This window comes from Atractosteus spatula, chromosome 23 (genome assembly GCF_055471065.1).
Source record: "Atractosteus spatula isolate fAtrSpa1 chromosome 23, fAtrSpa1.hap1, whole genome shotgun sequence".
Classification (NCBI taxonomy): domain Eukaryota; kingdom Metazoa; phylum Chordata; class Actinopteri; order Semionotiformes; family Lepisosteidae; genus Atractosteus; species Atractosteus spatula.
In genome coordinates, this window is record NC_142728.1 from 7,304,599 (window position 1) to 7,448,777 (window position 144,179).

Here is a 144,179-nt window from a genome sequence, read left to right on the forward strand (position 1 = left end):
TTATAATGTCCAGTTTCCAAGTAGCTTCTATTGTAATACCACAAGCCTGATAGAATAGTAATTATACTGTTGAAATATATTCACTAAGCAGATAATTGCAAAAGAGTCAGGCAGAGCAGAACCTTGGTTTGGCATCTCATCCAAAAGAAGGAAATCTTTTACAGTAACTGACAGAGGATCAAAAGGAACTTTCTAATAACCAGCTCATTTCCTTAACTGCTGGACCAGCTAGACGTCTGTATGGCTTGTACAGTATGTCTCTCACTTATGCCTCTCTGTCTCCAGGGGGTCAGGAGACAGCAGACAAAACTGTGGGACCTGTGCCTCTAAAAAAGAATGCTATCACAAATCCTTCCTGTTTGAGGATCAACAATGCAAAGCCAGGTACTATTTCATACTCTAAAAAGTATATTCCCTCAACAGAAATAGTCCTAATAGCCCTCATGAAAGCAGAGTAGACATTGTATAATTTCTCCACTGTTACACATTTTGCTGAAAGAGTAGGCTTTTAACGAAGCAAGCATGCTCAATCTTGACAATCCACTGCAACAGAATACATTTATTTTTGATCTGTAATAAAAAGAAAGAGAATAATATGAATCGATGATTCCATGTTTGCAAATGTGGAATACCGTCGTCACAGTATTCCAATAAGTTTAATATCAGTGGTAAGCAGCATCTCGTGATGTGTACTGTACCGTTTCCTGATTTTTAACAGATAGATCAGTATTTTAGAGAAAATGCAAATAGCACTCTGCTGAGCAAAGCCACACTTATGATACTTCTTTATCCTCATTTTGTAGTCTGTAGTAGAATGCTGTAAAAATGTGTTCTTATTCCTTTTACCCTTTTACATCAATCTGTGACAGTTGCTCATTTGGCAACTGGGCACCAGAGGCAGTCCAAGGTGATGGACTATTTTGATGAATACTGTGTTATGTCATATATCATAGGAACTGGGTGCAAGAGCATTGAATATTTGACAAACTATCACAGTGACCCCATGTAGGCTCGGGCAGCAGGGTGGAGCTCATTGAATCTCCAGAGATCGCCCATCATTCATGTCCTCCAAGCAGGGTCAGTCAGGGCTGGAGGAGATGGATGAATTCAAAGGTCACCTCTGACGTTCTTCAGTTAGTCATAATGTCTTCATGTCACCACCAGGCAAAACGGATGGCTTGCATTAGTGTAAAATATCTGTATTAATACATGTCAAGGGTGTCAACAGGGAATCCTTATCTAGCTATTTTAATAATCGTCACCATTTTTAGAAAACTCCCACTGCGATATTGTTTAGTAGAAGCTCAGGCTGTTTTTTTGATACCATTACATAATAATCTGTTTAGCATTCAGTCATTTCAGAATACATTCTATTCTACAATAATGACCTAGTCAAGAGGCTATATCTGTTTTGCACAGAAGACCAGAGAACTAATAGAACAATAATAAAAAAATGCATAACAGCTCATAATATAAAGAGAGGTGGCATATGGAAAATTATTCTCTAATTTTCCTTAATGCAGTGTTTGTGATCGGTCCAAAGCACAGATTAAAGTTGGATGGCCACTGTGCTTAGAAAATCTCTATGCATATGCTTTGAGTACCTGTGACTTATGACACTGTAGTATTAATGGAAATATTTTCAAATTTCAAGTTGTACTGTTTACAGTGCCTTCGTACTATAAATGACTCACCCCCTTTCACATTTTGTGATGTTACAACCCAAATAGAAATACATTTATGTGATTGTTAATGTTAAACAAAATGTTTTTTTATACGTGATATAAAAAAAATGGAAACGTCTTGAATTGATCAATATTCAGCCTTTTTGCTTTACCAGTCCAAATTGATCCCAGGCTCATCTCATTTTCCTTGTGAAGCCACTCCAAAACCTGAATGGAGACCGCCTGTGGTCAGTGCAATTGGTTGACATGATTTCAGAAGAAATACACTTGTCTATATACACCTGATCCTCAGTTGACAGAGCAGAAACTCGACCAGGGGCTGTCTGTACAAGAATTATGAAGAGGCACAGATCCTGGGGAGGAGTATAAAAATATAGCCAGGGTGTTGAAAGTTCCCAGGGGTGCAGTCAGGTTCATCATAAGGCAATGGAATATGGAACCACCCAAACTCTTCCTAGAAGGGCCTTAGTCAGAAAAGTGACCAAGAACCCAAAGACCACCCTGACAGAACTACAGAGGTCCATGGCTGAGATGGGAGAACCTGGCTGTGTGACTCCCAAAGGTCTGAAGTCTTAGGGGTAGAGTGTAAGTTCACAGCTCGGATTCCACAGGCAAGCAGTGCACTGCAGATGTCTCCATGTGTCTCCACACAGCAAGTCGCGCTCCGGGGGTGTCAGCCTGGAAGGAGGCCCAGCGTCTGGTGATGCAGATCCTCGGACCCCCTCGACAGCACCTTGAAACACAGCGAGAAAACAGCGCCCCTCCCTGGACAAGAGGCAAGTGATCCATCCGTGTCACTGCATGGCAAAATCTAATTAATAATTAGCGTTATTGTAAACAGCAGTAGTAGCTGTAAATACTACTAGTAGTAAAAAGCTGTAGCAGTAGTTGTGGTAGCAACACTAAGCTCTCTGAACTGCCATTACTCATTATTAGTCAGTAAAAGTAATTGTAGGCCAGGAAAGTATTGCTTCAATGCAAAACTATCATTTTTTGTTTAAAATATGTTCTGCTATGATATGCAGGTATGTTTTACGTTGCTGACATTGACATTTTTAGTTTAATATGGTTGCTTTTCTTTTTTTTTTCCAGACGCTCAGTTCCCAAGTGGAAAAACGCAAGGGGGGAAGTTTCCAGGAGAACAAAAACGTAGCCCATTTGATGTCATTTCCAATGGAAAACTTTCGGCTCCCCCAAATAGTCAAACGTTCGGTAGAGAAGACCACACCCCTTCAGAAAATCTCAACTCAAAGACCCTCTTGGAAAAGTGCCCCCCCCCCTCCGGCAGGACCTCTTCTATCTCCAAGGAGAGACCAGCACCTCTAAAGAGTGTTCCCAGATCATCAAGCACCACCTCTTTACACACACGTCATGGCATCTCCAACAGCTCCTCCTCTCCCCAAGGAAGCACTTTTTCTGCTGGTCCCACCTCCCTCAGTAATGACCCCCTCACCCCTCTGAAAACCCTGAGGAGCCCTGACTCTGTGTCACCCACCTCTGCCCTTTGCAGGAAACTATCTGGTGGAAAGGAAAATGTGGGCGTACGGCGCCCCGCGGTATCTGGGAGCCGCAGGGCAGAGGAAGTGCTGGCCTTCATGGGGCAGCAGGAGAGAGCACGGAGGAGGAAGGCACAGCAGGAGAAACAGGAAGTTCTGAGAGAAAAGGAGAGGAGGAAGAATATGATGCAGGAGGTACTGAGGAAGCAGCAGGAAGCCTTGCACAAGGCTCAAAGAAGCCACCGCGATCGTGGAGTAAAGGAGAGAAACAGACCCACAAGCTCCTGCAAGGTCTGTGAACACAGGGCAGTGTGTTTGACACAACCTGAAATTAGCATCACACCTTCCCCCTTCTCTCAACGACAAATTAATTTCCTTCTAATCCTCTCTATTCACTTGCCCGTTGTACCTCTCTTCACCTCTTGACCTCACACCGCCTGAGTGTCGATACTGCTTCTCTCCTGTTCCCGCCTTCTCCCCACTCCTATCTTTGTCCTCCCATGCTCTATCAACTGCCTGTTTTCCTCTCTCCCCCACACCTGAAGAGGGACGAAACGTTTGCGGCTCTTTTCTTTTCTTTACAGCATAGAATAAAACTTTCGTTGTTCCTTTGCAGCCTGTTCAAGCTAATGCAGCTACTGTACCTACTTGAACTTCTACTGCCTGGTTAGAAGTGTTCCTGTGCTTATCCAACAATATTTCTAGAAGCAATCATACATCCCAGACCTGTCAAAGAACTCTTATTTTGTTTTATGGATAATTAGTGATACCTTATTATTATGACATCTTGACACAGAAGCTTCAGTTAATGATGAGTGGTCCTGATGGAATTGATTTATCTACTGATATATTTGATACATTTTCGCTTATTCTGCTTTATTATATTATATGATCATTGCTCTTACTGTGAAGTAATTGTTATATTTGGAGACTTCAATGAGATACAAAAATGCAGTAAATACAGAAATAGCAATGGAATGAAGCTATAGAGTGGCTATATAATGCCTTGTAAATTAACAAAGTGGAGTTTGAGTTAAGGCTTTGGAATTAACTGGAATGTTGTGGGTTTAAATACCATATGGGATGTTGCTATTGTACACTAGAGCAATGTGCTTCACCCAGGATGTTCCATTAAAATGTCCAGCTGTACTAATGAGTGCAAATGTAAGTTGCTTTTGGATAAAAGCATTTGCCAAGTCAAGTAACAACAGCTTTTGTGTAAAAATGAAATGTTACTTAATACAGTATTGGCATTCTACAATAACCTTCAGCGTTATACATATATACAGTACTTACTGTATTGTTTTCGTATTTCATCATTACTTATAACTGGCCCCATCAAAATTGAGCAGGCTTTGATAGAGGTTTCAGTCTTTGCAGAAATACAGGACCTAGCCATTTCTATTTTGTTTTTCAGAAAGAAGAGCCTTCTTCTTTGGGTCCAGGTGAGAAAGAGCAGAACGTGAAGAAATCCAGAGAGCCACAGCAGAAGAGAAGGTGAGAGCTTACTGTCCTGTTTTATTTTCATCTCTCCAGGAAAGAAAGGCCGTTCAAATCCAGTCTTTCACAGGCACAGCTCTCCAGGTTTCATCTGTACCTTTAAATCAGGGGTGTGTGACTGCAGTCCTGGTGGCTCACTAGTCCGGTAGTGGGAAAATGTGTTAAGCCACTTCAGTTAGGCCAATATACTGTATATATTATATGGCTCCCCATACAGATTCCACAGTGCTGACTATGGCAGTACCCTAAAGCCATGATTTCATGCCATTTTAGGAGACTTGATCATAGTATTCAAAATCCAGAAAGGCAATTACAAAGTCAGTTCAGTGTTCCTCTTCAGAATTAATCGCAAACCAAGAGACACAAGTGCAAACAGGAAAGTGTATTTAAACCATAGAATAGGAGGTACTGTACTTCTTTACCCAAGGGTTTGTGGGTCTATGAAACAAGCTCTTCAGCTATGAAGCCTGTTCCCTAGATTCTGTTGAGAAACAGCTGGATGAGACCCTTTGATCACGTGCTGTAGGTACCATCTACTGAATGGGCTGGAATGGCCGAATAAAAGTAAAGATGAAATATGAAAGAAATACCAAGCGTGGTTATAACATTTTTTTATTGCAAGCAGTTGTCACCATGAATTATGGAATGTATCCATATTATTCATTTTCATTGCTCTGAATGTCATGGCAGTCGTGATATCATTCATAGCTGCTGCTGCTTTCTTTGGAAAACTCCATAATCCTGAATGGTTTTTTTTACCAGGTGTATATTAACAACTTTCAGTGACCATATAGAACTATGCAATGATGATGAAGCCCAGTAAGGGTCAACAAGTCGGTTTGTATGAGTGATTAATAAAGAATGTCAAGGGCTACGTACAAAGTCACAGTAAAGTCCAATGATTGCAGTAGCTAACTTAATTTGTGTTTCATAATATAAGTTACCAAATGCATATAGCAGGTATTCCACTAAGCTGATGTACAGTCTAATCTAAATCAATTCTACCCATTACCTTAAAATGTCTTTGTGGGTTTTACAGTATGATAAAAATGCATGGCTCACACAAGGACAAGGAAGCTGTGCAAAGTAATTCAGTTGCCGTGCCTGTACTTAAATAATTAAATAATCCTGTCCATCTGGGTCCCCTCCTATGTGTTAAATGCTTTGGGATCCCTTGTGATGAAAAACTCTATATAATAGCAGTTAATCATTTTTATTATTTGTGAACACCAGCGTAGATGATGACACTGAATCTAAAATTCAATCAGGGCTTTGTTTACCGTTTTACAATCAAAGCTGAAGGCATGTGAATCATGTCCAACTAAACAGTACATTCCTTCCCAGTTTCTCTTATTGGCATGTAAATGCAAAAGGGTGTCACAAATCCACATTTTTCTCACAAGAAATTCTTGAGTAATGGATAAGCACATGGCCCAAGTCTTTGTTCTGTTATAGAACAAAGAGTTCTATAACAGGGCTATATCACCTTGCAACTCACAACTGGCAACCCACTGAAGCTAAGTACTGTAGGTGAGCCTGGTCAGTACCTGGATGGGAGATTACCTGGGAACAACTAAAGTTGCTGCTGGAAGAGGTGTTAGTGAGGCCAGTAGGGGGCACTCACCCTGTGTTCTGTGTGGGTCCTAATGCCTCAGTATAGTGACGGGGCAGTGACACTATACTGTAAAGAGGCGCCATCCTTCAGATGAGATATAAAACCAAGGTCCTAAATCTCTATGGTCAGTAAAAATCCCAGGGCGTTTCTCAAAAAGAGTAGGGGTGTTACACTGGTGTCCTGGTCAAATTTCCCATTGGCCTTTATCAATCATGGCCTCCTAATAATCCCCATCTCTGAATTGGCTTTATCATTCTGTTTTCCTCCACCCTGAGAGCTGGTGTGTGGTGAGTGTCCCAGTGCACTCTGGCTGCTGTCACAAGTGGATGCTGCACACTGGTGGTGGTGGAGGGGAGTCCCCACTACTATAAAGTACTTTGAGTGTCCAGAAAACTGCTATATAAGTGTAAGGAATTATTATCATAGTGTGTAGACGAGTGAATGGCGGCAACCTGCACATTTTACTGGATTATATCTTTAATGCCCAAAAGAGGGCAGCATATCCTATGAAATAAAACCAATGCCCTTCTATAATACCACTCAGAAGTCCCCAGCTCTTTCTGCAAGATCAGAACTTGTGATCTAATAATTACACAATAACACTTTTTAATGTTTACCCATAAATACTTCTTCCCTTATTAAAAGCTAAGTTGTTTTTATCAAGGATGTATTATTCACCTCATAGAAAAGCCGGTTATTATATAATGAAGGAAATGGATTTTAATTGAGTTTTTCCTAATATTGGCTCATATAAAACTAAGAGGCAGTAATGGCCAGAATGCTCAAGATGCTAGAAGTATCGTAACAATTGCACTTAGGGAAACAGTGTTCTTTCTGAGACATTAATTCTTCCAGCTGTTACTCAAATGAGTTTTATGACTTGAAACTATTGCAGTTCCGATTCACATGTTGACGTAGTGTCCAATTAAGTCATGAATTCTTCCCTTTTCCCAGACCTGCAGTGAAAAAGCTGAAGATAAGGGGTCAGCCTATGGAGGGAGGCAGCCCCCTGAAACTGGTAGACCTGGCCTCCTCCCCGAGGAAGGCACAGGCCAGGCGAGTGGAGGCCCTCAGACAGGCGGCGGCAGCTCTGGGCAGCCGGGTGGAGATGGAGGCTGCGCTCCTTGGCGCAGGGAGCGGCCTGACAGGACGCCCAGTGGCAGAGCCCACTGGGCCTCTGAACAACAGGAGTCTTGCCTTGGCACTGGGAGGGACGTCGGCACAACCAAGAGACTGGGATTCCACCTCCATCAGCGAAGACCTGCCCTGGAGCGAAGAGACCCCAGAGTTTATAGTGGCACAGCCAGGTACACACTATAGTATGATTTAGTATTTGTTTTGGTGAAGCATCTCTATTTTTCTAACCGCTTTGTCCAGTACAGGCTTGCGAGGGTACCAGAGCCTGTCCTGGCTCTGGCAGTCATTACTGACGAGTGAAGCTACTGTTCCAGGAACTGAAGCCACAGTCTTTATTCAGTTCTGTTCTGGTTTAGAGCTCATTTTGGGTCGCTAATAAAATGAGTGGCTCACCAAAATGGGTGGCATGGTGCAGTGGTTAGTTGCTGTCCTGGGTTCAGTTCCAAACCTCGGGTGCCATCTGTCTGGAGTTTGTTCTCCCAATGTTTGTGTGAGTTTTTGCTGGGTGCTCTGTTTTTCTGTATTTCCTCCCGCAGTCCAAAGTTATACTGGTTGTTTAACTGGCTTCTGGGAAAATTGGCCCAAGGTGTGAGTGTGTGTGCGCATCTGTTCCGGCATGAAGGGGCAGCAAAATCCTGTTGCTGTTTCCGTAACGTTAGTTTTTTTCGGGACAGGGTTGTTAGCCTTGTGCCCAACCTCCAACATGGAGGACCTGGTGCCTGACGTTGGACACGATCCCGCTACCCTGAGATTATGAGTCTCATGCTCTACCAACAGAGCTGGTCGGGGCCAAATTGAAAGTTATAAGGATGGAAAAATCGCAGTTGTTTCTGTACTTAATTGTATTATTCTGTACCTTGACTGGTTTCTGACATACAGGCCTCTTTCTGATCTTTTCAAACTTTTTCAAACAACCAGACTGCCAGCTGTAAATTTTTCCTCCTGTGTTTCCAGTACCTGATGCTTTCATCACACTATTATCACAATACTTAAGATGTGGACACATATAATTGTCAAGACCTGAAGTGATCAAATATATCATGAAATAGGTTATCTACTCTTGAAGTACAAAAGAAAAATGTAAACCTTATAAGACAGGCATCCATTTTGTCATGGTTTTTGAATGATAGTTCAGTTCTTCTTGTAATATTACTCCGGAAGGGTCCTGAGTTGTGTTTACAATCTTCCCACAGGTTTCCTTCAACAGACTGCTACTGTGAGAGGGGCAGAAAGTCGAGGGGAGAAATCCACCGAAAATGCAGGACCAGCAACACTCAGCATCTGGAAGCCATCAAGGTATGTTAAAGTACTCAGCTTCACTGTGTACCAATTCAGTCTTCAGTGAAAGCTCACATTTGAGAGTTTTTAATATTGCTGAGGTATGAATTCAAATAAAAGCCGTGGCACAATTCATCTTTGCACTTTAAACCCTGCATGTAAGAACATTGCAACATAGCACAATAGAAATACATAATATCACTTTTGGGGGGGGGGGTTGTTTTTCTTTTGGTACAGTATATTACAGTAGGTAAGGGTAGATTAAATTGAAAACAAGTGTCTTGTATTGAGGCAAGTGTTTTCGTATTGACTTTTCTTGAAGTCACTAGATCAAGTTAAGCTAAAGTTACACGTGTAACGCAGGTCAGCATAAAATTATATCAAATACTTCTTAGGCTTCATAATAGTCTATTGCTCTTATTGACCTAGTTAGTACAGTATGTTGTATTTTGGGTCACATACAATTTATGTAAAGGAATGTTACAATATTAAAAGTTAAGTTAATCAGAATCTCTATATAGTGATTATAAGAGATGTATCTTTTGCCTCGATTGTAATTTAGCAAAATTACAGTAGCTTGTAGGCTACTTCTCTTTGGAGTGCTCGGGCATGAGAAAAATATTTGCCTCAGTAAACCTTAATTTTAATAAAGATGACCTATTCTGTCTCATTTATTTAATTTACAGCAAATGCTTCCTGCGCATATATTATTGCAGCCTTAAGTCTGGCTGGCTGTTTTAAAAAAATTGCTTGCCACTTGCACAATCCCGACAATTGAGTTTCAGTCTGTTGTAGTCCTGTCAATTCTATTTTGGTGCTATTGTTTCCACCTGCTACATGCTTTTTGTAGTGGTTTTGCTCTCTGGCATTAAATTACAAGTAAGTAATTACTGGAAGTTTTAAAAGCTGCATTAGTTTATGAGGTGACACAAGCACAGCAGGAGTGGGTATTAGAAGTGTTTATTAAATGAAACACAAATCTTAAAAATTCCATGGTTAATAAAAAGAGAAGGGTCGGCTTTAAGCATTGGTGGATTAAAGTGAATTTTGATACGTTAATGCCCCCCTTAAAAAATAAAAAATGGCTTATGGGATTAGTACTTTGTTTGGCTCAAGTAAGGGCTGAGCTTTGCTTTATTAAAAACGGCAGACATATAGACGCTGTCCTACATTCTGTTTTAGTAATTTAATAAAAACACAAGTTTTTGATTTCCTTGTTTCTATCCTTTCCTTGAGAGCAGTTAGCTTTCTCTTTTAAAACATTTCATTTTGGTTCCACACACATTTTCGTTTGGGAAGTTACCTACTTTTCTTGGTACCCAACCTTTTCACTTGGTTCAAATAATTTTCTGGGGGTCAGGCAGACGATGAAATACAGTATCTTAATTAAAATTGCTGCAAGACGAGGAGAAACGATTTGTGGAGAACTGCTGCTGTTCAATCCACAGCATGGTGGTGCAGTGCTTAGCCCAGGAGCACTGGTGCCCTGAGTTCAGTTTCAGTTATATGTTCCCCCTGTGTTCAGATGAGTTTTCTCCAGATGCTCTGTTTTCCTTCCACTGTCCAAAGACAAATGTGTAGGTTAATGGACATCTGGGAAAATTGGTCCTGTTGTATATGTGTGTGCCCTGCAACGGACTGCCACCCTTTCCAGGTATACCTCTGTCTTAAGGTACTGTTGGAAGAGTTACATCAATGACTTCTGAATTATATCTGTCATTTCCTTGAGCACAATTGGTAAGATACCATCAGGCCCTGGGAATGTCTTAATCTTGAGTATTTCTAATACTCGAAACGCTTCTGCCTCTTCTATACTAATTCTGTCTAATAAGCAACCTCTGTTCCTTAGTAAACACCTGTTAACTGAAATACTTGTTTAGTAAATCAGTCAGTACCCTGTCTTTGTCTAGAAGGTTGCCATTTTTGTTTCATATGCTTTTTATTTCATCCTTGATGGTTATTGTACTGGAAAAAGGTTTGTTATTTAAGCCTCAATTCCAATAGTTCTTTCAATTTCCTTTGCCTTTGTGAGGCAAGGCAGTGTCTGCAAAGTGCAAAGTGATTCAAGAGATGTACATTAAGGCTAAAGAGTTAAGGGAAATACACTTGGCTTGGTTAACAAGTTTGTGAGTTGATGTAATGAGAAAAATAAGAAAATAGACAGACAGATAGAAAAAAAAACACTAGAAACTGTGGCAGGTCCAGTGTCTTTTTCCAGAGTTACTTGCTAGAGAATGTAAAGCTTATATTGAAGCTAATAGGGATCTGCTGAGATGTCATAAAGGAGCTGGGAACTTGATAACCACTAGAGAGAGCAGTGAGCCATGATTTCAGCCTGAATAAAAAAAAGATATTTAAAACACAGCATCTAGACCCTCAGACGTAAACTCCCTCACCTTTCTTCTTGGTTTTTTGGGAAAATATTTTTTATGAATTTCACTTTTTTCCAAACAGAGCAGTTAAAAATAGGGCAATGTTTCCACCCCTCTCACATTCCCACCAAAGTAATGCTTTGGGTATGTTGGCAATACCACCTTCATGGGGCCATGCTTTTCAGAACAGAGAAATTACAGAAAAAAAGAGCCAGGTAGTTCATATTGAGATATCTTAATATGATAAGTCCTAGAATGAAAAAAACATATCTGTATGATGGTTATGATTATGGAGAATGAGAACTGTGTTTTCACACAAAGGTTTTCAAGAATCTACTGAACATCAAATGCAAGGACATAATTACAGAACCCAAATGCAGCGTACAGTGAATCAGGCAAAAATCAGTATAAATTAAATCTTGGAGTCAAAATAGAGCAGACTACTCGTAATTGTCACAAAACACGGGGGTAGAATTGATTTGTTTTAATTTGGCATCCTCTGGAGATCATTCACACAGTGAAATGAAGTAAATACACACCTTCTTTCCATGTCAATTTAGAATTGTCAGTATGTGGTTTTTCCCATCATATAGTGAGGTAGAGAGACAGTCATAAAACGAGAATGATTCAGGAGAAAACACGCATTCATTTGTATTATGCAAATATGAGTGGGAAGAGAATTGAGTGTTTTTATCTGGTCATGTCTATGTCTTTGTATTTCAAAATGTTACTTAAGCTGTTTACTGTAAAAGTACATACAGAAAACTACATCTCAGTTCCAAAACCCTTTCTCCATGAAAAGCCCTACCGGCAGTAATGATGACTTGCACTTGTATTTTACAAACCGATGGCGTGCTAAAATCATCAAAAATAGCAGAGGGGAAAGGTCCTGGGAAACGTTTGTCTACATGTAACATGTTTTCAGGCTAGAGAGATGTGCAATGTTGAGTATTGTTAAAGGAAATGGGGGCAGAGGGAGTCAATTGACAGACACCTTAAAGAAAGGGTGCTATAAACAAGGCACACAGGGGTTAAAGTGGGCATCCCTGACAAATGCCCCTGGAGGCACTTTCTGCCTCTAAACGCCTTTGCTTGAAGGGCTGGTGTATAAAATTTTAATTGTATTAATGAAACCTGATCTCAAGCTCGTATAATCTTGAGCTAGCACTTGATATTCCCACTGTGACCAATCAAAAGTGTTCTGGGCATCCAGTGAAGTAAGAGCATGTACAGTATAAAGTGTAGGCAGAGGTGAGCTTTAGTAGAAGCTCTGTAATACAGCCTGCGTGATTGTGATGCAGGGCTTCAGCCAGAATGAAAGAAAAAAAAACAATTTTATAATAGAATCATTTTGACTTTGCAGTCCCAATATTTTTGGAGGGCACTCTAAAACAGAACTGCTAACATCACTAAAAAATATATTTTTTTTTTTAGTAATCTCCTGCAAGACCCCTTACTGTTCAGTTCACTGAACCTTTTGTAGGCATCTCCAGCACAGCCACCTCTGAAGAAGACAAGGTCCATGAACACTTCACAAAATGCCCATTCAAATCTCTGAACTGTAGAACGTAGAATATAAAGGGCAAAATGTGAAGATTCTGGTAGGATTAGACAGAAGCATCCTCTGGTTCAATATCCGTTAAAATGAAAAAGATAGCCTCATTTTTTGTATATGAAATTTGGCAATTAATTGTCTGACGAGGGTGATTTTTAATGCAGTAGCATCAAAAACACATGCAGAGTTTAGTTTCCAAATCAGTAATTTTACTAAAATTAGATTTATGCAGGTGTGTAGCAAATACAGTACAATTGTCTTTAATGAAGAATAGTCCATTCATATAAATTTGCAGAAATTGGCAAGGTCATCTAACAGCTTCATGGGTAGTACTTCATTGTGTAACAGAACCAACAGCTCAAATGGCAGATTAAAGATAACTTCCTCTGGAGCAAAAAAGAATAGTCTTCAACTGAGGACAAACAGATACCATATATTTATCAAACCCACATTAGAGACAGTTCCTCAGCGCAGAACGTGCCACACCACGGTATTTGTCTCTTTTGCCTTCGATCAGTTGAGTCTATCATTCATTCATTGCATTCGTCTGGTCCCAGAATAACCTCATAGACAACAAGTTCTAATGGGGATTTGGTCAGGAGATGAAAGAAATTAGTTCAAACATTGTAAAGGCGTGAAGTAAAATACTTATTTCCAAAATATTGGTTGGTCACACCCTGATTAAAATACAGGACACAAATTACTTCATAGTACAATTTAAAGTCCTCTTTGCCTTTTTTCTGCACAGATTTCTTTATCGTTGCAACATGTTTTCACCTTTTATAATAGATCTAAGCAGTATGACCCTGCATATGTTTCAGTATAAAATAGAAATACTGGCCATGGGTATTGGAGATCAAATCCAGTGTCTAAGAGAGCTAAAGATGTGGCTTGAGTATGTACAGGGTAGTGTATACTAATCCTTACCATGCCCCTTAACAGGGTACCACCCCACCTCCATTAAAAAAACATCCTCAGAACCCCACCCCCAAAAGACCTCAATATAAGTCAAGGCACCCCGTCTGGGAACTCCTCTCAGTTCAACCCCATCTGCTTGTCAGATCTGTCACTCTTTTACTGCTATAAAACAAAGTTGGATTTATGTGACTACACATAATCTGCGATGTGCCAACTTTCAGAACAAATGTATATTTTTATATATGCAAAGGAACAAGTAATAGGTTTATTCCATGCTGAAGAAAAGAAGAAAGAAAACACAACGTTTCTGCCGTGGAGCCTTCTTCAGGTGTGAGAAAGACAAGGCAGTAAGCAAAGGCTGGGAGAGAGGAGGAGCGAGGGGCAGGAGCAGGGGACAGAAAGAGAGGCCCATCAAGAGGTGTGAAGTCAGAATAGGTGTAGAGAGGTGTGAAATGAAACCTCCAATGAATGGAGAAAATTTAGAAGAAAAGTAGTCTGTTGTTAAGAGAAAGGGGAAGGTGTGATCCTAGCTGCAGGATAATTTTGGTTTCTGTAGTCTTTCTGACGTATGAGTTCGGAAAACCGTCTTTGAGAACACAGATGGAGAGATTAGAGTGGTCATAGCCGTCAGAGGTGAAATGAGAAACAATGGGCTTGGAGAGATCTTTAATCTTCACAGCCCTAACATGTTCTCTGAAGCGGTCTCCGAGTCTCCTTCCTGTTTCTCCAATGTAGATGGCTGGGGTGCAGATGGCTACCCACCTGAACTATTTTTATATATTATACTGTGTAGAGGGGTGTACAGGAAAAAGGACTGGACACCTGCCTCCTTCATTTCGTCTTACTAAGCATGTCCGCAGAAATATCAGAGCTGTCAAGGAAAGCCCTGAAAATTTTCGAAGATTATATAAAGTTAAGGTTCATGTTAATATACTGATAACTGTTTTACGTTTGTGCTGTTTCTAATAATTGTGCTTTTGCAAAACCTTTGTGTACTACCAAATAATTAATTATTGATCATATTTTCCCATTTTCTGGACAAGTACCTAATTTACTAAGTGTTCGATATATTGTAATAACAATAATGCTCTTGAATTGCCGACAGCAGAAAAGTAATTAAAAGGAAATTAATTCAAAATTGAATAATGGGTCTCAAGGCTGATTCCCATACTTAATCTAGGTCCCTGCTGGAGAAGGTTAAGAAGCCCTGTTATGGGGATGTATAGCAGAGAAAGAGAAATGCTTCTTACACAGGGTTGTGTATATCTGGATCAAGCTTCTTAGTCAGGTAGCTTAGTGCAAACATGGGGCTCTTTTAAGAAATGCTTCAATAGCATTTGAGATTTAGAAATTTCAGACTAAGCTCGTAAATCTCAAAACAAGCAAGGCTGGTCAAAAGCCTTCCTCTTGTTTGCTACCTTCTTACGTTTCTGTGCTCATTCTGGTAAAACAGTACTATTTGTAATACTGATTTGTAAATCCAGTGGGTTGCATGAATAGATTTTCAGAATGGAGATATAAAGAAGAAGAAATCCCATTAGCAAGTCTTGTTTACACCAACATAATTCACAAGCCCGATTGTATACTGTATCTGTAATGAAATTTGAAACTTTTTGAGTGCCCCCTGATAATATTGAAAACACATAAGTATCCTCAAGTGGTTTTAGCTGAAGTGTACTGTTTCTTGTCACTTGGCAGTACATGAGATGTTTTAGTCTGCTGAGGTTGTTTTTGTTGGTAATTTCCATGTTTAGTTCTGTTTTTCTTTTTTTATTTTTGGTGCGTGTTAGGCACGTCATCGCAAGATAGTGGATCAGAACAATAGCCTTTTCAGAAAGACGGTCATTTCTTTAAGTTGTTTACTACAGGGACACGGATAAATAGAAGAAGAAGGCAATCTGTTTTTGAAAGGAAAACCTCTTTTGCTAAGCTGGGAGTGGGGGCTCTAAGGCAGACCTCTTGCTGTCTGAAACAGAAATGAACAGCTTATTACTGTGTGAAGAAAAACAGATGAAATGAGATTTGAGTAAGCTGATTGCAGATTAAATGCCAATTGACATCTAATTCATTTTTTTTCGTCTTCTCACATAAACAAAAACCATCTGTCCTCATTTCTCAGTTATTTTTTTTTCCTCTCTGCATTACTGTTGTTATTGACTTCCGTACTGGCTTGGGTTTCAGTCTTTATGAACCTTTTAGGTTCTTAGAATATGGGTTATGGTGCCCTCTTAGATCTGCACGCCAATGGAAAACCTTAAAATTAGTTTTGCCCCTAGTTGTGTGATATTTTCACCATAATAGCTGAAATTACCCCGTTTCAACTATGAGGTTCACTTCTGAGATAAGAAAGCTTTAGATTAAGACTATTAAAGAACTCTGCAGCCCAAGCAGGGTAACGAAGAAGACATCAGAAGCCCAAATTATGCTTAAAGTAGGATCACACCTTTCCACAGTTCTTAATTAAATCTTTCTAAATCTCCCCATTTATTTACCAGTTTCAGAATGTCACACCTCCTCTGGAAGTTGTCTCCTAGATATCCCTTGTTTTAGGCCTCATTTCTCGCCTTATCGATCTTACCCATTTTCAGATTCTTTCTTTTATCCTCTTTGCTCAGTTCTTTCCTTCACATTCCTGTTCATTTTCTCTCCTTTACACCTCATGTGGCTGCACAGCCAAAAGTTTTGGATCTGCTTTTCACAAGCTTACCTTCTTGTTGCTTTTGATTGATTTGTTTTTGCATCTATAACTCTCTCTCCTAAAACACTGCGTTTCAAATTTAAAGATCATTATAAACATTAATTCGGACTCACTCGAAGTTTAATAATCGAGGTCCAACCAAACTGATTATAATGATTCCTTGATAAATGAAGCCTGTATTGATGTGTTGCAAAACTTACAATACATGAATAAACAACCAAAGATGTGTCTGATAAACACAGTTCTCCTATATATTCTTCAATTAATGCATGCATTATCGGAAATTTTATATTCAGCTGATGTTCATCCTTAGCATCATTACATTTTAGTAAATGTAGACTGTGTAACATCTTCAAAATTGGTTTGAGGGAAAGCAGTAGCTTTTAATTTTTGTCTTATCCTTTTGGTTATTTTGGTGTTCTGCATTTCTCAATTTAAGAAACCTACCTGTATTTGCACCAAAATTGACATATTTAATTTCAGTCTTAAAATTGACCATCAGATTGTAGTGTTTATTTTTTGGCGAATTCTCAAATTCTGTAATTTTACATACAGTACAGAAATGTTATGTATATACATTTTTTTAAATTTTAGTGGGTGGTGGCACAGTGGTGGTAGTTAACATTGCTGCCTCACAGCACTTAGGCCCTCGGTTCAATTTCTGGGTTACTATCTGTGTGGAGTTTGTGTGTTCTCCCCTTGTTTGCATGGGTTTCCTCTGGGTCCTCCAGTTTCCTCTCACAATTCAAAGACATTGGTAGGTAATTTGCATCTGTGAGTGTGTGTACCCTCTGACGGACTGGCGTCCTGTCTAGGGCATATCTTGCCTTGTTGCTAGGGTAGGCTTCAGCTGCCCTGTGATCCTGTATTGGATAAATATATCAGCAGCCCTATCACCCTACAACTCACCACTGGCAGCCCACTGAAGCTCAGTGGGTGTAAGCCTGGCCAATGCCTGGATGGGAGACCTCCTGGGAAAAACTAAGTTTGCTGCTGGAAGAGGTGTTGGAGGGGCCAGTAGGGGGTACTCACCCTGTGATCTGTGTGGCTCCTAATGCCCCAGTATAGTGATGGGGACACTCTACTGTAAAAAGGAAAAGGTGCCGTCCTTCAGATGAGACATAAAACTGAGGTCCTGACTCTCTGTGGTCATTAAAAATCCCAGGGCATTTCAAAAAAGCTCTTTATAAGTGTGAGGAATTATTATTAATTATAAACCACTAAGAAAATGTTTATTTTAGTGAGGAAAGTTGAGAAAAAAAACAATTTAAATTTTTTTATACTCTCCACAATTTTTGGAATCGCCACTTCTGTGTGTTTCATGCCTGAGCTCTCCACAGATACACAAAGGGATCAAAGCCTTGTGGCTGCATACAGGGGAAAAAGAGAAAATGTGGGCAAATTCTTCCGATCATTTCACCTTTAACCCACTTGTCTTTTAACATGTACTGGGTATCAGAGCCCTGTACAGGCCGTTCAGTGCCAACTAGAGGAGAGGCACACGCCTCATTGCCAGCACTGTGTTCCTGCCAGATCGACTAATCCCGCCCTCAGTAATGTGTAGCCAATCTTGCTCACAGCTGGCAAGGACATGACCCGGATTCAAACTCGCAAACCCCAGGGATCATATAGTCCAAGCAAGTTAGCACTCAGGCAAGCACCTTCAGTATTTGATCCACTCGAGAGGTCCATCTTTTGTTCAGTCTTATATTTGACAGCTCCAGTCTGACCCTGCAGAGTCATAGTCCACCAGTTCGTTTAACTCCCCAGCACATGATTAAAGAGCTCAGAGGACAGTGTGGCCCTGGAGGACTGGAGCTAAATGGGTCTACTGATCCAGATCTTTATTTTCAAGTTAAGTAATATTATACCAACAAGTCAGGGGAAAATCGACAGTGTACCAACCAGTACTGTCCTGTAAGTCAGGATCTCTGTCCCCAGGCACAGTACTTGTTTGTCTCTCTGTACAGATTTAAAGTACGTGTTTCTTAGACTCCTGAACGAAGATGACTTTGGCCTGTCTTGAAATGGGAGCCTCTTTTTTTTCCCCATTTCCTTTCACTTAAGCCTCAGTTACAGCCAGGAACGTGTGCACCGACTAACCTGTTTGTAATCTGTTTACAGGACCCGAAAAGGAAGTCGCAGACGGGAAGAGGTTATTGACAAAAACCAAGCAGGAGCTCATGCCGGGAGGGAAAAGGATCAGAAGACCTCAGGTACACACTGTACACCAGGGGCTTGGTAAATTTCACAAGCAGCCTGCAACTTATTCACTTCTCTTTACACACCTGAATGCCGTTGATACTTTAAACATCATTAATAGTCTAACTGACAACTTGATTAGTTAGTAAGAGTGCAGATCTTAACATGTGGTGTGGTCCCTGCCCTTGTTTTCCCCTTGCTAAGGTCTCCGAAACACTAGCTCATTGTTTGATACTTTAAGCAGTACACAAGCTTATTATGAATGCTTTCTGAAGAACTGAGCAGAGTGACACTAGTGGTCTCATTCCTACAGCTCCAAAATTCAAGCATTCCTCAGTCTTTTTCATACCCTAGACATAGCTACTGTATGTACAGACTCAGTATCATAACTCTTGTGTTAAGAAAATCAACAGACTTAAATATATTTAAACTTCAAATAAGGACCCAAAGTTACAGCAGGTACCCTGCGTTTTAAGCATGAAGGAAATTAGGCATTCTAAATTGGCTCCAGGAGTCTAATGTGAAACAATCTGTTTACATAGTTTTGCAGTTGCTAAAAAAAGTCAAATTTCACAAGCAGAGGCTTACTGAAGAACAGGACACCATAAAGACTCCATAATCTGGTTGGATTAAATAAAAACATCAGGTAAAATTGTTGGAAAACTTGGGGGAAAAAATCATTTCAATTCAACTGCATTCTCTACCTTTTTTAAATTAAAATACGTATACAAGTGTTTAAGATTAATGATGTTAGCAAGGCCCCTTTCTTTACCCTCTTAAGTGCACAACATCAGAGTTCAGTTCAGATCAGGTTGATATGTCGTCGTCCCCCTGCTGGCGCTATAGCTGAAATCCTGATTTGTCCACTTTGCTGTTTTGTTATCTCCGCTGTAGTAATTAAAAATTGCAACAAATGATGAAAGTCCAGAAAATGTGACTTTGAAACCGTAGCACTTAGCAAGGCTTTTAGCGGGATTTGTCCCTTTGGCTTGTGGGTAATGCCCAGGCTGAGGCCCTTAATGGGTGTGAGAGAGTGAGAGGAGACTCAGGAGGCCCGAGTAACTGAGAAAAACAACATCCCTTTAAACTGCTCGGAAAGGATCATACAACAGGAAAACAAGGACATCTCTTTATGAAACCAGAGGCTTTCCTTCAAAAATCAACGGGCACTGAAGTTTTCTCTCATGATAACTACATTTAACTTTATTTCTGTGTTATATATATATTATTTAGATTTCCTTTTTGTGTGCTCTGATCAAAACGGTGTCTGATGTTACCAAGCACTGATAATGTTACACATGGGGGTTCCGGAGCAGTATAGTCAATAAGTTCAAATTCATAACCCCCAACACCCCATTGATTTCAGCAGAATATGCCTGAGTGGTCGGTATAATTAGAGGCCCGTGAATTCTTTATTCTCTGGCACAGCTTTGGTGAAAAGAGTAATAATCCGGGCACACTTGGTTAAACAAATGTTTATTAACAATGAGAAGACAAGACTACACACAACAAAACATGCAACACACAAGTTACTATATTTACAGAATGTACAAACAAGATGTTCTAGAGGCATAACATTGTTATCACCCAGAAAACCCCCCCAGACTGCAACTAAGTATGAAACTCTTAAATAATGCCTACAGAGGCCAAAATAAGAGATAAGCTGCCTTCTAAATGAATGCAATACAACCTGCAGTTAAATCTCTCTCTCTGCACCCTGGATGCCACAAAATAAATTGGAGCCTATCTCCCTATTCTAGCAATGCACCCACAAGCAGGAAAGATGTTTCTAATCAAGTTCCCCAAAACACAGAATAGCAAGCTCTCTCTATCAAGGTTCAAATTGTTACTCCTCTCTTGTGATCTGACCTTCTTTCTCTCTCCTCCTCTCTCTCTCTCTCTCTCTCTGCTTCTACCCTTCCTTCTGTTTTTTCTTTTTCCCCATTTTTGTGGTTTTAATGTGATCTTATATAGTGTGTTTCTGGACTGTGCATTGTCAGTTATTTACCCACAACTTAATGAATTAGGTAAACCAGGTAAACTTTCCATTTGTTGTTGATCAGGGCACCTCTTACATCTCAGCAGACATCCCCTCTGCTTTGAAGCTGGAAATGTTAACACTGTTAGGTGTTACTAATTTTATCTAAACTCTTAGAGACACTTCTTAGTCCCCAAAGCTGTAGCAATAATTTCTAAAACTTACAATATCATTGTCATTACCACTACAGTAAAACCTTTAGGTAGAGATGACGTACAGTGACATACAGTACAGAGTGAGGTCGTGTTGTTTTACTAGATTTTGGACAATACTGCCAAATGCAGTTCTCTTCCTCACCAGTACGCTTCTAGTACCCTGCTAGTGTGATAGAGAGTCCTCAAGAGTGCTGTTCTCCTGATATGCTTCTTATAAAGTGGCTACTACTGTATCTCCATTTTCTTGGCACAGCAACAATGCAACCAGTTTTAGAAGCAGATTTCTATAGCCTTTTCTTAAAATGTCCAGAAACCCTCCCTTTCTATTCCTCATTTATTATTCTGTCTGTTAAGCTGACACATTTGATACACACTGTATGTACAATAGCGTATAATACTTGAGCAGTAACACATGTAGGTATGCAATGTATTCCTGCCACGGTGAGCTTGCAGAGCAATGAAACTATTTGAAGGACAAATATTTATTTAAAGTTTATAATTGTTAATGACGCACAGAAATACATAATGTTTACTTTTATTCCGTCCATCTTTTAACCGTTTCATCCAATTCAGGGTTTGTGAGGGAGAAAGAGCCTATCTCAGTTAGTAACAGGTGCACACGGACACATATACTGTAAGCCCACACTCGCACCAGGGCCAGTTTTCCCAGAAGTTAATAAACCTACTGGTATGGCTGTGGACTGCAGGAGGAAATCAAAGAACCCAGGAGGAAACCCACATGTACACGGGGAGAATATACAAACTCCACACAGATAGCACCCCAACTCCAGAACTGAACCCCAGCACTTTAAGTCAGCGATGCCAACCTCTGGTGCCACTATGCCACCCCGTTCACTACTGTTATAACTATAAGTACCTGGTCCAGCTTTTTACAAAACCAGGAAGCAGATCTCAACCCTGCAGACACAATGGAGGACAAAATCAATCCCTAAACGGATGCTAGACAAATAGGGGATCTTTCTCCCTCGTCAGATATCACATCACAGCATAAATGGAAAATTTCTTTAGACTGGTGTGTAATGCCACAACTACAGTATAAACAAAGAGTCCTTTTCCTAAATGATAAAATCAGTCTCTTCAGCGCTTGTATTCCCCGGAAGTGTCCTATAGTCTGGCCTAGAATGGAGGAACACACTCACATCTCTCTTCTGCTGTATTACACACATCTGCCTTTGTCTTATCTCTTCAAAAAGGGTATGGAGGCTTATTTATACCGCTTTGGGGTCCACTCTTTCCTTTACTATCCCCAAGGTTTGTCCTAACCTCTCAAGAATGGTCCAGTGTCAAATATTAATAAAATTGCCTGGCCACTTGCGGTTTGGCCAGATGAGGTATAGAACAGATATGGAATTCCAGTCGGCCTCCAAAAAACGGCCATTGTCTTACTTTAAAGATAAGAACTGCTGAGGAATGCATTATCTTGATACCCCTTGCTGCACATGATTACAAAAAGACAAACACAGCTTTTATATAATTTATCATTCCTCTGTAATAGATTTTCTAGTACTACCATACACGGTCTCCTCTGTATATTGTAATTGGGTTTTATCTTGTGTTTTCTTTTAATTTATTGTTGTTGTCATTCTGTAAAGAGCTTTGAGAAGCCACCTTTAAAGGCGCTATATAAAATAAAGTTTATTATTACGTTTATTATCACAGGCAGCACAGCCCTGTACTGGCCAGTGGAAAAGATGTTCAACCTCACTTATAGCACGGAACACCTGCACATGTCTGGAAGGGGCCCCTGGCCAGCTATTTCATCCTTGCGTTTCTCTGATTGGGAAATTCCAGTTAGGTTACAGTCAGTTAATGTCTTGACCCAGGCTCAAGTACATGATCACAGAGCTCAAACTGCACTCAAAGAAGCGTCTTTAACGATCCAGACAATTGTGAGGCCCTAACTATTGATTTCTGCTTGGAAAGGATCACTGCCTGACCTTGTATATCATAGCCCTGCCGCTCTTAAGCCTATTCTGATGAAAACATACTGCATGTGTCAAAACGGACAGAGCAAGAGAGGAAGGTGGGGGTGGGAGGAAGTTGGTGGCAGAAACCAATTTGACTAATGAAGGAGCAGTAGGAAAAAGTATGGGCAAATCTTCCCAAAGCCTGCTCGGAGATCCCAAGCTGGTCAGGGGATCAGCCTTAAATCCAGGACATTGTCTTCATTGCATTCGGCAATATCTTAGGGTTACAGTGGGGCTGAAGTCTCTTAGCCCTCATCTAAAACCTCTTAAAACTCCAGCACTGCACTGCAATCCCAAGACAATGCCCGTAGCTCTCCCAATCTCCTTACACTAATGGCCATTTTGCTTTGTATTCTGCCTGATTTAGCTGCTCTGTAATGCTTTTTTTTTTCTTTTATAAGCTGCTCACAGCAGTTTTGGCTTAGCCTCGGGATTGAAGAAATTAGAGTCTCTTCCTTACGATTCGACACTAGAGGAAGACCTGGGTATAAAGTGCTGTGGAATAAATAATCGAAGTGTCATTGTCCTGATTGTCTCTTTAAGTGCTCGCGCCTGAAGGATGTTGCAGCTTTATTTTTTTAAGGAGTTTAACTTGTTTGTTTGTTTTTTTCTTGATGACTTGGCTTGAGCTGAATATTGTTGTGCAGCACTGTGCCTGTGTTATGGCCTACATGCACTTGTTTTAGTGAGTAGTTAAAAAAAAAGCCTTTTGTGAGACTCTGGTGCTGTTCCCTGTTTACTCTATCATGGTCTCCCATGTTTGTATTGTGCTTTATCATACTGTATGTGCTTTTTGTTATAATAATAACATCATTTTATTAACCATTTACAATTTCTTGCATTAGGAATTGTCTTTTCACATACCCCAGCTTGCTCTCCATGAGACACACAGACAGGGAGAGAGCCTGGGGTCAGAGCGTAGGGTCTGCCATTGTACAGCACCCCTGGAGCAGATGGGGTTAAGGGCCTTGCTCAGGAGCCCAACAGAGTAGGATTCCTCTGCTGGCTGCAGGATTTGAACCAGCAACCTTCCAGTCACAGGCGCAGATCCTTAGCCACAGAGCCACCACTTACAACAGTTTATGATTCTTTCATTACTAAATTTAACTCTGTTTTCTGTGGAATAGCACAGTACCTTTTCATTGTAATCAGACAGATTAATCTAAAAAGAATGGTGTCTTTTCAATTTTATGTTTATGCAGCATCTCCAAACCAACGTATCAATATTATACTTGTGCATGATTGGTGGGGTTCTGCCTTTAATTGTATTCAGATTGTCTGAAACTGTCTGTTACAATGATCAAACTTGCTCCGGCCGGAGAGCTGAGAAGCGCGCTAGAATTGCCACGACAACCAGCCGAGCCTCAGGTAGAGGCTAAAACTACAATTTATCAACCTAAGCCAACAGGTGATATGAAGTAGCCTAGGCACCTATAGTAGCAAATCATTTTCAGTTTGCTAATTTACACAGTTGGATTTCTATATAAACCTTTGAGGTCATTACAGAAAGAAAGGGGAAAAATGCTTCATAGGTCACCACAACATACCCTTTATCATTGACTGTATAATAGGTATTTAGCCGAGAATACAATTTGGTAAATTCTTCAGATCATGCTGAAGGGTTTTTAACCCTCTCATATTGTCTGGACTGCCATGACAAATAAATTCAACATTGATAGAAGTAGCAACTGAGTGCATATCTTAACGTAGTATACAGTATGTTTTCATCCCAGGGGGATAGCAAAACTTCTAGAAAAAAGTCAAATCCAGGCTGTCTTCTACACCATGGCCTACAGTGGTCAGTTAGGCGCAGTGCTGAGGGATGGATTCTGATGTAGCTGTATTGTAAACTTCACAATGTATGCATCCATCTTTCTGCTAGTAGTGGCATATTTACATATGCCTGTATGCGATCTTGTCAGGATTCTGGCTGCCAAATTCTGGACATACAGTACCAAACGTTGTTTTGTATGGATAATGCAATCAAATTGCTTGCTTGCTTGTCATTTTTAATACACGACTGAACTGCAGAGTTTGAATATTTTACATACAAATGACACATTTAATACCATCATAGTTGGGATATCTAGCAAGCAATAAATCACAGTGCTTTACAGTAGTAGTGTGTTACAGTAGTAATGTTAACACGTAATATGGACTGTAAAACAGATGAAACTTTGTTAAGTGGGGAATTATTTTCCATAATAAATAATGGAAGTAGGGGTTAATGGGGACAGGGGGGACAGAAATATTCTCCAGAGGATGAATAGGAGTTCAACATATTCCTCCATAAGAATCAATGTATTTCAAGAGCAATAGGGACCAGGACATGACGATGAAAGACTGCTGTAGTGTACATTCATGAGTGACGAACAACATTTTTAAACATTACACTCATTTAAGCATTAAACTTAAAATTCTGATATTGCGTACGTACTGTACAGTACACACAAAGATGAAAGCAACACGCAGAAAAATACTTTTAAATTCAACTTTTATGTACAGTATAAATATTATTTTTAGTATTATCATACTACATAACATTACATACTGTACATATGATAAGTAGGGAAATGTAATGATGGATAGAGTAAAAATACTCAATTTTAACTTCTAGTAATGTGTTTTGCTTACTCTTGTTTGGGGCATGGAAAAAACAAAATTGACACGCATCTCAAACACATACATTTATATAATAACATTTGTCATGATGTTACTAGAAGTTTACTAGAGATGTGGCATTTGTTATCATCCTTTGGATGTATTTTGGGGAATTTTTACATCCACACACCACACCACACACATCCACGGTCACAAAAAATCAGTGACATAAAGTGGAGTGTTCAGCAGGGAACCCTTGTGCAACATTTGCTTTCAGTAAATTAGACCTGTGTGGTTGCCTTTCCTCCAGGCAAAGAGTCTTGTCACATACCATATACTATAAAAGGAGGTTCCCAATTGTGGTAAGTCCTTAGATATCCAGGGTGCCACAGATCAAAGAGTGATTAATCTGGTGTAAAATCTGAGCACGCAATCAAAGGTCTAGCTAAAGTTGTCTTTCATCAGTGATCTGTCATCATCATCATCTTGGGTCTTATATCTCCCTATCCTGAGTCTAGTGTGACCAGTCACCTGACCCACATTGTGAGCTGTTGGCCTCCCGCCCAGAATCCAATATATAGATCTTGCTTGTTCTTAAAGATACACTGGTCCCTGCATGGGACACCAGTCCATTGCAACAAATTCACACCGGGCCAAATTGTTCTCAAAACCAATTCATCTACAGTACCAGTATGACTTCGGACTGTGGGAGGAAACTGGAGCAGGAAGCATCAAAAGTAAAAACTTTTGATTTAGAAAGAGGGGAAAAATCCGTTTTCCATTGAATGGGTGAGAATTATGGACAGGCTGTGTAAACAGCAGGATGACGACTCTGTCTGAAAGTGAATTGCTGGTACACATAAATTATTTTCAGAGTTACTAAAGCAAATAGCAAATACCCTTAAAGGCATGCTGGTGTGCCAGAGAGGAACGGGGTCTTTTTACATCGATGTGATAGTGGCACCTGGTGTTGCAGGTCCCCTGGGCAACAGTGCCAAGACCTCACAGGAGTGGGGGCAGGATGGTGCACGTTCTTCTCAAGTGACGGGTAACACCAGCCCTGAGTCCAGCAGCAGTGAGGCCCACACTGACTCCACTAGTAAGGTAATGTTGTCCTTCGGTTTTCACTGCACTGTAGAAATCGGAGTGGAGCCATCCAGTCAGCTAATATCGGTCCATCTCAAGACCTTTTTTCCTGTTAAGGTATTCATCAATATCTGTCAGCAGATGTTCGTTTTTTTCCATTACCATACACCTCTTGTTTTTATCCATGTACCTTATGCTCATTATTTCTTAAAAGTCACAATACTACTTTCGGCAGATGTTTTTTCAAAGGGATGTATGCACCTTGTTTATCTGTCGGAAACTGCGGAACCATATTCTGCAGTGTTAGAACACTGTCGGAGGTTTTAAATCCAAATAAAAGTTTGCAAAACATGCCAAGAGCTATACAGTAGCATGCATAGGATGGTTTTGCTGCCTTTTGCCCAGTGCCTCACTACCTGAGGCATTCTGAATATGATTATAGGATCTGTGAACTGATAAATAACTAAAATCACATTTTAAAAGGTAACTACAGTCCAGTGAACAGCAATGTATTATAATAATTGGTAATTTCTTACACTTACAGTATATAGCACTTTTCTGGACACTCCGCTCAAAGCACTTTACAGGGGATCCCCTCCACCGCTACCAATGTGTAGCCCCACCTGGATGATGCGACAGCAGCCATAGTGTGCCAATAGTCTCACCCCACACCAGCTATCAGAGTGATGAAGCCAATTCATAGATGGGGATTATTATGAGGCTGTGATTGATAAAGGCCAATGGATAAATTTGGCCAGGATGCCAGGGTAACATCCCTACTCTTTTCGAAAAAAACACCCTGGGATTTTTAATGACCACAGAGAGTCAGGACCTCAGTTTTATGTTTCACCCAAAGAACAGCACCATTTTACAGTATAGTGTACCTGTCAGTATACTGGGCATTAGGTCCCACACAGACAACAGGGTCAGTGCCCCCTACTGACCCCACTTCCAGCAGCAACCTTAGTTTTTCCTAGGAGGTCTCCCATCCAGGTACTGACAAGGCTCACACCTGCTTAGCACTTTTGAAGACCTTTAATCTTTTTAATGTTATTAGATGAGTGGACATAGACACAGAGTGGACACAGAGATATGCAGACACATGGAGACACACGCAGACACATAGAGAGAGACCTATAGCTTGGACAGGAAAAGTATGGATAGAAAGCTTTTGCAATTCGTGTATAATGCTTGGCGAGGAGTTCAGTTTAGCCACAGGGCTGAGGTCTGTTGTGCTTGCTTTCAGTGGAGTGAGGTGAGCCAGTTCTTTGGCTGTGGGGACATGCTGAATCGCCTGTCTCTGGAGCTATCCCAGCAGTCCCTGCGCGATGCGGAGCTCCGGGACCGTCAACATGTTGCCCTCTTCAGGTTACGGGAGGAGGCGCTGAAAGAGAAGACACAAGCCGAGCTTGCCTGGCTGGAGCATCAGAAAATGTGAGTCTGGTTTCTGAAGTACAGTATTGGTCTTGTTTAAAGGACAGGACTGGGGCTAACATTGTAGATTTTATCTGAAAGATAGAGGACAACTGCGACAGGGAATGTTTCAGCTGCTTTATTTTTAGGAAGCTGGAGCTGAAGACTAGAAGACAATAAGGTTAATATTATATGCTGACATGAAAACAGAAATGCAGTGTAGGAATACATTTTGGAAAGAATGGACACTACTGAGCTTCATTGACAGAGGCACATTAGGACTGTTTTTACGTGCCAAGTAACTTGTCTCTAAGATGGCCTTTTATATAGAAGGTATTGCCTTCAGCTGATTAATTATGCAGTGTAAAATTGTCAATAGATTCTATTTCAGTTCAAAGGAGGAGAAGAAGTCCTAGCAACCTATATTATTCAGCAGGAGAGCACTGCACAGTACACATTATGGAGCAGGTACAGAAACTAGGAGTATGCAATCATTGTGTTTAATTTATTTTTTTCTGCAGTGTAACACGGGGTAAATCTTATCCCGGTGATCATTTTAAACTACATAAGTTTTCAACAATGAAAATGATAAGTTGTGACAAGATCCCATCTTAGACAATTTGGTTCCAGGGATCTGGGCACAGAGAAACTCCCAAGGACCTCTTATAAGGTGCTTTATTGCTGAATTTTAGTTGGTTTTAAACATAAAAGGCACTGGGCCTCCCCATCCTACTATATCGCAGAGACATTTTACAGTCTCCCTTCCCACTTCTAAAAACTCAACCACTCTAACACTGTGAAAGCTCTTTAAATACAGTACTTTCTAATACTTTTAAATACTGTCAATCTCACTTATTACATTGGGTGGAATGTAACACTTTGTCAATAATATCATAACTAAGTGACACCTAGCAAGTTCTCTCCTGCCATGCCCGATCTTAATGCTATCCCTCCAAAGTTCTGTTTGGTCTAACTTGTTTGGTTTTTTTGGCTCCAACAACATGATCGGGTGATTTGCTCCATGCCTCCTCAACTCTTTGTGTAAAGGGGTGTCTCCTATTCTCAGTTTTCAGCACACACAGTCAACAATTCCACACAACACTCAATCTTCGCACCGTACTGACCAGCAGGGAAAGGGGTTGATCAATCAGCCCGTCCCTCTCTTCTTCCTTACAGCTCAGGGGAGCAGCTGAGTCTCCATCTGTCTCTTCTCTCACTCTCACTGTGATGGGTGGCCCCTCCAGCTCACTCAGAGCCATTCACTCATTCAGTGTGAATAAATGTGACACTTGTGTTTTCTGACTTTGATCTTTACTATAATATTAACTTAAAACTACAGTATAACATTTTATAAATCTTTTAAGCAAGAATGATTCCATAATCCAATCCATTACCCAGTGATAGAATGGATAGATCTGGAGTGCACTGTAAACTTTTTAAAATACTGTATACTACCCTGAAATTAACATTTGAATGCTTTCCTTCTCAGAATGTGTAAATAATGACCCAATCTCAGCAAATGATAGTAATCTACTGTATATGCTATCTCAGAATGCATGAAAAATTATATCAATGTAATCAGTTGATTGTCATGTAGTTTACATATGAAGAAAACAATAGAAAAAAGGGTACGTTATTTTAAAGGCCTTTCCTTAGCCCTACCACAACTATATTAAAATTGCAATTGGCACCTTTGTCTTTTGAATCTCATTTGCTTCTTCTCCTATTCAGGTATCATTAGTAAATTTGAGTAATAAAAATGTGACTAGTCAAATTACAATTACTAGTTTTGATTTACACTAACTATAATGTTACTTAGCTGGAATGAAAGCCTGAAAATACAGTATATCAGCCCACCAGGACAAGGACTGGGGACATCTGATTTAGATTTAAAGAAATTAAGAATTGATGTGAGTCTAATGCATATTCACGTGGTGCTCCACACGTTACACCAACTACAGTATGATTTTCTTAATGCTGGATAAGTGATCCAGGCTCTGTTTTCTGGCAGGTCTCTTAAGAAAGGTGAGGAAGCTGCTCTGCTGGACATCACCAGGAGGCAGAAAGAAGTGGTTAACAGGCTGCAGCAGGAACAGGTGATTCTGGATTTAGATCAAATCTAAATCTAAATGGCCATAAACAATTTCTTGCATTAGGAATTTGTCTTTTTGCATACCCCAGCTTGCTCTCCATGAGACACACAGGTGGGGAGAGAGAAGCTTGGGGTCAGAAGTCATTTATATGGTTCCCCTAGAGCAGCTGGGGGTAAGGGCCTTGCTTAGGGGCCCAACGGAGAAGGATTCCTCTGCCAGCTGCAGGATTTGAACCAGTAACCTTCCAGCCACAGGCCCAGGCACAGATCCTTAGCCACAGTGCCACTGCTCCGCCCTGCTCTGCCTCTTCAGGGATATGAAACAGTAGCAGCCACTCCCCTGTTAATATCTGTGTGTCATAGTGACATCTGCCACCAGGGTTGCACCTTGTATCTAAAACCTTATTATTTGCATATTTATTGAGTATAACTGTTTATTCAGCTATGATTGTTTTAAAATGATTTCTCATTTTCCTTCAACAGACATTTAAGATGATGTAGTAAGGTTAAGAACTAATTTATGATACGGGGTTCCAGAACTCAGATCTGCAACTACATCTACATGTAGGATTGCATATATTCTCCAGCTTATTTTGGATGTTTTTTTCCAGCCACAGAAAAGAACATTTCATAACATGTCTACTGACCACTCATCCTTTGGATGAGACGTAAAACCGAGGTCCTGACTCTCTGTGGTCGTTAAAAATCCTAGGGCATTTTTCGAAAAGAGTATGGGTGTTACCCTGGCGTCCTGGCCAAGTTTCCCATTGGCCCTTACAAATTATGGCCTCCTAATAATCCCCATCTATGAAATGGCTTCATCACTGTGTTCTCCTCCTCACTGATAGCTGGTGTGTGGTGAGCATGCTGGCACATCATCCAGGTGGTTGAGGTGAGTCCCCATTACCTGTAAAGTGCTTTGAGTGGACTGTCCAGAAAAGCACTACATAAGTGTAAGGATTTCTTTTTTTTGCTCAGCAAAAGATTTAAGTACTCTCTCATCCTGTATCTCTCTGTGTTTCTCTGTTTACACAGGCAGAAATCTGGCACCTGAGGAATGTGTACAAGGCCGCACGGAGGCAGAGAAAACTCCTGCTGCAGCACCAGAGGGAGATTCTGGGAATCAAGAGAGAGACTGCCCAAGTCCAACAAGACCTCCAGGCGTGTAGGGCAGCTGTTCACCCCAGTAAACAAGTGGACAGCACTGCAAGCCCTGCTCTGCTCCCCACTGGAGGAAATCTGAATGCATGCAGCATTTCACAACAAAATACTAATAACAAACCTACGGTGCTACTGAGGGATCCAGACCAGTACGACACTGCATCAGTTTTGCAAGGGTATTATAGCAGCGATACAAACCTGCAGAAGAGTCATCCTGGCGCTGCTCCTCCTCAAAAGAAAGTGCCAAAGCTCCACGTAGGAGAAGGTGGCACGCGACACCAGACACAGGGGATGCCTGAGGAAGATGCTCTTCCATCAGAGAGAGGAGGCCAAGGACCTGCTACTGAAGCTCAATTATGCTGTGCACCACAGGAAGGTGCTAATGGGGATGATGGGACTTCTAAGAGAGAAATCAATCCACACCCATTAAAAAGCAACACCCCAGGAGATACTCCTATGAATCCGATTTTGGAGATTGGAAAGAAAGATACCACTGAGCCAGGCTTGGAATGCCAGAGGGACCATCCAGATCCCCAGGTAGAGAACCATGTTCCGACCTATGAAAGTGTTGCAATTTGTATCAGTTCTACTAGCATCCATTCTGTTGTGAATCGTTAAACTCATATATTCATTTGAAATATTTCAGAGAATTCAGAACTGGGACGTTTCTGCATTGGCACTGTGGTCTGGGTTGTGGCTATGAACTCCTGTGTTTACATTTCTTGATCTGACAGAAATACTGACACACTTTCAGAGTTGTTCTGAAACCCAACAGTCAGTGAAGGGATATATACTGTATTTTTACCTTTAATATACACACACAATTTACTGAGCACCATCAAGTGTCGGTCAAGGTACCTGGTCATGGGTGGTCAATTCCCTTTGACATGCTGAACCCCAGGCAGGGCTGTGTGGTCTATGATGTGTTAATGGACAAATGGCTTGAGAATGGGTGGGTCTGGAGGAGTCTACCTATATTTTCTCCTTCTCCCCTCTGTGTGGTCACAGTGTTCATTGCCACAAGCCAAGATATGAAAAACAGTACTGGTGATTCCAAATCATGTGGATTTAAAATAATTGGCAACTCTGAATTTCTAAAAAACAGTTATAAAGCTGTGACAGTGCTGCAATGCTGCTGTTTGAACAGACAAAAAGTAAAGACTGTTCCTCAAAGACTAATTTTAGAAATAGCTCTGTAATTAAAACATTTAAACTGATAGGGCTCCTCATATTAAGTAGAAAGCTTTTGGGAAATTAATAAGCCCCGATTTCTTAATCTAACACAGCCTTTTGTTTAACACACTTCCCTGTAGAGATACGTACTTGTCTAGTCTGTCTTTATATTGTCCTCCCACTCCTCTGAATCTGGCTAAGTTGCTTTTTATACATTGAGCAAAATGAGTCATGTCTTGTGCAGTGTCCACACAGGATTGGAGAGGTGCTGGGTGAATCACTTGATGAAGGAGTACCAGAGAAGCAGGGTCAGATTTCGGCCAGCATGCCACAGGGGAGCCCAGAGGAGCTACAGGACAGGTGAGTGACGGAGATGCTTGTCTGTGAAGGGAGAACTGATTCGCATTGCTGTACACAAAGAACCCAAGGACGTTTTAACTGAGACCAGACAGAGTTAGAAGCTCCTGGTCTGGGATTTCATATCCTTCACTTTTACACAAGGGCCCAAATCAATATTGATGAAAGATGAAAAATAATTATTTTTACATGCATCATGTGTCAGTGAGCTCAGCATACCCATACTAGAGCCTAATTATCTTACATCATCGTGGATAACTTTAATTACTATTATTAGGTGAATTAGTACTTCAGATGGGCCATGCATATCATATATTATAGACATACAGTACTAGGCACAATCATTAATTATTTTTTGTAGTGTTTTGTGTTTGGTGTCTATTTAACAATGATGTGTAGTTAAAATGCAACTAGCACACAAACTTATTTCCACCTTTTTTGTGCACATAAAACGAGGGAACTGCAATTGAATGAGGTACAAGCACATGGAGCGCTGTGTTTGTGTAAGAGCTGTGTAACAATAATAATAATAATAATTGCTTACACTTATATAGTGCTTCTCTGGACACTCCACTCAAAGCGCTTTACAGGTAATGGGAACTCCCCTCCACCACCACCAATGTGCAGCCCCACCTGGATGATGTGACGGCAGCCATAATGCACCAGTACTCTCACTACACACCAGCTATCAGTGGGGAGGAGAACAGAGTGATGAAGCCAGTTCATAAATGGGGATTATTAGGAGGCCATGATTGGTAAAGGCAAGGGGTAAATGTGGCCAGGATACCATGGTAACACCCCTACTCTTTTCGAGGAACGCCCTGAGATTTTAATGACCAACAAAGAGCCAGGACCTCGGTTTTATGTCTCATCTGAAGAACAGCCCTTTTTACAGTCATTTGTTGTCATCTGTTGCTGAAGCTCTGTGAGCTCGGTGACTTTGAGATGAGTAAGATTTAATGATTAAATCTTTCCACGACCGACCAACGCACCACAAGTGCCCCTGTCGGTCATTTTGGCCAACCAATCACATACCGCGGTATGACGCGTTTTGATGCATTATGACGTAGCCAAATGCCTGCGGTACGTGTTTGTGCCGCACACTTTGAATGGCTGCATCTGTACCTGCTGTATCTGAGGTAGTAAACTGCATGGAGCAACAGTGTCAAAAGTGTTACTATCTTCTGGACTGATATGATCAGGTGCTAAGAAAGGTCTGCCCTGGTCAGCGCTATAATAGACCCTCAACAAAAACAAAGCTGCTACTGTACATGGTGTTAGTGGACCAAAGCCTTCCATTGGGGCCCTGATTTCTAAACCAGTGTCACCATATGAGACTTTAAAGAGACGCTTTTAGATGCTTGTGTATGTTAAACAGAGGTTATGACTATTAAAGCTAATTAAAGATCTTTATCAGAGTAGGGGTCTGTGGAAGAGCCCCCTTTTATTGGGTAGCCTGGCCAGGGGGTTTCCACATGAACCGTAACCTTATCTTTCCATAACCTCCATAAAGTCTCAACCCAGAAAGCAGTGGCAGTAACCTCTCTCGGTCTATTCCAGTTGGCCAGGTGCGCTCGTTAACTGTCTTCCTACTTACCAGCGTCCCAGACCAGAAAACAACCGAAGCCGCTATCATAACCTAATCCCACTACAGCTGCTTCCTGCTTCATAATCTTGAGGGCTCTGTGGAAAGACAACGACTCTGGCCCTTGAAGACTCACCCATGCTTCTAATCTCAGCTTCGCCACAGGGTCTTAACTCTGATCTTCTGACTAAATTTCTCACTTCCCCACCTGATCCACTATGTAGTGGGATTCCTGTGTTGACACCTACTGAGTGTTCTGTGAATTTTAAGTTTTGTTCTTAATCAGTCTAAAGAAGACTGTCAGCAAAAAGTAGGAGGTTGAAGTGATCTGTTCACTGAGATTTACTAGTATTCTTGCATTGCATTGTGTTTTAATTAGTCATTGCTGAGATGCATCATTCAAAGTAAAGCAGATGTTGAATGGAGAGTTAATATATGTCTACTGTATGTAAATGCTCACAGAGTGTGCAACACTGGATCTAATAATACATTGACCCGTAAGAGGAGGAATATGCCCAGGCAGAAAGCACAATAGGCCTCTAAAATAAGGCATGCATTCCTCCAGGCCTCAGGGAAATGTGCAGCAGCCTGCTGTGAGATGTCTTAATAGTAATGTGACAGTCAAAGCAGCTACTCAGGGAAGGAGTTAGACGGTAGAGGGAGGGAGTGGGGCTGAGACAGAGGCTGGCATCAAGATGAGGATGCACAGATCTCCTTTCATCTCTCAGACTTGGCTTCTTAGATGGGGCAGAGAGCTGCAGATATTGAAGGGATCTCATTCTGGATTAGGAGTTTATCGAGGGAGCCAAAAGTCGCATGTCCTGCTTGTGAATTGGAGCTGAGTCAGAGTTAGCAGCACTTGCTAATATGCCGATCATGAGCAGATCTGGGTAGGTACGGAACACTTTCTGGCATTTTTTGGTTTCAGTGCATATTCATTTCAGAGGATGTCTTTAAATGTGAAACAATACTTCATTGCCGTTTTACCCTAGGAAAACTGCAGGCTGCTGATGCAACAACAATACAAATTCTCTCCTGCTAGACTGACTTACATAAGCATTTTGTTTTATATAGTCTAACCTGTAATTGCTTTAACATGAACAGGGAACATAGACACGTAATTTAGAATTAGATATCTCAAAGGGTTTAGAACTGTTTTGTTTATAGGTAACTATTGAGGAATATTTTAATGTAATGTTATTATTGTTTTGACTTTTTAGTGTTGACTTTTAGTTCATGAGTGTGCATTTGTGCAGTGCCAGTTTTCATTTTGTTGTTGTCATGATAATCGTGCACTAATTCAAAGCAACATCTGTTTGATTCATATTTTTGGACTATGAAAAATACACCTGGCAATTGAAATGTTTTTTAGTGATCAATCTGTGAAATAACTTGCAAAAAAAGTTCTGCAGGTATTATTTGTAGTTCAGTGATTTGTCCAAATTTTCAGCTGTAATTTTAGCCTTTGATTTACAGAATGCTTCTCAGAGCCAGCATATTGACGGCTTGTACTATAATATGAAAAAGGTTAATTAAAAAGAAATAGTAGATATTGGTTGTGTTCTACCGATTAAAGGTAGAAGTAAATAAAACTGATTTTGACCAAGTTAAAACTCTAACCTGGGTGGCGTGATGCAGTTTTGGAACTTTAGATGGGAATTGACACACCCACTGCTGCCCTGGGAGACACAACATTCCCCCGAGCGAGCACATTTCTCCAGGTGCTCAATTCAGCTATCCCCCTATCAAGCTGGCACACTATCATCTGATTAATCCAGATTTTTTTATTTAATTCCTGAAATGCTACAGGAATGGTGCTCTGTCATTGAGATAACTGTGCCAGAACACCACTCTGCTGTGCTGAATTACTAAAGACATACAAACCAGCAAACGTGACACCCTAGGATACCCCAGACTCTGAGACCAGAGATCCAAGATCTGAGACCTGGATTCTGCCTGCCTTCATTCTGAGGGGCATCCTTACCCTGCTTGTTTCTGTCTGCCCCAGTTCCCCTTTGTCTCTTGGTAAGTCATTCCAGCTTCTCCTTGGCTAACTCCGCCAGCCTCTGGAAAATACAGAGCCCCTGCAATTGGATCTACACAGACCACCTGGAATATGTCCAAAAGGCAAAACGACTCAAGCCCTCGACAGGTGCGCTGGGCCCTGTTCTTCTCCCAGTTCAACCTCACATTCTTGTACCATCCGGGAATCGAGAACAGGGAAGGAGATACCTGTAGAAGATCTATGCCCTGGACAAGGCTCTGTTGTAACCCACAACCATAATCCCACAACACCAGTTTGGGGGGGGCAACTTGCTAGAAGTAGATGAGGCTATGTTGGCAGCACTGGCCTCCAACCCAGCTCACCCAGGCACTCTGCTGGACGAACAATTTGTGGCGCAGCAAACCAGGCAAGAGTTACTAAAATAAGGCATTCCTCCATACTGGCAAGACACCCCGGAAGCCAGAGATCTCTGGAGCTCATCCACCACCGCTTCTGGTGGCCATCCAAGAGGGCCAATGTGGACATGTACAGTATATGACAGCATAGCATATCTGCAGCTGGGATGAGAACTCTCGCACAGCCTTAGCTGGTCTGTTACTTTCGCTGCCAGTACCCGATCGTCTGTGGTAGGACATCTCCAGCTTCACGGGTTTCCGACCTCTGTCATCTCCAATCAAGGCCCCCAGTTCATCTTCACATTCTGACAGTCAGAGACATGGTATCCAGATTGATATCTCCCCACGGTACCACCTTGAGACTAATGGCCAGATGGAGTTTGGGAATCAAGACTTGGAGACATACTGTACCTGCACTGCTGCATATCAGCTTTCCAGGACGAATGGGCTCCTCTGCTCCCGACAGCTGACTGGTCAGCTCACAATAGGTATTAGTGAGCTTTGAATGCCAGTATAGGTTTCAACCCCCTCTCCTCGGGTGGCCTCGGACCCCACGATGTCCCTGCTTCCTGCAGGGCTGTGCGAGATCTGAAGGGGGGTCTTGTGGGTTGTATGGGCCAATCTCTGCAAAGCCACACAGTGCCAGGAAAGGATAGCCAACCACCACCAGAGATTTGCCCCTCATCAGAGACCAGAACAGTGTGTGGCTTTCCACCAAGCCCCTCTGTCTCCACCTGCCATCGTGGAAGTAGGCCCCTTACAAAGTGGTGAAGTGCATGATCCTAGAAAACTCAGGCCCCTTTGGATCCTGAGTTCGCGCTGGGTCTGAAACAGCCTACAGTACCTGGTTCAATGGGGGGGGCTGTGATATTATCAACAGTAAGGTTGACAGTGGCATTATCAACAATCAATTTATTACAGTTTTGACTACAGTTTACACTCCTCAACAACTTTAAAGATCAAAATGTGGTTTGTAAGGATTTGATCACCACTCGGGACATCTGACATTATGTGCTATTTATATGAAAATTCTTCGCAGTATCTGTGGTCATTAGCTTCTTTAAGAACTATTTGATAGGATATTCAAAAGTAAAACATTTGAACATTTGAAAGTTGAATGTCGCTTTCATTTCTGTCACGTTTTTTTTTGTTCATCTCTTCAGATTCTAATATTTTTCACAGAATATTATTATAAGAGAAGCGTTAAGAGGAATTTCTTGCACAAATATCTTCACATTTACAGACCTACATACAGTAACATGAAGTTTTGCTGGTTTCTTCAGATGTTTGACAGAGACAGAAAGGCACCTAAAAGGACTCCTTCCCTTACAAGAGATGTGGAGCTGGAAGAGGAGGAGAACTGTCCCTGAGATCCGTGTCAGAGGAATGACGTTGGAAGGGGCAGAGGCTGATTTCACCAGTTTGCATCACGAATGTCAGACTTCAGAACTGGAACATAGTGTCTCTGAAATGCAGGATAGAAACAGACAGAACACTGACAAGAGCCCTGAGTCATCGACCAAGTGCAGCCCTGAGCAAGGTAGGTTGGAACATGTGTTATGTTGAGTTACGTTACAACCAGAACCACTGGAGCAGCTCTTGTATGTATTCGCAGTATTCTGAATGTTGAAAACAGTCTCCGTTACTTGCAGCTTTATGTGTAAAGTGGTTTTATTTAGCTAATAGTTTACCGTATTCTCAATAGTAAGTTGTTAAACACTGGTCTTGATTTTTCATGACAGTTTTCTGGGGATTCTAATAATTAATTTAATAAAGTATTATTTTTTTTACCAAATGCTGCCAATAAAATTCATGTTTTTGATTTTATTTGTTTCTAGAAAACAGTTGCTTTTAGTTTTAGGACCACATGAAAGACAGGCCATTGTACTCATTTGGTAGTTTAGGAGCCAAATGATTCAAAACTTTTGTTTAGCCAGTTCTTGAAGAAGCGTAGAGTTTCTCAACCATTTCACTGGTAGCAGAAAGACATAGGAATACTTATAAACAGCAGGTAAAATGGATCAAGTGGCCTCTTTGGGTGTTAGTAGCTACAGTTGTTAATATGTTAATATGTTTCTTGAAAGAACCCAGAACAACATGCTTGGTTCTTTATCCATACTCTCACAACACTTTGGGTAAAGAACTGAATGTAGCATAAAATCTATATTTGATTAATATTTTTTGAATTATTGAAACAGCAGCAGTTTCCTTTTTTAAAATACTGTATTGTAAATGCACTAGTAAGGCTTTGAGCAATGACATATAGATTTAAAATCTACACTTTTAACTTTATCCTGAAATTGTATGTTTCAACATAAACCCTTAACACATAAACATATCAATATCTTGTTTAAAATTAACTTTTTGAAGCCTTTCAGTATGGTTTTAAATAATTACATAGCATTAAGACATTTTGTTTCAGTTGGTGGTTCTGAGATTGAGTTGATTACATCTGGTGTTCCCCAAGGCTCATTACTGGGGCCTCTGCTACTTAGCATTTATTTGTTTCCTACTGGCCAAAAACATCATGACATTGTTTCAGTTCGGCCCCAACCCAGTCTGATAGAGAGGAGGGTGACAGAGGACAGGCAGAAGGCAGTTAGGCAGTTTCACAAAGGCAGGAGTTAATTGCCCTTCTTGGTTACATTCACCAAGAGGAGATAAGGAGAGAAAGATACTGTAGGTGTGGACAAAAGGCGAATGCAGTTTCCCACAGCTCTCTATGTGGTGAAAGAGAGTGTGGCTCACGGGACCCCCTTTTATAGAGTACAGTAGGCGAGGGGAGGCTGCTGTTCAAAGTCATGGGGCAAGAGTACAATCCACATCTCCAGGGGAAGATTAATGCTTCTTAGCCCCTCCCTCTGATTCCTCATCCCCGAAGAACACTTGGAAGTCCCAGAGATGGATGGATTAGTGACAACTGTGTGTAGAGGCACAGTCCATAACTCCAGGGGAGAGTGGAATGCTACAGTAAGATTGATCATTTCCATGGAGTTGATATTTAAATTTAAGTCCACAGTAAACCTGAAACTGAGCTTGTTGTACCAGTACTACTTGATTACACTTTTAATAGAATATAAATACTCAAAATACTTTGCGTTTTAATAATAGGCATGTTATTAGCTTCTTCCACTGAGTTAGTGGAAGAAAGTGGGGTGATCTTCCCTTTTGATGATCCCCAATTAGTTTTGAGCCTCATGTACAGAATCCTGATTTAAGGACTTAAGGTCATCACTACTACACTTTATATTGACTTCCTAATGGGTTTTGTGTTAATTTTAAATAAGATGCTTTTGCTTAGATTCATACAACATGTATATTTGTTGTATGGCTTCTTGGTATGTAGCTAATATGTTAGCTGTTTACACCTCTCTTTGTGACCTTCACTTGACTGATCCTGGTTTATTCCGACTTCCCTGTTATCGACACTTTGTGGGTGATGACCTTGTGATGCTGTGGTCCAAAACTCTAGAACACCATCCCAAGGGAAGTCAGAGACTAGGTCACATCGTATGCTTTTAAATCTAACCTGGCTTTTTAGGAAAACAAAGTGCATATTTAATATTTTGAGTCTGCTTTTTTAGCTGTGTAATGTTCTTTAATTATAATTTATCATGAAATGGGATTTTGTGTATCATAAATTGCTTACAGATTTTGTTTCATGGAGCTGTATTTATTCTTTATTTTTAGCCTTGCCCTGGGCTTTACAGATCTGCTTTAATATTAACGGGATGTGCAGGTTTTTCAAGCCCTGGTGCCAGCACTCCTGCTGAGTCACCAGATCTGTTAGATGAGGCTGCTGACTCATGCTTCCCTTCAGCAACTAGACACACTAATAGTGTCACTATACAGTCAAGTGATATAAATAAAACGGACTTCTCCCTGCCCTTTAGAAAATGTCACTGTCACAGTAAGCACTGGGATCCATGTGTGAAACTGTTGCTTTACAGTTTAAAATGTCATTTTAAGCTCTTGATCAGTTTTACATGCTATCAAAAAAATGTCTGAAGTGCAGAAACCTCTGTACAATAGGTAGCTGTAAAGATGGGAGATTATGATCATTATTATAAACATAACCTCTCATGCCTAATGAGACATAAAAGAGGCCTTTTCTGTTAGATTTTATATTTAAATGTGAGGCACACAGGGGTTGTGTGACCTGCATGTTCTCACTCCCTTGACTATATTAAAACATGTTAGTGTGGTGAGACTAAAAATAATTTCATTCATCTTGTTTATTTTTGTGAATTTATTGTTAGATTTGTGTTTGTACTTTGCTGTGTGATCTGGACTGTCTTGCTGGGAAGCCATATCTGTTGATTTTATGTTTCACACACACTCTGATGTGGCTTTTTAGTAGGGCCACTGCCTGAACTGTATCGTGAGGTAGGGGAGTGTGTCATGATCTGAATCATTCATTTGTATTAATAGTGCTCAATTTTACTTCCACTTGTTTATTCTGAAATCTTGTCCTATCTGTATTTAATTTTGTTATTTTTGTTTCTGGGAAAGGTTGTGTAACTATATTGATTTTTGCTGTGAATCCCTATGTGGATCATTGTTGAGGAAAGTTATGGTTATTGCAGCTTAAACTCAATTTTCTCCCAAGATGTCATCTTGCTATGGCTTAATAGACGGGTCTCAGGAAAACAGACACAAAAGGCAGCTGTAAGTCACATTACGAGTGCTACATTTATTTATTTTGTGAGAAAACATAGCAAACCAACAAAGAAAACAAAAGCTTAAGCTCTTCTTTCAGATTCTGCCTAGACATCATCCTTCTCTGCCTCTCTGTCATTACTTGAGCAGCTGAGCTGCTTACCAGCTTCAAAGCAAACTCTCAGAATGAAACCTCAAAGCTCAGACTACACAAACTCCCAGTCCTCCACAGAATCCTTTTCTTCTCTTTCTAATCTTCTCTTTCTTCTGGAAGCCTCAGCTTCCTGGTTTTTAAATTATCATCTGACCTTTGTCTTTCAGGAATTTGTTAGAACACTAGGGGTGGCAGGACATTTCCCTCAGCTTTGTGGGAAATGTAATAGTTCAGGCCAGAGCTGAACTATTCAGCCTTCTTGCCTGAACCTGCTGTACTGCTGTACTCTCACTAAATTGTTATTTTTTTCTTCAACAGGTTGAAATATCATCATCATCCTAAGATCAGTAATATTGAAACAGTATTCTAAATGAGGTTTCACTAGTATAGTATATTGTAATTATTTAAAAAATAAAATTCCACAATTTTGCTAAATGTGCAATTTCTATGACAATAACCTTTCTTATTGCTTCTCTGCATTGTCTTGATGAGACCATAGAAGCATCTATATAAACGCCCAGAATCTTTTCATGTATAGCTACCTGTATCGCTGGATCAAACATATGATATGTACTGTACAGTACAATAAATGCTCATATTATTAGTGCAGATCACTTAGTATTTATTAATGTTAATAATAATTAATCTTTAATTTTTCATTTGATTTTGTACTTTATTTCTTGCTTCAATTTCTTTGCCACTCCCTCTATTTTGTTACAAGCAAAATTAACTAAAATTCTAGCTTTATCAGAATGTAGATTGTTAATATAGAGCAACAAAACAAAGCAGATCCCCACAGCACGTCAGTACTTACATCTGTCCAATTTCAAGTTGTTCCGTTAAGGTGCCCTGGTGTTTCATATTTATTAACCTGTTCTTGATCCACATACAATTTTATTCCTATATTTATAATTTAATAATCAGCCTTTCATGGGGTATATACTTCTTCCAATACAAGGGAAAGTTGGAAATATGCAAGCTAGGAGTATGTAAGTAACACCCCCCATTTCTTTATGTACAGTATAACTGTGAAAATACAATTGGTTTATAGTGATTTAATGTTTTAAGGACACAGCTCATTAGAACCCAGTGTCAGATACAGTATGTGAAATTATGGGACATGTTATTGACATCTCATTTTGTAGAAACCTGTGTGAATTATTTACTAGTATGTTGATAAATTATTTATCATTTTCTTTATTAACCATCTATCATCTCCTAACTTATTAAATCCAATTTTTACAGTTTGCTTACTGTTGTAGTATTGGACAAAGGTTTTCGTTGTTTTGTGTCTCTAATGCTGTATTTGTATTATTTTCTGTCTCAAAATATCTCCTGTCCATCTCTTTATACTTTATGCTCTGCTTTTCTACAATTCTAAACCCCATTGTTTAACTCATATTTTAGAGATTGAAAGTATGAATCAAAACATACTAAATTGTGACTATTTGTACGAGTGTATCTACATTGAAAAGATGTCTATACGTCAATAAGATTATTTTCCTACTTGATGCTGTTGGGGAAAAAATACCTGAAAGGGTACAGTAGGAAACTTAAAATTAGCTATAGTCTATGTGTGCAGAGGTTAATGATGGAGGTACTATATCAGCAAGTCTGTCCCTAACTCCTCAATAATACAAGCCTATTAATAGATGTTTCGGTATCTCCTTAAGGACACTTTCCATTGCAGCAGGAAAAGGGTTGTGCCTTGATTGATGTCTTCTTTCCATCTTAAACATTTAAGTGCCATCAATATTATTATTCACTGGGGAGAATTAGCACTTTAAACAGCAGTTGCTGTAACGAGGCTCTTTAAAAGATTCTCAAATGAAATAAAGGTGCCATAATCATGAAATGTTTTTTTTTTCTGGTAGTCTTGCATTACTACAGTACAACAAGCCCATGCAATAACATCACTTGCACATGCTTTGCCAAAAACTGTTCAGAGTATTGAGATGAATAGCCCGTATATGCTGAAAGACTTACCCGGGCATTTAGACATCAGGACCTACTCAGATATTAAGATGGACCATGTGTTTTAAGAAAAAGTCCTTACTACATGTTGTTTTCTTTATCACAGATGATCAGAAAACTGCGGGTTCACGAAAGACAATAACAATGAGCCCTCAAAAGAGGAAGACTCATCTTCTAGAGCAGCCTTGAAGGCTTTTCACTTATCACTTCCTATAAAACATTTCTGTGAGAATTCCTATCTTTCTCTTCCAGAATTCCAGAGAGCATCTGCAGTCCGTGTCAATATCTCTGATGTAACTGTTTCAGCTCCAGAAATTGAGAAGGATCTTCCCTTGGACTTGGAGAACAGTAATTGGGAAATAATGCAGTTTGGTAGCCCAGAATATCAGAATACAGTCAATACTGGTTCACGATTGCTCTCTGCTAGATATCCTGTAGGCTGTAAAGAGAGTCACACATTAATTAACAGGGCAGTACAAGATTCAGTGTGGTACAAAGCTCAAATTGGCCAACAAGCAAAATGTTTGCTTACAGTTAACAGCAACCCTGAGACAATACCATCTTCAGATGATACTGGAGTGAAAAATAATCAATCTGTGTCCCTCCAGGCTTGTACTGAGGTAGAAAAGAATGAGAGAGAGTACCAGCTTATTAATCAACCCGCATATACTACTGAAAGCTCCCTTATTGAAATCACAGCTCCAGTTAAAGAAATTGCTACAGACAACCTGAGCAAGGATAGTCTGCCCCTTGCTGCTGACAGTGGAAAGGCAGACAGCAGAGGCTTTGGAGATGAACCTTCAGAGAATTATGGAAAGTTGACTTACCCCCTGAGTTGTGAAGGTCAGAAATCCTCAGAAAAGGACCAGCTGCCAGAGAAAATACTTGGAAGTATGATGTCTTTAGCTGCTGAAGACCAAAAAAGTTCAAAGGTTTTAGATGATGCAAAAGCCAAAATACACACCACCTCACAATGTAATAAAACAAGAATCCTTGAAACTTGTCCAGAATTTTGTTCTGCAAACCCAGAGGTGCATATGCTACACAAAGAAAAGCATATCACACAGAAAGCCGAGGCTTTTACAGCCTTAAAAGTCTTAGCTTATGAGGAGACTTTATCAGAAATATTGTCCCCTGTAGATGAGGTTCTTTCATATGGGAGTACTGAACTCCCATCCATAGCAGGAGCGCCTAAATTTGGGTACACTGAAGCTTCCCTTACGCCTCCTCCTTCTACGGATAATATTACAATGACTAGTGAAGATGATTTCCCTCCACCTCCAGCAGAAATAGTTCAGCTCCAAGTGGGCAATAACTCCACTGAAGATGACAGATCTATCAAGAGCGAAGACTTACCTTCTCTCTCAGAAGATCTGTCCGTGCCTGTGGATGTGTGTGACGCTAGTGAGAAAAAGGCTATCCCTTGTGTGGGAGAAACTGCAGGGTCAACAGAGAGAGAGACTATGAGAGTGAACTCTGCCAAAATAAAAGGTCACTTTCTGCTGGACAAAGATGAACTATCCTCCTCTCTAAATAATAATAAGATATTAAGTGAAGAGCAAAATAACAATGAAGACCATAAATCTAAGCTTTTTGTCTCTGTTTCTGCAGAAGATGACAGTGATGAAAGCTCTGACCCATTGTCTTCCTTTGAAATTGGCCATCGAGTGTTAGTTTGCCACACCAAGCCTGGTGTATTGAAATATAAGGGTCCTACCAGTTTTGCAGCTGGTTATTGGGCTGGTGTGGCCCTGGACAGCCCAAATGGACACCACAATGGGACATTCAGAGGTGTCCAATACTTTGAATGTGCAAAGAACTGTGGTGTGCTGGTCAGAGCTGAAGATATTTCACATCTGCTTGGGGAACAAGACAGTGACTTGGACACCAAAGCAGATGACGATCCCTTCTCAGATGATGAGCCACCAAAGAATTTCAAATCAAACCAAGAAAGGAGTAAATGTACCACATTGTCTGAAAAAACATCAGATGGAAATACAGACAGAAATCAATACCATGGTAGGGATGGGTCAACAGCCCCAAAAATGTATAGTAATAGCCTTTATATGGTGGAGATGAGGAAGACACATCTTCAGATGTCTGCAGACCTTATTGAAGAGGAGTCTATCTACGAGGCATCTACATGCTCAGTATCTAAATCCAGTTTAATAGAGATAAACCCCCTCCAGCAGGTAATTTATGAAGCTGCCAGGGCAGTGGAGGAATTTGCACAGTCCAACTCCACACTAGAACATGGTCCAGGCCTGGATAATGTTGATCAAACCACAAAAGCTGTTTGTGACCCTTCCTTGTTTTCAGCCAAAACTCCAACAGAAAGATGTGGTAATAATGGTCCCCGCGATGACTGGATTGATACCAATCTCATCCAGTCAGACAGTCATGAAATTCCAATGATGGGACTTTCCAAGTTGAGAGAAAGAGGACTGGCTGTCTTCTTGCCACAGCATACAAAGAATGTGGAATCTACCAATGGTCGTGATCTGGATCTTCTTGTGGACAGACTGGCTGAGAATCTGGTAAATGAGGCTGTAAGAGATGCTCTGGAGATTAAGAAAATTCAAGACACCAGTGAAAATCTGAAGGATAATCCACCCAGCAAAGGTCCTGTAAGTATGAAAGCCATTTTTTTCAACATTGAGCTATATGTATTATATGTGTTATAAAAAATGTTATGTCACTGCATGCTAATTGTGCAACACCAAACATGACACATTCAGTGTAGTCTTAAAATACTCTTTATTTTAAGATTTTTGCATTCTTTACTCTCCTGTAAAGAGTATCCTTTCTCACATACTAAAACAGGAGCTAGAATGGAAAATGCAGAAGACTGACAAATAGAAGTAAAAAGGTTTATTGATTAACCTTTCTGGCTTTCATTTGCATGCTGTAAAATTGATTTTGTTTACTGTGGCATGACCAGAATGACCTAATAGTGATCCTTTTATAAGGGAGTCTTGCTAAACAGACACACTAGCACAGCCATGAGGTAGCGTTCTATTATTTACAGTGCTATTAACAGAAAAAACAACAAAAAACCTAGCTCTCTTCAAGCTCTAGTTGCACTTACAGTATTCTCTGAAATCCTTCTCCATCCATCCAGGCAGCTACGATGCTTATTAATTTCCAAACACAGAATTCTCTTCCAAAGATCTCACACTTCAAAAACACTCATTCCACCCATGTCCAGTTGCCTCCCTCTAGGAAATGAGATATCTGAGGATGGCAGGTAATTCTCCATTACTTTCTAGGGAATGTGGTTTAGACAAGAACCTGTATCTTGTCTCCAACAACCATTGTATTAGATAAAACTTTGACTAGAAGGAGTAAACTTCAGAAGCAGGTAGATCAAAAATAATCAAAGTATATTCACCCTCCAGGGGAGCATCGTGCTTGGTAAGACCGAGGAGAATCAGAAGAGAATAAACCAGCTGTGCTTCAGGGACGTCTGGTCTTGTGCGATATCCCCAGAGCCTGTATTGGAGAGTAGCGTCCCACCCCACAGCCCTGAGATTGTGCTCAGTTTGGTGGGGGCTGCTGTGGAACAGCTGTGGAATCACAGAGAGGGTCCGGGACTCAAGAAGTACCAAGTGCCTGACATGGGCAAAGTGCCACCCCATCTGGTGAACGAGGAAAGCCGCAGAGCCTACAGACAGGTATGTGTGCTACCCCTCGAGACTGACAACGAAAAGCAATTTCACAGACGTATAACCAAATAAATCCATGTGATATACTGTAGGTTTTAAGTGTACAGTATGCTTCAATTATGAATGCCCCACACTTTCCAAGACTTACAAACCTTAATTTTAACAGAACATCCCTTGATTTGAATTCTATGCTTTTAACTTATCTATTCTAGCATTTTGTTTACCCTTTTTATCACTTCCCCATATTGTCTAGTAAATGTAAATAACATGTCAACGTAAACACCTTCTTTATAAGTAGCCTCTTCTGGCTGAGCATTTTCCATTTTGTATTTATAGTTTGCTTTTACTGTACTACCCTGCACTTGTCTACATTAAACATCATCTGCCCGGTGCTTACCCAGGCAGCTAATCCTCCTAATTTGGTATCATCTGCATACTTGACTAGTTTACTAACTATTCTAGAAAATAGATCATTGACATAATCTAAGAGCTGTAGTAGTTGTAGTATAGATCCCTGTGGTACTCCACTAGTTGCATAACTCCAATTTGAATGCCCATCACCTGCAATTTGAGAATTAATCTCTTATGGGGAACTTGATCAAATACCTTCTGAAAATCTAAATACACCATATCTTATGCCGTATGTGTATTTATTACTGTTGTTGCTTGTTCAGAGAACTCGAGCATGCTGGTTAGGCAAGACCTACAGTACCTTTTATAAATCCTTGCTAGCTATTTCCTTAGGATAACATTTCCATATAGGGTGATCCTCTAGTTTAGTTCTTATAATCATTTCCATTAACTTTCAGAAGTCAGCTTTTTTAATCTATAATCACATGGTTCAGTTTTCACACTCTTTTTATGAAAGGGCACTATATTAGCAATTCTCCAGTCCCTAGGCTCTAATCCTGTCTTAAACAACTGTTGGAAGAGTTGCATGAATGGTCCCTCATTTCCTTGAGTACAATTGGTAAGATACCACCAGACCCAGAGAATTTATTCGTCTTGAGTGCATCTAGTACCTGAAACACTTTTACGTCTTCTGTGGAGGATGATTGAACTAGTATGCAGATGATACCAAATTGAAGTTCCCCAGGCATCTCTGATCAGTACAACAAGACCGTAAACAAGTCTCTCTTTTCAGGTCATATTCGATCTCACCTCGGACTTATTCCACAGTGCCTTTAAAAGTGACCAGGTACCCAGTAATCCATTTCCTGGGAAAGGAGGCTCTCCATTCTCGGCAGTCCTGTACGCCAAGACTTCCCTCTCAGATATCAAGGTAATATTAAAGGAAAATAACTCTTCCGTCCATTTTCCATCCGCTTCTTCCACTTCAGGGTCGGAGGGGACCCGGCAAGTATCAGGCACAGGGCAGGGTCCACCTTGGACAGGACGCCAGTGTGACTGTCACGGTTCCGCGCGGGCTCGTGCCCTCGCCACTCCACCCCACTGGTTTGTCCCGCAACACCTGGGCGTAAACCCGGGTCTCCGGCATAACGCAGCAGGGAACCAGCCGAGTGAGCCAAAGGAGACCTCTCTCCCTCAGCCCAGGCAATGACGTCACCATGCCCAAACTAGCTCCGCTACACCAGTCTATCGCAGGGCATACACACACAAACACACACACACACTCACACACAGAGCCAGTTTTTCCCAGAAGGCATTTACCCTACCAGTATGTCTTTGGGAGGAAACCCCCTCAAACACAAATAGAATATACAAACTCCACACAGACAACACCCCAGGTCAGGAATTGAACCCAGAGCCCCCGCGCTGTGAGGCACCAATGCTAACTACTGCACCACTGTGCCGCCAGGAAAATATCCTTCAGGCCTTCAAGGGAAAATCATTCACTACTTGATGGAGTCAAGGCATTTATGAATAAAACAGTGTAAAAATAATGGTGACGCTGAGTGGGAGGTGATTTAATACATTGACTAAAAATTGTATTTTGCCGCCTTATGTTGAGGTTGAGTAGTTTCATGTGAGTACAAAGCCATTCTTTTACAAGTAGCCATGTCTTAGAGATGAACATTCAGTTATTTAGTGTAAAAATTGGCCTGGATATTAATCTTGTATCTTCCCTTCTGAAAAGGGTTGAAGTTTGTATCGTTGATTACCATCAAATCATTGAAGAGCAGTCATACAATTTCCTGGGTCAAATCTCTTGAACTGGAAGGCCAAGACTATTTTTTTATATAAAATAAATTAAAAGACAAAAACACCTGTCTTTCCATACACAACAAACAAGCCATCAGGTCTCTTGTGAAGCTTATTCTTTTTCTTTAGAGCACCTACACTATAGTTAAGTATTCCAGGACGAGCTGTGTTGGCAGATTTTTCAGTATCACAAATTCTCATACATTTTGGTTGTAAAATAGTGATGTGTCCCAGAATGTTTGCTTTCAAACACATATTTCATTTGTTTTGTACCATCAACATCACTGGCAGCAGGCAAATGCTATTTCATGAGATCAGCAGCTCATTCTGAAATGTTTTTCTTTGTCTGCTAAGACAACTGAGAACCAAATGCAGGCAGCAATGTCTCGATACTGCTGAACAATGCAAAAGAAACTTGCCTTTATTTCAAAAATCAATAAAGCATTAATGCAACTCAACCAATGGGTTTCCAGTTCATTCATCTGCAGCAATGCCATGAAACCACAACCTTCATTGCTGTGTTGATCCTGTACAGTATATTACATATTATTATTTAATTGCAACATTCTGCAGTGTGCTTGAATCACAGGTGGACCAGAGCTCTGGAGTATCTGAGCAATTTCTTGGATTATAGGGGAATTGTCTCGTCTCTCTCAGGGCTTCATCCAGAGTGAGGTGCAGAGGCAGCTGAACCTGGGGCGTAGTGAACATAAGATGAAGAGGCTCTTGCAGACAGGCTCCACGTATGGGAAGGTACAGAGGGACATAGTGGATTGCATTCTGGTAAGCAGGAAAGGGCAGGATATCTGGTGAAAAGCTGGTTCGCAACATGTGTACAATGTGCTGCAGTGTGAAAGACTGCTTCAGTGAGCTTGTCCAGCAGCGAGACTGGGTGTTTGTTTTAATGTAAGCTTCTCCTTCTAGGCCAGAAATTAATGTTCAAAGGCCTCCTCTATTACAGTGAATTAATTTAGCATTCTTCCTGTTTGTACTGTATAACAAGCATAACACAGTCTTCTCTGTGCTTTGTAAAGAAATGTATGGAATTTCAATGCAGACTGAGTGGCAGACAAATGCGCTTGAAGTTGTCCATCTTCCAGCAGATGTAAGGAGAAAAAAAGAGTATAGTTTTGCTTCCAGCTGCGTAATTTGGAATGTCACTGGAAAACACCGAGCCCCTTTCTGTGTCATTTGGGTTTGCTTTCTGTGGTGCAAAAAGATTTCAGTTATAGAAGTGGAAGATTGTTCCCAAGCTGAGGTCTTTAGAGAAAATGGGGTTGAGTTCCGTTCACAAGGGGTTGTTCAGAGGAAAGGAGGGCAGAAATTGAAAGGATGCTTGTCCTCACTTCTCCCACATCTGACTGCTGCCCCAGATACAGGAGCTGCGAGAGGAGGAGCCAGAGTGGCTGGACTACAGCTCGGACGAGCTCAGCGTGAAGATGAAACTGACGGAACAAATATTCGACTTACTCCTCCAGGATACCATCCACATACTTGACCACATCTACACAGGTCCCCTTGGTGTCACCTCACCAGAACCCTTTCAACCAGAATAAACACATCTTTCTGTCCTGTCAGTGAAAACACATTATACATAAAACACTTTTCTCATGTGTTGATGTATATGTTCCGGTGGCTTAGCCTTTGTTTGCCTAGTGAGTGGGAGATTTTGATATTTTAAATTGACACAACTTCAGATTGCCTGTGAGACTTGCGATCATGTACCAGATTTTAAAATAAATAACATTTACATGTTATAATGGATTTTTTAATAAAAAGAAGGCAACTGAATCAGGTAAAAATGTGAAGATTTTGCTGTCTGCTAAGATTGTAAGAAAGAGGCATTGCTTATTATATCAGGGAGTGAAAATTATGTTTGTATTTTTACAGGTTATTTTTGTGAGTGGAATACTATAATTCTTTAACAATTAGTAGTGTAAAATTAAGACCTATCCCTATACCTGCTAATATTTCACAGCATCTTTCAAGTCTTCCATGTTTCTGAATTGTTCCCTGAATTGTCTGACAATCTATATTGTTCATATAATAATAGCCACCTCAGGCAAATTTTATATGTTTGTACCAACGTATGCACTATTTCTTCACTAAGTAAAATGATGCATACATATTTTTCAACTTTACGGCTTATTTAAAACCTGAGAAATCCCACTGAAGACTTTAAAGAGTAAGCAGAGTTGCAGTAAATGCTGGCAAAATGTGTACTGAAATATGTGGATTGCATAAGTATTCAGACCCATGAGCTCAATATTTGGTGACCTTTGCCAGCAATTACAACCTCACGTCTTTTTGGGCAAGTCTCAACCAGCGTTGCACATTGGTTTGGTGCAAGTTCAGAACATAAAAACAATAAATTTTGCAAATCAGAAGAGGCCCCTTTTCTCCTCTAACTTGTATTGCTGTAGTTCTCAGGGTACCATTCCTAACCACATTCCTCCTTACCCTGCTCTCCAGTTTGATGGACAGTCTGATCTAAGCACTGTCTGTGTGCCTTCTTGATGATAATGATAACTACACCATGCTAAAGGAAATATTATAAATATTGTAAAAGTGAAACACTAGAATTGGTGATTAAAAAAGCATGTGCAACAACTATGTGCATTTCGGTACAGCTGAATGTGGGATTTGATTTAACAAGACAGCGTGGCCATCTCCTTATGTAACACTGAGTCTGTGTTCATTTCACGTAGAGCTAATGTAGTGTGACTGCACTGTATTATGGGACACTGGAACAGCTGTAACACTGTAACAGCTGTTAAGAGGCTACATGCCTTAATTGTGAAAGCAATAATGCATCTCTACAGCGGCAGCTACTGTAATACCCGCGTAGCATTCAGCAATGGGTCAGCAAGAGCACTCATCGGTGTATACTGTAGTTGGTGAGCTGTACTGGGGTCAGGGGTAGTCCACTGTTGACGAGCCTCACAATAATTCTGAGCCCCATAACTATGTTCAATTGAAATTGCTCCTCCGTCAGTTTCTGTTTCATATCTGTTTATAATGAGATTGTTGTCTAAAAAGTGATATGATAAAAAATACACGTCATAGGTGGAATTGAAGTGTATTTTGCAGTGGAACCATTTTTTGAAAAACGGGTTGTCTCCATCATCTCGTATATATTAATATATATGTGTGTTAGTTATCAGAAAGCCGGTTTGTCCAAGAATTGGAATGAATATACATAATGGCTGCAAAACAAGACGTTAAAAGATTTAGACAATTTTAAAATTAATCGATTTACTGTACTCTCAGCCTAAGACATCACTTAAGCTACCTATTCAGAGATTAAATTAACTGATCATTTAGAATCTTTTACGTGTGCACTTTTCTGCTTTTTTGTTAAATGTATGACTGTACACTGTAATTTCTATTTTGAGAATGTATTAAATTATATTTTTTTAATAAAGTTTGCTGTGTTTTACACAAGGGTGAAGATCTTTTGCTATCTTCTTGTCTCGGGAATTGGGAATCTGAAAATGCAACATCATTCCCTCGCCTTCACTGTCTTTAGTTTTAATCATTTCATTTGGACGTTCCCGCGACGTAACTCATTGGCCGCTGTTGCGTGCGGTCGCTCGCCTGTTCACGTCGTCCTGCGTGCCGCCTGCGTTGCTAAGCAGGCCGTTGCCATGGCTGTTTCCTGGGGAGTTTGAGGCCGCCCACGTCCAGCTCCGCCTCCTTCGCGGTTTCGTTCCTGTCTGTCAGAGGCGACATGGCGACTTGTGTCTCCGGCAGCTGTTCCGCACTTCGCTTACCGGCTTGGCTCGTCGCTGTTATAAGCTTTCTGGGTGCGTGTATCCTATGTCGGGCCCAGGCCACTCGGCTGTACTCGGCTGGGGACCCGCTCACCATCCTCGCCAGCGACAGTCTGAAGGAGACCTTGCACAACTCCTCTACAGCCTGGCTGGTGGAATTCTACTCGTCGTGGTGCGGGCATTGTATCCAGTACTCTCCGACCTGGAAAGCGCTGGCCGGGGACGTGAAAGGTACCGTGCACATTCTCCGATCAGCCAGTCTTCTTCGATATTCGTTGGCTTTACAGTCCAGTTTTGTCTTGTGAAGACCCGGTGGTGCGAATACGATTGCAGCGCTCTCAGAAGCGCAGGGCTGTGACAGTTCCCTGCGAGTTCGTGTTTACAAGCACGCTGCTCCACAGCGAAAACTTGAGCCACTCAGCCTTGTTTTTAAGAATTCTGTTCACCCCGTTACCTGAATCGACATTGTTTAACTTAAAGTAGGCAGTCGAACAGTAAAACCGTGTCTTTCGACACTAATGTTACCGATTCCGCTTCTGTAGTCTGAACAGAGTGGTATTTGTTTCATAGTTCATTTCAATTCAATTAATTTCAGTAGAAGCGCCTTTGAGTTTTCAGTACGTGCAGAACATTTGAATCCACCCAGGACGTCTTCCAGAGTTCTTAGAGATGGTCAAAATCATTAAAGAGTGTATTGAATAAGCATTTAGAGCCATGAACTCAATCTTTAGTGGAAACACCTGTGGCAGCACATACTGTAGTAGCAGATCTTTTCAGGTAAGGCTCTGTCAGCTTAGCCTGGTATACTTCGTGCTTGTTCTGGGCAGATCTCCTCGAACACTCTCAAGATGATTGGGGATCACTTCAGTCTTTCAACAGATTTTCGATAGGGTTCAGGTGAGGACTGTCACCGGAACATTCGTTTTCTTGTTCTTGAGCCACTCCAGTGTCGCTTTGGGTCTGAAAGCTGAATATTTAGACCAGTTTTAGGTCTTCAGCAGGTTATCCTTGAGGATTGGCCTGTACTTTGCTCTTCCATCCATTTTCCCCTTTTGTCTTGGCAAGCTTCTCAGTCTCTGCTGATGAAAATAACGCTGCCATTGTGCTTGATCGTAGGGATGGTTTTGGCAGGGTTATTTGCTGTATTGTCTGCACTCGATGCACCCTTTTGCATTTAGACCAAAATGTTCCAGTTTTGTCATGTCTGACCACAACACAAATTTTGCTGTCTGTTGGCGCTATGGCTTGAATATGTTTAGGAAGTGTTTCTGAGCATTATCCCCTGTTATTTGTGCAATAATAATGTATTCCTGTCCCCTTAATGAATTTCTCCACAGCTGAAAGTGGCTGAAATTGCCCAACTCTGGAAAATGCCTTGCTGAATCAGTCAGATTTTTCCATTTTTAGGCCTGTTTCAACGTTGCCGTTTGTAGCGAAACTACTGGAATGCGCAGTAGCATCTTAACTGGTTACATATTTAAAGTCTTAATTTCTTATTTGGCACCTTTCACTGCCAGGTGAAAGTTGTTACTGACCTTCTCATTGCTGCAGATGCTTGCTTTCCCACCATTATCATACTGTTAGACCTTTTAAGCAGCCTTTGATCCTCTAAAACGTAACATTCTGGTTTATCGACTGGAGCGCTGTACAGGTTTAAGGGTCATGTTGTTGTTGTTTCTGTCTTATTTTTCTGACAGACAATTTGTTAGCTTTGGCGATTTTAAATCAGATCCTAACCCTGTCTTCTCTGGTGTACCCCAGGGCTCAATCCTCGGCCTTTCCCTTTTAAGTATTGGTATGTTGTCATTAGGCCAGGCTATAAGAAAATAAGGTGTCAGCTTGCAATGTTACGCTGCTGATAATCGCCTCAAAACGTACCCGGTTTCAGTGGCCTTCAGTGCATAATCTGTCTTTTAAGCTTACAGTTATACGGGGTTTTATTGTATTTTTTTTTCACTGTATTTTTAAACTGTAAAGGAACAAGTAAAGGTTTATTCTGTGCTGAAAAGAGAAGAAAAGAAACACAACGTTTCAGCTGTGGAACCTGGTGTCATCCAAACATACTATGTGTTTTATTTATGTAAAGTGCCTTGAGAGTGCTCTTTATTGAAAGTAACTATATAAGAATAACACTGATTGAATGTTTTATTACAAACTCCATGCAGGAGTTGAGATGGGTTTTTTTTTCAATAATGGTATCCTTTTCTGTGTCTAATGGAGAGGAAGCTGGGGTATGCGAAAAGACAAATTCCTAATGCAAGAAATTGTATATGGCTAATCGAGTGATCTTATCTTACCTTCTTTTAGCCACTCTGTCATACAGTATAGGCTTGCTTTGGGACATTTTCTCCCATCTCAGCCACTGAACTCTGTAGCTTTTTCAAAGAGACTGCTGACCTCGTAGTGGCTTCTCTGACCATCTTCCCTCCTTTCCTGGTGGTCAGTTTGGAGGGATCCTGACCTAGGCAGTGTCTGGAGAGAACGACACAACTCCCACTTCTTCAGGATCGAAGAAGCCAAGCTCCAAGGGATATTCACTGTCGGTGATTTTTTTTCCTTCTCTCGAACTGCTTTTCTATATCCTGGAGCTTGTTTGAAAGCTCCTTTGTCTTTATGGTTTGAATCTTTGCTTGAAATTCCCTACCTGACTGAAAGACCTTGCAGAGACAGGTGGCATTATTCAGAAAACACGTGAACCACTATTTTTCAACACAGAAAGACGCCACTTGACTAATGTGGACTAGTTTATATATGTTTTACAGATATAAACTTTAAAGTATCATGAAAGCCAACTTTAAAGCCACAAAATGGGAAAACGTAATACTTTTGCAAGGCATTGTATGCAATTTAAATTCTGTACGTCAAATGTCCTGCATGTGATTAGGACTCCGTTCACTGGATGTTTTTATTTTTTTATGATGTTGTTTGCTGTTTTTGAAGACTTTGAACTATGAATATTTTTAAAGACTATTCTCGTCACCTTTACAGGCATGTCTGTTGTAAAAAATACCCTTGACTCTAGTACGTATTTAGTTCCCATTGGAAAGCACTGATTGTGAAAGATATCAGCTGAGTCATTTCATGTATCTTCAGAAGGGACCCTGATGTGTACCTGCCTTTCCACTCCTGGCTGTCTATATTTGTACAGCTCTTAATCCGCCTGTTGATTTAAATGCAGAGCGTCTGTGAGCACAGCTGTGTGTGGCTGAGCTCTACCAGCCGCTGTCTATATTGGTGCCTTCAGTTCCTCAGGGCCTCACATTCAGTGTGAGCGCCACGTGGCTTTGTAAACAGAAAAATACGTAGTGTGGTTTAGTTTCAAAGGGTGCACTTTCACAGGAGATAAACTTGTTTCCGTGCTCTTCAGTCAGTGATGGGGGTAATTTAGATGACTGTGTTTTTAATAGTGAAAATAGTCATATAAGCTGTCTTTTTGCATTTTTACATTTTGCAAAAGGTGTATTTAAATGTTTTCTTCTCTGCCTCACGCTTTTGTTGTTTACCCTGATTGAAGTTAAGATAAGATTTATTGTCCCCTGAGGGAAATTTTTTGTGGACACATAGTACTTCTGTACATTTAAAGATAATGCACACACCCCCCCCCCCCCAAAAAAAAGAAGGAAAAACCATTTCACATCACTCTGTTGCACATGTATAACACATAACAACAGGTAACATTTATAACACATTACAAGACATACTGCACACAAGTGGATTGTAAAGGTCAAAAATTGTGTTTATCCTTGCCGTTTGCATTGACAGCTTTAATGGGTAGTGGAATGTTTGTATCTGTTTGACTTACATTTGGGAACCCTAAAACGTTTGCCAGAAGGAAGAAGTTGGTGTTCAGAATGGAGGATGTGGGAAGGATCTGATATCATTTTGAAGTTAAGGATATATGCTTCAGAGCAACTGCTTCATAGAATAATTCACTGTATTAACAAGGCACAAACAGCTTACTTATTGTTTGACCGTCAGTTGGTTGATGAGTGTTTGAACTGGAATCAATTTAAAGGACTGTCAGTGAACTTTTCGAGTGAGTTTAGCACATAGCTGAATCCAGATGTGTAAAGTTTTCATTTAGGTAGGCATCGCCATGCTTGCAATTAAGCCGTTGTTGTGGTTTTTACCACAAGGCACTTTCCTAAAGGATGTTGAAGAATCCTTTCTTGAAAAGTTCACTTCTTTGCATTGTCCAATGATAATATGAATCAAATGAGACAAAGGCAATTAAACCGTTTATTTGCCTCTTTAAATAGTAAGTGTACGGTAGGGTTTTGTCCAATTAGCTATTTTTCTGGGAGGTTTTAAGACGGCTATAGTTGTTTAGGAAAGGCCCCTGATGAGAAGAGGCCATTTCGTCCATCAAGTTCATCTGCTTCCTCTTTCTCTAAAGTCCCATAGGCGGAACTGACCGATCTTGAAATAAATCCCCAAGTATGAAATCAGCCCTCACCTGAATGTCTTCATGGGAGGAAGGAAGAAACACAGAGAAATGGGAAGAAAAGTCTTCTCCCCACGGACAGGGACCCTAGCCTGGATTGACACTGTGGCCCATGGTAGTGGTCACCAGCATGCTGCTATGCCACTGTTTTGTGCATTCAGACACTGATAGGGGCCGTAGGTACATTAAATTCTCCCTCTAAGCCTTGGTGGGACTTCTCTCCACCACAACCAGTTTGTGGGGGCTGCACATTGGTGGTGGTGGAGGGGAGTCCCCATTACCTGTAAAGCGCTTTGAGTGGAGTGTCCAGAAAAGTGCTATATAAGTGTAAGGAATTGTTATCATAATAATTATTATTATTCAATTTTTAAACTATATGAAAGTATTGATGAAGCTACAGAGACTCACAACACACTTTTATCCTTCCTGTCATTCCATAAAATCGAAATGCCGGTAAGCTTTTTTGGGATCAGGCCAGTTGGCCAGCCTCATTCATGACACAGCAACACATGAGGAACATTGGCAGCGGAAGGAACGAGTAAAGGTTTGTGCCATGTGGAAAAGAGAAGAAAGGAAACGCAACGTTTCGGCTGTGGAGCCTTCTTCAGGCCCTCCTTTCTTCTCTTTTCAGCCTGGAATAAACCTTTACTTGTTCATTTGCAGCCTACGCCTGCTGACGCAGCTCCCTACTTGAACTACTGTTGACAGGGGAATGTGTGAAGACATGCTGCCATATTAGCCAGCAGCCATATCACTCTGCAACTCACAACTGGCAGCCCACTGCAGCTCAGCAGGTGTGAGCCTGGTCAGTACCTGGATGGGAGACCTCCTGGGAAAAACTAAGGTTGCTGCTGGAAGAGGTGTTAGTGGGGCCAGCAGGGGGCGCTCACCCTGCGGTCCATGTGGGTCCTAATGCCTAAATACTAAACAGGCAGTGTAGATTTATGGTACTTGTCTGCCAGGGAATGTAGGAGGTGCAAACAATGATAAGACCTATTTCTGGAAGTGTCTGGTATTCAATTTATAGTGTATGCACTGTGAATCCAGTTTTTTACGACAGTTAACCTAATTATGTTATGACCTGATTGTGATTTAGCACAATATTCTTGGCAGACAGAAGCTCATAAATAACACAAGTGGAAACTCTTATTACTGTACTTAACATGTTAAAGCTGATGGACCTAAATATGACAAGTACTAAATTCAAATGAAAATATCCAAACATTTGATTGTTTACATTTAAGTGCAGTATCCATGAGTAGTAGCATACTTAAAAGCTCATTTAAATTGTTGTTTTTCTTTTGCTAGAAGATAATTCACTGGTCCCTCCATACCTTGAGAAGCTAAGACATTTCATAATGACCCTTTCCTTGTTTTTGCTGGAATTATTAGTCTCGTCAGACTTTATGAAAGAAATTAGAACAGAAAGAGTTGTGTGTTTGGAAGAGATTGCAAGTTTGAGCAACTCTGAAAAATGCCTGACATGACGCACAACATGTCTCCATGTGCTAAATCTGTTGAGTGTGTTAAGGGTGCCAACCCCTGATACAGGCCTTAAATGTCGGCGAGCTTCTTATAAAACAAGCATTGGAACTCTTTTGTCCTCTGTGTATTGATATGATGAAATGACCATCCTTTTTATAGCAGTTGCACAGACAATGTAGTTAACAGAACAACATACAGTATGTAAAATCATTATTCTGCTTCATACTGTATTTGTCCTCAACAGGGCTGTTCAGCAAGAGTTCGGCTGTAAACGTCATAGGCTAGTCGCAAGTGTGATCAAAACTAGAAGCAATGCAAGCCGTGTGACTGTGGCTCATGCTTTGAACAAGGTTACAGATGCAGTCTCGTGGTATTCTGTCCTGTTCCTCTCCTATAGCCTGGGCAGGCTTGTATCGGTTCACTGGTCCTTCAGCCCTAGGTACATCAGCAGCATCCCAGCCCATCTCTCAAGTGTTTGACCTTGAGTCAAATTCAGCATGTAGCATTGTTATCAGTCAGAGAGCTTTACAGGTAATGGGGTCTCCCCTCCACCACCATCAGTGTGTAGCCCCCACCTGGATGATGCGACGGCAGCCATAGTGCGCCAGTACACTCCCCACACACCAGCCACATCAGTGGGGAGGAGAAATAAATATTAGAACATTCAATTATTCATTCAATTATTCATATCCCGACAGAAGAAAATTCTTTTTTTTGGTTTTATAAAAAAAAATGTTTTAGTCTTTAGATTCAACTTCTGCAGCTAAACCCTGTGGAGTTTTCACCAGCAGACAGCAAGACTTAATTTGCTTTTTAAAGCCATTGAATGTTTTCTGAGCCACAGAGCCAGTTGCTCTGTACTGTATGTGGAGTGGTATGAAGGCAGGAAAAAATCATTTTAGTCCCTTTTTTATGTTCATATCAAGGATCATATTTCGTATCTAGGATCAAAAAACAACCTTAAGGCCCATAACAATTCTGAAAGCCCTTGGCGTTAACCAGGTTAAGAGTATTGTAGAATCTGCTGTACGTCCATAAACAATGTCTCTTAGCATCCAAAAATGCTTACTTATCATTATCCCTATTTAGTGTGGAAACTGCCACAGTAAAATAAGCCTTTCAGAATAACGTTTTTTTTTTTATCAAAGGGGACTGTTGTTCATTTGTATTAAGTTTGTATAGCAAATACTGATTAAATTCGGTTTAGTTTTGGATGTGCTTGTGGTTTTTCAAACATTCAGTGAAAGCCAAAGCCAGTTACTTGCCTTAGATTTTTAATGCCTTTATGGGTGTTACTTTGAGCTAGTTATTCTGAGAAGAAACCATCCTTTCTGATGCCTGAAAATGTTTTTGGAGCAGCAGTAGAGTTAGCACAACTGTTTCCTTATGCTGACTTAACCTGTGGCATCAATAAATAGCTTCAATGCATTAAAAACTGTCTAATCTTAAAGTGCTCCTCAAATCTGCACAGGTGGTAAATCGGTTGTTGTATTACGGGTAGTGCAGTGTAAGTACATCATAATAAGGAGAGTTTTTAGGTTACTGTTATTAATGTTGGCTTGTCATTCTTTTACATATTAAAGCTTTATTGTATTGATTTTTCATGAGTAAAAGACTGAGTAAAAGAAATAATTGTTATGTTTCCACATGGATTCAGTCTTTTACAGAATTCCTCTTGGCCTCAGTGCTGTAGTTCAGGACAGACTTTTAATGTGTTGAATTACCTCTTGGGGAAATGGTGACATTGTTATTTCATATGGGCCTACAGAAAGGCATCCATAAAGAATTGTCTGTGTCATAAACAGAATGAACATCCGCTTGGCTATAAATAGAAAAATAGATACAAACCAAAACTTGGGTAAGTGTGTAAAATACAATATTTCTACATGAGGATTCCATTAAGTGAAAACTGCAGGACGGATCAGAATTGAGTTTTGAAATGTGTGATGGATGTCAACATAAAGAATACTAGCTGGAATACAGTGCCAGCCTGCAGCAGTTGGCATTCTCTCAGAGAGTGCAGCTATGCTTTCCTGAAGCTCTGCTGTCCACACACTGCTGAAAACATTCCTGTCAGATCAGTCACATATTTGAAGAATCACAAGATGGGAAGCCACCTGCGTTACACCTGGTGTAATAAGAACTTTAAACACACTGAGGTCATATTAGTTATCCAATGCATGCCGATGGTGTTTAAGTTGTGGGCTTTTGTAATGGTTGCTTTAACTGTTTTATTGCATATAGGCATATTTGGCAAGAATCCCATAAGAAGACAACTGTAGCAGGTCAGGATGAAAGTGTGACAGGGCAGAGAATTGAGGAGAGCCAAGAGGATCTGTGACTTTGATCTGCCTGTATCCCACTTTTCCACTGTACCAGCATTATTTATGTCTTCAGATTATGGATAATGTCCGATACAGAGAAATATGCTATGCCTTTTAAATCTTTAGCCTCTTATTTTTACTGTCTCCATCATTGGTTGTGTGTCCCCAGTGTCAATTCATTTGATGATAGTCTCCCATTTTACAGCACCGGTCACAAAACCAGGTGCACGGGTTTTGTAACATTTCTAAATGTTTCTTCATTTTCAGATACGATCTTTTGTTGTTAGAACAGCTTTCATTATGGTCCAATTAATTCGTTTTTTTCCCCGTTTACAAATAGTAGTAACACATCAGCAGCTTGAGTTTTGCTGATGAAGTTTGTGCTCTAAATGTGGTCTACAATTTATTTTAGTCTGATTTGTTTAGGAATAATATATTATTCTGCGTACTGTTCAAAATGTATTTACACAGTGAAGACACCCAAGATAAAGATGTTATTGTACAATATAATGTGGAAAAGAAGGAGTATCATGGTTTCATAAACACAGACTTGTTAAACTGTGCAGGTTTTCGTAATTGTACGTTGTTGAGTAAATAAATTCAGCAAAGACAGAAGCACACAGTGGATGTCTCAGCTCGGCGCAGTGTTCTAGTGTCAAGATCGTCTCTCAGTTGTTCATTTATATAGGAGCAGCTGTTAAAAGGCTGCCTTGTGAGGAGTCACCTCCCATCTGCTGCATTCTCAATGGGAGGCAGTGAGGCCTCATTGTCTGTCCATGCCCTGGCTCACATTTCCATCACAGAGCCCGTTCTCATTGTTTGCCTGCGGAGAAACGAAGAGACAGACAGGTGGGAGGCAGGAATGACACAGTTCCCGAAAAACCGTGCCCTCCACCCCACACCCTTTTTGTTCCCAAGTTTGTCCTAGACGGAGAAGAAGACCACCCTCGCTCATTGTCCTCTCCTGAAAGCCCGTCCATCTGTTCCCCCGCATGCTTGCAGTGGGCTGGGTGGCTGGCCAAGGAGGCCAGTGAGAATTCATCACAGTGTTCAGCCTTCTTCTACTTCTAGCAGGGAGTTCTCACTGTTTGTCCTCATGTGGTGGAATGAGAAGCTCCATGTCCATTCTGACTTGAATTCTGTTTTTCTTACCTGGCTTACCAAGGAAGTAAATTCACCAAGTGTCCACTTACAGGGTCTGCTGAGATGGTACTGATTTATATCTGAAGGTAGCTGGAGCCATTGAAGAAAACCACCAAGGGTAGCAGTCTCTCACGTGGGATTTGAACCCTGTCCTAACCACCCATCCACACTGCTGCTGAAGGGCTTACCTCAGCCATTCTTCATTGTGTGAACTTGTGTGTTATTTCCATGTCCTGTTCTCTAAACCACAAAATAATATTTAGGTAGAGTTATTAAGTTCTATTTTTTTTTACAGCCACTGACCCGTGTTTTGAAATAAACCGATATCTCTTTCAGAAAGAATGATTTGGATCTGTACTATGATTTCATCAGACATCCTACTATATGATGGAATAATGTCACTCACTATAATATTTCAATGGAAGGCATATTGAAGGCCTATCTGTCCTTTTGCAAGGGGACTGAGCTGCATTATCTGTTTTATTGTGGTCCTTGAACTCCATAACTGAATATCAACTCCATTGTGTTAAATCATAAAATGTCAAGACTTCGAAAAAAATTGTGCCTTGAACCTCTGTTTGTAACGAACGTCATAATATTAAGTTGCCTCTCATCCAGTGTACAAACTAACAGTGCTGTGGGATATAAAGAAAATTCAGAAACTGCCTTCTCAAACAGACCTATTTGCAACATTCTGAAGTACATCACCGTTCTTTGCAAAAACTTAATTAAAGTACATATTAAGCTTTTTAATAGTGTATTTGTTCATTTTTTTACGTACTATGATGGTTTATGGACGCTAGCATTAAATCACTTTATTTCCAATAATAAATTGGAAACAGTTTTAGCTCCTGTAGATTTTCTGTGGCTTGTACTATACTGCCTCTCTCTGACTAAACTATTTTGTTTTGTTTTTTCAGACTGGGACCAGGGTATCAAACTGGGGGTGCTAGACTGTGCATTTGAGAAGAACTTTGATATCTGCAAAGAGTTTGGAATACATTTCTACCCCACATTCAGAGTACGTGTGTTCCCAAATGGCAATTCAGTGTATGACGTGTACATAAGTATAATGCTTCTAGTAGCATCAACGTGAATATGGATCATGACTGTATTTGTTACAGTGTAAAATTGTTCACTTTCAGGTGTCATAACATGCAGCTTGACATGTAAAGATGTTTTCTGTTTAAAGTTATCACTCATTTGTATTTGGCTCTACATTATTAAGATGTAACTTAAACATGCTTATGTTTAAGCTTGTTTTGTGGGTTCGTCATGACAGCTTGTAACTAATGAACTGTTTATTTTAATATTTAAAACTTTTTTTCATTAATACTTAATGGCAAGGCAGGTTTAATGCAAAATAGGCACTCTTGTACAAAGGATATATTGGGCGCGGAGATTATCATTGCCATTTTTTAGTCATCCTTTTGATGTGCTTAAAAGCACTTCTTTCAGTGATGGGAAGCTCAATTGTTTCACCTTCAAATGGAATTTTGAAATAGTACATTTGTTATGACTTACTGGCTGTTAGGTAAATGCATAAATCTGTTACATTTTTTATGGCACATTTTTTTTTACAGTGAGGGTAAGTCTGCATATTGACAGGTATACTGATTATGCCAATGTATTCTGAATGGTTATGCCAATATAATGTGAAACAGCCATTTTACATTCAGTAGCATTTATCCAGAACAGGCAAGAAAACAATAGCGGGCACACAGATGGCTTGTTAAAGCCATCTGTTCAGAGCTTCTACTTTGTATGGAGAGTTTTGCTGTTAAAGTCAAGCTTGGAGGGTGGCTTCTCCGAGTTTTTTTGAGTGATCCCTGAGAATTTTTTTTTATCCCTGAGTGAGGGAGCTAACTCACCGATAACAAGTGCTAAGTGATACAGACTTAAATATGTTGATCATAATACTCAGGTGAGTGTTAGTCAACTTCGTAAAAATCATCTCAAAATGCCAACATCGATACATGGTTGAAGATCACAAGTACAAATTCAAGTTGACATATTGTCAAAAGTAATTAAGATTTGTTCTCGGTTGTTAAAATATGAAGATTGAATGTTCAGTAAATTATCATGCGTCTGTGACAAGCACTTCTAAAATGCAGCTTTAAAAAAATAAAAGGTTCAGTTGTCATTAATCTGACCTTCATTAGTAAAATCGCGTGCTATTTTAGTCATCTGCCAGCAGGTGGTGATAGCAATGCTGCTTTTCACCCAAAAAGTGTCACTCAAGATACAGAGGTAACTTAAAGTAAATCATTGTATATGTACAGAAACATTATAAGTGATACATGTATCAAATACCAATGAGACACTCCTTGTCCCACACAGTTATGGATCAAGCTGCACAGCCATGGCATTTAAACAGATATTCTAACTTCAAGAACTGGCTAGAAGAGATCCTTGGATCAATTAGTTATTAATTACCAAATGAGCTACATGGGCTGCTTAGCCTCTTGTCATTTATAACATTTATATTTTATATTTGAACATTTTTACGACTGCTTCCTCCTTGACAGTAAATAACTTCCACCATCAAGGAACTCTACTCATAACAGCATAATCATATCTGCTCATGTGCTCCTGATTTTCCAGCTGAGCTTCAATAATTGATCTCAATCTCTGCACCTCAGTAATTACTTTATTCTCTAGCAGAGACTAGGGAACTTTGTGGAGTTTATGAATAAGAAGATTAAGTCGTTATTAGATACTAATAGCACCCCTGATATTTACCTCTGCTTGCTTTGGGAGTCCATAACAGCTTACCTCGATATCAAATTATTTTGTTACAAAGCCTGACTTAATAATGGTTAAGGCCCAAGCTCTGGGGACTTTGAAGAAAGGGCTGGACAAAATTTAAGTTTCACTTTGTGTTTTCAAGATAGCAAGTTAGGCAGAATGGTTTCTTTTCATTATTATCCTTTCTTATGCTCATTTGTCTGAAATAAGGGCACATCCACACTATCATGTTGTGTGTAATCATATGGACATTAGTACCATTAGATCCATATGTAATGCATATAGCATTTTCATTTGCTACATTTATAATCTGTATAGGCTAATTAGTATAGTCTGAATGTTATTGCTGGTGTGAAGACTTCAGCTCTTGGTTGTAATAAGTCTGATCCCACACTCCTGATGTTTGCTGTCCTGTGTTTCCTTTGTAGTTCTTCAAAGCACACAGCACCACATTCGATGTTGGAAAAACATATGGAGGTGGGTATTTTCTAAAATAGTTATCCACTAAGGATGCACCTAGTATCGTCATTGTGTGAGTATTTAATGATAGATGTATGATTTCCGTTTACACTTCAGTGTCTTGTCTCAATTAATAAGATTATTGCCACCTTTTACTTTGTACACTCCTGGCAATTCACATTTTGTGTTAGTAAAAATACACATTTTTAAGGTAAACAATATTCCATTCCAGCAGCTATATCACCCTGCAGCTCTCAACTGGTTACCCAGTGAAGCTCAGCAGGATTGAGCCTGGTCAGTACCTGGATGGGTGACTCCTGGGAGGCTGTGGTTGCTGCTGGAAGTGGTGTTAGTGGGACCGACCAGTAGGGGGCTCACCCTGCGGTCTGTGCCGGTCCTAATGCCCTGGTATAATGTTGGGGACACTATACTGTAGTGGGCGCCATCCTTCGGATGAGACGTTAAACCAAGGTCCTGACACTCAGTGGTTATTAAAGATCCCCGGGCATTTCTCAAGAAGAGGACGGAGTTATCCCGGTGTCCAGGCCAAATTTCCCCCCTTGGCCTTTACCGTGGCCTCATGTATGATTGGCTTGCACTTGCCCTGCGATGGACTGGCACCCCGTCCAGGGTGTACCCTGCCTTGCGCTCATTGCTTGCCAGGTAGGCTCCGGCTTTCCACAGCACTGTATGGTATAAAGCGGTTTGGTAAATGACGTATCATGATGATGACAATATTCCATCTCCAGTTTTTACAAAACTGGGATATGTTTTTCAAGAACAGGCTACTTTAATCACTAGATCAGCTGCATCACTAACAAGTTTTGTTTACTTGTGTATGAAGAGTGGTAGTAACAGTGCCTCCTTTCACAAACAGGGGCCGACAGGGAGCTGCAGACCATGAGGCAGCTGATGGTGAGCTTCCTTCAGAACCACAGCAGAGAGGAATGGCCAAGCAAATGCCCCCAACTGGAGCCTTCTGGGTACTGAACCTCCTCCCACCTCAAATATGCTTTAAAGTTTTGTGCATTGTGCAAGCTAGAGTTTTAAATACCACATGCCCGTGGATTATTTAGTTGTAACTTTGGTTGTAACTAAAACAAATAGTTACAACTTTTACAATTTATGTAACTTTTGCTACAACTTTTGTTGCAACTATTTTGTTGTAACTAACAACAACTTTTTTAGTTGCTTAAATCAAGTGATCAACTGTTCCGTAATTGAATTGTTGCACTAGAATCCAGCTATTAGCGTTTGTCTATTTTAAAGGCCTTGGTTTTCTTTTCTACTCAAGGCAAAAGTATTTTTGGCATTTTGAAATGTCACTGTGCTGTTAATGTACGATTAAGTGCTGTGAATGGTAGTATGGGTGGAATAGTATTAAAAATCGTGAAATTGTGCCAACAATGTTTGAGATTGGAGTTGGGTACCAAAAATTGAAACAATAATTTATTGTTAAGCAGAATAATTTTAAGAATCTGCAATCAGATTCCTAAATAGCAAAAAAAAATAATTACTAAATCACTAAAAAGTGCATAAAATGCAGAACATAACTTGCGTAAAAATATAATTCTTCATACTACATACTAATGTGTAATACAGTGCACTGTCATTAGCTGTCATGTGAACAGTGCACAGTGCCATACTTCTATAACAATTCTAAAAGTGTAAAAGGTTATAGTACCATGGCAGATTTGTGGTGAGCCTTGTGGCTGCTTATACACAATATATAAACATTTTATGGGTCACATATTAGTAATTTTATCATACAAACCATTGCTCATCGACAAGGATCAACCATGAAACTCCCAGGTCGCAGATGTTGTCTTGGGGTTGTACTCCATTCCTATGATAGTGCCTGGACAAGCTTGTCCACTGGCTTCTGACTTCTCAATGTTTTCAGTCATCCCTGCTCATCCCACAAATATTCAGTAAGCTTTAGTCGGACATATAGGGCTTCCATGGCATAAAAGTCACATTCTCATTTCACAAGAAAGGCTTTGTTACTTGAGCAGCATGAGGGTTTTCATCCTTCTGGAATGTTGTCACACCAGAATGAACCTGCAGGCAAAGCAGCAAGCGTTTGTACTGTACCTTCCTATCCCAATAATTAATATACTGTTCTTCATGCTTGCATTTGGCTCACATCCATCAGGGTGTACAAAGCCAAACCTTTCTTCCTCACTAAAGACAACTTGCCTCTGATGCTATCAGGTTCACTTAACCCAATCTCAAACACTCATGTTGTTTGGATAAGCAGAGCATATTCTTTCATACTTCATTTCTATGCTTGAGCCCAGACTCTTCCAGAGTGAAGTTATGTCCATCATGTTCTAATAGCCTAGTAGAAAATACAGTTGTTACTATTGCCTCTAGAATATTAAGAAATACTTTATTGCAAGGTGATGTCAGTGGATGTTTCATTTCAGCTCTTCTGTGTGGTTATATATCTTCAGCAACAGGCATCTGCACACCCATTGAGACCACAGATTTTCTTTTCTTTGTTCACATCCTCATTTTTTATAAAGCTGTAGGTCCTTTGGGCTCACTTGTAAGGAATTAGCATTTTAAGCTGTTGTGGTTACTGCCTGTCAACTGCATTATAGAGAAATGCCATTCTCTGAGGCTTGATGTGACCAGCAGACCTATATCCTGTGGTTGAAATTGAGTCCAAAACCCCAGTGACACTATCGCTCTTTCTCTAAGGTCTGCTGACGTGCTTGCCCAACTTGGCCAGAAGGCTGAAGAGTACACTGCTATCATTATTGAGGAAGAAGACTCTTACGTGGGACGAGAGGTAAGATGCTAGAGCAAGTGTTTCCAGCCTTGTTCCTGGAGACTTTCAATTTAATTTGTATTATGCCGTAGTTCACAATAAATCAACTAGTTATGATGTTTGGAAACATTCAGAAGTTCTGAATTGATCAAGAAAGTAATCTGTTTACTTTCTGAGATTTTCATTCAACCTTGAGAGTTTGAAAGGTGTTCTAACTATTGTTCCAGTCAATCTGTAAATTAATCAAACACATGACCTGCATATTTGACCATTAAAAATAAAGATGTGGAACAGTTAAATTGTTCTGCATCTTAAGAAACAGGGATAGTGGTAATCTAGAAAACCTGCAGGACCTGGGTTTTCTAGTAGCAATTTGTTGTTTTTATCTTCATTTGATCTCAGCAAGGTGTTGAGTTGAAAGCATGGGCTTTAAGCTGCTCCTGTCTCTCAGGTGATTCTGGACCTGATGAAGTATGAGGGTGTGACTGTGAAGAGAGCCTTGGGCTCAGAAAAGCTCCTTTTGGAGAAGCTGGGGATCGCTGCTCTGCCCTCCGCTTATCTCTTAGAGCCCAGTGGAAAGCATGGGCTCATGAATGTGTAAGTGTTGGACTCAAAAGGCACACTCCCCACATAGCATTCCTGTTGTAGTTTTTCTAGAAGGATATGTGGTCTCCTTTATACCTAAATTCCTTATCTAAGGCTCATTTGCTTAGTAGAGCCAAAAATTATTTAATCTAGACGCGGCATACGAGAAGATAGTAGTCATGGAGGAAGGTTAAGGGTTTCACACTAGTTAAAAGATAGATTTTTGCAAGGGAACATTGATATGTGTGAATTGATGGTTAAAAGGGAAGCAGCTGCAGGAACTGAAGCCGAATAAGGGATAGATCTTGGAAGGCAACCTGGGGAAAGGAAAACCCTGTTTCTTTAGGGAAAGAAATTCCCCTAGAACCCAGTGAAACTCAGGTGTCATCGAATGCTTGATGCCCAGTGTTGGATATAGCATTACTCTGTGCCAAAGGGGCGTCTTAGAGAAGTATAATGAACAAGTACAGCAGCAGTAAAGCCTCAGGCAGTGGAAGGAACAATCTAGCCCTCAGATCAGCTAAAACGCCACGTACAGTACAAATTTGCATAGCTGGAAAACCGTGACTTGAAGGCAGTGGGTAACAGGTGGAAGGTCGCCAAAGCCTTCACGCCTGAGACGTGCAGCACACCCTGCCGCCGAAGGCCTTGGGAAAAGACAGTTCATTAAAGAAGTGTCTGATCGTCTGCTCTCGCAGGGAGAAGCGCCTGCGATTCTTCTTCTCGTCCTATCTCAAGCTGCTCCCTGGAGTCCGGAGGAAGCAGGCCCTCTCCGCCAAGGCCCTTGGACCTGCCAGGATGTCGGGGAATGCTGTTGCCGTGGTTTGGAAGGACTTCGACAAGTGCGTTATTTCTTGTTCAGCAATAATTATATTGGAGAACGCATTATCGAATACACATTTAAATCAGCACCTGACAAAATGCACTGTTAAGTATGCACTACACTACACTACAAAGAAATGAGACTGCAGAGAGATATGATCTGGTATGAATATCAAAATGTTGAACTCTTCATAATTAGAGAAAGCCATCGCTGGTAATCTTTTTTTCAATTGAAGTCAAGAGCTTGTTCAGGTGCCAGAAGATCTGTTTCTTCAGCAGCTCCCATCAGATCTGTATTTTAATTTTCCCCTGTGATCCACTCTTTAAGGTACGATTTAGTGATTTGGTGCTCTCCTTTTTTGATAGTTTATTAAGAATTCTGTCTGTGAAACAGAAATTACATGGTAGAAATGCTACTATCATAGCACTATTATGCTATTATCATACCATAATTCCTTGCATTTGTGTAGTGCTGTACATTCCTAAGAATGAAAGGGTGATGTCCTGTAGCCATAACAGCCTTGGTACACAGCAGGAGGAAAAAGAAGAATTTACTGACTTGGTCTTCTAAGTACTTACAGTACAATAGTATGGAGTTTGCAGACACTTGTGGATCGTTAAACATTTTTTGAGACAGTGGTTTCAAATAGCACATAGAAAGAATTATATGGTTAGTTTTGAATTAGAGAGGTTAATTATTGTGTCATGTTTCTGTATTTGTGCATATTGACAGTTACAGAAAAATTTAAGCAGTCCTTATGCCGTTTATCTGCGTGATATGTATAAATATTAAGTTAGCCATTGAAGAAAAAAAGGTAAGCTGTCTGTAAAACTAAGACCTGGAGTTTTTCTGGATACATTTTCGAACCTGTGTCTCCAGCAGCAAGCGCAGGTTCACTTTTCGCTTGAATAACTGTCAGTGCACCAGTAGTTTATTGTCCTTGTGAAATAAAATATGCAAATTATAGGACTTTTTTGCTTTTAAATTGCTTTTCATTATGCTTCTCTTTAATTGCATTGTTTATTGATTTCCACCAATAAACCCATTTAATTTCTAATTGGATAATTAATCACAGTTACAATGGGACGCTTAAAACAAAATGGCTTTAAATTCATTTAGAGATCATTACAGAATTTTAATGGAACAAGTGGTACAATATCAAATGTCTTAAAACTTTTACACAATAGCAGTATGAAGTGTGCCACAAAAAAACGTTTTAATTGATGGTTGCTTTTCTCTGTTGGAGTTGTGATGCCATCTGCTGGGGCTCTTTGGCTTTAGTCCAGTTTTGATGATCTTGGCTTTTCAAGTTACTCTGAGCAACAGTCACAGATCTTAGCTTCCTTACAGCTAGGAATGATTCTTTTTCAGTGACTTCTTTTAAATTTTGGCTTCTACTTTGAAGACAAAATGTTTTTTTATGTTTTACTGTCTAAGAGCATCTGCTAAGCAAATAGCAGTGGCTTCTTATCCTGTTTACTGGTGCAAGTCTGCCTGTTCTAACATCAACTTTATGTTCCAAAGGCTGTGGGAACATTCAACAGCTGAACTGTGCCGTCACACACCACAGCTTGCCACCAGGGGGCTCTCTTAGTAGTATTTTTTTTTTTTGCCTGACAGGTGTTACGTCTGAACTAGCAGTATAGACTGTGGGTATTAACTCTTCCACATCCATGACTTAGCTGAACAGTTGTTAGTCTTCAGAACAGTTAGTGGCGTATAGCAAAGCAGTAAAGACGTTATCTAAAATGTATTCTACTGCAAGTCAAATAGGATGTCGGCACATTTTATGTAATAAAAAGGTTTGTTTTTTTCCAATCTGATGGATAATATAGTTTTTCCTTGAATTGCTAAATATTGTGTTATCTGCCAATACATTTTTTCAAAGTACAATGTATATCAATTGCGAATTGAAGTTGAACGGATGAAAAAGGCAGTGGTTTTCCTTTAATGAGGCAAAAACAAGTGAATGTGAGAATTGGGATGACATGAAAGCTTTCCTTTTTTTGAACAGATTTGGCGACTTTACGTGATTATCACGTCAGCTTTGCCTCACACCACCAGAGTTTGCGAACCTTGTCACAAGGACATTCCCTGTAGTTTTGAGACTTCTGTTTTCTCTCTGTGTATATCAGGTCCAAAGTGTACATGGCTGACCTGGAGTCGGGATTGCATTACCTGCTGAGGGTGGAGCTGGCCAGCCACCAGACACTTGAGGGAGAGGAGCTCAAGACATTTAAGGATTTTGTTACAGTCGTTGCTAAGGTAAATCCAAAGGCTCATGTTTCTCGGGCAGCTCCCTTCCCCTGCAGGACAGAAGTGTCCTCTCATTCCCACCTCCCTCCTGCTGCACAGGGATCATTTAAGTGTTATTGAGAAGCCTTGAAGTTAAAACTATACAATAAGGACCAGGTGGCAGGTCCATTAAACTATACTACACTACTCCATGATGACTAATGTTATGTATGTGAATCTCATGACTTGTGTAATTTTATAGTGCGATCGGGTTATTTTTTGTTGTAAAAAAAACAACAAATGTGGCTGTGTTTAAATTTAATCCGTATCTGAATTGTTCCTTAACTGAACCCCTTATGTTCTTATTTTGTCTGTTTTTGAAAGACTTTTGGCAGCAGGGCCAAAAGTTACATCTTCCTTTGTTCAGGGAAATACACTAATTGATCTATACTGTAAGTGTAAACAATCTTAATATAATCAATTTGAAAGGTAGTGTATAATTAGTTTGAATAATCTCTTTTTGAGAATGAAGCAATGGATCACTGCAATCCGATCCCCCTTCTGTCATTTAGATTTGGTTGTTTATAATGCATATACTGTATATAGCTGAAGATATTCATGAAGAAAGAAAGCCCACCTGCAGTGGCTGATGGAAGAAAGAACAAATTATCATAAATCAGAGTAAAAGGGTCTGATCCCTAGAAGCAATAATCTGTTGCTGGCCTCTTTTCCTTAAAGAAAGTGCCCTGCCTAATCTGTCCGGGGCATTAACCTGGAAAGGCTGTGCATGGTAGCCACCTCACAGGGCACCAGGATCAGGAAAGTGGAAAACCCAACTGGTGTGATGCTGAGGGGATAATGCTACAGGCACAGCAAGGTTTAGCCATTGGGCTTGCTTCCCTGGTTCTTGGCCTACTTTGGGGTGGGTGAAATGAGGCCGTCCGGAGTCTAAGGCATGGATTAAGAGCCTCTCGCTCTCTGGTTTGGGATTTTGCTCTAATGCCAGACACTTTAAACTCTGCCAGGGATTAAATGGAAGGGGGAAGTAAGAATAGCATGTGTGTAATGAAAACATAATAATGATAATAGGAGCTGATGTCTTGTTGCACAGCCCATCTATATTGTCTGAGCAGCATCTTAATAATAGACAGCCAAGACAATGGATTTTTTTTTTGTTTGTTTTGTGTGTTTGATCTGGGGTTCACCCGATTTCCTGGATTGTGATACTTTTTTTTCCGTTTTTCTAAAAGACCCACCCAGTCATCTTACCTTGTGTCTTTTTATGTTAAAGACAATAAATCCTGCAATGTAACTGGTAGACGTCGTTGGTGATGTGCTTTTTTATTTTCCTGGGTTTTCTTGATTTTGTTTAAGTATTTGACTTTGGGTTCAGTTATGCAGACATGGTTCCGTGAGGGACTCTCCACATGACTCGGTTCATTTTGGTACTAATTGAATAGTTATGGAAAGAGAGCAAGTCATCGTGCAAAGACGGAACGGGTTGTAGGCAGTTATAAGTAATTCTGTAGGATCAATTACTGAGGAGCAGCATTGTTTGTACAAGTCTCTGCTTAAGGAGAATACATGTCCGCTTAGTCTCTTTATCTGTTAAATTGCTGGGGCCTGTTGTCAATTATGAGGCGTCAGTACAAATGATGCTAAGACGACTAGTTTTCTATTGCATGTAGCTGAGTGTTGGGGGATTCTCTGTCCACAGCTCTTCCCAGGGCAGCAGTCTGTCGTCAAGCTGCTGGAGACTCTGCTGGAGTGGTTGGTCAGCCTGCCCTTGGAGCGAATCCCTTATGATGCCATCCTGGATCTTGTTAACAATAAAATGAGGGTGAGTCCACCATTCATAACCATAAGGAGGGTTACAGGTCAAATGTAGGCCACTGAACCTGTTCCAGATCCCCACTGCTCTTTGAGTAAAGATGTGTTGCCCGTTCTGTGTCCTTAATTCCATTTTGTTTTCCAATTGTTACCCCATGTCCTTGTTTCACTACTGAGGGTGGAACAGTCCCCCAGATTGATCCTATCTGTACCCTTAAGGATTATGTATACTTGGATCAAATCTTTCAATCTTCTCTGTTCTAGACTGAAGACATTTAGGTCCCTCAACCTGCCTGTTTACAACTATACCCTGAGACGAGAAATCATTTTTGTCGTTCTTTGAACCCTTTCTAAACTGTAATATCTTTTCTGCGTTACACTGACCAAAACTGCACACAGTATTCCAGATCTAGTTTCTTACTGTAGAATTTAGGTATAGCTTTTTCAGATTTAAATTCCACACTTTCTGCTATGTACCCAAGCCTTTTATTTTCATTTTTATTGCTTCCTCTTTAGGGCATGTGCTTTAGTGTGGTCTAATGTCCATGTCACTTGTTTGAAGAATTCTATTATTTTAATTAGACAAGATCTTCCTTTTCTCACACATGTTGGCTGTCACTTAAAATGTCCTTGTTTTCTAAGGATTCTTCTAATTTCGTTGTAGCTATCCATGATTTTAAGTAATCCATAAGTGTATTTCCATAACTGTACAAGAACAGAAGTAAGACAGGTGTTTTTCCTGGTTAAATTCTGTCCCCCTCAGTGTGCTTCCGGGATTTTAAAACATGTACCCCCTTATCATCGCACTTGCCAGGTTCCAGACCAATGTTAGATGAATAAGTCCCTTCAGTGACGTTTTAGATTGTATTGTTCAGTAAGGTCTTCTGTAACGGCTGTGTTGCATAGAGCCATTCGTGGTGGTAACATTTTGCAATTGAAAGGGACATGCAGTAATTTTTATAGCCCTGATTCTATGAAATGTAAATGTTACCACAACTCTTAGAGGTTACTAAGTACACTTGAGCACACATTGAAAAAGACGGGAATTTGAATATACTAACCTTTGATTTCAAGGTGGTAGGTTCATAACCTGTTTGTCATGATGCTGTTGCTATCTTAGGAAAACCAGGGTTGATGAAACAAAGGTACCTGTAAGACACTTCGTAGCTTCGATTGGGTGTGTTACACATTGTTTGAATCCCATTGTCATCGGTCTTTGCTGTATAACTGCAGATTTCGGGGATGTTCCTGAGCGATCAACTTCAATGGGTGGGCTGTCAGGGCAGTCGGCCCGAGCTGCGCGGGTACCCATGCTCTCTCTGGACACTGTTCCACGCTCTGACAGTGCAGGCCGCTCAGAGACCTGACGCCCTGGCCAACACGGGTAAGTCCACTATAACACCTGCCTTGGTCGCTGTGTCCCTGAGCTCGCACAAATATACTGAGAATGTGGAATTATATTCAGAAGCTAAGCAGGGTCGGGTCTGGTTAGTACTTGGATGGGAGACCGCCTGGGAATGCCAGGTATTGTAAGCTTTGGGGCAGAGCGGTGGCACTGTGGCTAAGGATCTGCGCCTGTGGCTGGGAGGTTGCTGGTTCAAATCCCACGGCCGGCAGAGGCCCCTGAGCAAGGCCCTTAACCCCAACTGCTCTGTATAAATGGCTGACCCTGCGCTCTGACCTCAAGCTTCTCTCCCTGTCTGTGTGTCTCATGGAGAGCAAGCTGGGGTATGCGAAAACACAAATTCCTAATGCAAGAAAATTGTATATGGCCAATAAAGTGATCTTATCTTATCTAATATTAGAGTGGCTCAGTTTTTTTAATGTAGAAAACTTGTTTTCGCTGAAACCGATGAAAATGCAGCTCTGAAACTGCATTTGTGATTTTTTTTTCAGGACTGTTCCTTTGGTCAGCACAATATAGGAACTATCAAAAATGACATTTTCTCTGTATACGTGGCGGACAGAAACTATTTGGTGTGTGCAGGTTAGAATACGTTCCCACTAAACATTGCTCCAAACAAGTTTCTACAGAAAAACGTGTGGCTGCCATGAGTTAAAGGGTGTGTTTGATATGTATGTCTTGTGACATCTTTCAGAGACATTTTGGGAACATATAAATGTTCACAGGTATATTGTATATATATGGGAAGGCTGTTGAATTCCCCTGGGCGACTATTATTCTATTCCATAACTGAATATAGCTGATTGGCCACTTTATTGTATCAGCCATTAATGACATTTGATCTTTCCTTCCGTTGAAATGGAAAAATATGGAGTATAAAATTCTAATATGAAATTATGCACTAGCTAATAAGTGCTTACTTGTGTTTGCTTTGGTATTTGCTAAATAAATAGAAATCCTTACGCATTGTATCAAAAGAAGCTATTTGCCTTCAACATTTCCTAAAGATCACAAGCAAAATCTTTTTATAACACTTACTGTACATAGTGCACTAGAAATACATATAAACATTGCTTTCACTTCTATAGTACTTTTCTGGACACTCAAAGTGCTAGACTCCCCTCCAGCACCACCAGTGTGCAGCCCCACCTGGATGATGCAACGGCAGCCATAGTGCGCCAGTACGCTCACCACACACCAGCTATCAGTGGGGTGGAGAGCAGAGTAAGGAAGCCAATTCATAGATGAGGATTATTAGGAGTCCATGATTGGTTAAGGCCAATCAGAGATTTGGCCAGGATGCCAGGGTAACACCCCTACTCATATAAGAAGACATGTACAGTATGTCACACTTATAACACTTGTCATGAGTGAATGTTTTTGACACTGTTGATCTCACAGTGCTGCATATTTGGTTATTTTATTTTTAATATCTACTATTCTACTTAGTATCTATTTTTAGTATGTTACTATGGGTTCAGATTCTTCATCATTGTGGCATCAGCATTCCATGCTAATGACACAAATTTGTGATCTGTCTTGCCACACTGCTTAGATGTGAAAAAATGAATGCAACCTTTTTCTTAAGTCGACTCACTGTTAACTCAGTTTTCTTAACTTTGAAAGGCACAATATAAAATGAAAATGATTATTTTATCCTGTATCGATCCATGTTTTTGCTGAGGTAGAAAGTGGCTTGGTCTGCAAATATCACTGCTTGCAACTGTAGTTTCTTTGTTTTAAGTAGGCTAGCAATTACTAACAAGTCAACAGGGGGAAAATAAAGTCTTGTATTTTTCTCAACATTTTTCTTTGATATAAGAAGTCATTCATAATTGTAATGTCTGGTTATATTACAGATATTCTATAACTACAGAAATCAAATTTATATTTATAAAAATATCCTTTTAGCATATATTTGTTACTGTACATTTTTCTAAAATTTTGCCTGTAGTCGTTTTTTGACAGATAATAAATCCCACTCATATTAATTTCACTCTGAAGTTAAGAGTTAGAATTTCAGAACAACAATTTCTAGAAAATTTTTATTCCTTGGTGTTTATTTCGGTGATCTTATAAAAATACAAAGAAATAAAATGTGCTCATTAGATCAATAGATAATAACAGACAATGCCATGTTTAGACCCAGTTCCCTTGTTTGCCAGACTGGTAGATGAATTGTTTTCTAATTTATTGAATCAAGACCAGCTCAGCAATAATGACATATAATAATGACACAATGATAAATGCAGGCTTTTAAACATGTGACCTTTGTGCTCTCAGTCGGAAGCCCGTTCGAACAGCACATTCTGACAGAGTATGATTAATAAGTAAATACATTATAAATAATTAATTAATTAATTTTGGAGTTGAGTGATTACATTCATCAGTGAAATAGTTTTCAGTATTTATACTATTCCATTCCCCTCTGTGAACAACTTTCTCTCCTGAAATGCATTAAGCTGAGGTGCCATCAACACACCATAGCAAATAGCCTTTTTCATTTGGCATGGGAGCTCGGTAACACAGCATACAGAGAGTTTACATTCATTTTCAGTTTATTGTGTGTTACTCCATCTTATTTTGCTGTTCAATAATGCAATGCGCTGATGTCTTACGAGTATAAAGTTGTTTGTGGCAGATTGTAGATGTTATAAGCGACCAGAACTTTGTTGCACATGAGGTCAAGTTTTGTATTGTCTGTGTGCCTCATTGTGGCCTTTTCTTTTTTGTACAGGACTAGAGGAGGACCCGCAGGCTGTCCTACAGACCATGAGGCGCTACGTGCACACCTTCTTTGGGTGCCAGGAATGTGGCCGGCACTTCGAGGAGATGGCCAAGGAGTCTCTAGACCAGGTGAAGTCTCTCCAAGAGGCTGTGCTGTGGCTGTGGAGGAAACACAACCAGGTCAACAATCGACTTGCAGGTCTGTCCCAGCACTCATCCCTCTACAAACCTTCATAACCTCTGACCTCTCGACGCTTAGCATACTGTATATGATCACTTCACTACGTTTAGATTAGCATAATGTTAAGCCACTGTCAAGATCTCAAAGCACCAAAAATACGTTCATGGGATAGCTAAAATGAAACGTACAGAAATAAAGGTGTTATTATATTGTAAGAGATTTCCCTGGAGCAAGGTAACATAGCTCAGGAAACCCCTATGTCCCATATGGCTTTGAGGTACCTCCAGTGCCCATATCCATTCAAGGATTAGACTAGGGGAAGAGAGCATTTTCTTCTCTTGTCTTAACCTGTAATTTATTGCTGAGTTTGTGTCGAGCCCTACACAGCACATTGCTGTTACATGTTGAGACTTCATTCAAGCCTGCCTAATAAGCATTTCATTGAACTTGTTAGGTTTAAAAATGTTTTGTTCTAATGTTTAATTTATATGTCCAGTTATTACTTTAAATAATGTGTTTTCCCCAGTTTCAAGGCTTTCAATTTTCCTCCATTTTTCTTGTCACTTATTCAATCTAATCCTCCTGCAAGCGATTTCTTTGTACCATGTTTGATTACAGAGTGGTTTGTTCCACTATTTCTTAGCATCCAAAGGTTACTGTTGGTTCAGATCCTTCAATGATGTGGCATCAGCTTTCATTTCCATGCTAATGACACACATTCGGGTTCACATGAAACTTGGCATTTATTAAGCATAATCCTATTCATAAGCACAAGCCTTGCCACACTGCTTAGATCTTTAAAAAAATGAATGCAACTTGTTTTTTGTCTGTACACCGCTCTTTGATTCCTTTGTAACATTTCTGACACTTTGTGTCTGTGTTAGTGAGGGTTCCATCTTTGGTCTTATTCACAGTGCATGAACGGTTCTTGAAAAATGGCACACCCGTCAGCTCAGATGTGTTAAGGTGTGACTCAAGTCGCCTTCTTGATGTTGATGTTCTTCCCTTGAGGGTGACCTCAAGGGTTGACCTGTGACCTCTCTCACCCTTCTCTGAAAGCTTCATCAGATGTCACAGAGAAGGTATCAGGGGCAGAAACATGCCATGATTTAACAACAAAGCATTGTTCCTTAAGGTCATTATTGGTGATGGCAGAAAACTGAAGAGAGAAGAAGATAATGTCACTGTCCTTTGAGGTGGACAGTTGCGATTCCTCATTGTCCCTCTTCGAGAAACAGGAGAGCGCTGAAGCAACACATGTTAAGCTGTAAAAGTGTCGGCATGAGTTAAGACCCATTGTGGTAGGGTTCACTTTTGTGTTGCTTTTGTCTCCAGTGTTGTACCTCATTAGCATCTGAATACACTCAAGTTGTTGCTTATTGCAGGAAGCAGCTCCTTTAAATCCTAAGGACTGATCCTACACAATTCTGGGACCTGTGCTCAACTCTAAAGGAGCCTGCTGTTGATTTAATACAAGACCCTTTGTAGCTGAGAGGAAACACAAATCTGTTACACTATGATACATTACTGTTGTTTCTTAGATCTTGTTGCCACACATATTATTATGTGTATGTATTAAGCATTGAAACTATTTCAGCTAAGACAAATTCTTTGGAATGAATATGATGCTTTTTGCTTTAATTGGAGTTTATGTACATCCAAAAAACATTTTTAGCAGTTGAGTTTATTAATCAGTTTAGAAAAATTATAGAAGTCAGCCTTATTAAAATCCATACCCCCCTCAAAAATAGCAGAATTGTCTAGTTTTCTGGTTATGTTTGTGTCCACAATCTAGTTTATATGCCTTTGGCATAACTGTGACTCAGGACCTACATAACACAGAGTTTGTGTTTTCCCTGTTTTGGTCTTTTCATGAAGCATGTCATGTTATGTTCAGCAAAAAATAGTCTTAGCCTCGACACCTTATAGTTTTATAACTAGATATATCTTGCTATTCTTTAAATTTTCTTTAAGATGAGATTACGTGGTGGTTACCACTCCTGCCTCACAATTCTTAGATGTTGGGTTAGCTTCTGACACAGGGCGTCTTCTTTTGGGAGTTTAATTGTTCTCCCTGTGTTTGTGTGTAGTTTCATGAAGTTGTAGTTTCTTTCCATGTCCCACAGATACACTGTTTATGTTTGATCACCACATCTAGATTGGTTCTTTCTCTGTGGACTTGGTGTCCTGTCCAGGGTGAGACTATCATTTGCTCTCAATACTGCCTGTTCTTTCTTCAGGAATAGGCTCTGAAACTGCAGCTTTCAAGTGGATTTTCTGATCATGGATCTATGAACAGTTGAATGTCTGCTTCATGAATTATATTAATATAATTAAGTAGTTCAGGTGGGTAGCTGTGTCAGCATGCGTAGTCTGCAAAGGAATAAGTAAGAGGTTTATTCCATGCTGGAAAGAGGAGAGAAAACACAACGTTTCGGCTGTGAAGCCTTCTTCAGGTGTGAGGGACATGAATACAACAAGTAATGACTAAATGTTTTCTTATTAAAATATTTTAAATACTACCAGAAGTCGTCTTCATTAGGTATTTAATGTCTAATACCTAATAACCACTGTCCCTCACACCTGAAGAAGGCTTCATAGTTGAAATGTTGTGTTTTCTCTTTTCTCTTTTCAGCATGGAATAAACCTATTGTTCCTTAATATAATGAAGCAATAGAATCATATTAATCTCTACTCAGTTCAAGATTTGCCTGTGTCATCACTTCATGCTCAGAAAACAATAAAAGAGTCTGTGGCATGATAGTTAATGCTTTTTTCTTCAGTCCTCATTGATGTTTTGAAAGTAAGACTGTAAACAGTCCATTTTGACAGGCCTACTAAAGAATCAGTTGAACAGTTTGTCCTGCTGTTGTAGAAGCAATTCTGAGTTAAACCTGGCAGATGGGGTTTAAAGTGCTGACACTGTTCAGGACACTGGCTAAGCCTGCCATAGCAGCTCCAGTTCAGAATGAATAAATGCCTAATTATGCTGTTGGGTTAACTTTTGTTGTTACAGTATTTGTGGATACTGATAGAAATGTAGGTGCCACACGTTATAGAGTTTGCCTTGGGACATTTTGTGAAGAATCGCATAGTGTGAGCGTCTTTTCTGGAATTGTTTTCTGTGTTATGGACTGCCCTTGTAATTGTGTGAAGCACTTGTTATAGGCCTGAGCTTGAAATGGTAATGATAACCACTTTTTCCCCACAAACTACCGATGAAGACTTTTTGATATTTTAGTTTCCTTCTGTTTTATGGGAAGTGGGTACAAAATGTAATAGCTTCCTGTTCAAGCAAGCATGGGCTTTGAGGTAGCAGCAATTTATTTATTTTTTTAATAAAACACTTCCAACTGCAAAGAAAGTTATTTATTGCATTGTTAAGAGGCAGTGGTCATTAGTTATCAGACATTGAATACCTAATGAAGACAACTTCTGGTAGTGTCTAAAATATTTTAATAAGAAACCATATAGGCATTACTAGTTGTATTCATGTTCCCTCCTCAAAGGAGCATAATTTTTAGAGTGATTCACCTGTAGATGCTATTCATGGTCAATCAGCATGTGCCACTTTAAAACCTAGCAGATAACTGTTTTTAGGTCTCAGCCTGAGCTAAAGCATTGGTCTGGAAGGTAAACGGCTCTTTGCATAGCATGTCTGAACCACCAACCTTTCATTTGAGACCAATGGCTTATCCTTAGACAACCCTACACTGAATAACCAAGCTTGTGTAATGAGGCAGATAATTGGTGTCCCTTCTCCCAGCACAAGACTGAGCTTTTAGTGCAGTGATTGATCATGACAGCCATACAATTGGGCCTGTTTTTTTTTTCAGTGGGGTGGCGTGGTCTCCTCTCTGACTCAATGCACATACTCAGGAACTCAGATGGACCCACAACCAGGCTGTAGCAGCAGCTGTGTGGGACTTTGTAACTGACACTTCTGTTGGGAGATTTCTGCAATCAATGGACTCTACATGCTTAAGACGAGGTCGTCTTGAATGTGACACCTGTTCTAAGTTAGCTTCCGTGGTGTCACAGAACATTGCAAACAGTTCTTTCTTGCATTTATGAGGTCCTTGGTTGGAATTTGTGACTTAATGTTAATACAGGAGAGATGTGTATTAAACACTATTTAAACATCTAATAAACACTACAAAACACCATATCTTCAATGCAATGCAGTACTGAACATTGCCCTGTATTTAAATCATAACTCCAGTTGGAAGTGCCATGTGTATATATTTTCATTCACTGTTCTAGTTTTGGGACTGGAATTTTAACAGCACCTCCACAGTACTGTGACAAGACAAATGGTCTTATTCCTAATTCAGTAATATCTTTTGTCATATAAGGTGCAAGATTCCAACAAGTTATTCATCACATCCCTTGAATTTTTTTGTTCAGCTCCAGCAGTTTAAGTGATTTCTGTTTAGAGGCATGGCTGACGACAGCATTTTAAGCTTACTCAGCCCAAAAAGAGATACAGTAGCTACACTTTGCAGCTGATAGATGTTCTTAGTTGCACTGGTAAAGTCTTGAGGGATAAACATTTCCACATCAGAGAAGATTAATTTTCCTTTTGCAGAGAACTTTAATCCAGTCTGTCTAGTTTCTTGTTTATCTGATTTTACTTAGGACTTATTAATAGTGCCTTTCACTTTTTGTTGCAGTCATTACACTTTGAAGTGACAATTATTGTTATGCACAGTACACAACCTACTCCAAACTTTCAAAGCAAAAAAACAAAACAGAAGTAAATAGATATAAATGAAAAAATGGGAAAGTTGTACATGTATTTAGACCTTTTAGTGGGGTAAACCTCAATGAATTTAGGAGCATAAAATGAACCCACAAATATTTGAGTGCCCTACAAGTATTTCTGTGTACAGTAGTAGTAGTTCTCATGATTGTTGTAAATACACTTATTTCTGTAAGGTCCCTCGGTGAATTTCAAGTATACATTAAACTTTCCAAACAGAGATAAAGGCGTAAGCAAAATGGCATAAGCACATATCAGAGACCATTAATATCTCTTTTACTATGGTAGAGTCAATCATTAAGATGCAGGAAACGTCCAAAACTGCCTAGATCAAGATGTCCCTCCAAACTGAGCAGTCAGGCAAGAAGGAAACTGGTTAGGGATGCCACTGTGAGGCCAGCTGCAACTTTGAAAGAACTTCAGAGGCTAAAATGAGAGAAAATGCCCCTGGAGCAGTTGGGGTTAAGGGTCTTGCTCAGGGGCCCAACAGGGTAGGATTCCTCTGCTGGCCACGGGATACGAACTAGCAACCTTCCAGCCACAAGCGCAGATCCTTAGCCTCAGAGCCACCGCACCGCCCATTATATGGTTTACAGGATGATCAGCTTTCTGGATAGACTTCCAGGGAGAGTTCATTAGTGAATTATGTCAACTGATTAAGCACCTTGAGTCCAAGATCTGTGGACTTGAGTCCAAGGTTGCTGCAACACAAATTTATCAGGACTTATTAAGTCCGAGTCTAGGAAAATAGCCATAAGTAGTTATATTAAGAAAAACTATCAAAGGACTATATCCATCAAAGGAGCTTCAGGCATAGTAAATCTGAAAAGAGTGTGACAAACAAGAATTTAATGTTAGAGGAAAAAACTTGGGAGAAAGTACACATATGTGATTGCACCTTATGGCTTTAATTTGATGACATAACCAAGATTGACTTCTTCATAAAGTCCCAAAGGGTAACAGATATATTCTGTTTGGATAATTCAACACCAGAGCTGGAAGAGATACCAGTCTCTGGAAGTGAACCACTGTTAAAGAAGGATTGGAAATGTCTAAATCAACAACATTCTTCTTCTTAACAAATGCATGGGCTCATCGGTGTAATGGGAGCCAGTCCTGACTCCCACGTAGTTCATATTGTTGTAGAATCTTTATCAAAGAAGAGCCAGAAAAGGTGTTCTCATTCACTCAGTAAGGCATTTATTCATATTGCGCAATAGGGAAAGACAGCAACCACTAGTCTGTGCGCCAAGTGTGAGCTGATTTAACAAAGTAAAATAGGAAAAGATCCCTTATTTTATACTCTTAGCTGATGCAACACCTCAACTTGTTAACTTCACTATGGTTGGTTAGTAATACAAAGACAGGCAAGACAGTAATTTTCCAGTCGTTATAGGTCTTAGCCTTGAAGGACAGAGAAGACAGCTACGTGCAATTTTGTATCTGCCTTTTTTGCTGGGGCAGAGATAGACATATTCTTAGAACATCCCATGGCCTTGACTCACTGGGTACAATCACACTTTGTTCATAGATTCCAGCTGCTTTTACGACACAGCTCTGCCTGTAAACAACATTGTTAGGATAAAACACTTTCTTCAGTAACTTTCCATTACAGTATTTAGGACCCTATGCAGACGGTAAAATCCAGAAGAGACTGGAGAAGAACATAGGGAAAACACGGAGAGGAATGGATGGGAGGACTGACAGGGGGTGGTGCCGATGGTGATCCAGGTGTAAGGGGGGAGCGTAGGCGAACAAGTCCAGTGGGAGTCCGAAAGGGAAAAACAGGGCGCAATCCAAAGTCCAGGTATCTGGGAGATCAGTCCAAGACAGTTAAAAACAGGAACCGGCTCAGAACCAGAACAGGGACAGGAGCAGGAAAGTTAAAAACATGATGACGAGGCCAGGCGCTCCAAGCCCCGGACCCAGACGGTCAGGACAACGGGGAATAAGACCTGCCCTTGGGGTACCCGCGAACCCGGGGAATGGGCAAGCCTTGTGGCGTCCATCTTCCAATACTGAGCCAGGAATAGCAAGAGCGCCAGGCTTAAATAATGTAAAATACGAAAGGGTCAGAGCGCCCTTAAGAGGAGGGATGACGATCGTGACAATTGGTTACTGTGCAGTCATATTTTCTACTTTACTGTCCAGAGCAGAAGCATGAACTGGTTGAGCTGTTTTTGTTTTTTCAACATTTTTGCATTGCTTTTTTGCTCCAGCAAGGTCTCAAAGTGCTGGGTTTCTCAGTTTCTCAGATATTCTTCCATCTGGTTCGAATAACAGCAATAATCTCCCAGGAGTTGATAACAATGTTGCATTTCTTCATGTTTGACTTTACTATATCTTTGAAAAGCTTCTTCTGGTTTCGTCTGGTGAAAATGCCTAAGCCTAACTTGGAAAAGATAACAAAGTTTGAGGAGGAATTGTCTCTTGTCAACAACAAATCATACTCATGGTCCTGTCTGCTAAAACTGTTTCTTCACAGTTTCACTCGACATAGATTGTCAAGAGATGTGTTTCGTACAGAAAATAAAAAGTTAATCTAACACTTCTTAGCAATGAGTGAGTATATTATTCACCAGGAAGTCCCATGGCAACCAAAGGTTATAGTTGATCTTTGGGAAAGTATCATTCAAAGCGAAGGGGCCATGTTTCAGGCTGACATTCAATCCTACAGTATGAGCTCTTTTATTTTGCCACTTAGATGGAGGTTTTGGCACCATCTGCTGGAAAGAAACATGATGCATTTCTGCCTTTTTTCTGTTTTTGAATAAGCTTGTCACCAGAATTAGCGAGCGCTAACTCACCAAATTTAGCACGGTAGAAGACCTTTCCCATTTCACAAACAAATTATTTTTTTTATTAAACCAAGAGGGGGGTGATTGTCAGTAATTAATTTCCTTGGGTAAACAGATCAGAAGATCAGAAGATGTTGTCTGATCTGCTATCAGTGTTGTTTAAAAGTGCAGTCCTGAACTTGAAACAACTGGCTTTTTAGCAGTGTCCTGTTTGGATCGACAGGCCATGCTTTTCAAAGAGTGAGAGTCCATAGCAGAACAAACAATGAACGCATTGCACAGGCTCTTGGCAGTGCTACTACAGTCTATACCACTGACTCAAATGGCGATTTCACACAAAGGTGTTATTTACTACTCTATTTAAAAACAAGCAAAACAAGTTAAAATATTTAAGTTTATTTACTTTTTATATGACTTTTCTCATGTTTGTAAATTCAGAAAGAAAGCTTTTTTTTTCTTCTAGACTCTCACCTACAGACTACATAAAAGAGCCCAAAAATCGAAATACAGAACAAGTTGCTGCCAGATGCAACTGAAAAATGATATTAGAATCTCACAGGTGCAGAAATGAAAATTGCAGTTGAAGCTAACATGTTTTCAATACTAGAACAGTAAAAACTGTCAACAGTGAAAAAAACAATTAAAAAAATCATGTGGAATGAATACTCAATCTAAAACATAACCAGGAGACTATACACCCATCTTACTTTGGTTAATGATAAAATCATGCACAATATTAGTCTTAAAAGAATGAATAAGGAACTCTGATCGGTGTTTAACTAGAAAACTGCAATGGTGCTTTATCTTCTCATCCTTTCTGCCCTCAGGTGCTCTCAGTGATGACCCCCACTTCCCCAAGACACAGTGGCCCACCCCCAATCTGTGCCCAGAGTGTCATGAGGAGAAAGATGGGCTGCACGTGTGGAACGAAGAGAAAGTGTTTCATTTCTTGATGGATTATTACGGGGCAGCCAACATCTCGCCCAAATATACCCTTAGTCAAGAGGGACCAGCGCCCGGCAGAGATGGCCCCTCTTATAAGGACAAGGGCCAGCACGACCAGCAAGATATCCCCACCACCAACCCCTCTGATCCATCAAACAAGCGCAGCCTGGTGGGCCAAGAACAGGGGGGCATTGGGGTCTACAAGGAGGCCAAGCCAGGGGTGACTTTCCTGGGCCTTGGCTTCTCCAACATTGACATGAGCCTTTGTGTGCTGCTCTACGCAGCCTCCTGTGTCTTCATCATGGTCATGTTCTTCTTCTTCCGGATGCGCTCCAGGAGGTGGAAGATCAAGCACAATCGACCCTACGTATAGTCGACAGCCGTTAGACCTTTGGGATGCCTCCCCTTTGTACGGTGGTTAAACACATGAACCGATTGGAGAAAACTGCTCGATTTTGGGGAAGAGGCCCATGTTTACAGATAAAGGAACTTTCAGAAACCCAGATGTTATTTACCGTAGTGCGATTCTTGTTTTGGAGTCAACCGTCAGGCTCAGCTTCGCGTTTTACCCCTCAGAATGTCGGCACCTTCCCCACCATGACGATCCCAGGAAAACATTTGTCCAAGGGTAAAGACGTTTCCACATCACCGGACATTAAATTGGGAAAGCATATCTACAGAAGCAAGCCTTTCCTGACATTTTCTGGGAAGCCTCAGTGGTTTATTTAAATCTCTGAATTTAGGTTTCTCTCTACTAGAAGTGATCACTTCATGGTTTTAGTCCTGGTGGGAAAGCTTATTACTTGCCCGTTCTTCATCCTTGTGATTTTTGTTCTCTGCGGCATTTGGAACAGTATTACCACAGTAACCAGTCTACTCATATAAATTCCCACTACAGCCTCCCTGCTCCTGCCATAATGTTCTTTATCCACTGTTCATTGTAACTTGCAAGAAAAGGGGGAGGGTGCTAAAAAGTCCTTCTTTTTCAAGGATCTTATAGATTTCAAGTTAATATCAAGTAGTTCAAGCCTTTAGGAGGGTACAGCGTTGAGCTGGTTTTCTTATTTAGTTCAAAATGATCACGATGAAGGTTGACAGCAGAGGAGTGAAATCTGCCGATACAGACATTTCCATAGCTATGGACTGTATGTGAAACATCATAACTAAGGGTCTAGTTGTGTATTGTTATTTTTCTAGCTCAACAAAGGTAAAAATATTTCCATGGAATAAAGCGAGACATCTCTTACGCTAGGCACAAAAGGAATTGTGTGCTGTGCATGCAAAAACAAATCCTCATGAAGTATTTTATTTTTATTGTAATTTTAATGGTTGTTTAGGAGGTGCAATTATAGTTTTTAACTGACTTTAGGGTTGAATTTTGTGCATCCTGTTTGCGTGTGTGACTTGGACACATTGTTGACTGCGTCTGTTTCTATGTAAATCTCACAAACTACAGTACTCTACTGGTTTGATAATGTTTCTTATTCTTCAGCTGTGTTTGTCGCTTGAGTTTTTTAAGATGGTTTCTTGGATCATGGGACAATTAGATGGAAGCTGCCTACTTTTCTCATTCCAAATTCTTTCAGACATCATTTTATGCTGCTTATTATGTTGGATTGTATCTAAAAATCATTTAAACATTTGCATATACCACTGTCACTTAAAAAGATGGTTTATGTTCTTTTCATCAGTGTGGAAGTCCATCTTAAAGCAGTTTGGTAAGGGGCCTGTCTAGATATTGTCATGAAAGTTTACTAGGCATGTAGGGAAAGTGACTGTATACACAGGTTTCCTGTTGAAAGAATTGAGAGGTTCTCCGCTCTGAATCCAAACCATGCGTCTCCCCTGTTCTATGGAATTAGATTTCTGAAACCCTGGAGTGGAGTGAGCGATTAAGATCTCAGGTTTGAGCCCTGAGTTGTTGGGACAATTTTTTTATTCCTGTCTTTGAAAATTTCACCTGGAACTCATGTAGTGACTGCCCAGGATTACAAAGCTTATTGTAATCTTGTAAGATTATTGGGAATTATTGTTAGTACACATATAAAGGTGGTCTCTACGCTTTTTGAAGTATTTACACACTGAAGCTATAAAGCAAAGAATTAAAAAGAATGGAGGCTGACTGTTACTTCCATTGATCTCTTCCTTATACGAAGAGGGTTAATTATTCTTTGTCAGTCTGAAGAGAAAAATGAATTTCATTTTACTAGTGGAATTTGTATGGGGCCACATTCAAGTGGCGTATTGTGCTGCTGAAAATAGCTGTATTGGAATTCATTTCTGTTTTTTTGGTTTTGTTTTGTTTTTCAAATTAAGAATTCAGCATTATATACTGTATGTGAAAACTATATTTTTGACACTGTCACAGTTTGGCTTCAGAATTAAAAGCAATGTGAACATTAGCGGTCTCTCAACTTATTTTTTGCTTCCAGACTTTGCAAACAAACACTAGTGGAGTGAGATTTCCCAATTTCTTGTGGATAACTTCATTATCTGCAATTTTTTTAAACATTTGCAGTGTTCCAGTCTGCTGATTATGGATTCCTTTAATTAGCATCTTCCTCTGCAAATAAAGCATTCTGTATAAAGGATTAATTAAGTGAACTATCAAGTAAATTTTGCCATAGAAAACCTAATGCTGTTATACTCTTATGTAGCAGCATAAATATTTGATGTGTTTACTTTAAGACTATCTAATGGTTATCGGCATACATTAACAGTAAAAACCTTTTACTACAGAATGATGTGAATGCTTTATATTCCACAGCAAAGCCCTACTGTGATGATTGCAACCAAAAGTAATTAATTTGCCTGCTTAATATCAATTTTTAAAATTATTTCCACGACAATGAAAAGTCAGGGTTTGTGCCTAATTATGGACTTACGGGCAACATGTTGGGTTGCATCCAATCAAACTTCTGTGGGTCTGGGATTCCATTTTTGCTCATTTGAAAGCACAGCAGCCCCATTGGAATACAGGCTCCTGCAGTCTTGATTTGTCACGGCAAAGGTGTCTACCTGAAGCTATGAGTGGCGGAATTGAGTGAATGTTAGCCACAAGTGTGGAAGTTCTCGGGAAAGAAGACATTTTCTTTGGGAACAGATGTCATTTTTTTAAAAAACCATTACCTTAAAACCACAGACGCTTAGAGTGCACTTGTGTCAGTGCAAAGGGGAGCAGTGCTGTATGGGTAGAAGGATGAAAATAGATGACACATATGGAAACTGCACTTTGAAAACCTGCTTGTGTCACGATCCAGCTTGAAACTTTGTCTCTTAGTAACACGGAGAGTGCAGAACAAGAACAAGGGGCTTTTAAAACTCTCTGCTCCTTCTTTCACTGGAACTGCCAAATGCCTATTAGATGCAAACTGCAAATGAGTCTTAAAAGCTTTGCAGTCCATGTAGGTACTGCTAGCCACTCTGGCATAAATATTCATTGTGTTGAATGTCAATAACACTTTCAAGAAAAGCCAAAGGAGACAGAAAGCTTATATTTGCTCTGGACTGCAGAGCCGTGGAGATGAAAAGAGACCTTCAAGCAAACGAACAAAACTCTTCAATGGAGTATAAAAATGAGCCTCAAGTGACACTTGGCTTTCAAGAGCCACATGCGTCGACGTTTTTGCCCCCACTTCCCAAATCGTCTCTCTGAAGTTAGACCTTCCACTCTGAAGACTCACATGCGGGTTTAAATGCCATAGGCTTTGTTAGCAACTATTTCAACCTGATTGCAATGGGTCTCTGAAGTGGGCCCCAGATGTGTCAACACTTAACCAATCTTCTCAAGTGGCAAGAACAGTATGGCTTCCCGCACGATTTGAAAGACCCAAAGATTGAGGGCAGATTACATTTTTTTTTTAATGTTAGTGCTTATTAGCACTGAATTTCTGGTAAATGTTGCTTGTTTTTTTTTTCTTTTTAGATTATCATTTAAAAAGTAACGAAAGAAAGAATTCCTTCCTTACTTTTTAAAATGAGAATTGAAAGAATTATTTGTAATATAACAATTACCATTCCTTCTCACTAGCTGTCTCTAATTCGCAAATAAGTGAGTTTGTTCCGTGCATTGCAGGATCGGAGTCTTCATCTGGGATGGAGGCCTTGAGCTTATCCAAGAAAGTGGGAAATGGGGGAATCTTCATGTTTCATGGGTGTTCGGAGTTCGTCGGAGAGAAACATCTGTAGGAAAACAGACTACAGTGCGCTTGCAGTCCTGTCACTTAAAACGCGTGGTGGTTGTAAATGAATCCGAAAGAAGGTATAGTAGGGCGCTAACATTAAGAAAAAAAAAGATGTTTTCAGATGATGGTTGACGTCTGCTCGTTTACAGGTGCCTCAAAACCTTTTTTAATAAAAAAAATAGATTTATTGTTTGTAATTATTGAAATCTGTAAAGATTGGCACAGATAGTTTCTGTGCCAATATTTACAGATTTCAATTAGTATTCTTACGGAAGAAGTCCTCAAGAGGATAAAATACTGTACATCAATATTAAAGAACAGCATTTATAACAACACATACGGTCCTACTTCAGAGAAAGCGGTGTTCTAGAGCGATCCTGGAGTCTGTTTTTGTCTATAAGCTCCTTTGAGGCTGTTTGGTTTTAGAATCCTAGTTATGTGGTTCCTTCCAGACTTGTCGTTTGTCCTTATAATCTTTAACAAAGAGATCAGACTGACTTATTGATGGGGGATTAAGGCTAATAGCCACATCGTCTTCAGTGATGAAAACAAGTTTCACAATAAATTCTGAAATCTACGCTAGAAATCTGTTGTAATCATTCGACGGTATCCGAGTTGTTCAGGATCCTAACGCGTACATATCTTCTTATATTAGTCTTTTTTTTTCTTTGTTAGGCATTACAAATGTAAAATTCCCCACATGCAAAAAACTGCAATCAGGAGACTTTTGTTTAGCATGTTTTTCTCGTCATTCTTATTATTGTTATAATCGTTGTTGTTGTTATTTGTACTACAGGCAAGAAGCGATGACTAATGAACGAGAAAAATGCACGAATTTAAGTCTTTTGTGTATGTTGATCACATTAATTTATAGACCCAGTGAAATATGATTATTTTCACGTATTCAGCTCAACTAATGAAATTTCTTGCAAAATCAAGTTTTATACAGTTTGAATGTTTTTTCAAACCCAAGCAACAAATACTCGCAAATAATGTTGATTGTGTTAGAACAGTATTATTGGTATTTTGTGTCTTAACGTTGCTAAACTATTACACTATGTACATTATTTTTGCAAATGACTTAATATCAGGCGAGCTTGTATAACACACAGTGTATGTTCACTTTAACAAGGATGGTGTACTGTATGCACTAGTATTATACAGTTTCCTATAATGTTATCAAAAAGGTAGACTACATCTTTGTGAGAAAATCGAAGGTGGTTAAAAAAGTGAAAACTATTTTCCCTCAAAAGTGAAAACTGTCCCTCCACGCCTCCAGGCCAATTAAAGAAATTATTCCCCATAAATATGAACTAGTGGTAGCCTCAATAAAAACAAAATAACGCTAGGTAGGGTATTTCATTTATTGCAATTTATTCTTTTAACCCCTAACGTTAATTGTATAAAATGTCATAATGAGGAAAAAAAAATGAAAGAATACGCTTTTTACTGCATTTATTTCTATTATAAACGTAACGTACAGTAGGAATGCTATACACTGCACATAGCACAGTTGCTAGATGTTTCCTTCTTAAAACGTTTAGGTCTATATCTGTTCTAAAATAAATTTTAGACATCAAATCTGATAAAAACGATACGGAAAACAAGGCAGTGACGATGATTACGTTTGAGAAATAAAATGCATATAAAATGTATAAAAAAGTGAATTCGTTCAACTGAAGTACGCATGTTCGGCTGTTCCGCTTCCTGAAGGCGCAACGTTGCTCTGTTATTTTTCAACAAGTGAAAACTCGGTCACCTTACTTTTGTAAAGTGATTTTGACATATGTGCTGACAGTCCGTCTTTAAAGTGCTTTTATTAATTTGTAATCCTCTCGGATTAGGTTTAACCGGATTCATTCCGATTAGTGGCTCGCAGTAACTAACATTAATTATCGCCTGAAAAAGAGATTTGGATTTCCTTCCTCTGGCAGGCAAACTTCCAGGGTTCCTGTTCGAAATCACAGTCTATAAAATGTTCGGTGAAACGTCTTTAATATTAGAGGAACCACAACCTCAGGGCCGCTCTGCAAACACTTTGCTCATAGACAAGTATATGCAATCCCATGCTGTATGTGTTTGGGGTAAATTGTAAAACCCTACATTGGCTTCATAAATGAATCGTTTCTTCTGTACCGGTTTGTCGATGTACTACTGTATGCCCTCGCCCGGCCATCATTCCTGTATACAGTAGATGTACCGTGTATCTGCCGCACCTGCAGTGTCTTTTTAACGAAGAATACCCAATATCCATCCCCACTGCAGTCAGATGAAGACGTTATTCTAAAGGAATATTTATAATAATTGTGTAATGACCCTTTAAAACTGCAGGTTGACGTAACCCTGATTTTTAGGAGGATTATACGTACAGTATGAATACGTTGTCGTACTAAATGCTATAGCGCTCTGAATCCTCACACCCCGGTAATTAACCCACCAGCCAGAGCCTTCCAGTGACCAAAGAGCACCCTGCCGCGGGCAATCGCTATTCGAGCGGTAATTTTGGCTATAACAACCAATAGATCAATTTCATGTTTCCCGCTTTATTTTTTACGTAGCTGATGAGTTGAAAACTAATGCCAAATGTATAAACGCAAACAGCCATTTTCATCCATTATCCCGACGCGTAAAGTTCGACAACCCAGAGACAGACCTTCAGGAGCCGGTCGCAAGGCGTGACGTAAAACGCCTCAATACACTCAAGTATTTACACATTTCAGAACATTTAAATATTTACATTCCACTTCACGTAACTCTTTTTGTCCGCATGCAATGTATTTAAAACTGGAATGAGCACTTGTGTTCATCAGTCTTGAACAAATTGACCATTTAATTCTGCGATGGTGATCAAACAAATCGTGTCCAAACATTGAGAAAGAGAGATAATAGTCAATTATAATAGTACGATGTGGACTAGTTTAAGCATTAATATATATATACATTAACGCGTCATCAAAATCCATGGCGGTTTTGTTTTGAATCCATGTAATCTTTTAACTGATAAGAAGAGAGAACATTTCGGTCCTGAAAGATTCTGATATTAGGTAAAAAACGTCTTTCTTTAAAATCTTTGTAGCAGTTACTTCCACAAATAAGCTTCATTTTTACACTCCCCCCCCCCCCCCCCCCCCTCCATCCACCCAACCCCCCCCCCCCCCCCAACTCGGTAGCAAATTTTACTTTTGTTATAGTGAACAAAAGAATAACGGGGGTGTTAAACGATTTTTTTTTCTTTTTCTCATGACTACAATGTCTGGACGCGGGCTGCCTAGTATCCTATTGTGTAGGGTGAAAGACAGACACGTGTATATTATATGTATTGGGGCACGGCGGGGAACAAAACAGCATATACACGCCTCCGGCATCGCGTCTAGCTACTCCCCTTCAGCACCACGGACAGGGCAAAATGTCAACAGCGCCGCATCCCCGCTCGCCGCTTTTGTTATGTTAAAGACCGGTACTCCTAGCAACTCTAGGTCAGCTGACGGTATTAATTGTCGCTGTAGGAATCCCCGTCTTCACCCACGGAACAAAACAGCTAGTTACACTGTAGCTTTCTAAAAGTTGACATCTCACCAGGAAGCGCCGACTTTGACGTCTGTTATGTACACTGATTTTAATTCGCCGATTCGAAAAATCCGAGGCAAACCCTGCCTTTCCTTTTCGTTATCGCCCGCGAAGCCGCTTTGAAAATTTGCGCTACTGTTTGTTTTTGTTGGGGTTTTTTTTACAGTTAATGTATAAAAGGCGCGTTAGTCTTTATTCTCCTACAAGCCGTGCCTTTTGTTTTAAAATACCTTTTACGGTTGATCACAGAACACCTTCCGTATGCATTAATTTCCATTTAAAACCTTGCCACTTCGACTAAAAATGTTGCTTGAACACTCGGGATCAAGCTGTCAGAATCACAGTAATTTATCCAGATACAATTCCAGCCAAGGTAAGAAATATTATTTTATTTCTTAGGTTTGACATTGCTTTTGAATTGTGCTTGAGTCCGGTTAACCGTTTCTTCCTTTACTTTGAGCGTCTAATTGCCGATTTCACGCTCTTTAACAACCTTATGTTCGTCTGCTGGGCATAATTCGCTATGGAACAGTACCTGTTACACTCCCTACATCGAATAGTCTTTATAGGGATTCATTTCAAAGACATATAAATACAACTTATTTTAAATGGTAGTATCTTTAGTGCATTACGACAACTAACAGTCTTTATAGGGATTGATTTAGTGCCGTATAAACACAGCCTTCTTGAAACTATCTGGTCAACTTGTTTTAAACGGTAGTATCTGAAGTGCACCACGGTGAAAATAATGTGTTTCATGTGATTTATATACAGTATGAAGCCATTTTACTAGTCTAATGGGGAAAAAAATGTTTTAATAATGTCTAGAAACGTCAATGATTTCTTTAGATTTCACAATGGCAAAAAGGTCTCATTGCTTAAGGTTATAATTTCTTTAAATACTGGTACGGTAGATGTCGAATTATTTTAAAAGCGATGAAAGCAAAAGACCAAGCGGTTTACGACTTGTTAACGAGACGCATCGGTCCGACAGAGGGGCAGCTACGTTTTCTTTTCTTTCTTGCCCAGTTTGTAGCGGACGTTATGAATATGTAATGAGCTGCATTGTTAGTAAATGATATGAACAGATGTTAAGCGCGTGCTGTCATTTCACACTATTATTCATCGCTATTGTGAGACCACCAGCACACTCCGGGCCCCCGGAGTAAGACTGCGCTCCGGCGGGACCACAGCGCAACAGCCTGCCTGCCCTGAGACGCGCACCACACACTTCATTGCAAAACGTCCAGATCTCGTCTTCTCACGACAGGTGCTGCACCTGAGATATTTGAACATAAAGGACGTCCCCGTGGATCGGTCACAAACAGTCATCGAGAATGCAGGGGTGAAAAGCATGTTATATGTTGTATGTACATTAGCAGGCAAGTTAAAAAAAAAACATTCCTGCTAACGTACATACAGTAGGTACTTGCAAATCCGAAATGAATTGGGAGGAATTGTAAAAGCAATTTAAAGGTTCTCTGATGAAGCGCTATCTTTTAGTGGTAGGAAACAAATACACTTCAATAAGTAACGGCGTCCCTGAACGCAAAGCATCCTGAAAATGGTTAAACGGCAATAGTATACAATTTCCATTCTTTTTTCGAGCAACAAATGTAATATTGACTTAAATACAACTGAGATAAATTCAAACTATTAACCCAAATCGATTTAGTACCCGTTGCTGAGTCCTGGTAATCATTTTAGTACATTGAAATATTCATTTTTGCATCAAACCATTAAAATGTCTTTTAAACTCAGTTTCCAAACTGGAGGACGTCCTGCGGTGGACTATGATTCGCTTACCGCTTTGTTAAATCGAAGATGATTGTAGTTTTCCAACAGGCAGTTAATTCAAGAACATTAGTCATTCATTATTTAACATCATCAACCCTGGAGCACTTAACTTGCAGCTTGGTATATATTGGTTTATTTACCCACGGTTCACAGTGGTCTTAATGAACTCATTATCAACAACTGATTGATAATGAAGGTGAGAATATTTGAAAATATTAATTTCTTAAAATCATGATAACATTATATACTGTATTTATACAGGAAACGTAGTATACAGACCTACGTGTTCCAATTCGATTTTCTAGTTCCATGTAATGACTTGCACCTTTACAGTATTCAGTATACAGATATAGATATTGCTTGAGCTAATAGGATAAAAATGGAAAATAAACAGTTTCCGCCTGATGAGTCAATTTGTGAAAAACCCGTTAAGACCCAGCAGTTTCTCTGTGCTGTAGATGTCCCTCACTTTATTCTCCAGGCCATAAGCGCCGCTCATTTTATTGCGCTTCTGTCGCCCGGCCACTCAAAAGTGCCCGATCAATAACGCATAAAAAATATTATTAAAGCTTAAAAGTAAGGAAGAACATTGAAACATTACGCACCTTTCACCAAAATGTGTTTCGCATGCTCTGGAAACGCAGGCAAATGGGGCATTGATTCTGAATTCATCAGAGAACCCGGCAGCGATGCCACTACGCCTGATTTCCCAAGGCGCCCTTTTGCACTAAGGATCAGTGTCAATAAAATTTATCTGGGTGTTGCCTCGCTTAACATTTTATTGAGCGGCCCATCTTTCCCAAAGCAAACAGTTGTCTTTGAGAAGTCATTGCATAGACCGCGCGACGCGCCTTTATTCTGACCCTCACGACTTCTCTGACTAAAACCTATTTACCGATCCTACAAATGCGACCTGTTCTGGCTGCTGTTCTTGTGACGCCTGTCGTGAGCGCCTTTCATTTCTTGATCTTTGTTTCTAGACACAATTGTTATTGTGTATTGCCTCGCAATGTTTGTAACGTGAAGACTTTGATACGGAATACGCCTTTTTATTACGAATGAAGTTTCTTACCTCACGAACAATTTAAATAATGTATGCCTATATCACTCGGCAAAATTGCTGTTGCTTGACATAACCACGCTCTGCTCCTACTCCACACAATGTTTCTTTTTTCTCTGACTTCGGTGATTCCCTATCAGATTCTTGTGAATCCCTCGACTAAAATCTGCAAGCGTGTGGAATGTTTCTGATGATAACTGCTTTCGCCTTTCTTAAGTTATTCAAATATATATATTGAGCTATACTGTATTTTTTTTTGCGATCTGGAAAGAAAACAAGTATTTAAATATAGGACTTTTTTGAAGACCAGTTAATTCTACGTATCTGGTCTCTTGCTGTTTGGAAAACTGATTAAAACAGAGTTGTATCTTTCAATGTAAAAAAAAATGTACCTCAGCAAACATAAGGACAGGATAAGGACATGCGGAAGAGCGCTACCGTTATCCCCAGACCCAATAACACCTCAGGCATATACGGACTTGACAAAAATTCGGTTTTCTAAAATGCATGGGGAAGAACAATGTTCATCCCATTATTTGTTGGATGAAATAGATCGGTAGTAATCAAATAATAAAGACATTGCCTCGTGTATATTTCTAAAATGAATTAAAAAATGGAATGAGAATTTAAAAACGACTCTTTAATCATGTATACCGTACATCATTCCCTTTTTGGCAAATGCCTTTTTTTGATCAATTAACAGATATTAAAGATATTTTAACGGTATAACGGCGCCTTATCAGCAGGTACATTTTGAAAATTATATTTCTCCTCCATATTAAATGTACACACACCGTTCGTTTTAAAGCATTTCGATTTTTGAACGTCCTGAGATGTTTGTGTGTACTGGGGTGTAGCACTACATACTTTTTTTTGCATTCCGCATTATTTGTGATATGGGTCTTCGGCTTCTCGTGTTTACTGAAATACTTAAGGATTTAGATGTTTTAAAATTACTTACTTGTCACAATTAGCTTAATTATCTTTAAAGAGTTATATAAATCCTGGACCCAGTTCAACGGAAAAAGTAATTTGGTACAGATAATCATCAAATAAGAAGAAAAGTGTTCATTTACAGAGCGGCACTTTGAGCTACTCTGAAAAGCACCGAATTTATACTATCTTGGTGGGTAACTACAATTAAAATGAATTACTTGTCAGTATAAGTGGATAAGTTTTATTGTTACCATAACGTAGTCTGACACAAATCTCATTTACCTGTAGAAGTAGTGCTTGGGGCACAAACTAAAACTTTAGAAGTGTTTTAGAGGAACTATTGCGATTTTAAAAACGCGAACATTAGAAACTGAAATTAAATTAAGGGAAATGTACTTTTTAAGTCAACGAATCAAAAGTGTAATAATATTTTCGATTCATATTCTAAACCCTACAATAGTTATCAAGATCTTGCTGCAACTACTAACCCTAAGATCCTGCTGGCTTTTTTTCCCCGGAGAACCGTATATTTTAAAATATTTTAATAGTTTTATTTAACGTTATACAGCTCCTAACCGTCCACGGGTGCATGCCTTTCAATCTGGTTTTTATTTGCGTTATGTGTTTTTGATACGTGATAACGAGTCTATTATAAAATCAGAGAAATATATTCAATGACTGTATTTTTGTCTAATCTTTATGCAGCATAAATAATGGGTTTTATTTTTGTTAGGTGGACACCTAACGTGTAAGTGAGCGTTAAAGAATAACGAAGTCTCAAATTGTTAAAAGACTATCACACAGCAGTCAACATAAAAACACGCGAATTTTTTTAAATACCTAGGTTTCTGTGTATCTTCTTACTGGGAAACATCGCTTGGTGACCCGTTATTAAACTATTCGCTTAACCATAACAGTATTCCCGGCATCTTACTAGTTGCATTTTTGCCAAATGTGCTCCCGAGAGTCATCTGGGAGCGCTCAAGGTGATAACAGTACACCTGCACCGCCTCGCCCTCACTGCCCAGTCTCTAGGGCAACCAGGCGGCGCTCTCTGCTCCTGCGCACTCGGGTTTCTGTATAGCAGCCACTTGAACCACCAAAACGCTCCACAGCTCGGAGCCCTTCGCGTTTCCAGAACGTCTGGCGCGCCGTTGTGAATCACACATTAATGTGAAGCTAGAAGACACCACAGAAGTTGGTTTTTTTTTAAGTTTTTTTTTATTATTATTCTCAACTGGCCCTGATTTTTGTGTTTCTGCCCTGGAAGTGGATATAATGCGAAATGGATGTGCTTAACGACTTGAACGCTCCAAAAGAAGCCCCCGGTAATACGGATATGCTGTTTGCCTTGTTAGCACAGAACGAAGAACTACGTAAAGGTATATAATAAGACAATGATTTGTTTGAAAATAGTCCGAGGCTCTTCGCAGGATGAAATGTCAGAAAACCTCTTTTCTTACAAAAGATGCCAAGCCCGAAAAGTGAACGTATTCTAATCTTGTTTCTTTGGTGATGGGAATATATGCATACATGCCAAACTATAACAGATTTGGAGGCGCTTCCGTAGAATTTAAAAAATAAAGCATAATATCTGTTTTACTACATTATATTCTCTCACGGATGGTTACGAAACCCAGTGCTTTGGATGCCTTCACTTTGTTGTTATTTAAGTAAAATGCTTCATATACATATTTAGTGTTTCTTGAAGTAAATTTGTAAAGGATGCGTGTCTGCAATTGTTATCATCTGAGTAGTTATTGATCAGTTTACATTACAAATTGCAATGGGACTTTTTATTAATAGTGGGTGCTGCAGTCTAAGTACACTAACGTCGTTATCTACAGTACCATCACCCGAGTGAGCTCCGAGTGAGCTCCGTTTTACTCGATGGGTACCTACACTGTGTGTCTGATGATTCTTTTACAGATTTCCTTCCCTCTAATACTCTTCGCTCTCTTATCTCTGCTATACACTGGATTACGGATAAGATTGAAAGGCGCAGGATTAGGGACAAAGATGGTAGATCTGCGAATTGACATATGTCTCATCTTTTTATTCTTGTACGTCTGCTGCTTGCTTAAAAATGTTTTTCAGTCTTTCAGCTGATAACCCATAACTACCCACTGACATTGCATGAACAAGGGTGTGTTTCTTCAGTCAATTTAATAGGATATATACCCGTTGAGTTCAAGCACGACCATGTGAACATAAGTGGATTGATCAAGGAACATGACGTCTGATTTTCAAAGGTTTATTACTGTTTGTGTTTTACCATTTAAGTAAATAAACACAAACACATTCCAAGTAAATAAACACAAAAAAAACTTAAAACCGCTTACGCACACAATTGTACACGCGCATGTTGGAAACAAATAGTAAGAGCTCATGTCTGCTTCATTCAACATACGTAACACTGAGTGATGTTTAAAACTTTCTTTCGTGAGTTTCGAACATTATATTCTAGTTTTACAAGGGGCTCTGAATAAATTATAAGAGCTCACGGCACCTGTTCATGACGTGGCTTTAGTAGCTATTTGTAGCTGGGTCGATAGGGCTGCCACAGAAAACTTCGCATTCATTTTTTATTGAAGGCCCACAAAACGAACAAAAGGAGAACCATTCCTTCATTAGACGAAGAGCTGCAGGCCCGAGTTCATTAATCAATTATTTAAAGTTAATACCTGTAGGCTGCTCCTGCATGGCGCCCTGCGGCTAGTCTTAAGAGATCCACAGGCCAAGTCGTTCGCCAGTTTAAAACAACCAAACGCCATTCTTACATTATAAATTGTCGAAGAAGTGCTACAGTAACATCCATTAGGTTTGACACATAAAATATATGTAACGTCAGTTATAACGTGAAGAGTACGTCTACAAGAGATTTGGGTTATTTGAAGTTTACATCAATTTAAATAATCTAGAAACCTTAAAAACCTGTCATGCTCTATACATTTAGGCTATTGCATAACAAAAACAGTATGAGTCGCGGTAGTGTTGGTATTAACAGTAGCAGTGATCGAGCAAAGCAGAAATAGTTTATGGTGTCTACTGCACAAAGTGATATTATATTTAGTTGATTGCTCTATTTTAATATTTTTTTTAGTCTGTGTCCCGTGGAGAAACTGTTTCCAATAATAAAAAAAAAACAAATGAATTTTGTTTTATAGAAGAGCTCATGATGTTACAGCTGTTTTAAGCTTAAAACACATGCAGAAACCTGCACTGAAAAGTCTGTAAATCCCGAAGTGAACTGAAAAGCTTGGGCGAATGTTTTCAACATGATTTAACAACATACAACACAATATGCGTGTCTTTGAAGGAACAATATATGTAACATATATATAATACATGTTTTCAGACAAAAACGTCTGAAATACGCAGGTCTCTTCCGTTTTTAGGATGCACATCCTACTTTTTTTCAAAATTATATATATATACTTGAATTTAAATGTAAAATGGGTATTATTCCATGTAGAGCCTCTTTAAAAATAAAAATAGATGCTACAGATTAGGAAGCGGATGGATGGTTATTATTATTTCCTGGTAATGTCGAAACAGCATGATTCACCAAGGGGTGTTCAGCAGAATAAAGTCGCTTATTACCCGGGTTTTTAAGTTTCACGAAATAAGATTGTTTAAACGACAGATCAAGCACCTTGTACTTCCTTGTTCTATCCTACACGCCTATTCTATGGAGATGAAATGTAAAATATAAGCAAGGGGCAGGCTTTGGCCGATAATGATTGGCCGAGGAACTGCTGACTTAAGTCATTATAGGCTCTTCAGTCGTGTGGGGATTTGTCTGGTTCGGTTCCAGAAGGCACTAAAAGCACGACCGTGCTTGATCCTCAAGTTCTTGGGCAGCCTGGAAGCGTGCATGTGGAGGAAGAAGATCGCGCCATTTTACAATTGGCCTTGAAGGGGCGGTCTTCTGGCACAGGAATTAATGGAGACTCGGGCCATCTTATAATCAGGAGAGGAGACCGGCTCTAGAGTCACGATTGCTTGGATTTCAGGGATTCAGATCACCTGCCGCTGGTCACCATGCAGAGTAAGAGCCGTGTTCTTAAGAGTCTGCTCAAGAGAGTCGGCCTAATTGGGGCAGAAGTGGGAGGGGAGAAGGGGGGGGGGAGGGTGTTCCGTGTGACATTGATTTTGGGGGGGAGTAGATGTTGACATTAAATTAAGAGATTATACCACAGCGTGTTGTGATTGATACATCGCGATTCGCAAATATTCCTGGTGATTTATTTTTGTCTGAATTGTAGAACGGCGGAAAGGGGTGGTGGTTTTATCTGGTTGTAGGGTGTCGGAGAAAGCGCTGTGTGTCCTGTCTTGACACATGCTCTGAAACTCTTGTAGACCAGTATGGGTTGCCTTCCTTGGAATCTCACAATAGTGGGCAAGTCTTTTGTCTTTTTGTTTTTGAAGTAATTCGCAGAACCAGTATTTGAAAACTAAATGAACTCGATGTATATTGATCTAAATTGATGTATATGTATTATCTGTACTAATACGGCTCTGGACATTTAAGTTTCAGTTATGTGGATGTTTTGTATTTACTTCTACAGCTACTTCTGCAACAATAGCAGCAACAACAACAAAAGCAACTGCCACTGCTTATACTACCACCAATAAAAATAAAAACAAGAATTGTAGTATAAACAAACACGCGTATTACTTAAAATGTATTACATGGTTTTGCAGTGATTTAAAGTTTTGAATTTCTATTATAAATTCGAGTCAATAATTGTTCCCGATGTTATATAAACAACAGTAATAGTATACTAATATATACTGTAAGACGTTTAACCATGTATCACCTGTACTAAAACGAATACTTCCCACACAAGCACCACCGGTTTCCATAGTTACAGGTGAACACATGAAAAAGCATTTTGGCCAAAAAATTAACAGTCACATATTTTCAATGTATGGAAAACCTTAATTACACACCAAGAATTCCTATTCTTTCAATGTGGATGTGGATGTGATGAATATGGTGTATTGTGTTTAACAAGTTTGTTCACTTTCTGCCAACCTTACTATTCTTGTTTTAATATATACGATATAATATTGTAAATACTAATAATAAGAAAGACTGTACTTCAGGTAGTACTACTAGCAGTAGTTGTCATAGATACCCCGCAATACTGTATTTTAAAATGACAGTACATGCGGCATTTATCAGTCCTGCAAGTGCACGTATTTGTATTTCATTGTTAACAAGTATATCTTACAGATACCGATAAAAAAAATCTTTATTGTTTTAGTAGTGAGAATCCGAAATGCAGTAAAAAATATTTAGTTTTTCTTTCACTAACGTCCTGACGGTATATGGGTTATGATGTTTTTATGCAATCAACCTTGGTTTGTTTTTACAATATGTACTGTATTTATTAACTGGAGAATTCGTGATTTTTTAATGATTTTATGAGATTTTAATTCTAGGTGAGATAGTTTAGAAGTTTTAACGAGGCAGAAAGGATAACATGAATACGTAAAACGGCACTTTCATTTCTCGTTACCCAGAGCTCCTTTGCTTTATAGTGATTTGCAGCAAACTGCAGCCTAATCCGGCAGGCACAGGGCGCAGACGGGACTACTCCAGTCCAGTACAGGGCAAACGCAAACAGGACACTTCAGATACCAATTAACCTTTAAAATGGAAACTTAAACGAAGCCGTTTGTGCTCCTCAACGAGTAAAACGAGACGGCTAAACTGAATGTGCGTTGCTTTGTTTTCTTACAGAGATCCCTGTGTGTGCGGGGTGCAATCAGCACATTGTGGACCGCTTCATTCTTAAAGTACTGGACAGACATTGGCACAGCAAGTGCTTGAAATGCAGCGATTGCCAAACGCCGCTGGCGGATAAGTGTTTCAGCAGAGGCGAGAGCGTCTACTGCAAAGAAGACTTCTTCAAGTGAGTGTTTTTCGATCTACAACAGCAGCTTCTCCGACTGCTTCTTGCGCACCTGATACATTCATTCTGTCGACTGAGCACTGTTTAAGTGTTCCTTCAACAGATCATTATATAAAAAGCGCGGTGTGTACCGTAAATTCACCATTAAGAAAAATCACATTTTGTTCACATTTTAGAACAAATGTGTATTCTAGGCGAGATAATTTAATTAGAAAGTAGTGCATACATTTAATAAACTCGTATTGTAAAGTTGCTTAACAAGAGTATTTTGTTCGGCAAGAAAGCACTCTGCTGGATGTCTCTACAGATATTGGTTTATTATATTTTAAAAGAGGGAGAAAGTTTCTGGGATACCCTCATGGCGTCATAATATCTCCTCCCCTCTGCACTTATGATTTGTAAATAATGTAAATTACTAATGTAGTTGGAATGTCTTTTCTGAAATGCAGCTTTATTATTATTATTATTATTATTATTATTATTATTATTATTATTATTTCCCCCCATGCTGGTAGGTTAATTGGCATCTAGGAAGATTGGCCCTGTGATGGACTGGTGTCCCGTCCAGGGTGTACCCTGCCTTGTGTTCGTTGCTTGCCGGGATAGGCTCCGGCTCCCCCGCGACCCTGAATTGGAAGAAGCAGTTTGAAGATGGATATAATAATTATTAGATAACAGACTTCGTTTTTCCAGGATTCACCTCTAATAACAGCAACGTGGTATATGACCTGGGTATATCCTTATTTTTATTGTTATTTCTAAAAGGAGATTTGGGACTAAATGTGCCGCCTGCCAACAAGGTATTCCGCCGACTCAGGTCGTACGAAGGGCGCAGGACTTTGTCTATCATCTCCACTGCTTCGCCTGTATAGTGTGCAAGAGACAGCTCGCCACCGGTGATGAATACTACCTAATGGAGGATAGTCGGCTAGTGTGCAAGGCCGACTATGAAACCGCTAAACAGAGAGGTGAGAGGCCGGCGCTCTTTCAATACCATCAATATACAGTCACACCGCTGTATTACTCACAATCAACATCGGTGCAGAGCTGCCTGAGGACATCGAAATGCAAAAAGGAATGATCTGCTATTTTGTTCTTTAGCTGTTTTCAGTTCGAAACCGTAAGGGTATCTATACGTCAATAAAAATCATTAAGTACCTTGCAATCCGCAGCTTCAGCTAAAACAGCGTTTGTTTAAAAAATCTGCAAATTACTAATCCTTTTAAAGGTCCAATTGAGAAAAGTAAGAGCGGAATTGAAACAAAAATCCGGCAGTGAAAAAAACTAAATATTTGCTGAGAAGTTATACAAATTAAAGGCCGTGGTGCATATTATTCTGTCTTACTATTTGTAGAGTCCACTAGCGGTACTCAGCAGTGTGAGGCGAAACTGAAATTTACTTTGTATTTTATCGTATTCAAAGGATAATGTTTAAGCGACGTGGGGAAGAGATAGAAATTGGAATATCGCAGAGTATCTACAAATGAAACCCGTAACATTAACGCATCACAAATTTCAGCAAGAAATAAAAATACGATGTTTCCCTTCCAAAACCCTGTATTCGCTCTTTTAAAGTAATCGGTTACATACCGTAAGTGGTTCATCGAAAGGCCACAAGTGCTTCTTCATGAACAGGGCAACACCAGTGCGTTGTGCTTTTCAGGAGCCTTGCTTTCGTTTAATCGAAACCTGTGATTAATACATGTGATAATACATGTTCATTAATGTATGTGATTGACCCCAAGGAGGAAATGGTCTTCTTATTCACTGAATTTTTCACATTGACTACATTTAGGTCAACAGCTCTGAATGAGGATAAGTGGATAAGTAGTTTTATTTATATTATTATGTAATATTAGAAAGCGCTTGTTTGTAATCAAAATATTATCACTCCAAAGTAAATGCAACATCGCATTAATTCGCAGCAGAACATGTAACACATTTACATCAGACCTAAATCGTCCTTTGGATATATTTGCGCTGCTTCCATAAAATGAAAGAAAACAAAGCCCGTTTATAATCTAATACTAAGTGTGATACAGTATATTGCAACGCTCGACAAAGCAATTTGTAGTCATATATCCTCAATGCATATTTCGGGTGAGTGTTGAAGAGTGTAGTCAATAATGCTGTGATATGATAGATCAGTTTCATGGATATTTCGGATATTTCAGTGACCCTGGCTGTGTCTGGTAAGTGTTGTACAGTACTTCTCTTCTGCCTCTGATATCAACATGTCTGTGGTTGCCAATAGACATGGAGAAAGGGAATATTTTCCTACTGCAATCACCGGTACACATTGAAGATTCTGTGCCTTCTAATGGCTTTTGTGACATATGGAACCTGGGCATTTTATAGTTTGTAATTATTAGTTTGTGTGTGAAGGTAATTTGCACATTTAATGGATGATAAGATGTAATTTTCGACGCGTATAATAGTTGCCTATTCATTACTCTTTGGTGCACTTCACTGCATTTGCGCCGTGCACTGCTCCAAACAGCGTTCGGAAAATAGCTTACGGTTACGGCTTATTGCTGGAGTGCAGCTATCTTACAGTAGGCGTTTAATGTATGGTGTACAATTTTTAAAAGCAGTGCTTTCATTTAAAACCCATCGGCGCACACTGATGCTTTGATCATTGTCAATGAATCTCAGGGTAAGTCATGTCTTGAGCTCCGCGCACACGGTGTGACGTCTGTCTGCCCATAAACAGCCGTTGGATATACAGTATCCCCTGTTTAAATGGTACTTCACTATTTTTCACTAGGTTTTGAAATTTGTTCTACCTCCCTGGTTGTATATGGCTACTGTATAGTTTTATGAGTTAAAGCCAAGAAAAGACAAACCACTGTCTTTGTTTATATGCCAAAACCGAGCTCGTAAACATAGAGCAGGAAACATGATCAAATTTTGTGAACAACGTTATCTGGACATTTTTCCCATTTCTTACTATCAGGTATTGATCCTGTCCTAAGTCATTAGCATTGTTAAACTGTCATATCCCAACGATACACTGCATTTCATTGTTGTTACTCTACACAGTGTTTCTAAAATAATTATTAGATTTGACGGAATCATCTCAGAGACATGAACCACTTCTGTCGAATAATCAGTAAGAGGTCCTCTCTTCAGGAGCAAAATAACTGTTTTGCGTAACAGATGTTTCACGGGTATTTTCGTTTCTCCTAATATCATATTACCATCGTCACGTAAAGGGATTTAAACAAAGGGATGTTTTCCGGTCAAAAATAAGGAAATTAAAAAATGATGTTCCTCTTATCTCAAATAAGAGGGCATTTCCTGTTTGGGGGGGGGGGGGGGGGGGAGTGTTTTATACAACGTCTAAACAGTTAATTCGATTATATTAATAATAGCACGGTTGGGACTTTTATTATTATTATTGCTGCTGCTGCCTTTGCTGTTGTTGTTGATATAATACTCTACTTATTTTCAAGAGAAGATGGGAAACCTTCTAAATATTACAGTGGCGTTGCCAAAGCAACAACATTCTTTAATGTTAAAGATGCTCATGATTTCCAAGAGGAATCTGACTGAATTATATTAATTGCCTGGCTGCAGAGTTCCTACCCGTAGAGCACTACTGTATCTTCATACATACTTCTTCCACAAAGGCACTTTCATTATATATACAGTACATTATATACACAATTGATGCTGTAGTTAAATTGGAATAATTCAAATCAAGCATTCTAGTTAATACTTCATATCTGTTTTTTTTTCCTGAAACCAGAGAAAATCCCTCCCCTTCCATCGGTGCGCATTGGATCACTGTGTACATCTTGCAATTTATATAATTAATAGAAATGAAGGATTAGTCTCGGTGTTGAGATCGCCGATGCGTTCTCTATTTTTACTCAATAACCTTTCATTAAACAGCCGCTTTGAACGGTGAACTTCATCCCGGAGGTCAACAGGTCATGCATAAACATTTGACCCACCTGCACTTATAACGCAGCCGCTTGCCCAGGAATCGACAGTGCCTTATATATACTGCAAATCCAAGTGCAGTCGAGAAAGAGAAATGGGCATTCCCCGCCGAATACCTAATATCACTTCACTTGGCAGGGCTGAGAGTCAGCACAATGCACAGCTGATTAAACTGTGCGCCGGCTATACCGTGCGCTTCAGCAAGCTTCTTCAAAATATAGAGAATCGCCATTAGCTGATATAAAGCAGTTTTACATTTTCTTGCTGACTGTAAAGCTGATAATTGCTTCGCTGATGAACCGTCGACGATATCAAATTGTTCCGACTGCCTGATCAGGTCTGTCCTTTTCACAGAGCTCGAAAGCAGGGCCGAGCTTCTAATTCTACTTCGCTTATAAAGTCAAAGTCTTTAGAATGACGTAAACAATTAGTCGTAGGGTAAAAACAAATTACAATTACAAATCATCAGTATAAGGGAAGGACAAATGAATACTAACTCAGGTCCGTTTTACCTATGTATTTATCTCTGCGTGCGTACAGTATGTATTCATTCAGAACTTTGTACAAGTAAATGTGTTCTACTGAAAACTACAGAACGACAGTCGTGTAGCACATTGGAGATGTCAACTGTAATTGAAATATGCGCACTAAGCCTTAGAGATATACCGTATCGTTTGAGAAATAAAGTGTCCCCCCCCCCGCAATGTATTGACTAACATGAGCATATTGTCAAAAAATTTTACGAATAGACTGCTGGCAGCGATAACATTGTGTTGGTTTTCATTTTTTGTTTTTTGTTTTTGCTTTAGTAAAGAATAGGAAGAACAGGATGACATCTCGTTTTTCCCTCGGTGGCATAAACGTATATGAGGGAATTCGTTATTATAAAATAGTTCAATTAAATCAAGTTACTTTATTAGTCCAAAAGTAACATTGGCCAGACATTGTCAGCGGATGAAATTGTGCGACACGCTGGGCACACTCTACAAAAGTACATTTAGCGCCTGTGTGAATTTACAGCGCTCGTGTGCACTTGATTAACTCAATTTGATGAATTATCATAACAGTTTTCAGGAAAACACACAAGTTTGTTTTTTCTTATGAAGAGGGCGCCATTAGTTATGAGCAGTGTAGTAACCACAGCAGGCGAGAGCTTTATTGCTGCATCTTTTTGCAGAAACCGATAAAGATGACTAGCAACATATTGCCGGCTCATTTCTACAACGATTTTAAAAAGGAGTTTTTTTTTTTTGCTGCATCAAAATAATAAATTATTTTCTACCCCACTTCATGTCCGTTTTTTAGAACGTCCAATTTATTGACGCTCTCAGCATGCTTGTTAAAATGTTACTCAAACATTTCGTTGATCTACCAGAAATGATTCATAAGGTTTGAGTTTTCAACTACGTTATATTATTGTTTTCTAACCACATTACTTTTATTAGTTTTCTGCAATATAATATAATTATTCCCTATCTGTATTTATAAATAGTAATTAAGAATTAACATTTATAAATTAATATATATATTAATTAATTTATATACAGTATATATATATAAGTGGTTGGGGTCGTTTTTCAATTTCCATAGAACACTACAATAAGGGTGGGTGCCAGTTAATATTTTAAACGACTCAGACATCTCAAATTGTATTGTTGGTTATAAAGTACATATAAAAAGTGGAATAGTCAATGTATTTTAGTAGAACAGAAATATAGGTGATTTTAAAAGAAAACGAATTCATACAAAATTCACAACAAAACAATTATAATCGAGCTCTAAATTAGTCTCTTATGTCTGTGCACGTTGGGCGTGATCTTTCAGTTTGCATGTACAGTATATTTACATTTTGTCAGTTCTGGATTATAAGTGGACAGATTTTACAAATGACTTTTCTAACAGTACCGTTAGGTTTCGGCTTTTCTATGTGTCTACTAGACACTTGTCTACTACTACAAGGAGACGGCAAGGAGAAACCGACTTTCAGCTGAAACTCAATTGTTCGGGAGAAATGGCTGGTCCTGAATGGAGCGGAGTTGTGCCCAGATCCGCGCCACACCGTTGACCTCAATCATTCCTCATTTCTTCCAGAGGCAGATTCGACTGCGAAGAGACCACGTACCACCATCACAGCCAAACAGCTTGAAACCCTGAAGAACGCCTACAACAATTCTCCTAAACCGGCCAGACATGTTAGGGAGCAGTTGTCTTCGGAGACCGGTCTGGATATGAGAGTCGTGCAGGTAGCGTACGCACGTTTCAAACCCAGGCTACAGTGAGACAGGAGCACATTACTGGGACCAGTGCGGTGTGTTTGACATGCAGGGCTGGTATAATGGGCTTAATTTACGAAGTGAAACGAAGACCACGTTTGAAAGTCAGGGGTCATAGGAACGAGGTTGGGAGAAGCTCATTAACGGATGTACTTGTGGGAGTTTTCGCGCTGTCTCCAGATACAGGGGCTGACTGCTGCTATATATATTTTTTATGGATATGCTGTTTTTGCAAGGACAATAGGACTTCCCGCTGTATTTTATTTTACAGCCACCAGAAAAGGCATGTCTGTCCCCTTCATTGCATACTGAACGTGCAATTGTAAACGATAAACGTGTGACATTAAAAAACAAATATACTAAATTCACTCAGGTGGTGCTGCGGGTAGACGCAGTACATGGCTTCACAGAACTGTTGTCTTTAAAAACAGGAATGGGTTTCAAGAGAGCGCGACGCAGTAAAAAGTGAAATTTAATATCGGTTGACAGTGCCTTATTATCGACATTGCGGGAAAAGGGTCATCTCTTGGAAAATAACATACAGTTTCCACAGGTTGAGGACAGCTTGCAGGCTTTGCGTTCTGAAAGATAATTACTTCAAATAAATCTCCTTTTGCTTACTGCAAAGGGGAGTAGGGTGTGTATGCTTTTAATAATTCTCCTAACCTTATATCTTATACAACCCCCTATAAAGTTCAGATTTAGTCTATTTTTAGCTTAAACTGAATATAGTGAATTTAAAATGCAATTAAAAACGTTTTATAAGACCCTTGGATAGTTACAACATGTGTCAGTGAATAGTAGGTCGCATCGTGAGAACGACATTTGCGAGTTTTAAATCGCATTGAAATGTCGCAGAAAAGGTCCATTTGCTCAAGGTTGTTCGCTTGACGTGGGAGAAAAGACCTTTGCCCTTAGACGTTTTTAGCATTACTACAAAACGTTTGCTTGTACTCCTTTTGAAACACATCGATGTCCATACCAATTATTTAATTAGACCAGTCAATATAATATAAAGTAATGCAACAAGAATAAATATTCTACGGCGGTCGCCATTTAGTTGCCTGTAATGAAATTTATTTCTATGCTTTTTCTAACAAATTCAAAAAAACACAAATTAAAATATAGAAGCATATTGAGGAAAAGTAGTATGACATATGTCTTAAAAATTTCAGTTAGGTTTTGCGATTCATCTACAATAGCGATGTAACACATTTAAACGTTTGAACAACAGGTGTTAGTAGACACACCTTTAACAGAAAAAAAAGTAAATAGGTTCTGCCAATTTACACGGCATGTCCTTAATGATATTGCCAAAAAACGCGTTTGTTGTGTTGTATTTTAATCCCGATTTCGTTGGTTCAGCTAGATTCTGTCCTCTGAAGGCTATTTACCATGTCAGTAAGCCTGACATTCTGGTCTCGAATGTTGTTTGTCTATATATTAGAAAAGACAAGAGTTAGACAGAGTTAGAATCCAGATTGAAAACACGGAACTTCTAGTCATTAAAAAATAACATGATAAAATAATTATGTTATGCATTTTCAGTCCAGAAGTGATCGCACTTTGATCAGCTCCTACTGGGGAAATCGGTCATTGTTAAATATTGTGGCATAAGAGGCTTTTTATGTTTATGTTTGTACCACATATATTGTATGTTTTTAATGCAGAATTGCAGACCTTACATTTAGTAGCAGAGAAGAAAAAGTAGAATAGCTATATAAATTGTGTTGAGGCTAAAAGGCAATGAACAAAATGAAATACATTTCATTGTACTTTGTGGGGCGTTTTAAACACAGTAGTGGTGGAAATGTCAGTGGTGGATCTTATTGTAGTTGGTGAGCAAAAGGAGAAGGTAGCAAAAGAAAACAAAACAGAATGTTTGCATCTCTTACCACACTATCTTTTAGAAGTCCATTTCTTTTACTATCCAGCCTTTCCGTGCAAGAAATGATCAAAACTCTGTGAAAAAGATAAACTAAGCTAACAAATTGTGCTGCTGCAATCAAATGAACATATGCTGCATAAAGAACTAAAAAAATAATGACATTAGGCAATAAGAATAAGAATAAGAATAAGAATAAGAATAATTGTTTTTCCAATTCACAGAGAGAAAGCAGTCTGTTTGAAGATGAAGCATCATCTATTTACTGTATATAATAAAACATCTTTTGATATAGTAGTTTACATTGATTCCCTTTTCTCCATGAAGGTGTGGTTCCAGAACAGAAGAGCAAAAGAAAAGAGGTTGAAAAAGGATGCGGGCCGGCAGAGGTGGGGCCAGTACTTCCGCAACATGAAGAGATCCAGAGGAAGTGCCAAATCGGACAAGGACAGCATACAGGAGGAAGGGGTGGATAGCGATGCCGAGGTCTCCTTTACAGGTAAAGCTGGGAAGAACACGTTTTTAGAACAATATATTAAAGTATATTACTGGACACTGATACAAATTCCAAGCAAAAAAATAAACAAAGTGAACTGCCAATATTTTAATAAGCCACTAATCATCTCCATAATGGTATTTGCCTTTAAGGAAAGCAAAACCTGAATTTGATACACGTTACATTAATCAATTTGGAAAATATATCATATTTCTTGTTCATGTCCTGTGACATTCCTTTTATCATAGATGTTGTTGTCTGCTCTTGTTCTTCCCATCATCTTTCAGGTCTCAGAAATGGAACCAAAATTTAAATAACTGAATTTTTTTCCTTATATGCATGATAAGTCAAAAAAGATCTTTTAAAGTGGTGGCTTAGAATATACCCATTTACATACAATACCTTCCTGCCTTTTTGCAGCAAAAAAAAAAATCTGAAATCATTATAAGAATGTGAGAGAGTATCTTGTAAACTGACATGATTTTATCAGTTGTGGTAGGCTTATCATTCTAACTGGGAATGATGAGTAATGACTGAAATTAAATTTACAGTGCTTTCTACACCAGAAAAGAGCAAGGGCAAAGCTCCACTAATATTTCAACTGTACAACTTGCACGTGAAGGAAAATGTTGTCCCTGCTTTAGAAGAGAACATGTAGGTTGATTATGGATTCTCCCCCCTATTTCAGATGAGCCGTCCATGTCAGAAGTCAGCCACTCCAATGGGATATACAGCGGGTTGAACGAGACCACCTCTGCAATTGGCAGGCAGACTGGAACCCATGGTCCGTTCCCTCTAGAGCATGGCGTGATCCAGGCCCAGGACCAATACCATGACATCCGTTCCAGCAGTCCCTATGGCGTGCCCCAGTCTCCAACCTCCCTTCAGGCCCTGCCTGGACACCAGCCTCTTATCTCCAGCCTGGTGTATCCAGACTCTGGCTTGGCCATAATGGCCCAGGGTGCACCAGGTATGACGCAGGCCATGCGTGTATTAGGTGGTAACGGACCCAGCTCAGACCTGTCGACTGGCAGCAGTGGAGGCTATCCGGACTTTCCTGCCAGTCCGGCCTCATGGCTGGACGAGGTGGACCATACCCAGTTTTGATGAAGCCTCAGAGGTCTTGGTTTAGTCTTTCAAGTTATTTTTGGACATTCTTCTGAAGATCTACAGGGTTAGAAGGGCAATTTGTCCCAACTTGCTAGATGAAAAGCAGAGCGAAGGGTTTCAGGTCTGTTGTTGTTTTTTTCCTCTTTGAGACTCTGCGCAAGCTGAACTTTGAACAATTCCGAAACTTTAAAAAAACAGAAAGGACTGATCGGTCTAGGATGGGAGCTAGATTCTTTTTAATTTTTTATTATCCTACCGCGAGAGTTTATCCACGATATGAAAGATTGCCAAGAGGCTTTAACGTATATGTTTTGATATAATCTCAGTTTAAAATCTGGATGACTAACATGAAGCTGAAGGACACAGATGTTACTCTGAGGTCTGAAGTTTGTGCTTTTCAGAGATGGACAGTGACTTTTAACCTGGTGTCTGCTTGCCTTTGAATGTTCATTAAACAGCAATGACCTCCCCACCCCCAACACACACCTCCATTATGTTTGCAAGCAAGTTTTACTGGAATTATGATATTGGTCCCTGCCGAAATGTGGGATATTAGTGAAATGACTTTGTGAGACTCAACGTGTGGCATCCATATATGAACAAACAACGGGAAATGAACTAAAAAAACAGTGAGAACCTTTCACGACAGATTTCAGATTTGTAGAACCTTTCCTCTCCCAGAAGTCCACCAGTGCCATATTTGCACTAAAGAGGCAAATTCATTTCATGTTACAGTATATTGCTGCCATGGCTTTTGAAGCACAGGGAAACCACGACATAGTGATAAAACTCCATTAAAGTAAACAATGACATATATATTTGATTTGAAGGATTTTTTGCAGAGTTTCTTTTGTTGTACTCGGTATAGTTCATTATCTGTGCTTCATAACCCACTGCAGTGTTGTGACAAGAACTGAAAGCCGTTTAGTGTTAAATATATAAGGCCCCTTATTTTTGGTATTTCCAGATATATAATTTGCAGGGTAAAACAGTATAAATTTGTTCATTATTAAATAAGTCCATTTGCTTTTCATGTACGTAACATCATAGTGGTGCTAACACCACTGCCCTCTCTCAGTTTCCCTCTGGTCTTGCACAAGCAGTTTCTCACGTCTCCACCTGATCACTCGTGTATGGGTGTATAGTGGCAGCCACACATGACCTAAATGGGGGTTGTATTCTATGGTGGATGAAGTGGTTTCCCCTTATATGTCATGCACTTTGGGATCATTTGGAATGAAAGACATCACACAAATGCCAGGAATTACTGTCATCATCATCACAGTCACTGAGCAGTTTCTTAAGCACAGTTGACAGACTAATCCCAGAGCCTGTTTAACCATCATTTCAGTCCTGCAATTTCAAAATTGAGACTGGTGTGAAATCTTTCTGGTTGCCTATTTATTTTTAACCAGATTTTAATTAAGGCATCCATACCAATAATCCTTCCAATAAAATGGCGATGTTCGGCAGTATTCTTTCACATACACCATTTAAATTGCATGGAGTTATTAATACAAAGAATCAAGGGCAAGGAAAACTTCTCATTGGAGTCAGTCACCCATCTGCTATCCTAAAGTAGGAATGGTTGGAGCAGCCTGGAGCCTGTCCAGCCCAGGCAACAGGGCACAGGGCAGAACTATATCTCGAACTGGGTGGTAGTCCACTGCAGAGCACACAAACACAAGCACACAGGTACAGTTCAGAAACACAGATTAACTCACCCAGCACGTCTAAGAACATAAGACCAGTTAAAAAGAGGGGAGGCCATTTGACCCATTGAGCTCATGTGGAAGTTAGTAGATAATTGTTCTAAAGATCTCACCCAGCCACATCCCGAAGGAAGGCAGGTTATCGGCTTCAACAACATCGATGGGTAGCATGATCTACCATGAAACTATAAATCCAGAGAATAACTTTCAGTAATTTGAGATTTAGTAAAGCCTTCAGGTAGGCAACTAGACAATAAACACTTAAAATAAAGAGCCATACAAATGGCCGCCCCATGGTTATGATCCAATGCTAGCCTTTCTGTTTCTGCTTTTTCCATGTGGAACACTGCAGAGCTTCTTTGTCAGTGTCTCTGTTTTACAGTGTCTGGTTGTTGCCAAATGTCAAATACGACTTTATATTGTGGAGAGTATTTTATGACTAAGTCCTCTGTGAGCTGAATTTCCTATGTGAACACAGATGGTGGACTTTATCTCAGAACTAACGTGACAGACTAGTGGTAAATTTTGACTCCCCTGCTTATTAATGGTTGTTCTATGCATTTGTGTGTTTTCAAATGTATCTTGTATGTTTCATTATACTGAATCACCTGGGTGTGCTGGACCCAGCGTGGTGTAGTTGTTTGTTTCTGTGAAAATGTTTTATGTCTTTTATTTATTCTCTCTGATAATGAAGCAGTGCAGAACTTTAATAAATTTCTCCCCTAAATTGAACTTGCAGTGATTCTCAGTGGAACCAAAAGGTCCTATGCTTTTGCTGTTGAATTTAAACCTGCTTTCATGCAGAAAACCCTCTATAGATACTAAGTGGATTTACTTTAAATTTGAAGTTGAATTGAAGGAATAGCAAAAAAAAGGAAATTAAATTTAATAAATAAAGACCTGCAGTTAAATAGACTACAGTTATTTAATATAGACATATTCCTGATTGTGCAATAATAATTTAATTATTAAGAGGTTTTATAAGATGGTTGCTGCATCATGAGCTTCACCAGAATGCCTTGAGACTAGAATCAGGGACAGAGAGTATCACAGAACCGAGTGGAGTGTGGTGCAAGATCAGAGATAGATTCATTTACACAAAGTGCGAAGTTTAGAACTACTCTGACATCTTGCTCTTGTTTCATTTCACTGTCCTATGGGCATTTTGGTGACTTATTCTCATTCACAGACCTGTTGCTGCTGCTGCATTTTCGAGCTCATCAGTGAGTGCAAACGTTCGCCATTTGACCTCTTGAAAAAAAAATACATTAACAATGTATGTGTTTCTCCAGTTTCACCCTTCAGCTTTCTGTCTCTGTGCTTTTGTCTAAGATTTTTAGCCAATTATTTTAATCATTTGTGAAAAGCAAGAATGCTTGAGCTGCAAATTAAATTTAATACATGTTAATGTTCAAAGGGTGAGAAAAGGATGACTATATTTATGTATAACATAAATGTTAGAAATGCATGTCTACAGTGATACAACCTATATCTAGTACAATATGTTCTAGTGAAAAACAAATAAAACCATATTACATATGGTTAAGGCTCTGGATCAGAATCCTAAGAAATTGAATTATCATTTTGTAGAATGTGCAGAAAAGAAGACAGTTACAGTTGCGAATGTTCATGTCATAGCAATACTTAACCAACATTTCCTATATTTGCATATTAGATAAAAAATAACTCCACATTCTTGATCTTTGACATTACTGTGATTTTAATTTGTTGCTGGTATCTGTTACAAAAATATTGTACATTTGTGGTTAATAAAGTAGATGGATACCTGAAAGCATAAATATAAATATAAATATAAATATAAATATAAATGGTCAGTTTATTAGGTATACCTGCCTTCCCATGTAATTGATTGCTCTATTAGTGACAGCATCAAATGTGCACACAATGTTATTTAAACCAAATTTTAATTGGTACTATAACCCAGGGTATAGCTGTTTTATATACAGTATAGCTTCTGCCAGTGATCTATCGCCCAAAACACTCTGTATTGGAAATTCATCTATAATCAGAGACTCCATCTGCTCCCATTTTGCACTATAATCATGATCACATCAAGATTTTAGATCCTTCTCCTGGGCTAAGTGGAGTGGAGTATTCCAAATTACTGTCAATCTTGAAATCAACTTACCCCATTCATTCCATTGTTCTGTAGAGATCTCTACTGGAAGAGATTGAAAAAGGTATAAGAATCGTGGTAGAACATTGTCAGATTCATTTGAATAACTTCCACTCTAGATCCCGATGAGAGGTGTAGCAAACAGCCAACCAGCCAGGTCCTCTTTTATTTTACAGGTTGAAGGGTTAAAGTGGGTACGGTAGCACACACTACCGATCGCGTGAGTGTGATTCAGAGGGAGGATGGGCAAGACAAAAGATCGAAGTGACTTTGAACGTGGCATGGTAGTGGGTGCCAGAGACACCAGGATGAGTGAATCGGGACCAGCAGCTCTGCTGGGGTTTTCACACATGACAGAGTCAGCGGTGTATCACCAATGGGTCAGCACTCAAATAACATCCAGCCAACAGCTGTCCCGTGGTGAGAAACAGACCGCTGATGGAAGGTGCCGAAGGATGCTGACACTGTTCTGAGTACCGAGTACAACAGTGAGTCGACAGTGGTTCTAAAAGAGGCATATCAGACCGCACAACTCCTTGTGCCTTGTCAAAGACAGGGTATGGCATCCGACAACCCAACCCAACTCCTGTTAATGAAAAACAAGAAGGTACAGTTGCAGTGGGCTAAGGAACACAAACACTGGACGACGGAGGATTGGGAAAACACCGCCTGCTCTGAAGAATTCACTTTCCTCGCTGATGAGAGGACTAGGACTTGGCAAAAACGGCACGAATCCATTGATCCATCCTGCTGGGTGTCAACAATGCAGGCTGGTGGCGGCGTTGTGATGGTGTGGGGGGGTGTTGTCATGGCGCACAGTGGGTCATGGCAATCAGTGTGGCCAATCTGTGAACGAACTTTTTCAGCAGGATATGGCTCCATGCCACAAGGATAGGAAGGTCCTAGTATGTGGAAAAATTTAGCTTGCCATGCTTTGCAAGCAGACATCAAGGTAGGCAGAATCATTATCATAATCATTCTAACTTTACTACAGTGTACCAAGCTTTTGTTTTCCATGGATATTTATACTCATAGAATCCTAAGTATCACTACTCTACAGTAGAGTATCACTACTGCTATGGCCTTTGCATAGAAAACCTGTGCACAAGATGCTTCATATAGTACTTTGTACCATGGCTGAAACATGTTTAAATGGTGGTTGCAGGTTATTCAGTTGTTGTTTTTTTGTCACGGAAGTATGTGAGTTACGTCTGTCTTTCTGTGCTTATACCACTTCTTATAATTGCTTTAGAGCACCACGTACAGTATAGATTTGTTTTGTACGGTGGCTAAATGCATGGTTCTTTTAAAAATATTCATCAAAAAACCCACCTATATACTGCTGTGAGAAACAATAGATTAGGAAGCAGCATATACAGCAGATAGGACATCTTGCTCTTCAGGAAAGGGATTGTTCAGATTCGGTGTGATTCCTGAGGTCTAGGTTCTGCAATCCATACAACCCAGACCCTGTTGTTGTGTCATAAAAGTAATATTTTTCTATCAACAGATGCACACACATATACACACTCCTGCCAGGCCAACAGTTACCACGAGAGACTGCAGATGTATAATTAGCTTTTCATTGCTATCATTCTTCTTTAAACAGCACCTGCAAATTTGTTCTTCACAATAAATGACAATTTAAGGTCTTATACTTGTGAAAATATCATGATTAGAGTTGTGAAAACCACTGCAAGAACAAATGTAAAATAATCTGAGAGACATATGACAGAAGCTTCCGGAGACTGGTCTTAATTAGCCAAATTGGATGTCTGGTAGATTTGTTTACAGTTTTGTGCAGAGTACCTCCAGGTTTTTTTACACCTTTCTGTGAGTTCCTGCTTCTCTTTCAGCTGATTCCCAGGAACATCCCAAATTGAGTTATTCCACCTTACTGAGCACCAACACTGAGACCTGTCGGCCTCTGGGACAGGTGAGAGACAAGAGGCGTGTGAACGCTGGTGAAAACCAGAGCAGCACCCACAGAATGAGGGACACATCGAAAGTGCTACTAATCCCAACAGATCCCCTTCTGCTCAGCAAGCAAGCAGTTTCCTAGTGAGTTAATCTCACCAACTGCCAGTGGGATGTAAACACAGAGCACGTGGAATCCAGTTTCCACAAATCTAACATACAAGAACTGTTTTCTTTTCTTTCGCCTGTTATTGTTCCCACAGGCCCACAGAGGAACAATGAGAAAATGTAGGATTTAAGTAGACAGCAGCCTGGACCTTCAGGTGAACTGTGTGACTGTGCCAGGTGTGCTCATTTAAGTGTAAGTCTTCTAAGTGTACTCCAGCACTCCAAAGTAATTTCTGGAATATACGTGCCCTTAACATCTTGAAATATTTTGGGAGGTATAGACAGTACAGGCTGGTTCAGGGTTTCAATTCAATTTCAATGTAAACACTTGGGTATCAAGTCTCAAGTCTGCAATATCAGATTTTTATGTCTTACTCAATAAGCCCCCCCACACAAACTCATTTTCATTCTTCAAATTTTTTTTTTTCAAGTTGTAGCGTAGGTACCCATTTTTTCCAGGCCCTCCTCACCAATGTATCTCCTGCTTTAGCTAAAAATCTGAGACTAATGGAACAATGACAAAAAAAAAATCCACATGAGGGTTCATAAAGCCAGGTTCTGACATGGTTTTCATAGCCTTTCGCAAAAAGATTAAAATTAGGAAAAAATATAGAAGTTCCATTATTATTATTATTATTATTATTATTATTATTATTATTATTATTATTGAGTTATGGGGAATGCTAGAGAAACTATTTATACTGGTTAGGCTCATTTTTACAGCACCTCTTTCAAGGCTCCAGGAGTCAAAAAGACGAGTCCTGGAGAAAGAAGGTGATAAGAATCGCTTTGATCTTCACTTCATTGACAGGCAGACGAAGTACACAGTAGAGCTATTAAATCCCGTCACCGACTCTAAACTTCTATAAGCCCTGCCCTACATCTCTCAATGGTCAGATTTCACTGATAGACAGCTAGATGTACCTATCAGAGAAGCGAAAAGCTAAACGTTCGGTTTGAAGTCAGGATGAGGAACTTTTCTCTCGTCTTTTTTTTTGTTTGTTTGAATGGAATACTTTGGATATTTTTCCATCTTCAAAGTAAGCATGATGGGTTTCTTATATTTCAACAAGGTTTTACTTTTGCAATTATATTTTCCGGTAAAAATGGCAAAATATTAGTTTGCAGACTTGGGACATAGCAGAAAAAGGTTCTTCGATAAGACGAATGCGTTGCTGAATTGTGATTTGGAATACACCGTTTTTACAATATATAGGCTGATGTGGTGTGTTGTGAATTTGCTGCTTGAAGGTTTTGAAAACCGGGGAGAAGGCTGTAGTTTCCATTGCGGTTTTCTGCATAATTTGAATTTTTATTGTTGTTCCTGTGTTCTTAATTTGTCAGTTTTAAAAAATTATTTCCGTTGCTTTGAAAACATGTTTAATCCTTGTATTCATATATGGTTATGAGTGAGGATATTAATGATCACTTGCATGTGCACTATTTTGTGAAACGATGACATAATATCTTGTTTATCACGATGCAGGCTTAATTTGAGGGTGCAAAGGAACAAGTAATAGGTTTATTCCATGCTGAAAAGAGAAGAAAGAAAACAGCATTTCTGCTGTGGCGCCTTCTTTGGGTGTAAGAAGGCTCCACAGCTGAAATGTTGTTTTCTCTTTCTTCTCTATTCTGCATGGAATAAACCTATTACTTGTTCCTTTGCAGCCTGCGCATGCTGACGCAGCTACCCACCTGAACCACTTAATTTGAGAGTGTTGTGTGCTTGTACCTCAGACAGACGCCGGCGTCCAGATGTTTTCATCTTAACACTATATGGGCTTCTTGTTTGCAATTTTTATTACGTCCAGAAGCCTCTGACTGGGCACTTGAAATCTGTCAGTGGTTGACGCTGATGATCAAGGAGTAACAATCAATATTATTATTAATATTTTTATTCCTGACCTCATTTCAATAAACACAAAGCACTGTATAATAGCACACACAGAATATAAAACAGAAGAAAATAAGTGGGTAAAAACTGATCTTGTGAAAACGGTAGAAAAAAACTGAATTAAACATTAAAACTTCATTGAAAAAATAGGTCATTAAGTTTTTCAATTTTAATTTATTTTAACCTAGCACCCTTCACAGCAAGCTTTCACAATTATTTACACTGCTAGGTTACAGTTACAGTTGAATACATTTTGAAGTGTTGACTTTTGCTAGGGGGTCTCACTGAAATTAAAAGTGAGTTCCACAGGTATGGTGCAGAACCTGAGAGTCTCTGTTGTTCCTTGCTTGGAGTCTGCTCTTCAGCTGAATAAGAAGGCCTGAATTTATAAATCTTTAATTAATTCCAATCAATTTAATTCAAAATACTTTTGAAAGTGCGGTGGCTCTCTGGTTATCCTGTGAGAATCCTACTTCGTTGGGCCCCTGAGCAAGGCCCTTAACCCCAACTGCTCCAGGGGCGCCGTATAAATGGCTGACCCTGCGCTCTGACCCCAAGCTTCTCTCCCTGTCTGTGTGTATCATGGAGAGCAAGTTGGGGTATGCGAAAAGACAAATTCCTCATGCAAGTGACCTTATCTCTTTATTCATCCCAGGAGGGCAAATAAGTATTTTGAATTGAATTAATGGGGTGCACTATACTCATGCAATAGTGCAATCTGTAGCTGGACCTTTCTGTGCCTTATATAGTATGTGAACTGGATAACCTTTGAAGTATTGCAATAGTCAGGTCTGAATGAAATAAAGAAAATATTTCAACATTTGGAAGAGGAAGCATCTCAACTGACCAATATTACAAGCATGCGAGAAAGAAATCCTTGTAATGTCCCTAACATGAACAGCACATAAAAATGTGGAATCAGCAACACTAAGGTTTCTAACTTCCGTCAAAGGTTGGATTTCGGCACTGGAGTCACCAACTTTGTGAAGCAGATATTGGAAGGCTATAGGCATCAGTCAGAACATAAGCCTTGTCACTGTATCCTTCTTCTCTGAATTTTAAAATATTTCTGTTGCATTTATTTCATAGGTAGCCAACATCTTTGCTCAAAATACCGTGTGTCTTTGAACGGAGATGGAGTGTAGAGGAATTGGAAGCATACCGTATATTGAATAGGAGACATCTGGTCTTTGTTTGCCTCCTCATAACTACCCAAGAGCATACTTTTCACTTGGGCTGGGCGATATGACCTCAAATCAATATCGCGATAATTTCCCACATTTACCTCAATAACGATACATTAACGATAATTTTTTTTAACCCTTGAAATTATATGATTACATGATATGCTGAAAGATCACATTTTAGATATGTGAAACTACTATCCTTTGTAAATGTCAGGCACAACAGTTTGAGAAAAATATTTTCTTGAAGGCATCACGTATCTCTTGTCAAGGGCATGAACGAGTCTTTTGAAACCACTATGCTCCACTGTGTCTATGGGGACCATGTCCTTCGCTATGTAGTATGTAATGGCGTTCGCTGTCTCGTCACTTCTGCGTAAATCTTTTGCAAATTGAGTGGCATTAGTGAATGTTTGTGTTAGAGACTGGTGTTTGGGGGGAATCGCATCAGCCATGAGTGCGTTTGTCAGTCTCTCTCTTTTTTTTGGCCGTGCACTCTTCGTATTCCACTCATGTTACTTTTTGGCGCAGAAACGGTTTTGCGACAGAGTTTCATCTGACTTCTCTTTGTTCAGTATCCGATTTGCTGAAGCCAAAATGTGACCAAATGATCGACACCCCATCTTCTTTAGATACCAGTTCGTCTTCATTTGTACTTGAGTCATCCCTGCCTGACTGGGGTTCAGCATAAGCGCTCGTGTTGTCTCACGCCCGGCACGCTTCTTTGTGTTTTGAATGAAGAATGAAGGTTGGACGAGGCAGAAGCATGTGACTGGATATGACGACTGGGTGTTGTAGTTTTTTAAGGGGACCGCTCATGAAAACACACAATGGGGAAAGCTTTTACCGAACATACCGACATAAGCAAAATAAGGTCAGTGAGAGATTCTTAACGTCAGTATCGATACATTTTCGATATATCACCCAACCCTACTTTTCACTGTGAGTAGAGAGAGAATGTACACTGTAGTGCAGGCAACGCAGAGTAAATCATCCTTCCTCTTGGGCTTCAGCAGTGAAACCCAAGTGCATGAAGTTAAGTGATCAGACCAAGAGGCAACTTCTAAATACTTTAAAAGGTTCCAGCACAGAACCATGTGGAACAACATCAGATTTGAAATAAATTTAAGAAATGGCTTCAGATCGGAGCAAAACAAATGAAGGATATTACCAGTGATCCCAAGATAATTTGCCATGTAATCCAGTAGAATACCATGATTGACCTATCAAAACTGCACTTAAATCATGAAGCATAAGAATATTATGTAGCCCAGAGTCAGAAGTCATCAGCAAATCATTACTTATCTTAACAAGGGCTTTTGCAGTGCTATATCTCTGTCTAAACTAAGGGTGTTAAAATCATTTCTTGTGGCAGGTTAGATTTGATTTAAAAGTTCTTGCAGCTGGCCATACCTGCCATAAATTATCAAAATACTAAGCACAGCCGTCATATAGTATTATTTATTTGTTTATTTATTATTTATGTCATAGTGTTTTGTATTTTCAGTGTTTATTTTCCAATAATGTACAGTACCTCCAAATATTTTTCAAGACCTTCTGAGCATACGATGTTTTTTAGCATTATTAACTGTTGTTGTTTATAATTACGTAGTTATGATTATTGTGCACTTCATCAATCTCTGTTCTGTTGAATAGAATCTTGTCAGGAAATCTTGTTCAAAAACTGGTGAAAATTAAGGGAGTGACTATATACTGTACAACCACACTATTAGTACAAATGCTCTATCTAGACATGTTTTTGCTATTACAAAACATTTTATACCTGTTTTTCACTGTGCGAAACCATTTTCACTATGAGAAAAAAGCTTCCTTTGTCACTTAGTGATCTTTATCCTTCTTATTTTTAACATAATGTTGGCAAAATGTGTTGCCCATCCTTCAAGTGTTGGAAAAGCAAAGGAAACTAGGAAAACATTTCCCCTGGCAGTAGAATTTGAAGTGAGAAACGACAGTGGCTGGAAGATATTTTCATTGTCTTGAACTTTAGCTGCACTGTGCACGTTTTCAATGCTTTATGACTTTTGTGAACTTCTCCGCAAAGTTAAATGGACTAATTTAATAAACATGTAATAGTGTTCTTGTTATAACAAAACAGTACTCTTTAAGTAGTACAAATTTGTCATATTAGGTGCTTTTCTAGACCATGAGAACGAGTTGAGAATTTTATACGTAAAGTAATGGGAATTTAAGTTTTCATTCTGTGACATTTCACATTATGAACTGTTGTTGAGGAATTAATTACTGAACCTCTACCAACCAATAGGATGGGTAACTGGTAAACTGCAGGTCTGAAACGTGAGTTCTACAGGGTCTGGGATCAGTGATTTACTTGTAAAATTAGTGTGTTACCTGTAATCTCTATTTGAGGGACTGGTAACACTAACAGCCCCTGTCATAAGTGAGAAGCAACTCACCTTGTTGAATATTTAGAGGAGTTTTATTCTTTTTATTCGTTAAACAGAATTGGTAAAAGGCAATGTTTAATGTCTGTCACATGGTAGAATATAAATGCCTATTAATTGCTAGAATGCTAATTATTTGCTAGGGTTCAGTGATAAAATGGCAAAGAAAATTACTTCTATAACTACTGAATGGATAGTCAATAAATATAAACAATAATGTTTCTCAACAGAACAAGTTTTACATCATGCAATAAGTGTGAGTATATTTAATCTAACTGTATTAAACTATGATTTTAAGAGTTATACCTATAAACAAAACATGCTAACAGACACTGTGGATACAGTAATGGAAATTACACAAAGGTATAAAGGGTATACAATATAATACCTTCTGTGTAAGAATGAAGTATCACCTAATACAGTAATATACTGTAACTATAATATATATAATATATTATACTGTAACTAATGCCACACTGTCATTGTTTGTCAGACAGCCCATCTTCATCAGCCCATATTTATAATAACTAATGTGCTTTGAATACCAACTTTATTTTCTTTTATCCCTCAATTATTTCCCTTAATTAATTCTCTTACTTATTTCCAGTGCTGTATATAGATACAGTACCTCCCATTCTTAGGTCTTCATGGTTTCCACTGTGTGATGCTAGAGGGAGTGTGCCTGTCTGCCTGTCTCTATTCATCCCAGACCAGGCAGCCTGTGTCAGCTGGCCAGGGTAAATCAGCCCTGACAGCAACACCTCCCTTGGGTGCCACATGTTAGAGCTCCAATTCAGCGGTATTGGAGCAGGAAAGAGTCCCACTCATACTGTATGTGAGGTTTGAGGAGAATGGGGAGATTTCAAGAAAAAGATAGGAGTGCAAGACCTGATTGGTAAACACACCCCGTCATTTACTGTGGCATGTTAATGAATAACTTCCTTTGTCCGGCACCGATTGTTATGCAGAGATGGGCAGATGCATTGTCTTAGAGCTGAGGGACTGGGGAGGTTAGCTATGTGGTATAGCTATTGTTTGGAGCTGAAGGCCTGGAAGAGATAGTCAAGTTTGATGGAGCCCAGAGACAGTGTGGCTCAGGAGCTGAGGGCTGGTGTACACTGGGTTGCAGAATCCAATGCTAATGGATTGATTGACTCTTTGGGGCTGGCAAGAAGAAAGTACTGTTGGATAAAACCTGTTGTCAAAGCTGAAAGCTATTGTGGTAGTAACAGGAGCTGAGTCAAGAGGAGGCAGTTTGACTTCTTCCTTTTATTAATCAAACTGGGTAGTACTGTAGATTAATACCTTAACTAGCAGCACTCTCAAATGATACCGTACATAAGTTTTTCTATTACTTTTCCTGCTACTGTTACTGTTAAGCAGCTTGGCTAGCTCTTTGTTCAGTACTAAAATCAATCTGTGTTCTTTACACACAGACACTAATGTGTGTCCATAGTTTTCACTATATACAGTGCTACAATGGTGTCTGTGTGTAAAGAAAGGTGTTAGGAAAATATGAAGTGAACAGTGAATTTAACTGCATATAGTATCTACTAAACTATTAAACTGCCTTACACAGCATCCTCACCTGCTCCCTTCACCTTGATTTTGAATGAATGAAACAAAACTCCTGAAGCTAAATTACTATTAAGATCATTTTAAAATTGTACATTTTTTCAACACAATGTTCATTGTGGTTGGAAAGGGTGGTTGTGTAGAGTCGATCATTATCAGCTGGGAATTATTCATGGGAGTGTGTGTGTTTGGTTTGAGAATAGTTCTAGAAAACAAACCGTACAGATAAGGAGAAAAGTTCAGACAGGGGTGCTGTAATTACAGTAGCAGAGTACTACAGGGATACTAAGCCAACTGCTAGTCTTGATTTCTATCAATAGTTAGTAAACAAGTTACGTTGAGGAGGAATCAAAAAACACAGTCGAAGCAGCAAATTAAATTTTTAAAAGATCACATTCGAGACTGGGAAAACATCTGGTAGAGGTTTAGTGCAGTGTTTTGGATGCAGGTATGTAATTGCAATCGCCCGGGTGTGATTGTATGCGCCTGTGTGTGCCCTGTGGTGGACTGGCATCCTGTCCAGGGTGTATCCTGCCATGCGGCTGTTGCTTGCTGGGATAGGCTTTGGCTTCCCTCTCACCCTGTATTGGATAAAGAGGTAGAAGAAGGATGGAAGTAACTTTAATGAAGTCTTAAATGTCTTGTTTAATTGACTATAAAAAGAAGAAAAAATGTGCATATGTCTAATTTAGAAAATAATGTAGTTAATGTATAATTGCTTGTTTCCTATTCAAGAAGGTTCAGAAGCCAGAACGGTCATGTCCTCCACCAAATGAGTTTCAGACCCCTGTTCTCTACAATGTGTAGAACCAAGATAAAAGGCAATTGTAATTTTAGGATATCTAGTCAGAAGTAAAAAAAAAACCCAAGATCTGTTCTGTTAAAATTGTATAATGCTCAAGTAGGTGCAACCAGATTATCCTTCCTCTGACTGTATGAAGGAACCAAACATTTTAGTGTTGAACTGACAAGACTACAAGGTGACCTAATCCACATATTCAAAATCCTCACAAGCATTGATAGTTAGCCCAGTGGACTTTTTCAAACTGATGCACAGACCAGGGGACACGTGGGAACTATAAGGGAATGCTTTTAAAAACAAGAACAAGGAGCTCCTTTGCTCCAAGGGTTGGGAGAGTATGGAACAAAATGCACAGCCATCTCATTAAAGATGCTTCTCTGTCCACTTTCACAAAATGTCTGGAAGAGATTCGTGGATCTGTTAGCCACAGAAGATCAACAGAATCTTACACATTTTCCAAACTTATTCTGTACATTAAGGAGACCATAAAATTCATGTCAAAAGGCAGCCATCATTATCTGCAAGTATGTTAATTGAAAACAGGTAAAGATGGCAAACTGTTTTCTCTCCTACTGTACGGTAAACGGTATCGAAGCATTTGGTGAAAGTCCAACAGATTACGGAACAGCTTCTACCTCCAGGCAATAAGACTATTAAATAGCCAACCTGCAGCTCCTTCAGCAAATCACCCATAATGGCTACATGGACATACAGTTTTCATTGTATTCAGCATACTGCACTACTTGGACATAATGTATTGCATACACTTATTTTTAGTAAATCTCATTATGTTTTCATCTGCCAAGGAGAAACTGTAAGTACACACACTCTGAAACAGAAGTTTTACCTTTCTAGTCAGGAATTTTCAGTCTGTTTGTTAGAACCACGCAGTATGAACTAAGCTTTTCTGGTAACATTTTCCTGTGTCTTGAGAAAGCACTGCAGTCAGAATCTGGCAGGCAAATATCCAGTATACAATATACAGTCTTTTGGAATATTGTTGCCTGACATCATTGTCTTTAAGCCATCTGAACTTTGAATACCGTCAAACGTTGATCCTTGATGTTTTATTAAATTGATTAACTGTGAACTGACACAGGTGGAAAAAATAACTAGTCATTGGCTATTGTAAGTTATCCTTTGAAAGAATAATGAGATTTTGGTCAATTGGGATACTTTTGTGAGTTTTCTGAAATAATACAATGATTGGGACCATCGTTCTGGTTTGCCAGTTCTATCCCCAGCCCATGTAACCCCCCTCTTTCTTTCCTTTCCATGCAATTCCCAAAGGCTTCTCATGTCTACAAAGTGTTAACAGCTCTCCTGAGACCCTGTCTGGTCTTATAAAGCTATAGAAAGCCCACAGACCCAGATGGTTGCTTGAAACATCAGACTTTTCAATTAGACTGTGAGAAGAGGCAATCCTTCATAGCTCAATAGTGTGTCAGCGTGGAGAGAGGAGACGGAGTAAAGTGAGAGTCGGAAAAGAGGAGTTAAGAAACAAGGAATGTCTTTCATTGTCAAAATGATAACTTGTTGGCATCTCAACATTTACTATAGCTCACGGTTACATATATTAAAGTTACTGAAAATGCAGGGCTCTCAGATTTAAGAGGGATACTGAGTTATTCTAATAGAATATTTTACATTCTCTAAAGTCACTAGAGATTTTAGCAAATGCATACATTCTAAACTACAAAACGAACACATTCAGAGCTGTGGTCAGCTGGGACAGACAAATATCATGTGCATTGTGTTTCTTTTTAATCTTACTGCATCTCATTGAGCATATTTCCACACTATCTATCCTATTTGGTTGCTTGGCTGTAAAGGAAGGACTTGAGCTTATTTTAGTTATAACAATATTGTCTGTCCTAAATAATTTTTTGCTTTCATTTCTGGCCTCTGTTGAGGAGCAGAGCTGTTGCTCTTGAAGGAGATGGAGAGGGAGGCTGGTGCCCCAGTGCACGCTTAGCTGATACCCCCATGTGTGCTCGTTAGGATTTAATTTAAATATGGCTTTATGAGGCTCAGGGGTGTTAAATCTCCTTAAGAGTCTTATTTATTCTGCCTCCACATGATTTACGGGTTTTGTTATTTGTGACTACACTGCAAGCTGTTTGGCAAGTAAATGCAGTGCAGTTGTGAGGAAGGCAACAAGAAAAATAAATACCGTTGTTGTGTTTCTCAGTGGCAGTTTTTACAGTTGAATATTTATCCCAGTTGCAAGGTTTTTTTTTTTGACAGATTTTTACTGAAAGTGTATTTATTAAAACCATTTTTTTTTCTGTGCAGAATATTTACACAGCCACACAACAGATTTTCCGTAAGTATCCCACAAAGAATTCACAACAGAAAAATGCTCAGAAAGCAAAAAAAAAAAAATTATCTTTGTGTGCTTATTATTTGTATTTTTTGATGGATCATATGTAAAACATAAGTTACAATGACCCTCCTGACATTGGTAGGCTGTTCCTTTGGTCTGATCGTTTGCAGGGAAAATGATCAGCTGTCCGGTTTTATGAGTTTAATGCACATAACTACTAAAAGCGCCGATATTCTCCTCAACTGATGTAATGTTGAGCTTGCAAATTTCCATCATTCCATTCCACTTGTCCCCGTGAAATGGGCATCCTAAAAGGTGCATAACATTTGCAACACATCGTTTTTTTATTGGATGATCTGGTTTCCTCCCACAAGAGATAGGGTAGGTACAGTAGGTTAATGTGCTTCAGGGTTGACTGACGTTCTGTCCAGGATGTATCCTGCCTTCCACCCATTACTTGCCAGGATAGGCTCTGGCTCCTCTGTTCCCCTGTGGATGTGGATCTACAATGTATGATAAAACATAAAGGTCAAAGTGAAGTTCCTACATCACTAGTGATGATTCCAGTGCATTCAGTGTGTGTTTTGAGAGAGCTTACACATCAGTACAAATAGACTCACGGAAATAACCATCTCCAGGACAGCAGCACATTTGTATTACTGTGTTGTATTCCTGGGCTGTGTAGATTATATTTACTTCTGAAACTTTGAGCTAATGCAGAGCCACATTTCTTGTGCACCACTAACACTGCTTGTGTTACTTGCAGCTTTACAACATGTGTGCCACATTAACGACAGTGTGTTTTGCTTCATCCATCGCCAAAGACTAATTACACCTCCTTATTGATGATAAATTAGAAGTTTGGAATTTTATGCACCTTGAAAAATATCAATTCGTCCTGTTCTTTAAAAAAAGCTTACCTTCTCTTTTACCTCCAATGATATCATAAATAATTATTTCCTTTTTTAAATAGAAAGAAAAGAAAAAAACAGGGACATTTTAATGTGAAATACAGTGATACACAACTTTTATGGGACTAATTTGAGCCAGAAGAGCATAGCAGTTATTACATAATTTTATATGCTGTCCATCCTAAATGGGGGACAGGGAATATTCTCTTTTGGCCTGGCCACTGGGGGGAGCCAGGGGTGTCTCAAGGCAGAAGGGGCAGGATTTATGGAGATGAGAGCTGCCTAAACCATTTGCTGACAATTAGAGCTCGTACAGTAATCCAGGAGGCATATGTTAAGCTTGGCAGTGTCTCCCAGTTTCACACCCCTACACTGGATTGCTTAAGATGAGCCTGCTCAGGAGACAGCCTCACAGACTCAACTGCTGGCTTGCCTAAGATCTGCACCCCTCCTATTGGGACAGTGTTAAGGGGGATTAGCACAGTTATCTCCACACAGTTACAGCAATCATAGGCATTGGAGCTCTTTGAGTTATTAGGAAGGTATTCTTTGTTATCCACCCAGACTGTATGGCTATTTGAGTAGTGGAGCTACATCTTTTTGAAGTCTGCATTTTATCAGCTGAGATGTTCATGACAAGCGTCTAAGCAGCCGTTTCACTCTGCAACTCACAACTGGCAACCCACTGAAGCTAAGCAGGTGTGAGCCTGGCCAGTACCTGGATGGGAAACCTCCTGGGGAAAAACTAAGGTTGCTGCTGGAAGAGGTCTTAGTGGGGCCAGCTGGGGGCGCTCACGTCCTAATGCCCCAGTATAGTGACAGGGACACTATACTGTAAAAAAAAAAGGCGCTGTCCTTTGGATGAGACATAAAACCGAGGTCCTGACTCGCTGTGGTCATTAAACCACAGGGTGTTTCTTGAAAAGAGTAGGGGTGTTACTCCAGCATCCTGGCAAATTTCCCATTGGCCCTTACCAATCATGGCCTCCTAATAATCCCCATCTATGAACTGGCTTCATCACTCTGTTCTCCTCCACACTGATAGCTGATGTGTGGTGAGTGTTCTGGTGCACTATGGCTGCCATCACATCATCCAGAACAAAGTGTGAACAAATAACTAAGATATAAAAAATGCCAGTAACAAATCATAGTTGATTCTGAAAGATTTCCACTAGTATAACCTTCTAATATCTTATACAGATCCTCTCAAATCTGAAGTTGATCCTACTGTAAATACCAGCCCTCACCTCAAATTTAAACCAAACCAAACCCCTAGTTTCCTGCTTGTGATGATCATAATTCAGGTGAAGGAGAAATCTTACAATATGTTATTTGAATAAATTTGAGTATGTCTGTATGTGTATTCAGAGTCTCTTCATCTTGGATTTCCCAGGAAGAGCAATTAAAAGTTCATGTGTGACAAATAAATGAGCATCTTCCGAGAGGAGATTGCTTAATTGATGTGAAAAACAATGTCACCTGGCCCATCAAGTCTTTTATTTCTCTGCAACACTCTCAGGACCGTTTAGTCATTTAAATTTACCTCGAAACCGCACACGAACAGATTTTTAATCAGTGTTGTAAACTGTTTTACTTTCAGGAGCTGGCCTGCTTAAATTAATTTGTTTAATTTTATCCATCAATGACAGCAAATCGATCAATGGCATGCTCCTCATATCATTCAGGATTATTTGTCTGATTTAGACAGACTGTGCCGTAGGCTGATGTGATGATTAAGCTCAGTGGTAAAATAAAAAAAGGCTCACAGGAAAAAAGAAAGAATATTTAGGCTTTTTATAGGCGCGTCCTTTTGGCTGTTTCCCAAATAATTCATCAGTATTGTTTTTCCTGTCATGGTCAATACATTATTAAACCCAACGTGTAAAAAAAGCCAGCAGCCATATCACCCTGCAACTCACAACTGGCAACCCACTGAAGCTCAGCAGGTGTGAGCCTGGTCAGTACCTGGATGGGAGACCTCCTGGGAAAAACTAAGGTTGCTGCTGGAAGAGGTGTTAGTGGGGCCAGCAGGGGGCGCTCACCCTGCGGTCCATGTGGGTCCTAATGCCCCAGTATAGTGACGGGGACACTATACTGTAAACAGGTGCCGTCCTTCGGATGAGACGTAAAACCGAGGTCCTGACTCTCTGTGGTCATTAAAAATCCCAGGGTGTTTCTCGAAAAGAGTAGGGGTGTAACCCTGGCGTCCTGGCCAAATTTCCCCTTGGCCCTTACCAATCATGGCCTCCTAATAATCCTAAGAATTGGCTACATTACTCTGCTCTTCTCCCCACTGATAGCTGATGGGGAGAGCGTTCTGGTGCACTATGGCTGACCGTCGCATCATCCAGGTGGATGCTGCACATTGGTGGTGGTGGAGGGGAGTCCCCATTACCTGTAAAGCACTTTGAGTGGAGTGTCCAGAAAAGCGCTATATAAGTGTAAGCAATTATTAAATTATAAATTATTATAAAAACAACTGTGTAAAAATACCTGTGAAATCTCAAGAGGAATAACAGCAGACCTAAAAATCCCAGAAAATGTTCCGCACTGTACAGGAACAATTATGCACCAGAAACCTCACGATACTCAGTTCTGGTGGAGAAAGAAGAGGATATTTTAACAAATTAAGAAGGAACTTAAGTGAAATTTAATCAGGATGCAGTGTCCCCGGTCACTAGAGTGGGACATTGATTTTTTTGGAAATTCTGGTCAAGATATAATAGAGTAACCTACTGATCTGATAAGAAATTAGATCAATTGGTCTGTACTTCTCTGGTTCAGTGCAGTGCCTCTTTTCATATATTGGCTTTTTTTGGGTCCTGTTCCCATTATAAGTGAGAGTTAAAATATCTTATAAAATCTGTATAATACAATGAGGATGTTTTTTTTTGTTGTTCATACAGTAGCTGCCCAAATGCTCGTAGAACCTCCCTATCAGTTATGTGAAAATGAACCAATACCAATGGAGCTTGTTGTGTAATATGCATTATGTATTTGACGTCTTCTTGTTTACAGCTCCTGACATTCCACCAGCTGCTATGGGAATGAGTCTCCATCACATTTACCCCTTATTTCATTAGTGTCGGACTGATGCAGTGTCGGCCTTTGACTCTTCTCCATCCTGAAGTTGCAGACCCACGGATATAACTGATATTTGTCTTTGTCTTTTGGAGGTTCCACTTGGAATACGTCCTCATCCATTCAATTCTAGCAAATGGCAGCAAACAGTAATTCTTTTCTCATTCCTTCCTACTTGTGTGTCAGTACAGTTCACCTCAGGCTGCTCTTCCAGGCCTCTGCAGTGTATTCTAGTGCTCACCAGAGAGTAGTTCAAGTAGGTAGCTGCGTCAGCTAGGTAGCAACCTCACACCCGAAGAAGGCTCCACAGCCGAAACGTTTCCTTTCTTTTCTTTTCAACATGGAATAAACCCCTCACCACAGAGTTGCAGTTTCAAGCTAGATAAAGTCTGGTGACTGTGTTGCCACTCTCATTTTTTTCATTGTCCATCAGTGTTCCTTCAAAACACTGCATATCTGAATATACTCGATCAAATAAGGCTCAAGCCTGCATCATACCCACTTCTCATTCATTCCACTCTAAGTGCAGGTTCTCCTCAGTTCCTTTGCAGCTGAACTGACTGGCTCTTAGGTCTCTGAGGAAATATGCATTGATATTTTGGAATTCTTTTGATAATTAATAATAATTCCTTATACTTATGCAGTGCTTTTCTGGACGCTCAACTCACAGGTAATGGAGACTTCACTCCATCAGTGAGCAGCCCCACCTGGATGATGCGACAGCAGCCATAGCGCGCCAGAACACTCACCGCACATCAGCTCTCAGCCAGTTCATAAATGGGATTATTAGGAGGCCATGACTGGTAAAGGCCAATGGGAAATTCTTCTCTTTTCGAGAAACACCCTGGAATTTTTAATGACCATAGGGAATCAGGACCTCGGTTTTACATCTCATCTGATGGATGGCGCCTTCTTACAGTATCCCCATATCAATAGTGGGGCATTAGGACCCACACACAGTGCAGAGTGAGCGCCCCCTACTGGCCCCACTAACACCACTTCCAGCACCAACCTGAGTTTTTCCCAGGAGGTCTCCCATCCAGGTACTGACCAGGCTTACACCTGCTTAGCGTCAGTGGGTTGTCAGTTGAGACTTGCAGGGTAATATGGCTGCTTGTCGGTTGATCTCTGTGGGTCCCGATCTTTGGGCTGCCCTACTGAGGCGAGTTAAAGTCAAAGTATTACATGCTCACCCTTTATATTTGTCAGCTCATTTCGTGGTTACTAGGATTTGACTGAGCTTCTAATATGGTTTTATTTAACAGAAGTTTGAAAGGGGGTCCAATTCTAATTTTGCATTTCCACTCCTAAGTATGAATACTCCCTGGGCTGGTACTGTGAGGAGTGAGTCAGTTTGAGATCGAACAGAGGCCAGAAGAAATAAAACGTGGACTGCAACAAGCCTTTCAGCTGCTTTAGTCTCGCCAGACATGAGACATGAAAATACAACTTTTCTCTTGCCAGAAAATCCAGGTTTGAACATTTGTTCTTCCAATCCATTGTTTTATGGCAGTTCATATCAGGAGATTGCCTTATCTGAAGTAGAGAGTGCAAGCAGTTAATCCCTCACCAAGATGTATTTATTGAAGATTAATAGTGCAGCAGCAATCTCATCATGCTGTCTATGATTTTATAATTCTGTCTGAGGGGATCAGGGGCAGAGATTCCCTTGTGCTTGTTTGAATAGGTTTAAAGGCAAACTTGTTTTTTATGCAAATGTGTATATATATTTTTAGATGTTTTCCCTGCTGACCATGCGTGACCACGGTGGATATGTTTGTGTCGGATTGTGAGATACTGGATTTGAGCAAAGTCCTCAAAGACCTTCAGGAGCTAATACAGCTCAGTCTTTTGTGTTATACTGTGGTTTTAGTACACAGCCTTCATTTGAATGTATCGGTAGAACCCTTAATGAAAGTTTCATTTGATTTCAACAAAAGAAACATCCATTCATACATTTTTGGAATATCAAGTATTATTAGGATGAACTTGGAATTTCCATCTTCCTGAAGTATCATCTCATTCTTCATTAGATTCCTGTTATCAAAACAGCATTCTGTAGTGCACAACTGAATGTACTTTTTTTCCTGAGGTAAACAAACAGGAAACAAAATGATTTTATTTGTCATTAGATATACAACATACAGTATTATACATCCATGTGACTTTAATTCCTGGCATTTACATACTGCTTTTCATCCCAATGGATCCTAAAAGCTTATGAACTGGACCCACTTCATCACTGAGGTGTGGCACCCATCTTGGTGACACACAGTAACTTTCTCCAGTAACACACCTGGTCAGGTGAATTACCTTCATGCTTCTTCCCACACAACTTTAAACACGCTCAAGGTTTTTGTGATGATATTTCCTATTAAGATCTTCCTTAAACTGAATGCAAGTTACGCAAACTGACACATGTATTTTATTTTCAAATAAAATAAAACAGCATCCACATTCTACCGTGCCGATTTGTTTCAAATTCAACCGTCTGCCCATTCCAACCTCTGACATGTTCGAGACCCTATGTCTGCTATAAATAATGGCGAATTAATTTACTCCTGTTGTTGGCTTTAAAAAAAAAAATTAATATTCCTTTCTTCTCATCTCCATAACGAAATTGTATCTGAGATCATTGCATATGTAGAGGGAAAGTGTTCTCATTGTCCTAATGGAATTGCTGTCCCCCAGGCTAGACTGTACACAGGACAAGAAAAAAAAAACACTTAACCAGGGGTAAAAGGGGAAAGTTCAAGGTTCAGTTCTCGTACAAATTATTTATATCCTCAATAAGCGAGTGAATTGAATAGATTGGTTGACCATGACCTTGGTGATCAGAAGAAACCCACTCCCAGTATATCAGCCAAACAGCGGTGATGGCTCAGCTTGTCTGCAGGAGGGTGGGGAGGGTAAGTGGGGCTGGGGGAGGGAGTTCCTGGGAGGGGGGGCGCCTTGTTTGCATTCCATATGGAAATGAGACAAACCCAAGGGGACTTCAAGGACACTCCACGGGGGACTACGGACAAGCGAAGGAAGGTGGCTTGTTGTCTGGGAAAGGAGGTTAGAAAATAAAGTAAGGCACAAGGCTTTCTGGGCTTAGCATTTTGATAATAAAAGCTATGAAAGCAGTGGCCTTTGAAGTACTGTGGTTGTGTATTGATATGTGTAATGTAAGGGGGGAAAAAAGTTAAATTGCTACATGTATTTCAAACATAAGTAACCATTCCATTACTAGCGCCGATATTAATTGTACTTTTCTGTGTGTTGTAATAATTTAATTTCAGCTTTTTTTAGTTCCCTTAACAGTATGGATTCTGCTGTGTTTGGAGTCTCCTAGTCTTATTGTAGAATATGAAAAGACGTTTTTTCTCCTGACAGGGAAGTCGGAAAGCGAGAATTTGGCGGCGCTGATGCAGAAAAAAAACTTGTGTTAACAAAATGTGGATGAGTCAGTTCGTACAAACCGGCAGTATTAAGCCAAGACTTCTGGCATTGTTTTGCTGCTGGGAAAACAGTTCTGTCAAAGGAAATGCTGCCAGGGTTACATAAAAACATAAAATAGCTAACAAACGTGAAAATGCTATTTGCCCCATCTCGCCAGTTTGGTAGTTAGTAGTTATTTGTACCAAGGACCTTATCCAGCTATTTCTTTAAAGACATAGGGAATTCTGCTAACAATATGTTTGAATGGGATACATTGTAGCGAATGTGCTGTTCACTGCATTTTTCATACATTGTACACATTTGAAACCCCCAAATGTTGGCATCAGTGTCCTGAAGTTCCCACATCCCTGATCATAACTCGGTTTGTATTTCAACAGCAAAACGTCCATCCCACGCTCCATCAGATCAGAGAACATCACTCCAACTAAAAGAGCATTTCAGTTTATGGGTATAGACTGGAACACCCACAAATATCCATCCATCCATCCATACACTCATTTTCTAACTGCTTTTGCAATTCAGGGTCACAGGGGAGCCAGAGCCAAGCAGTGGGCACAAGGCTGGGTACACCCTGGATGGGACACCAGTCCATTGCAGGGCAGACAAACACAAGCACAAACACGCACACACTCGCACCTAGGGCTAACTTCCTCTGAAGCCAAATAACCTACTGGTATGTTTTTTTGACTGTGGAAGGAAACCAAAGCACCATGCAGACATGGGAAGAACATACAAACTCCACACAGATAGCACTCCAGGTCTGGCACTAAACCCGGGGCCACAGTCAGCAATGCTAACCACTAAAAACAGCCACATACATCTGATCTCTTGATAGAAACAAGTCTCTGAGAATATGAAATTGGTAGATGTTAGGGCTAGTATTGAGTCCTAATTCTCTTGCTTTCGGAAGTAGATAATACTATTTATTTTGTAAAAAAAACCCAAACCGTTGCAAAATGTTGAGCTTTTTATAGACATATTTGACTCCAGAAATATAACTTGTCTGAGAGCAGCTGGTAAGTTTTGTTTCTACTTACCTGTACATATTAACCTGACTGATTGTCAGATGGGAGATTTTCGTTCCATTACTACTTGCATATAGTCTTGATCTTGTCTTATAAGGACTGTTTTTTTAAGTCAACAGTCTGACAGAATACAGACTGTCTTATTGGAGTTCAGAGAAAATTTTTAAGAGGTGGCTACGAGCATTATAATATATTTAGATTATACAAATGCACCATATTTTTGTGTTTTATTTTTAAAATGCTCCCATTTGAAAAATTGGGGATTTATGGTCTCATAATCTGTGGGCTCATACCTCCACCTCTGACTGTATTGATCAGTGAGAGTCATAGCACATTCTTGTTGCCAGCTGGGCCTGATCTCTGACCCTTAAATAGCGAATGAATCTCAATCCAATAGACTGGAGTGTCTCTGCCTCTCGCCCACAGGGTTCCAGTGCACTCGAGACGCAAAGCCCGATCGATAGGAAGGGAGAATGATTCACGCGTTATGGATTGGCAGGCTCCTTATTATTAGAATAGGGGGTGTGTGAGATGCAGGCAACATACAGCTTGTTGAGGAGAGGAGAGAGTTTCCAAGCAGTTAGGTGTCTGAGATACATTTTTTTAAATAAAAGGCAGTGTTTGTGCTGTTGAATGAAACATACAAGCCTGGCCCACATCATCACCAGCTTAAAAAAACCCACAGTTCTTGTGAGTTTCCTTAAAAACACTCCTCACTTTTTGGGATTTTTTGGAAATCTTTTCTGTAATACTGGAGGTCCAACTCGCCTTACACAGAAAGACGTTCATGTCATCTCCAGACTGATTTGGGTCATTGTGTGTTGACAGCAGTTCATACTTAAGTGAGATCATAAAGATAACTTCCAATGTATATTTTTTCATGTGAATTAACATCAACTCATATAGCTGATTATAATGTAGCTATCTGCAGCAGTCAAGATGTATTGCTAGACACAAACGGCTTCAATAATGTTTTAAGCATTAATAATTGTAGTGACTGTGCTGCTCATTGTATCTGTGATAACATTTTACAAGTTTGAAACCCAGACGTATGCTAGCATTTGTCTTCTGAAGTTCCCAAATCCCTGATTGTATGTCAGATCATATCTGAACAACAAAATGATCATGTGTTTGACGTATCAAAAATCAGTTAAGATATACAGTATCTGCCGCACTTAAGATTCATTTCTAAACAAAATCTTGACTTTTTATTAGTGATGAGGAAATTAAAATCTTCGACTCGTGAACCAGTCCTCCGAATGCACTTGAAAACTATATTTTACCGTTGTTGTAGCATCCCTTTGAAGTTTGTGTAATCCAGAGTTCAGTTTGTTACATCTCTTGAAGGTTTCCAAAGAATTTACTCTGAAACATATTTTTCAATAAATCATATTTTGTTGAAATTGTGTGTACTGTATACATTTTGTCAAAGGAAGAATTTACCGTGACGTTGACTGCATGTATCACACTAGGTACAGATTTGTAGAAAGGCGCTCTCCAGAAAGAGTCAAGAATGTTTTGTCTTCTCTTTTCTGTTCAGGGTTCAAAGACTAGTCCAGAGGGACACTGCCAAGACAGATGTCAACGTCTTCTCATCACACAAAAAGATCAAAGAAGATGCTTTGATTGACAATTAAGAGGTAAGACCCATGTAGAATAAAGAAGGAAACATCCCAGTGGGATCTGGGGGCAAATTATTTAAAGTCATCTTCACTATATTACTCCTGGTGAGTTAAAATATTTTTAACTCGGGATACAGATGTCCCATTTCTCGCATAGTGTCTATAGTGAGAGAAAGAAAGATTTTAACATATTGTGCACAGTGAACTGAGAACACTGGTACATGGGGTGACGCCAGACTCAACTCTGAGCAAATTGCACACTCTCCAGGTATAAAACAATTTTGCATTCCTTAACTCTTAAAAGTTCCACTCTTAATGCCAAAATAGGAAATACGGCACGTGCTTAAAAGGAAACAGGTGGTTGTTAATAATATTTCAAGTTTTGTAAGGAATTTCAGTAGCACTTTGTCAGCAGAAAGATTTTTTCTCTTTTCACTATCCATAAAAAAAGTGGGATGAAAAAGCTCTCTCTTCTCACCTCAGGAAAACCTTGGACTGGCTAGGCTGGTGGGGGGGGGGCGGGGTTGGAAGATGTATTGGAAAATGATTGAATTAAAGCCATTCCAATCCCTCATCCCCATTAGGGTTGATTGGGGCTTAAAGTTTCATTTTAAAATAATATTTACTGAAATTATTTTTGTTTAAAGAACATGTGCTGAGCAATCTGAACCCTTAAAACCACGATACGCTGCATCATTTCAATGTTTGTGAAAGCCTGTCTCCCCCTGCTTTTTCTTTTCTTTAATATTTCTGATCATTTTTGAGCCCGTAAGGCTCTTTGCAGAGGTCTTAACCACCCTCTCTAGCCTGTATCATTCCACCCCTCCTTTCTTCAGATATGCACATCCCCCTGCCTCTGAAAATATTGGACTATATCCCCTTTTATGTAATGAAATTACAAGGAGTCATATGTTCCAGCAAATCCCAGAGTTATGGGTGTGTTTTACATAAAATTCATATTGGGACACTCTCCAGGTTGCATGCATGCATACGGATTTACATTTTCAAGAGGTATTAAAGAAATGAGCAAGGAGCTGTAAAAAAAAAATGCTGGTTTGCTCGTCCAGTCATTTCAGATCCTGGCAGTGATAAATTATCCTGAGCCTGAGATTTCTAACCATTTTTAGGCTGTAAATTAAGGCCTCTTTGATGTTTCTGTATGTGTGTGTGTGAAGGAAAATGCAGAGTGTGTTGGACAAAACACATAAAACTAACTACAAAATGAATCCCAGTCAGACATAAATAAAACAGATCTTTTCATTTAAATTGAGCCATGTTTTTGCTTTTGCCCATAAAAGCCACATTTTTTTAACTTATACTTTTGAATGTTTCAGGGGATTAAACAAACGGCTGATTCCCCCAATATCAGTATAGTAAAGATTTTTACATTTGATTCGACCCACCCTTTCATCTTAAAAGGTTGCACACACACAAGGAAAACTGCTTCCAATCTTAATTTTAATGTACCTAGGCTCCATGCTCCTCTGTATGTTTAATTAGCGTGTGCCTTTTCTCTTTCAGCTGACCATCACAAGAATAATTGAGCTGTTAAATATTAATAGGGCAAAAATAAAACTGATGTGCACACAAATTCAGTGAAATAATATAAGGGACAGACAATACAGAAAAACAGGAAACAGTCATTTGGTTCAAAGGTGCAGACTGAACCAGTGAGCCTTGAAGAAGCCAGCAGGTGGCTATACCTGTAAATAGTGCAGTTCTAATGCTGGTTCCGCATATAACAGTATGGACATGGGACAAATGTTATATTCCTATAGAGGTTTCAGTTCAATGGGAGATACTTTGTGTAATCTCTACATCTAGGAGAAACCAGTGGGCTGGTTTACAAATCAGTGTAGACTGCTGCTTATGCCCTAGAAACTGTAAGATTGTGTGGTCTTCAGGAAAGAACTGAGATTGTGTAAGTGACTCTACACTATACTGCTTAGCTTTGAGATAAGGCACTGGGAGTAATTCTGGATAGTGGTTATTTTTAAGATGTTAGTGCTGGGTCACAATTAGGCCAGTAGTATGAAGTGAGGGACTGACAGTGACTGTGGTAAAGTGCTTAGCCTTTGGAAGTAACTTGGTAATGAAGGATTGTGATACAAATTTAGAGTAACGGAGAGATACAGTATATACTGTAGTAATTCACTGTAGTGACACCTCTGGTTAATCAACTCAGTACATTACATTATAAGGTAATATGAAGAATGTTAAAAGGGGGTGCTTATGACGTTCTTCTGAGGTAAGATGGATGAAGAAATAGAGTCTGAATTGTTTAATTTGAGAACTCTTCTATTGTACTCCTGTCAAAACCCTGTACTGTAGGCGGCGTGAGACTTAGAGGTTTGTGAATTGTTTGGCAATTGGGAATTGTTTTTTTTCCAATTACAGCCCAAGAAAAAAGAGACAACATGAACTACTATTTTTCCAATAGGAAGACTATGCTTTAAACAGAAGCCCTACTGTAAGTTCCTTATTCCCTGTGAAGGGAGTTCCACTGCCTTTTACATAGGCTGGAGCTGGTGTAAAGATTTCTCATTTTAAAGAGGGAGCCAGGAATAGATGACAGAATGAGCAGATTAATACTGAGATCCACAGAGGATTTTAGTATTATCCACAAAGGATGCCAACCTGTTTATTCACCTAACTGCAGCACACCTTAAAGACTAGAACACCTCCCAACATAACCGCACACATACAGAGGTTTTGGGTGTCTTGAGCAGTTCAGCTGACAGATATAATCTGCCATGCCCAGCCAGATTTGAACAAGCAAATCTCATATTTTAAACATGGGATTAAACATTTTTTATTACAATACTGAAGAGGGGGGCAGCTGGAGGGATTACGAGGCAAAGCTCTTACACATGAATTTGAAAAATGGACTAAAAAATAAATAACAAATGGCACAACATGATGTTTGGAAATAATAAAATTTAAACTTTAATGAAGCTGTTCATTTATAGGAAGATATATTTTTTTTTTCTTTGCCCTGTATTCTGTTGGCTATTAGGAAGCCTCTTATATCGAGACACACTGTCTCTCTTATTTCAGCTTAATATCTCTCTCTTATGGATCTGCGCCTGTGGCTGGAAGGTTGCCGGTTCAAATCCCACGGTGGCAGAGGAATCGTACTCCGTTGGGCCCCTGAGCAAGGCCCTTAACCCCCACTGCTCCAGGGGCGCTGTACAATGGCTGACCCTGCGCTCTGACCCCAAGCTTCTCTCTCCCTGTCTGTGTGTCTGTGTCTCATGGTAAGCAAGCTGTGGTATGTGAAAAGAAATTGTATATGGCTAATAAAGTGATCTTATCTAACTACCAAAATGACAGTAACTTTGTGGAGTCTTACAACACTTCACTCAACCATTCTCCTGTTAATGAAAAAGAGACAAGAACATGCTTAGAGTTTTGTTTCAGACCAGACCGTCATACTTTTTTTTAAAATTTGAAAACACATCTTCCCAGACAACTGCTTAAATAAGAAAACTGTTTATTCGGTGCAATTTAACACAGGCCTATTTAAAATCTCTACTGCTCTCTGCTGGTGTGTTCTATTCAATGCAGTCCCTATAAAATGTGCCGTAAAATGAGGTAAATCTGGAATGTGTTCTGTATTCTAAACAAAATCTTTTTTTCTTCATTTCTTTACATTTTTTTCACACTGTGCCCCATCACTGACTTTTTCCATAATTTCATGTTTTCATGTTTCACCATTTCGCCTTGCGACACCCATCCGTCCCATGTCTGTGCTCTGGTTATAATCATGGGTCATCTCAATGTCATGCAATTAGTTACTTTCCCTCCTGCAGGGATGTAAATTCCAAGCTGAAATGTGGTACAATCCCATTTGTGGTTCAATTCTAATTCCCCACTTAAAAACTTTACCAAATATGTAAGTTAAATTAATGGAGCTCTCTTCCAAAACTGACAGACTGTTCATGAGAAATAAATGTCCTCCTGTTTTATTTACATTTCACTGATGATGTAGCAATGGTTACTGTTTTTATGCCTCTTTCATGCTCTTGGCAACTCGAATTGAATGTGTCACAATTGCAACAGCGTCTTGTGAAGTATGATTCAAAGGGGTTTCTTGAATGTTTCTAAAATCATTCAGTTATTTGACATGAAATATGACAGAATTCACATTTTCAGATGGAATTCCGACATCCTCTAAAGTGCCCTTATATTCAGGGATGCAAGATTCCATACAAA

General features: G+C 39.7%; 3 protein-coding genes across 4 annotated transcripts; all 3 read left to right on the top strand.

Moving 5' to 3' along the window:
* Positions 1-3,280: 3,280 nt before the first annotated feature.
* Positions 3,281-50,676, top strand: LOC148816094 (centrosome-associated protein 350). The gene is made up of 16 exons (XM_088940698.1): positions 3,281-3,472; positions 4,599-4,678; positions 7,251-7,603; positions 8,627-8,729; positions 18,379-18,470; positions 26,215-26,342; positions 27,571-27,758; positions 29,749-29,833; positions 30,865-31,527; positions 32,408-32,523; positions 37,789-38,045; positions 43,545-45,919; positions 46,691-46,966; positions 48,102-48,239; positions 49,778-49,903; positions 50,494-50,676. The coding sequence occupies exons 1-16, from the start codon at positions 3,281-3,283 to the stop codon at positions 50,674-50,676; spliced, it is 5,355 nt and encodes a 1,784-aa protein (XP_088796824.1).
* A 2,158-nt stretch (positions 50,677-52,834) lies between these two features.
* qsox2 (quiescin Q6 sulfhydryl oxidase 2) lies at positions 52,835-88,965 on the top strand. The gene is made up of 12 exons (XM_088940761.1): positions 52,835-53,124; positions 63,210-63,310; positions 65,466-65,514; positions 66,374-66,479; positions 68,203-68,293; positions 68,724-68,869; positions 69,556-69,699; positions 71,816-71,945; positions 73,633-73,755; positions 74,979-75,129; positions 77,888-78,076; positions 86,446-88,965. Exons 1-12 carry the CDS (start codon positions 52,851-52,853, stop codon positions 86,934-86,936), a joined length of 1,995 nt encoding a protein of 664 aa, XP_088796887.1. The 5' UTR covers positions 52,835-52,850; the 3' UTR covers positions 86,937-88,965.
* A 5,652-nt stretch (positions 88,966-94,617) lies between these two features.
* lhx3 (LIM homeobox 3) lies at positions 94,618-113,740 on the top strand. 2 transcript variants are annotated; one of them, XM_088940693.1, is made up of 6 exons: positions 94,618-94,687; positions 103,860-104,031; positions 104,797-104,999; positions 110,071-110,222; positions 112,465-112,636; positions 113,322-113,740. In XM_088940693.1, exons 1-6 carry the CDS (start codon positions 94,618-94,620, stop codon positions 113,738-113,740), a joined length of 1,188 nt encoding a protein of 395 aa, XP_088796819.1. The 2 variants fall into 2 exon arrangements, with proteins under 2 accessions (XP_088796819.1, XP_088796818.1); XM_088940692.1 differs by lacking the exon at positions 94,618-94,687 and adding an exon at positions 99,393-99,489.
* Positions 113,741-144,179: the final 30,439 nt, after the last annotated feature.

Coding starts and splice junctions, on each gene's coding strand:
- LOC148816094 (XM_088940698.1), top strand. CDS start 3,281: ATGGGGCAGCAGGAGAGAGCACGGAGGAGGAAGGCACAGCAGGAGAAA. Junction 4,679..7,250: donor GAGCCACAGCAGAAGAGAAG/GTGAGAGCTTAC, acceptor CCCTTTTCCCAG/ACCTGCAGTGAAAAAGCTGA. Junction 46,967..48,101: donor GCCGCAGAGCCTACAGACAG/GTATGTGTGCTA, acceptor CTCTCTTTTCAG/GTCATATTCGATCTCACCTC.
- qsox2 (XM_088940761.1), top strand. CDS start 52,851: ATGGCGACTTGTGTCTCCGGCAGCTGTTCCGCACTTCGCTTACCGGCT. Junction 53,125..63,209: donor GCTGGCCGGGGACGTGAAAG/GTACCGTGCACA, acceptor TTGTTTTTTCAG/ACTGGGACCAGGGTATCAAA. Junction 63,311..65,465: donor ATTTCTACCCCACATTCAGA/GTACGTGTGTTC, acceptor TTTCCTTTGTAG/TTCTTCAAAGCACACAGCAC.
- lhx3 (XM_088940692.1), top strand. CDS start 99,393: ATGGATGTGCTTAACGACTTGAACGCTCCAAAAGAAGCCCCCGGTAAT. Junction 99,490..103,859: donor GAACGAAGAACTACGTAAAG/GTATATAATAAG, acceptor GTTTTCTTACAG/AGATCCCTGTGTGTGCGGGG. Junction 104,032..104,796: donor TGCAAAGAAGACTTCTTCAA/GTGAGTGTTTTT, acceptor TATTTCTAAAAG/GAGATTTGGGACTAAATGTG.